At 50.1% G+C, this 127,877-nt stretch overlaps 4 protein-coding genes and 1 long non-coding RNA gene across 18 annotated transcripts; all 5 read right to left on the reverse strand.

Annotated features, from left to right (window-relative positions):
* Window positions 1-2,715: 2,715 nt before the first annotated feature.
* KIF23 (kinesin family member 23) lies at window positions 2,716-20,442 on the reverse strand. Its single transcript, XM_086757525.1, has 23 exons — window positions 20,432-20,442; window positions 20,228-20,294; window positions 19,964-20,092; window positions 18,319-18,424; window positions 17,386-17,522; window positions 16,606-16,715; window positions 15,842-16,012; window positions 14,379-14,491; window positions 14,115-14,236; window positions 13,445-13,547; window positions 13,055-13,134; window positions 12,845-12,964; window positions 12,170-12,329; window positions 11,448-11,615; window positions 11,053-11,210; window positions 10,057-10,230; window positions 9,200-9,379; window positions 8,519-8,824; window positions 6,687-6,917; window positions 5,560-5,642; window positions 5,178-5,259; window positions 4,990-5,060; window positions 2,716-3,446 (listed from the first exon to the last, which is right to left on the reverse strand). Exons 1-23 carry the CDS (start codon window positions 20,440-20,442, stop codon window positions 3,431-3,433), a joined length of 2,898 nt encoding a protein of 965 aa, XP_086613651.1. The 3' UTR covers window positions 2,716-3,430.
* Window positions 20,443-22,208: 1,766 nt separating this feature from the next.
* Window positions 22,209-40,708, reverse strand: PAQR5 (progestin and adipoQ receptor family member 5). Of its 8 annotated transcripts, none has more exons than XM_086756986.1 (9): window positions 40,605-40,708; window positions 32,595-32,647; window positions 32,182-32,420; window positions 31,798-31,925; window positions 31,476-31,681; window positions 30,742-30,868; window positions 26,128-26,224; window positions 25,427-25,568; window positions 22,209-24,782 (listed from the first exon to the last, which is right to left on the reverse strand). In XM_086756986.1, exons 3-9 carry the CDS (start codon window positions 32,230-32,232, stop codon window positions 24,535-24,537), a joined length of 999 nt encoding a protein of 332 aa, XP_086613112.1. In that variant the 5' UTR covers window positions 32,233-32,420; window positions 32,595-32,647; window positions 40,605-40,708; the 3' UTR covers window positions 22,209-24,534. The 8 variants fall into 8 exon arrangements, with proteins under 8 accessions (XP_086613112.1, XP_086613110.1, XP_086613114.1 ...); XM_086756984.1 differs by having other exon boundaries at window positions 39,665-40,708; XM_086756988.1 differs by lacking the exon at window positions 40,605-40,708 and adding an exon at window positions 39,183-39,293.
* Window positions 40,709-40,786: 78 nt separating this feature from the next.
* GLCE (glucuronic acid epimerase) lies at window positions 40,787-93,359 on the reverse strand. Of its 7 annotated transcripts, none has more exons than XM_086757209.1 (5): window positions 93,254-93,359; window positions 77,399-77,498; window positions 51,063-51,631; window positions 47,247-47,492; window positions 40,787-44,650 (listed from the first exon to the last, which is right to left on the reverse strand). In XM_086757209.1, exons 3-5 carry the CDS (start codon window positions 51,616-51,618, stop codon window positions 43,626-43,628), a joined length of 1,827 nt encoding a protein of 608 aa, XP_086613335.1. In that variant the 5' UTR covers window positions 51,619-51,631; window positions 77,399-77,498; window positions 93,254-93,359; the 3' UTR covers window positions 40,787-43,625. The 7 variants fall into 7 exon arrangements, with proteins under 7 accessions (XP_086613335.1, XP_086613334.1, XP_086613336.1 ...); XM_086757208.1 differs by lacking the exon at window positions 77,399-77,498 and having other exon boundaries at window positions 40,787-43,261; window positions 43,586-44,650; window positions 93,254-93,304; XM_086757210.1 differs by lacking the exon at window positions 93,254-93,359 and adding an exon at window positions 92,917-92,955.
* Window positions 93,360-100,902: 7,543 nt separating this feature from the next.
* NOX5 (NADPH oxidase 5) lies at window positions 100,903-111,165 on the reverse strand. Its single transcript, XM_086757526.1, has 17 exons — window positions 111,084-111,165; window positions 109,728-109,857; window positions 109,061-109,211; window positions 108,497-108,707; window positions 107,626-107,860; window positions 107,112-107,265; window positions 105,824-105,999; window positions 105,358-105,540; window positions 104,512-104,644; window positions 103,973-104,115; window positions 103,462-103,593; window positions 102,748-102,792; window positions 102,319-102,443; window positions 101,856-101,940; window positions 101,580-101,679; window positions 101,300-101,466; window positions 100,903-101,034 (listed from the first exon to the last, which is right to left on the reverse strand). Exons 2-17 carry the CDS (start codon window positions 109,845-109,847, stop codon window positions 100,903-100,905), a joined length of 2,292 nt encoding a protein of 763 aa, XP_086613652.1. The 5' UTR covers window positions 109,848-109,857; window positions 111,084-111,165.
* Window positions 111,166-113,442: 2,277 nt separating this feature from the next.
* Window positions 113,443-118,330, reverse strand: LOC147599199 (uncharacterized). Its single transcript, XR_015259853.1, has 3 exons — window positions 116,471-118,330; window positions 115,077-115,146; window positions 113,443-114,664 (listed from the first exon to the last, which is right to left on the reverse strand). It is a non-coding gene; the product is annotated as an uncharacterized LOC147599199 (long non-coding RNA).
* Window positions 118,331-127,877: the final 9,547 nt, after the last annotated feature.

The following is a 127,877-nucleotide window of genomic DNA, read 5'->3' on the forward strand; positions in this document are numbered from 1 at the left end:
GCTGCAATCAGTGCAAAGCTCAAGGGAAAAACAAAGGAAGGTAGACACGCACTGCAAAGAAAAAAAGCTGAATTTCTAAAGATTAATATTTTTCCCCAAAGCCCACTTCCTTCAAAAAGGCTTTTCCATCCTCACTGACAGCTGACTGGTGGGAGCCGGCTCTGGCCGACATCAGGCAGGCAGCCTCGTTCAGCTGTTCCACAGCGGAGCACTGGTCCAGGCAGCCCTCCCACGGCGCGCTGCTGTTTGTTTTAACGCTTCCCACTGAATGTCAGCAGAGCCTGCAGAACGACAAGTACACAGAGATACCCACAATAAATGCCAGCCCTTGTTAGCTGAGTAAATTGCGTGCTTAGCTGAGTCTTGGAGGAACCTTTGCAGAGTAAACACTGCCAGTACCGCGTGCGAGAGTAAATATGTGAAGAAGACGCAAAGACATGAAGAACAACTTCAGAGGAACGCGATTGAGTGGCACCCAATGGAACTCTGCTGATGGAAAAAGCATTGCTAGACCTGGGCTAGGAAAGTGAGCACGATGGGCACGCTGAGCTCCTCCTGCAAGAGTTCCCGCCGTCTTCTCCTTCCCCCAAGCCCAGAGGCTTCCAACTCCCTCCCAAAGAGCCCAGGTCCTCATCCAAGTCCTGTTTCTTTCCAAACATGAACCCAGGACAGCTCACAAAGGTTATGCTCACTCATTAGGTTTCGGTCTTTAAAGACTGCCACCCATTACAGAAGGTAATAGCAGCATTTCAGTAATTAAAGAAGTCACTAATTAAGGTAGTTGGGAGGTGCAGTACAGCTGTGTTGGCTGCGCAGGGGTGATGACTCGTCAGGACTCCAAGCCAGGCAGAACAGCCCAGCCTTCACCCTACCCTCATATCCCGCTCGGAGGCAGGAGGCACACCGAGAACGAGCCGCAGACTCCAGACAAGCTGTTACCGCTCCACCACCTTCCTCACAGCACCGGCAAGGACAGATCCTCCTCAGCAAGGCCTCATATCTGCACTTTTGATTAACCTTTGTAACAGGACAGAGTGGCTGCAGAACTGTTTTCTTTGTGCTTAACAGCCTTCTCCTTCAAAACAAGACATTTCTGAGCAAAGCTCTCGCAAAACATTTCACATGGAGATACAGAACTCGGCAAGGACTGAGAAACACTTTCACAGCACATCCTTTGCCACCAGTGATCTAAAACCCAGCATTTTGAGAGTTAAATCAGAACGCCTTTCACGTTGCTTTTGAAGCAATCCAAATGAAGCCATATTCTGTAGCTCAGTGTTTTCCTTGACAAAGTTCTGCGTATCAGTTTCTGATGCCTCCCTCCCAGCTTTCCCCAGTAACACTTTCAGTGTGAGTCACGCTGACAGGACGATGGAATTCAAATCCAGGGATAATGCGTTTGACAGCTTGTTCATTGTTAATGGTAACTGTCTTAGTAGAAGTGAAGGAGTTAATTTAAATGCCAGAAAGAGGAGCATGGGCCTTATTTTCATGTCTTTCATTGCTATTTCTGTTGGCTGCCCTTCCTATCCTCACCCTCCCACAGGGCAGCAGAAAAAGGCAGGGAGATGAGTGGCGCAGGCGTTGGGGGTATCCCAAGACTCCGCACGGTGGAAAGGAGGAATCCGCTGCCCCATGCCTAGCGCACAGCGTGTTTCCCTGCAGGGAAGAGGGATCCAGCCCCAGTCCCGGACGGTTATTTCACCCCATCTAGTGGCACTAGCTCACCAAGCAGCTACAGCAGTGCTGCTTCCCACCACTCCGTCATCGACAGCATGGGATTTGCCTGCTGAGTTCAAGTTCACAGAAGCCTCTCAAACCCACCTGGTTCTTCAGGCTGCTTTTTCTTCTATTTACCACTTACGACTTACTAGCTGTATTCTAAGACACTGGATTTAGCTAATTAGTCAGGCAGTAAATAAAAACAACATTGTACTTCAGCCGGCGTCCTGAACACGGGGGAACAAACGCACGCCTGCCACACAGAGCTCTATCTCTGCTTGTAGCTTTTTGAAGGTGGAAAGCGTCTGAAACCATTCAGCAGCACTGCCTGCACAACACAAGAGAATAATAATGCTGTGCCTCGTGCTTTCTCAGAGCGATTAGGATCAGGCCTGCTCTTCGGTTGGTGAAGGCTAAGGCTAGCACAGAAGACAGAATTAGCACCAGCCGTTACTGCTGCTGCACAGCTTTCCGCTCCAGCTGTGGAGCTAAGAGACCTGTGGAGAAATACGGTGCTTTTTTAGACCATAGACCGTCTGAAAACCAAACTTGTTTATACCAGCTACAAAGAGGCACTCACACTGGTCACTATTTTTCCTTAACAAAAAAATCCCCTAGTTTTTTAAACTACTTGGTTACAAAAGCTTTTTCCTATGCTGAAAAAAGCTCAAAGCTTCAACATCTTTTAACAAGGCAGTCACTCACTCAAAATGGAACCAATTGCCCTCAAAAGCAATTTGTGGACATGAAGATAAGGTTGTCCAAAACATATCTTGGGATCCAGGCAGATTCCTTGGTTTTAATTTCAGAAATATCCCAAAAAGTGCATTCAGTCACAGCTCTCTGCACAAGACACACTCAAGATGCCACGATGCTTACCTTCATTTCTGTAGATTAGCATACCCCTAAGTAACAAGAACATGGTTTGTAAGAGCCATTGAATAAAAGTATTTATTTTAACATGTTTGCAGAGCCACACATACAAAGTTCTCACCACATCTGTGAGCAAGTTACCCTTTTACCCCATATCTACAGATGTAAAACACTTACTTGCACTACAAAATAAAGTAGGTCTGATGTCAAGTCACCGTTACTCATCATATCAGTGTTCTTGCTTTGTTGCTATGAAGTTTGAAGATTGAAATTGCTTTCACAAGCTGATTTGCATATTAAATAATGAAAGGTAATAGTTTCAAGAAGAAATCCATATTACCAAGCTGTTGCTAGTTATAATAAAATATGAAATGGCATGGAAACACTCTTAAAGTGCGTTACTGCATCTAAATAAATAGCAGCATTTATGCCTCTTCAAAACAGAGGACCTGACAAGGAGGGAATAGTGACCAGAATAGAAGTATTTCGCACTCTAAAAAGAAAAAGCTGAAAAAAATATGCAAGGCAAAAGCCTTGTGTCATTAGTCTATAAAGATACAGCTTGATAACAAGAGCTTCATACATACGAGACAGCAGGAGTTCTTCAGAAGTCCCGAGGACGCAATGGCAGAGCCCCCCTACATCTAATGCAAATATACACACATGCTTCTTTGGGACGGCAAGACGTATCTCCCATTTAACCATTGCCTAGCACAGGCCGTTATAAAAGTGTAAGCCTTCAGTGAAAGCAGTTTTTATCAAGTTTATCACTGATAGCAAATATTACATCAGTCTAATAAAATCAAGAGGATTCCAATGCAGTAGTAGGTTAAGTTCATGGCTTTCTTCGCCTAAAAAAGGAAAGAAAAAAAAAAAAACACAGACAGCTTTCAGATTTTACACAGCAGCAGTTTTCCTTAGCAGCAGTCAATAGCCTATGTACCTGTTCTGCTATAAACTTGAGTCTCACACACCTCCTATGCTAAGAAATGCAACAATTAACACAAGAAAACTAAAGAGCTTATTTATCAAGAAATAGTTGTATTTTGCTTTCTATTTTTAGACAGCTATGAGCTTAAAACAAAATAAACAGAAGCTCCAACTCAATTCACAGGCAAACTAAAGGATATACTACACTATGACGAGGCTGTAGCAAGGCTGCAAGTAGCAGCAGGCACCTCCAGCAGGTCCCAGCTTCTAACAAGAGATGTAATAAAGTCGACGCTAACGTGATGAAAGGCACATATTAGTAACCTTACCTGAAAGGGGGATTACCAATTTCAGATACTCTCCAAAATACCCTTCCACCATAGTTCTAAACCTTTTGGATTCCGAACGCAATAAGCTGAGTTCACTTTGGCTCCATAGAAAGCTCTGTACCACTCTGGTCCTCTCTCCTGCCTGTAAACGCAGCCTGCAAACCTGCCACTTTTCTTCCCCTGAGCTGAACAGGTGACCTCCACAGCACCGCCAGCACCTATCTGCAAGAGGCCAAATCTGGATATTGAATTCAGCTCTGCAACACCTAGTTTAACAAAACTATCTTATCTGAAGTGTTCCTTTTGTCAGTGAAGTGTTTTGTCAGATGTGGGGCTCAAATGTCGGGCACTACCCTTACAAACTCATTTGTTTTTTTTCTAGAAACGGGGATTTTGACTTGCTAAGCCTGTATTTATGTATGCAGCTGCCACTGGTCCCACCACATTAAAGAACGCTTAGACAGTCCTGAAGAAGTCAGACTGTCATCTATGCATTTGAAAAAGATGAAAGTTTCTTCTAGCATGACTAGAGCCCATGCTTCCTTAGTAGGTGCCCTGGCAGTTACGCAGCAGGCAGCAACTGGGACACCAGCTATGTTCATGTACACCATTAGGTACGCCCTACGGTCACCTCTGTTCCCTCCTCCCTACGCCACACTGAAATGGTAACCTCGTTTAATTTAAATTTATCTAAAGATACCGAGATGAGCATTCTTTACTACATCAGCACCTGATAGAGGCTAGGGGGACACAAGAGGGAATGCAGCTTAGTACTTTGTCACTGCCATCCCTAACTGTTCCAGTCTGGACCTGCCAGGTGTCCAACAATTCCCAGCTTTTTACAATCAAGACAGCACAAGATCAAACCCTACATTCTGCTCCCTGCACTGAATGCCAGAGTTCTACCCAGAAGACAAGTTAATCCCTTTGCTTCCAGTCCCCTACAGATCTATCCTGCCATCAGTTTCCGCCACTGAATAAGCCTGCTTGTCTTACAGCACTAAAGAGGTGCGCACCCCGAACCTAAGGCAGGATGGGCAGCAAGGTCAAGTGGGGCGGGAAAAAGTTGTCTCACTTTAGATGTTATCACGAAAGAGAACGTAATACCCCAGCTACAGAGGAGAGATGTGCTTACTTGGGCTGAGCATGATGCTGATATCCAGGTCCAAGAGCTGATCCTGCCCTCATCTCCACTGCCACGGAACACTGAGAAGACACAGAAAATCAGTCTCTATTGCTGATCCCCCAACCAGCTATCAACATTACCCCAAACTCTCATCCAGATCAAGCATGAGACGTCCCTCTCCTTCCTTTTTAGCTTACTCTGGTTTCTACATCAGTCCATTCGGAGTCTGCAGCATCCTCAGGTGGGTCAGGATTGGAAGGGGATGATCTTCGCTTTCGACTGAAAGAAAATGTTGGGGAGGGGGTGGGGGGGGAAGTTACAAGTGCCATGTGTTTCAGCAGATTCTCACACACAAGAATACATTTTATACTTTCTAAATAAATACCTAGCTCTCAGCAGCAGACCAACCTTAAAAGCAGCTACAGTATCTATGAACCTCTCTGAGTTACTTTTCCATGATCTCAAGTTAGATTCAAGAATTTTCTGTTCAGTCATTTAGACCAGAAGCAGTTACACATGCACTTTTGGAGTTACATATCTCCAGCAGTACCAGAAGATTAAATTCAGACCACAACTTACCCAGTTGGAGATTCCTGCTTCAGAGTCTCTATCTCTGTGAACTGCACAGCCTGTCCACCGCCCCGAGTTTTGAAGACATCACCCTGGAAACCAGAAGCAGTTAACAGGGTGACTAGGGCACCAGGATGGCTACAGTGCCGGTTTTCACACAAAGACTTAAGTGCTTACAGTGGTCATTTCCTTGCAGGTTAGTGGCCAGCAAGCATATGTGCACAAATACACTCTCCCCCGTTATATATCTTTTGTTCTTATACACAGGACAATAAAGAGCGAACACCATCTACCCTGATGATCATGGAAGATATCCATAGAGCAGTCACTGCAGTGACAAAGATTCCTGTATGATAATGACTAATTAATACTACAGAAATCACATCACAGGCTTCGTGTCAATAGCTCCGTTCCACAGCATGAACAGGTGAGTTTGTCAGCCATGCAAGACTTGGCTTTTCAAAACATGGCTGGAACCTACAAGGTCACCTTACAGGAGTGAGAGCTTTTTTAAAACTCAAGAAGAAAAAAAGACAATATTGGAAAGCCCATGACTGTAGGAAAAACGAAACAAAAGCTTCTCACTACAAATTACAGAGAGCTCTGAATTTGCCTTAGGTAAGTACAGTCAGTGCTGTGGGACAAAACATTGCAAGCGTCCAAAGCCCAGGCTGTCTCACCAATTTGTTTGTCAGTTGACTACTAGAAATTACATCCTGGAGCATTCGAGCATCCAACACTGCAGCAAGCTTACTCATACCGCTAGCAGAAATCAAATAACACCACTCCAACAAGACTGACTCCACAAGATTAGTTGCAGCCACAAGTCTAAGAAACTTTCACTACAAATGGATTATTGCATTTTACTAGAGGAAAAAAAAAAATTAATTACTTTCTGGAAAAATAGCAACTGAGAAACAAGCTTGTAACAGTTTATATGAGTAATGACAAAGTTCAAGAAAAGTATTTTCAGACTCTAAAAGCTGCCTTGAGTCCAGCTGCACAAAACTTTCATATCAAATCTCCCAGCAGAGCGAGTCAAACGCACCCTTTCACAAGCCCGGAGCACAAATGCATTGCCAGAAACAGGTTTTGACAGGGTTATCTCAAGTTTACAGCGAAGGCGTTTGCTTTACCTTAATTAGCTTTGTTTCAATCTCCCCATCAGAGGCTAGCTCCTGGTGCGTCAGCATATACTTGTCACACTTAGCTAGCGCCTTTTCACTTGCAGCCGCCACTGTGATGGCGTGAGGGACGTGCGGCTGCATGACTGTTTCAGTGGGCAGATTAGAAGGTGGCTTATGATCTACCCATCTCTCCCCAGCTGAGCGTGACCGTCTGTGTCTGAGGCGGACTGGAGGTGCGTTCTGATCAGAGTGGAAGAGAACCAGAAGAAATCAGCACACAGTAAATCTCTCAGAGGATATCATTAGCAGAAGCGAACTTTGCGGGTCTGGTTAAGATGTGTTTGTACGAAGACCAAACCTTCGTTCGTAAAGTGCTTTCAGAGCGCGTCCTGAAAGGCACCATTACCAAAAGCCTTCCATAAAATTATTAACGGATTATTCCTGCGTCAATTCCTATTTTTTGCAAATTTTAGGTAAGTGTTATCCAATCTGTTGCATTCCATACCTAGTAAAGTTTCCTCAAAGAGGACATCCTTATTTTTGGTAATACTCCTCCCAAGTTTCCAAATCAAAACAGATCTCTATGAACATATTAACCAACCAGAAAAGAGAAATTTTTGTTTCCATTGATGCATTCGTGGATCAAAAGATATGATATTTCTGAGGCAGCAAAGCAAGCAGACTGGGTATGGATTTCCAACATCTCTAGAAGATGCAAGGTCTCATAACACTTCTGAGTAAACAGAGCAGAGAAAGAGGAAGTGTCTCCTGTGCCAGTGCTATCCCTCCTGAACTCAGCTGTTGGAAATCCATGAAAATGATTCAAGTTCATATACTTTAATTTTATGAACATGAACATAGTTGTCAGTTGCTCAGGAAAATCAGAAAAAAAATAAATCTGGAATCTTGTTAAAAACCTGCGTTCCTTCAAGATCTCCGGACGGGCTTTTGAAAGAATTTGCAGACTCTCTATGTTCCATTTACGTACTCATTTTAGACACCTCTGATTCACAGTGAGGTTACACAACCCAACCCTACGAACGCAAGTCATATTTGCTGTATTTTCAGCTGAGGAGCATCAATTCGGATTTCTTTGACCAATAGACATGAGATTGGCTGTGTCTCTTACAAGTTGAAAGCAGCTCTTAAAAGTTAAACATATATGGGGAAAGGTGGCTTTCAGTAAGAGTCTCAAGCCTTCTCAGGAGGCTGGCATTGTAAAACTCTCTTCTATTTACCTGAGCCACTGCAATAGTGCTATAATGCGACAGAGACACCACTGACAAACATCTGCACACACTAGTTCAATGGAAAAAAAGGTTTCCCACCTGTAAGCAAAGCCCCCAGTTTTAACGCAGATGTGAAAATTAGGGGAGACTATTTTAGGAGAGTTAAGGTTAACAGTCACACAAGAGAGATGTTTGTCCAAGCACTATTTCCAGTAGACATTTGCAGATATGGCTCATAAGATCACCTTTTAAGCTGCCCAAAGACTATGGTAAATTGCAGGCTGCAAGATAGATTTGAGGAGACAGACACAAGTTAAAACATGAGGACATTCACAGCTAGAGAAAAGGTCTAGTTAGTTAGGGGTTCCTTACAAGAGCTATCTATGCGCTAGCAAGAGATACACACACTGCTTTGAGGGAGTTTCTAAACATCAAGTTAAAATAGAATGAGCAGTGAGACTCAACTTTGAAACAGTACTGTCCTATGAGAAATATGTTTCGGGGAATACTCTGGTCTGTGTTAGGTGTGCTAATGTACGAGAGCAGCTGTAACGAGCTTTTGAGCCAGACTAAGCAACACTACATCAAGCTTTGGACAGAAACAGCACTAACCCTGCAGCATTGATCCTCTTCTATTTCTAGCTCATCTCTACGCCTGGGAACCTCAATGACTCCAGTCCAGCACCTCCCTCGCCTTCTGTCTGAGGTGTCATAGTCTCTACTTTGTTCTGGTTCTTGTTGTCTACTCCTTGCATCAGAAGTGCCACTGGTATGCTTGTGTGAAGGAGTTTTCTGCTCCCATTCCATAACACAGGATGCCACAGAAATGCTGCTACAAGAATTAGAACGTCTGTGCACCTGCGGGTTGCTCACGAGCCGCTGGCTTTTAGGGACCTGAGTAATAAAGTTACTAGAAGGCTAGAGAGAATGGGAAAGAAGTTAGTGAACATACAGAACCATCAACTTACAAGGCAATAAAGCAATGAACACTGACAAGGTGCAGAGTGCCAATTCAGCTATTCAAGCTTGTGGCTTTGGAGGGGTATCGTGCTGCAGTGACAGCATTAAGAACTGGGTATTCTTCCAACACTAGTAGCAGTAGAAGGTAGGAGCACGAACAAAGAGCACTGATAAATAAAACAGGAGACAAAGAACTCAAAGCAAGTTTAAGTTATCCAAATTCTGCGCTTGGGAACTATTTTCTATCAACTAAAGAGAGGCGGCCCGCACTTTAGTCCATGCTTATAAATATCCTTTTTCCCTATACCGAGAAGTGTTTTAAAGAAAACTTACAGGTACTGGTGGAGGAGACACTGATCTCTGAACAGGCTTCTCTCTGTCTCTCTCCCGCGAAGGCCTCTCTGGCTTTTCATTTTTTGGTTCAGTAACAATGGCCTTCAGTTGCTTCAGTTTTTCATCTTTGACCCAAAGTTTGTTCTGCATTTCCAGCTGCTTTGCTGCTACGCGACGCTCCTACAAAGACAGGTGAGGAAAAGCATGAAGTACCTTAAACCAAAGCACAAGTAATCGTGCTGAAAGTTTAAGGGGAATTGCATATTCCATATGGAACAAAGTTCCATCCCACTGAGAGACAAGCTGTTGGCATATCAAGCTAAAGACTTTCCAGATTATACAATAATACCACGTTTAATGCCATAATCATTTTGCTTCCTAAATTAAGACAAACGGGAAGACATTTAACTATACTACTTCAGAATCCTTGATAGAATTAAACAGCCCTGCAGTGGCAGAAGTTAATCCCTCAGATTTCCTTTCCCCATTACTTATCAAGTGCACAGCTGAGCAAGAGTTTACACGAGGATAAAGGGGAAACCCTGACGTTAGGCTTCTACTGACAACCGACAGAAGAGAATCACTCCTTAGAGTGCCACAAACCCAAAAGAACAAATTCTAGATATTGAAATGAAGTGACACAGTGCTTAAGAGAGTTGCTCTAGAAGCATCAAGAGTCCTTGAGGAATTTATTGTACCATACTACACTTATAAAACTTCCGTTCAAAACGGTTTTTCGTTATGGACTTGAAGAGACAAACACATCTCTATATAAAAACCCTCACCAAAACAAGCCTCCTGCCTCCCCCCAGTACTGCTCCATCACACATTTCTAATAGACATGGTAGCGTACTTACACACTCCTTCTCCCATTTCATGGTTGTTTCTGCCACCATGCCTTGCAACCGTGCCTCCAACCTACGCTTGTCAGAAGCCTGACGTTGCAACTTCTGGCTCTTGCTTTCTAGTTCTTGTTGAAGATTACGCTTGTCTTCTTCATAAATTGTTGCAGTCTTCTCTAAAATCTCAATCTGGAGGAAGAGAAGAAGGACTTAGCTATGCTTCTTAAAAGTACAACAATCCAAGCCCAGAATTGCTAGTTATATTGGATTGTTAACATACACTAGAATGTATTAGCTGTTGTACAAGTATGCTGTCGTAGTTTAGCCCTGATGGGGACCAGACTACACAGCCTCATTCTCCCAACCCTCTAGTGGGACAGAAGGGAGAACTGATAAACAAAATGCAGCAATAACATGTCAGTTGAGATGAAACAAAAATAAATCTATGAGAGATAACAGAAGAAAATAAAACAGTGACAGAAAATAAATACAGTACAATGACTTACAACAAATCTCAATGCCCAGTTTCTTCCCACATGGCAGGGAACTCCCCTCAGCACCCTCCTTACTTATATACTGAACACGATGTCCCATGGGATGGACCAGCCCTTGGGCTAATCAGGGTAAACCTACCCAGCTGTTAGCTAACTAGTAACCTATCCCAGCTGGGTGCCCCAGCCATAGGGGCCACCAGCTCCAGTTCTCCTCCCAGCTCAGGTGAATATTAACTCTATCCTAGCCAGAACCAGGACACACACCCAGATAAATAGCCCACATTCCAAAAAGTTTCAGATATTTTACAACTTTCTTGTAAGTTACCCATCTTAACATATTAAGAAAAGCCTCACCTTATAAGAAAGCCAAAAAGCTAAGTGTTCAGTAGAGCTCTGCACAAAGTACTGTCAATCTTGTTTCTAGTAGTCATCTTGCAAGCAACCTCTGATGTCAAGAAGCTTGCCAAATGGTCCAGAGAAAATGCATTTTGTGCTTAGCTTTAAACAAAAAACTGACCTTGTATTCCAAAGTTTTAATTTTCTTCTCCAGGCGTTCTAGCTCCACTTTCTGTCCTGCTATTGTTTTATCTTTTTCATACAGCTTTCCTTGAGTAGAGTTTTCCTTGGATACGACACTGGAGTCAAATTCTTGCAGCATTGTTTTAAATGCAAGTACTGCAAGAGAATCAATACATTTTACCTTCTCACCATATCTCCACATCAAAAGCAGCTCTGTACTTCTAGCAATTTAACACTACCAGCTATTTCATTACCTCAAAAAAAGTTTTGGTTTTTTTTTTTTAAATGATCAGCCTAGACAAGATACTTATTTCATGTCGGTACAGAAGAGATGCCTTGAGTAGTAATAAGGGTTCCAAAAACCTAGCTCCACGTTGATGTTCAAATTCTTACCGTTTTTGGCAAACTCCTCTGACAACATTTGTCGTAGTTTATGGCGTTTTTCCAGGACTTCAATGAGTTTTGGAAGCATTTGATCATCATTAACATCCAATAGCTCACACGAAGGCAATGGAGGAAAGTTCTGCAAAAACATTTCTGAAACAGATTGCTCTTCTGTTTCTGTAAGATTTAAAGTCAAGAAAGTCTGTCAGCAAGCTGCAGAAGAGAAAAATTCCTTTTGACAATGCACTGCCACAGATCATTCATTCCACAGTATCATGAAGCAGACAGAACTTAGAATAATTAATGAGAACTACAAGTTTTCAGAAGAGATGACAGTATTGAGAAAAGATTAAGTGTGACATTCTCAATTCATTGCCTTGTAACACCTCCAGGCAACTCCTGATTTCTAAAGTAGGCCCTAAGCATACAAAGACATCAAAGCATCATCCTCAGCGCAATATCCTTTCAGAAGCTGTAATAATGGGACTATGAACTCAACTCATTACCAATAACAAATAACTACCTTGAGACTGACATAGTAGCTGGGCTTACACGACAAGGAGCACTGCAGTATGAAGAGAGCAGTATCTACCACAGAGAAGGCTCACAACTAACAGTTAGGTGAAGTTCCTTTTGCACTTTCAAGGCTCAAATAATTTGTTTTAAAATAGCCTTCAACTCCCAACAGAAAAAAACCCTGTGCTGCAATCACCTAGCATTCTAGTATTTACCTCCGTTTATCGGGCCACCCCGCATCTCCAATTTCCGCGAGAGTTCCTCTCTGAAGGCCTGATTCCTAAAGCGCCGTCCTGGCGTTAAGCCACAGAGTGGTCTATCAACAGGCCTTGCAACTTCAACTTCCTGCGTCATTTCTGCAAAGCGCATGACTTGCTACAAAAGAACAAAAGCAAGCTTAACAATAAAACTGACGGAAAGGAATGCAATGTAAGTTTAAAACCGATATTTTAGGTCAATAAAGGTATTAGAGGAGACATTATCAAGCTATAATCTCAAGTAGCTCCCAAGTAGAGAGCTTGTGATTCTGAAGCGGAGCACCCAAAAACCTTCCCAGTAACACCTCCTCGACTCAACCCCCAAGGAACCATGAAACCAACCGTGCAGACTGGTAAAGTTTTTGCAAGTACTGTCACAGTAGGGATTAAGCACCTAAATATGGCTATTTGGACTTCTGTAGATAAGGGAAACCCTTCCCATTTTACAAGCAAGTAGCAGCTGGAATTTTCAAGAGGAAAAATAAGACTTGGAGGGCACATTTGCCCTACAATATTATATTTGATTTCCTGAAGTGCCCAAAGCAACAAAAATTATCATTCCTGTCACCTACAAGAATTCAGTGAGAAACACAGAGTAGGGAGGGAATGAGGTAAGATCTGCAAGGAAGTTACCAAGCTTTCCTCGTAGTCCTCAGCTTTAGGATTAACGCACACAATCATACGCACTTTTCCTTCACCATCAAAATAGTTCTTGAAGAGATGAGTCAGTTTCGAATCTCTGTAGGGAACCATCTTAAAATAAAGTACATGAAAAATCGAGTAAGCTTTCATTACACCAGATCTTTGTTAAATCGAAAGGTAATCAGAAAATGGGTTGCATACCTTATTTGTTCCATACATTTGGTTTTCCCGTAGAACTTCAATACATGTTCTTAGCGTCATTAGTGATTGATTAATATTACCTTTACCAAAAACCAAAAACACAAGACAAAAAACTCTGTAAGTAAGTAGTCACTTGGATCATGTTCCTAAATCATTTAGTTTACTTAAGTTATATTTGTTACAGATAACTGTTCTAATTAACTGAAGTATCAGAGTAAGTGCTGCTAAAAACTTCAGGTTTCCAAACTGGAGGATTTAAGGTCATCAGACCAGACAAGCGAATATCATAACAGAACACTCCAATTCTTCCTGTGATTTCTCTACTAGGAGAGAAGATTAATATGAGCATATACTAGCGCAAAAAATTCCCAGGCTAAAGATGGTACGTACCTGCTTCTCGCAACCTGTTCCCTTCAGCTTTTGTTCTGTTAGTTCTTTCACTTCCAGCCAGATCAACTAAAGACAGCTGGCTTAGAGTAATCTGCTCTTTCTCCTGTTACAGAAAACAAACTATGTTAGGCTAACAATTAGTTCTACACTCCTTGTACCAAGGTGTAGGGAACACCCCAGCTCCCCAAACCTAAATTAGCACACACACACTAAAAAAGAACGCGTGTTGCGCATTTGAAGTCTGAGAGTGGTTTTACAGCCTTTAACACAAGAAGCTGTGCACCTCTAGATTTTCCTGTGAAAAAGTTTAGCAGATCCGTTCTGTCTTGGGCCCCAAGATGGATACAACAACTACGCTCATTCAAGTCCTCCAAGTTTCAAATTCTTAACAGGTTTTGCTCAAAAGCAGCAGAGGTAAAAACCAAAGGAATAAGCAGCTTCACACTCCATTTTAATGCCCTACTTTCATTACAAAAAGGAGACCAATTCTGTCAAAGACTTGGAATTTAAAAATTTTGATTGTCTTCAAAATGAAATTGCTATTGCTTAAGACACAGCAACTGCCATGGCCTACCAAAGGCCATGCTGCAAGGCTCACCACCTTTTCTAACCTACACATACAGGCACACGCGCGCACAGTTCTCCTTTAACAGCCTGCCCCGGAACTCACCTGTAGCACATTATCTCCATCCGCATCCAGGGGCGCCTGAGCCAGCTTTATTATAAAAACACTGTGCGAGCGACTGGATTCTCGATTCAGCTGAGTGTTTGCGATGCGCCTCTTCTTTTGACCTGTTCAGAAGAACAAAAACAATCCCTCCAAAAACCTATTTAACAGGTTTGCCACCTGGCCAAGCCAATTCTGATTTCAGCACAGTAGTGTAAAGGATGACACATCTGTACTCTATTTAAGAAGTTATACTCTACGATTTACCTCTCCAAAACACTTCAAAAGCTTCTTCTGTAGATTTCACCTCTACTTCCGTGCATCCTGTGACATACATGTTGTGATTCTGGTCCTCACGAAGTATTTTGGACTGTGGAGGTCTTAAGGACGGGGAGGAAATGAAAAAAAAAAACCCACATGAAAACTGAGTGGAGTTTTCTGTACAATGCATCGTGTCATGCAAATTTTCTCTTGTTTAAGTACAAAATTCAAACGGAATAAGTCAATTACCCATACAGCAGATGGAAGAGGAAGTACAAGTACACGGACACACATTCAGCTAGGATTAGTTACACTTCAGCTACTGCTTTAATTTAGAAGCTACGTTTAATTGCAAGTCTTACTGGAAATCATGGATTTGGATGGCAGCTATTGTTTTTCTACATGCATACAGAAGCAAGACGGCTTCAACAGCATTCTATATTCGCTAGCAAAGCAAGAGAAGATAGGCAGTCAGTCGGAGTTTATTTTCCGCTTCTACTAAAAGAAAATTTCCCTTTCCAACATTGGGAATAATACGCTTATGCACATACATAAAGTCACCATTTCGCACGGGAGTGTTGCAACTGTTCCACCTACCAAAAAAACAGGGTTAAAAAAATATTAAGTCATTCTGCTTGTGTCTAAAATATTTTCATATATAATACACTGTAGTTTCCATAAATAGAAATAATCCAAGATTCTTCATAGGCTGATTTTTGGACATAAGCAAAATGCTAAACCAAGTACTTCTATTCTTCTTTAAAAAGCACACACAGACATCCAAACCCTTTTCAAATCAGTAGCCTGGAGACAGCTCTTGCCTTTTCAGAGACATAGTATGTTTTGCTCTAGTTAAGTCTTTGTAAATCAGTCAAATATTTAATTAACACTTGTACCAGTGGACAGGCATAGGGTTTTCTTTAATGGATTTAGAATTTTTTAAAAGGTTTAATTTGCAGACTGTTTTTTCCTGACAGTCTCAAGATTAACCAGTTTTAGACATCAGCCAAGTACACACCTTTCCAAAAAATTCCCACAATTTCATTTATGAGACAATTCATCTCTGTTTTTATGGAAATTACTGACATCAAGTGAAATAATATGCAAACTTGCATGAACCGTAAAGCAACAACACAATAGCAAGTTTCACCTTATGCACCGTTTCCAGGAAAATGTCAGCTATGGAATGGCTTACCCTTCGAGCTGCAGTCACCTGCTAGGCACAGTACTCTGTACCAATTCAGCATTTGCTTATTAATCTCCCGTTAGCAACAGCAGAACAACCATCAGTGCTTGGCACACTTGGATACTATTCTCTGGACTCCTTTGCCATCACCTTTTTCAGACAATTTTTTAAAGTGATTCCCATGAATAGAGCCAGACTCGCCAAGACTACAGCCACAAAGACATTATCGTAGTTCCCGCAAAAGCGTAACTGAAGCAGGAGTAATGGTAATCATAAAACTAACTTTGGTTTTATAGGCTCAAAGGGAGCTTCCTCCAAGAGGTCATATATGTAGTTGTTGTAGATCTCAATGTAGGAGACAAAGACACTGTAGACATTATCTTCATCAACTTCTTCCACTTTGCAGTGATCTTGCACGTTGATCATATCAGCAAATTCGGGATCTATTTGTCGCCTGTTGAATACACACAGAAAGTGATTGCACTGGAGCATCTGCAGCCAGCTAATGCGTCAGACGGTGACGGTACAGTTAAAAAGCAGGTCTACTGGCAGCACGATCTGAGCGTGGAGGTGCTCACACTAGCAATTAACGACAACGCATCCAGTCACATCAGATTAAAAATAGCGCTCAGAAAAGTTTAAGCAGATAAGCTTTCCTCTGACACCGCTGTACTTGGCTGCAGCGAGAAATGCCTTGCAAAATTCCTGCATAGTCAACATTTCTATCCTCCATTCAGCAATCTCACTATCTTGCAAAATATCCCCAAATTTAGCTTCACAGTATTCCTGCTGGGTGAAGTCCCAGCATTTTACTTGTGGGTTAACAGGTAACAAAAATAGACTTCTGTTGCTTGATGTTAAGTCTTCTAATCTAAATACTTAATTATGCAACTGCTCAAACCACATTAAATACACTAACTTCCCAAGAATGTTTTTCTTTAATTTTTTCAAGGAAAGGCTAAAGAGACCAAGGTAAGTTAAAGCCACAATAACAGAATACCATTTGCATTAACTAAACTCATCCTGCACGTGACAATAGTTACTCACTTGGCAGATGGAGTTTTTGGAACCGGCATGGCATCTCTCTTCTGGCGCTCTAATAGAGCGTCTACTTCACACTGAACATCCACGCCATTCTTGTCGTCAAGCTTAAAAACCTGAGCAGGGAGTACAGGATATTTAGACAACATGATGACAAACACTAGAGAACATAAGGTGTTAGCCAGCAAAACAAATTATTTTATCAAACTGGCAACGAACAAATACGGCGCCCTCGCTAACACTCCATCTGCTGGCTAGCTCAAAGTAGGTCTGACAGCAAACAGGTATTCCCAAGACAACAACATTTCATAAAAGCTCCCAAGCTAGCATGCTACCAAGGAAAATACTTCCAGTATTTTTTCAGATATATTTAGATACCAAAACTCCAGAGATGTTTCACCTCAAGGAAAGCTGCACATCATCTCGCTTACTACTTTAGATGTGGTTTCCTGTGGCTTTGGTATCTTGCGGCTGGATCTCATCTCATAACTCAGGGGCCTTCCTCTTTCCTTTTTTATTGTTTTAAAAAACTAAAGAATGAGCGACAATTATAAGGATAGCCAGACCACAGGTCTTCATGAAATGTTCATCCCAGCTGCGATGCCTGCCTCCTAGGCCCTGCTCTTCGAATCTCATGGGGGTGCGATCTTTTTGGTTGGTTTTCTTTTTGGTTGGTCTAGTCACGTGACTAGACAGGAGACAAACATTTTGAACGGAACCTTTTTTCCTAGTGTTTTTAGGCTGTTACAAGCAACAGCGCAGAGAATTCAGCACAAAACTACTCACGAATCGCTTGGCCTGGAATGGCCCTATGCTGTTGAAAATCATATCCAGACACCGTGGGAGAAGTCCTCCGTCACCAGGAGATCCTGTCATGGTGTGCGTTTTCCCACTGCCCGTCACCCCGTATGTAAAAAGGAGACCTAGGAGGGACAGAAGAGCTATGTGATCACGCTTGCTGTCTCAAAAAAACCCCTCGGTTACAATCACACACCCTGTCTTTCTCGGGTCAAATGCATTTGGAAGAAACAATGACTCCTTTTGGACAGTTAGCTGCAGAGTATTCTAGCCCATCAAAAGCCGCTGTCAGCACTGGTGTTTGCATCTCTCATGCTAGTCACTTCAGCTACAACTGACAGCACCTACCATCCTCTCTGGAAGAGCGCATTTGGAAGCCAAAATGGAAGGAAGCCCCTAGGGTCCCAGGTGTGGAGGCCTGATTTATTTTGACTGTGGCTGAGGAGCCCAACACAGAATCATTTAGGTTGGAAAAGACCTTTAAGGTCATCGAGTCCAACTGTAAACCCAACACTGCCAAGTCCACCACCAACCCATGTCCCTACTTCAAGGGCCAGCACCGTAGTATCAAACCATACCCATGAGATCAAGCCCTACAAATTGATTTATTTCTGCAGTCATCCAGTGGAAAAGTCATCCTTTTCTGCAGAAGAAAAGCTTCTTCAGTTAAGGGTGCACAAAAAGATTAGACCCTGACACAAGTAACATGCACATCGTAACAAAGGTAAATAGGTTTAGAAGTAACGAACGGCAAGAGAGCCTCCAAGGCTGTTGGAGAGGGTAGCTGTTCTCATCGCAAACAAGGGACACATGTTTTTACCTAGGCAAGCTAAGAAACCTTGAGACCTATGAAATCATAGCAATATAAGAAACGGCATGGTAGACGTACAGAAAAGTGGTAGAGAGTAAGTGTTTGCTTACCATTTTTCCCATGAATGAGATCTTCCACTAGAGGTTTAGCCACCACGTCAAAAAGCTTCTTTTGAGCAACAAGGGTGCCAAACACTTCTTTAAATGAATACTGCGTCTGAAGAAAAGAAGATATGTTGTCCTAAAGCTCAAGTTTTCCTGTCCAGAAGTCCACTGCTTCAAAATGTTTCATTGTTTCATACTTTAGAACCACTTTCCATCAAGCTTACCAGAAGGATAAAGTTTCTACTTTAGGATTATACCAGTGTTTGAACACGAGCAGTGTAACGATTCAGAGAATAAAACGTGTATAACGAAAAGCAGCAACTGGCTCATTTTCACAGGGGTTAAATCCAGAAACAACCAGAACGAAGCCTGACCTCCCAGCAGCTAGGGAATCTCACAATTCCCAGCTTCAAGTTCAGACTTCTGTTTGAGCTCCCACCATCATCTATGCAAGACCTGCGTGAAGGAACACCCACAACGGCCAAAGTCGCCTTGTTCCAGCACTCAATTGTGTTGTTCTGAGCGTGTGTCTTTTACCAGCCCAGCCCCGGTTTCCAATCACAGGTTTTCAATATACTTTTTATTAACCTGGTCACTTTTCAATCAAAACATCTGCTTAAATAAACATGTGAATTGTAATTTATTTTTTTTTTAGCACAGGTTTGTTTATCAAACTTTTAATTAACCTTTGCCTATCTTATCTAAGCCTTTGACGATCAATTTGCGCACTTCCTACCAGAATTTCCCATACTGAAATCAGAATCAAAGGACTCTACATCCCACCTAACTTTTTTTCCCCACGGAAACAGTAGGGCTTTGTCTTACTCAGTTACAGCAGTCTGCTGGGAACCTGCCGTTAACTGTTCCACTGCCAAATCACGTTCAGTGCCACGATTCCCTGGCTGTTTATTCTGTATGCGTGACCTGAACTCTTCTTTCCTAGGAATCGCTTGCATTGATCCAATAACAATACGAACTGCTTGTGACCTGCTACCTACTTTTTTACACCTCAGGACACTTCAACACTGTACACATAACCTACAGCTTTCCCCCCATACACATTATATAAATACAGAAACATTGCTTTTTGCCCAACTTAAGTTTGGGGCAAATCAACCGTTAATTCATTGGTGCCTGGTTTAGCTCAGAGCTGGTTTCCAGTTAATCCTACATGAAAAAGTCCTTCAAGCAGCCTAAATACTTGCCAGCTTTGCTTTTGTTCCTTTTACCCCCCTCCTCTACCCTGCAGGAGAATATATTGAAGGCTACGGGTACATTTTTGCTCTACATGGTTTGCTGATTTTGAAAATTTTCTTTTCTAAAAGCACACGCTGCTGATTTTTGGTTGCCCAGAGAGGTGGTGGATGCCCCATCCCTGGAAACATTCCAGGCCAGGTTGGCCGGGGCTCTGAGCGACCTGATCCGGTTGGAGAGGCCCCTGCTCCTTGCAGGGGGGTTGGACTGGATGGGCTTGAAAGGTCCTTTCCCACCCAAACCGTTCTGTGATTTTAGGATTCACACACTGCAAGAGACCCTGCAAGCCAGTGGAAAACATCAACAGCAGGGCAAAGGACCCGAATCCCTAATTCCAGGCTGGAAGGCAGCCCCTTCGGCCCAGCACAGCTCCAAGGCAGAGGGAAGGCGCCGTTACCTCCCGGTACTCCCCGTTGCGGAATATCCTGTATCCGTCGGGCGGGTGGATCTGCACCGTGGTCTCGTTGATCACCTCGATGCAGCACTCCTGGTCCGGGCGGCTGAGCGGCCGCACCCTGCAGTACACCTGGGGCCGGGAGGGGTGGGGGGCACACAGACACAGGGCCATGGTCCCTCAGAGCAGCCGGGCCCCCGGGGTCCCCTCCAGCGGGGACCAACGGCCGCTCCCCGCCCCAGCCGGGCCCGCCGGCCCCGCACTCACCCCCACGGGATCCTTCAGGCTGGGGTTGGTGGGCTTCTTCAGCGCCGGCCTCCGCGGCGTCTTGGCCCTACTGACAGAAGGGGGGAGGCGTGAGGGGCGGCCCCGCCGGGCCGGGCCGGACCCAGCCCCGCAGGACAGGACCGGGCGGGCCCGGACCCAGGCCCAGGCCCCGCGGCCGGGCAGGGGGTGGAGGGGGTGACTTACGCCGCCTTCATGTCGCGGGGGGCCGGGCCGGGCCGGGCCGGGTGTCGCGGTCGAGGCGGGCGCTACCGGCCGAGCTCCGTTCTGCCTCCGACCGGCAGCCCGCGCGCTCGCGGCGATTCAAATCGGACCAATCAGCGCGCGCGGCCCCGCGAGCGTCAGCGCGCGGCGGCGCGGCCAACGTCCCGGCGACGCCGGCCACGCCCACGGGGCGCGGGCCGCACGCGTCGCCATGGCGACGGCCATCGGCGAGCGGGCGCCCCCTGCTGGGCCCGGCGGACCCGCGGCGGGGAGGCGGCGGCGGCGGGGGCCGGGGGGCCCGGGGGTCTCGGAGCCCCGAAGCCAGGCGGGACCCGGGCGCGGAGGAAGAGGCCGGGAGCCCCCGAGGCCTCGCTGAGGCCGGTGGGGATCCCCAGGGTCGGGCTGAGGCTGCTCCCGCCTGTGTGGGCCCAGAGCTGGGCCTGGAGCTGAGGGCCAGGCCCTGCCTCGGCGAAGTGGCCGAAGCCGCCATGCCGAGGGCTCTGGGTGCCCCACGGGGGAGCGGGAAGCCGCCTCTCCACACACCGCTGCTGCTTTCCACCAGCCAGCCCGCCGTGCGCTCGAGCAGGGACGGAGCTGAGGTGTCGCTGGAGCTGAGGGCCTGGGCTTCAGGCTAGGCCAGGGGAGACTCGCCGTGGAAGGCCGTGTCTTGCTTGGGATTTGCCTGTTTTGTCTGTTTAGTTCACGTAAAGCTCAGGAAGAGAGGTCTAATCCAGCAAAGTTCCCTGTGCCAGGGCTTCCCTGTGGCTGAGCCGCCGCCTGCCTGCAGGTAAATTAATTCATTCCTAGCCTGTAGGAAATGCTTAATGGTGGAAAATAAAGCCAAAAATGTGAAGTTAAGAGACATGTGTAAAAAGCCCAGCCAAACAAGTCCCTTGAAAGACCTTCTTCCTGTGAAGGAAACGCAATTCTACTTCAAATGGGGAAACTGAGGTGAAGGATGAAGTAACTTGGGTTTTAACCCTGGGTAGCAGCTCTGGGGGCCTGCAGTGGGTTGAACTCAATCTCACTTAAACCACAGACTCCAGTCAATTCTCATTTTTCATGTAAATTAACTAAATCAAGTAAGCTTACCCAATTAAGGGGTGGGGGGGGAAGCATGCAAAGAAATCCCAACAAGCTGTCTTGTCTTTTTCACTCTATCAGAAAAAGCCACTGTCCTGGCCCAGCCTTCACTTCTTAAACATTGCTTTGAATATACTGAAACAGACAAATTTCTTAATGTTGCCATAGCACGCATCACGGATACAAGTGGAGCCGACCTCCCCAGGAGCAGAACCGCAGCCCTGCCTGCAGCCCCGCCACCACGGAGCACCTTGTGAGCCACGACCGTCCTTGCCCCGCACCCCGAAACTGGTAAAGTGGGGCTGCCACCCTGAAAACCAGACTGAATGCCCAGAACCAGGACACATTCACACCCTCCTTGCAGCTCATTTGAATCCGCATTCTGCATTGTACTCCTCTGGAAGAAGACACGCGTCTTTTGGATTAAGCGTTACTCAGGAATATTCAGATTCACCGTTCACCTTAACCCAAAGGAACTCGCTAGACCTAAAAATCTGCTGTATGTGCGCGGTTCGTCAGCGCAGTAAAATCTGCTTGGCTGAAGAGCGGATGAGTGACGTTCTCTGGGATTTGGTCATAAAGGTGACAGTTTTGTGTGGGGTCTGCTCTGCACTGGGTGCAAACACGCAACAAAACAGCCTGTTCCAACAAATAAATACCCTGTGTTATTCACTCGTAACAATTTGACACAGAGTTTTTATTTCTTTATATAATAAAATTTAGTACATTGAATAGCATTTTGAAGGCTTATCTCCAACTGAAGAAGAAATCTGGCTGAGCAGTGCTGCCTCGAGATCAAACGTTCACTCATTCAGTGTGTAAAGTATGTGCCAGACAAAGCGTCCACGCAACGTGCTGCAGGATCCAGAGGGATTACAGTGGTGGATAATACGATGTTATATTTTTAATGTAGTTTTCCTACAGATAACTTCACCTGAAGAGGATGAGAGGACTTCCCAAATTCAAAAGTTAAACAACCAAGGAAAAAATGTATAATGATCCATGTAAATTTTGCAGACTCTTAAATCATGTCATGCACGCAGAGCCAGATTCCTTTCCAGTCACAAGAGTACACAAGGTAAATAAGCTTTGCAATTATCAGCAATTATCTCTGAAGTGATTAATTCTCACAGACAGTATTTTCATGAAACTAGACAAATCAGGTTAGCATATATCAATGCGATAGTTATATTATTTTTCTCTCTTAATGAAATAAACCTACTGAATAAACAATTATGTTCCAGTGCTTATAAATATTAATATAAATCTCAGTCAGCTTTCTAAAGAAAGCTATTTTTCAAAAAACTTATTTGTCCCATAATGTATTTAAGAAGCCATTGTATTGTCACTCAAAAGTGCATCGATTATACCTTGATAGAGGTACTTACACACAAAACAGATTATACACCCGTATGATTATCAAGAAGCTTGATAATATTCCCTAGCAGTAATCTTTGCATCGCGTGTTCCTGTACCTGCTGCGCGGCGCTAGGCAAATCCAACGTGACAAGCTCCGTCGCCACCAGCCGAGCTCTCCCCGCGAGCAGCCTCCCCCTCGCCCGGACCAGGCTGAGGCCTCCAGGCTCTCCGCAGAGCTCTCCTGTGAAATCCAGATGCAGCAGCAAAGGAAAGCAAGGAGCAGCCACCGGAGCACAGGGCTGTGCTGGGTGAGCAGAGGTCTGACTCTGGAAATGCTTTACAATTACGTGGTTTTGACACCCCAGGTACTCCCAGCTCGGCTGTTCTAACTCCCGGCTTTCAGCCGACAGTGCTCGCGCCCCTGCGCTGTACAGACTCCCACTTCATGTGCAGCTGAAGTCTGATTCTCCCCAGACAACCCCATCCTGTTCACTCCTGAAAAGAAAAACATTCTCCTGTGTGAGTGGGACAAGAAAGTAGAGGGGTTCAGAGGTGGTGGTTCTACCACCACTCCCACCCTCAGGGGGTCCCACTAGCCCAGTATCCTGCTTCCAGAAAGACCTGGGAGGGGATGCCTCGACGTGGCGGGCAGGAATTTCTCAGCCGTCGCCCTCAACAAGGTGTCAAACACCTTTTCTGAATAACACTCGGCACTAAACAGTGCTGGTAAGGAAGCCTGTGTCACCCCCTCTCAGGTGCGGGTGCTTCTTCCTCCATTTTCGTTTGAGGCCACACGTGAGGTCAGAGAAGGAGCCCAGCCGCGGGTACAGGACGGAGGCGCGCGGTGCAAGGGACGGTGCCTCCCGTGCTCTGTGCTCCGGGCTGCGTCACCGCCGGGCAGTTGCATTGCCTGCGCAGGCGGGAGCTCAGCTCTCCCGTGGGAATTAATTTCCCAGGACTTACCTATGCACCAGAATTGGACCCCCAAAAAAAGCTATTCTGGAGGAACGTCCCATGGAGAATTCTTCCAGAGTAACTCTTTCCAGGTAATGATTAAAAATAGCTGAATTCAAAACGTAGGCAAACTCTAGTCTCTCTCACTCCCACCTCTGTCAGGCACTTGGGTTTAGCGTAAGGCTGTGTAACACAGATGTTTGAGGTTCTAATCCCCTAAATAATGCCACTTTGAAGGTGAGAAGCTTAGGTAGGGAGCCCCTGGGTGGGCCCTTGCTCGTGCCTTCGCCAAGGAGTCTTGGCTGTGGTCTGAACTGCTGACATCCGTGTCACCAGATGCAGCGATGTCCACATCCACCCGCCCCCCGATTCCTCCGCAAGGCAGACCCGATGAATGCCTATTGCTTTGGAAAGTATTAGCACTTATCTCCCTTTTACAGAAAAAAAAATTAAGATTACTTTAAATATTTCTTATGGTGAAATAGCAACTTGATTAAAAGCATTTCATAATCTCTTCCCAGCTTTAAAGCTATATGTACAAAAACCAGTGCAATATGTTTCGCTCTTGAGAAAATTTAAAATATTTTCTCAGAGAGCATAGGCAAACAAACCCCTCCTCGTCCATACCATACCCTTACGGTCTGGGGTCTCTCCGGTGGAGCAGCATAAATACCGTCTAGACCCGCAGCCTAATGCCCGTGCGGTTTTTCTCTCTGCGGAGGCTCCGGCATGAAGCGCAGGGACACGGAGCAGAGCCCGACAACAGCCAGGCTGACGGCCATGGAGACGCCCATGGACCCCAGAGTCTGCAGGGACGAGGGGAGCAGCGCGGCGGGCTGCAGGCGGTGGTGGCGCTCGGCCATGTCCATCGTGATGGCCTCCATCTGGAAGTGCGTGCCGATGATCCCGCACACGTGGAACACTTGGTGGCTGTGCCCTGCAACAAAGCCAAAAGCACTCACCAAGGAACTCCTTGGGCTGCGCTAGAACAGCACCGCGAGGGCTCGGCAGGCCTCCCTAGCATCCATTGCCTCCAGGCATCACATTTTAAAATATTTATTCTACTAATTTCTGTGGCTTTTATCGTTGTGCCTCGAGAGCACAGAGCTCTTCCTTGCCAAAATGCAGCAGGCTGTAATGGAAAGGAGCGATGTGCAGCTCTCTGCTGCGGTCCTGGCGCGCGCAGCACGTAGAGGAGCACTGTGCCTGCGCACGGCGCGGCAGAGAGGGCAGGGAAAACCCCAGCGTGGCCAGGACTGCCACTGGCCTGCTTGGTGGCTGCTCCTGCGGTGCCCTGACGTGGCACTGTGAGGCATCACTGTGCCCCAGGTGAGGGTTTTTTTGCATGAGAAATGAGCGCTTTACGATCAGGAAACCCTCTGTGAAACATTTTGGAAACAGCGTGCTGCTGGAGCTGTTCCCGCTCACCCAGGCAGGACTGCTGTATCTCATACGTGAAAAATACATCTCACGTCTCCAGCAGGGAATGTATTATAACCTCTGGGAGCCACTCGTGCATTAATGCACTTTCTTCCTGAAAATAATGAGAGAACAATGCCAGCTCACCCGCGCGGCACTTACCGATATAGTCAAAGTGTCCTGGCGCAAGTCGCTCTGGCAGATGGCTAGCGAAGATGAAACAAGTGAGGAAGGCGAAGACGGTGTGCTTGTAGTGGACGGGGATGGCGGCCTCCGTGCAGCTCTCCCCCGCGCACAGGTAGAACTGCAGCAGCAGATGTGCCCACGCAGGGGGAGCGTGCAAAGGAAAGAGGGGAACAAGACATTTCTAAAGGCGGCAGCGCTGTTCCTGAGCCCCCGGCATCTCTGGCTGCCCACCACCCGAAACCAGGCCACGCGGTGCGGGACCCAGGGCTCAATAAAGAGCTGTCACCTCCATTTCCTGCAAATCCCAGCCCCGCACCTCTTGTCCTTAGGCCCCACTGCAGCAAAATTCCCACCCCGCTCCAGCTGAGGAACTGCAAAACTTGCAGCTTTCAAGGGCAGTAACTTTCCAGCACAGGCATGGTTTGAGCGCGGTGCTTTGAAGTGGAAGGAATCTGCCTGTCAATAGGTGCAGGAAAAAATAACCAAATCTCTTTTCCTGCTGGAGTTTGTTTTCCTTTGAGAAAAAAAAAAAAAAACAAAAAACAAAAAGGCTGGCATTCCAACCCAAAACATTCTATGATTCTATGATATTTTCCCAAATATTTTCAGACTAAGATGAAGCAACTGCTATTTCCAACCCTGCAGCAAGCAAGTGTCTGGGTGCTGTGAAGGCGTACCCTGTAGAAGAGAGGGATGCTGTCGAAGAGGTACGGGTACGCGAAGGCCAGCGTGCGGGCAGCCTTGCTGAACCTGGGCCGCTCCGCCTCCACAAACCTAGGGGAGAACAGAGAAGGTATTTCGCACGGCGCAGCGCGGCAGACTGGGCGAGCCGAAGCGCTGGGTTCCGTCGTGGTGTGCTGGGGACCGCGGATTGCCGTGTACAGACTGCACGTACGTCCTCCCACGTGCAGCCACGGATTCGGGCAGGGCAGCACGGGTGTTAAAGCTGAGCCCAACCTCAGCTCACGCGGCTGAACCTTCCCTGGCTGCACCCTGAGCTGGGGGAGGAAGGGCTGAGGGGCTGCTCTCCCCTGTTCTGTGCTCTGCCGCTCTGAAAACAACCTTTTCTACACCATCTCGTTTTGCTTCTTCGCCATTGCTTATCAACCGTTCCCATCGGCAGCGAGGAGCGGAGCTGGTCTTTGAACAGCTGCTGCCCCCGCAGTTGTTTTCGGCTGAGTTTCCCCTCTCGGTTTTGAATCCAAGCTTTCCGAGCGCAGCAATCCGGGAGGACACGTCTGCCGCGGTTCGGAAGGCTTCGGAGGTGGTGCCGCGTTCAGGCTGTGATTGCCACTGCTTGTTAATTAAGCTGTGTTGCAGCTTATGTCTGAAATGTGGGAGGTGTCGCAGCATCCTGGGTTTTTACGGCCTGCCAAGACTTTGCAACTGTCATTTCAGAGAATGCATGGAGAGAGTCACTGAAAACACAAAGTAAATGAATTTAACAAGTTATTTTATAGTGAAATCACCCTTATATTGGAAGAAGCAGCCTGTTGGTTACAATTGTCTATATATGAGGAGGAAAGCCTGCGTCTGTATTGGCAGTAATATTCTGCATTTTGTTGCCCAGGACAATCATGCTGACATCATGAAAGAATTGACCACCCAGGTCCCAAAAAACCCATTCTAAAACCTGGAGCTGGGGCACAGGCTGTGTGCTGAGCCCTCTTGCCGCACAGGGAACAGAACTCGGACGGGACCGGGAGATGGGAAGGCAAGGGGAGCCGCAAAGAAGCCCAGCAGCACCGGCTGGCCCTGCCAGCATCCCCACACCAAGCCCTGCCCCGCCGGCCGTGGGGGCGGTTGGGGGGCAGCAGGGAGGGTGTCGGGATGCTCCCTGCCTCGGGGAAGGCTCCAGCAGCCGGCCCGTCACCCTGACCTCCCGCCACAGCCCCAGGCGCTCCAGACCAGGAGCAGAACACCGCTCCCTCTGATGCCTCTTTCCCCCGGGAAAGACCGGCTTTTGCAGGTTTTTTAGCCCGACGGGGAAACAGGGAGATGAACTCGAGCAGAACTACAAGAGACCTGCCTGCAAAGCAGAAGGGCTCTGTCACGACGGCCCCGAAAATGGGTTGAAACCCCAACAAATCAGCGCAAGAACCATTTCTTCCACCATGGCTTGTGGCTCGTGCAGAAGACATTATGCCGATGATGACGATGCCTCCAGCTCTGCTTCCTCCTGTATTCCTGCGTGATTCCTGCTGCGCTTCCCCGACGTGGTTTCACCTGCCTGGTGCCGTACTCCTGTGCTGCTGCGCGGCGCTACGCTCACGCTTGCCGCGCATCCTCCCGCTCCTCTGGCCACGGACCAGCCCAACCTGCGCTCCTGTTGCCAAAACAGAGCCACCGCAGCCTGGGCGCACAGCCAGGCGCTTGGTGACCCCGGGGCCAGCACCCTGTTCCCAGAGGATCGCGTGAGACCTAGCTGAGTTCAAGCACGCTCCGTTTCCCTCCTGAAAAGCCCGTACAGGTTTTTCTGCTTTCGTGGGGGTGTCCGCAGGGAGTTGCCAAATCCTCAAGCATGAAAGAAACCTTTGTGTGGCTGCTCATCCCGCGCTGGGGGGGATGCGGCGGGATGCTCTCTATTTCAGCGTGACAGGGGTATCTAGTGTCACATCAAGGATAAACACACCATCTGCACGTTTCCCTGTTTGGCAATTCGACGTTCCTAGGCCAACGGATGCAAAAAATCAGCCAACCAAATATTGACTCATCAGCCAGCCGTCTAGGATGGGAAAATTTCCTGACAAGTTGCTAAAATTTGGTGCAGTAACTTAGCAAATGCCTTTCCTCAGCTGCACCGCAGCAAGTCCCTGCCTTCATCACGTTGCTGCATCCTCCTCTGCATCAACCCATGCTCCCATCAACCTTCACGGAGCGCACTCGGCCTCTGTGTTCGGCCACGGTGCAGAAGCTCAGTGGGGTCAGGAGCCCTTCCCTAGCCCAGCGCTGCAGGTCTGAGCACCAACCGCTCTGAATTGGCCAGGCGTGCCGCTCGCCTCTCCCCTCCAGTGACCCCAGTCCCAGGCAGCCACGAACCCTCCCGGCTCCTGGAGACGGCCCGGCTCAGGGTGCGGTTGGCGGAGCAGCCCCGACGGCATTGCTGTGCCGAGCCCTCGGTGAGCCGGGCAGGAGCGGGAGTGCCTGGGCAGGTCCCCTCTGGGCACACCTGCCTCCATACCATCACCGCCCGTTGCACAATTCGGTTTTGGCTCCGCTCCCATCCAACCTCCCGCCTTGGGAGGACGTTTTGCTGGCGTGGCTTAGCCAAGGGTGATGCCAAAGTGAAGGCAATCGGCGAGCAGCGCCCTGCGGTAGGCGATGGGGTGGCCCAGGCACCGCTGTCCCCATCCCCAACCCCGGGGTGCAAGCACGGCACAAGCCACTTACACAGCCCAGGGATGCCCTGCGGCAGAGGCGGGCACAAAACCAGGCGCCCTGGTCCTCTGCAGCCCTGCCAGCCTCAGCCTGCGAGAGAAGAGGAAGCAGACAGACGGACGGACGGGGACACGGCCAGCGCACACGCAGCTGAGATGCTCACGCGCGGGGAGCGCAGCTCCGCTCACCACCGTGGGGGTGAACCAGCAGCGTTGCTGGCCCGCGCTGGAATGGCATACTTGGTGTATTCCATATTCCTGCTCACCCAGGGATCTTCTGTTGATTTTTTTTTTTTTTTAAGCTGACATTTGATGGATTTACCACTTTTCTAATGGAAATTCCCAAGACAACAAGAACTGCTCTTCTGTCGCACAGGATAGTGGCGTGTTTTTCACATAACTGTCCTTACAGCTTTGCAGTAGAGAGATGCTGACAGTTAAATTTGCAGGCCAAGAATTTTTTAAACAATCCGAATTAATCTGGAAGTGATCTCAAACTGCTGATATTTCCTAAGAGTTCTCTTCAAGTGGTGAGTACTAGGATTAGCACACGGTCCGTGAGCTTCGTTTGCTGAGCCCGTCTAATGAGGCAATAGAGAGACGGACAAAAAAAATAAGAGGGGGAGAAGAGAAAGGGAAAGAAATGAGGAATATAAGGCAAAAACAGTAAGCCCCAGCTGGCATCATCCGTGGAGTGATCCAAGAAAGCTCCTTGAGTCCGCAGTGCTGCTCGGTAACGCCAAGGATGGAGCCAAACCGTCCTCCCCAGGGAGTTACCCCAGCGAGTAGCCCGCAGACCAAAAGGCGAGCAAATCCCCCCCTCCTCAGCAGACACGTAAATGAGCCGCATTTGCAGGATCTGTAAGGAATATCGAGCGCTTAGCCCCCCCAATGACGCTCAGCTGCATCCCACCCTGTGTCAGAGCCAGCCCGGCAGCGCGCTTTCATCCTGCTGTGCTTGCCAGCGCGTGGGAGCTCCTTTCTCCCCGCAGCGAAACATGGCCCTGTGCCGGGGGTCCCGGGGGGGTCTGCCGAGGAGGGACCCCCGCCTGAGGTTACGTGATGCTGTCAAAGAGTGACCCGAAACACAGAGACACCCCGAAACAGAAGGAAGGAGCAATGCCAAGCGATTCACACCGCTTGTGAAAGCAGGAATTGTAGGTTTTGCAAAGCCAGCCGCGTGTCACCGCAGTGACAGGCACGAGCGTGTTACAAACGCGGCCTTCAGGCAGGTTCTGACCGTGAATCCAAATAAAAACCAGCCCAGCTAGGGATCTAGCACGGCATGTATCGCTGGAGATCGGCCAAGCAGTTTAGACACGTGAGTTATTCCAAACAAACTGTCTCACGCCATTCAGAAACAAAATACCACGCACGCAACGCTGCCTGTGCTTTCACAATGACGCAACCGGCCGCAAGAATGCTGAGGTTCCTCCTCTGCGAATCTGCCGCACACCCACAGAACGCACGCACACGCAGAAGCGCCCGCACACGCACAGCGCCGGGGCTGGTACGGGCCTTGGGCAGGACCGTGCGCAGGCTTAAACCCAAACCCGTGCTCGTCTTTGAGGTTGGGAAAGACCTCCAAGATCATCAAGTCCATGCTGGGGGCACAGGAGCCCACCGCTTTTGGCAGGTCATGTTAGAAAACCAACAGCCCAAACGAGGTGCTGGAGGTATGAAATTTCCTTCTGAACTGTCAAAAATTAAAGCGACTGCATTTGTTTTGTGGTTTGGGTCATCAAACTCTCCCAGTGCCAACACACACCACGCTTCCCAAACCCAAAGTCCTCTCCTCCCCCTTCCTGAGCTTGAGGCTCCTACTGTTACCATACAGCCTGTAACTGAAAAGCTTTATTAGCGATATTAATTAATGATTATGCTGCCATCGCGGCAGACAAAGCAGGCACTTACCTGGAGTAGCAGGACAGGCCGGTGCTAACGACGGTGTTAAGCATGGCGATGGGGACGTAGCAGAGGTGGAAGGTGCTGTTGACCCATTCTGCTGGGAAGACGTAGGCCGAGTACGCCAGCGCGGACCCTGGAAAAGTGGGAGGTGCCCGGTGAGGGCCAGCGCCCGCCGGCACCCTCAGCATCCTCCCGGGCGCAGCGGCGAACCTTTCACGTGGCGCTTGGCCCTGGGCGCTTTCAGGAGAGGGCGACGGGAGCTGGGGTGGAGGAGCGGCTCAGGGGAGCGGCAGCAGGCGCCCCGACAGCCGGCTGCTGCAAACCCCTTCCTGCGAGCAGCTGGAGCCGCGCTGCGCCCCGCAAAGACCCCGCCGGCGGCTGCTCACGCTGGGCTCGCACCCCAGCAAGGCACCACCGGGCAGCACTCGTCTTTAATGCGGTTTTTCTTTTCCTTATTCTATTTACTACAAACACCGAGGCGTCACACGCCAGGCCTCCGACCCAGGGCTGCCAGGTACAAACCCCAGCTCTGAATTATTATTTGTGGTGGTGTCAGGGACGCTGTGTGGTCGCAATCAGGTGCCGGGCCGCAGGGAGGAGGAGGGGACGCTACACGAGCCATTTCTGCTCATCCCGTGGGTACGAGCCACCCACGGCCCTGGGGGTCGGCCCCATCCCGACACCTCAGCTGTGGGTGCCCCGGCACCCCACCGAAACCTCCGCACCCGGCCCGCCCTTACCCAAGCTGTACATGCTGAGCGCGGCGTAATCGAAGAAGTAGCAGACGTGGCGGGCGCGGGTGGACATGGTGCTGAAGGTGTGGGCGCAGCTGGAGGCCAGGGGGTAGATGCAGCAGGTCAGCAGGTAGGTGAGCAGGGGCCAGGCGTGGGGGTCCTCCCGGCCCCCCGGCCCCTGCAGCCGCCCCACCAGCGTCCACACAAAGTACCTGCGGGGTGGGGGGTGGTGAGCATCGCACCCTTGGGTGCCCCCCATCCCCGCTCCCGCCGCAGGGACCCGCCACCTCCTCCCGTGGATGCTGAAGACCTGAGACGTGGTACCCACCAGGCAGGGACGAAATGTGTCCAGATATTGAGGGTCTCGTTGGTCATTTGGAAGACGCTGAGGAGGCAGTCCGCCGCCGAGCTGCTGGGGGGGCGGTACCCGAAGAGGATCCCCTGCTCCCGGTACCCCTGCAAGGCAAGGACTGGCACCAGTGGCAGCCGGAGAAGGAAGGAGAAATCAGAGGAGAAGGAAGGCAGGCTGCCAAAAGCAGAGTGCCCCTAATCTGGGGCCCAGGACCGCGCTGCGAGGACAGAGCCGTGTCCCGGGGAGGGGCTGAGCGCGACCCCAACGTGGGGAAAAGCCACCCCAGCATCCCGCTCCCGCCTGTCACCTCCCAAAATCCCACCGAGCCTCGGGCTTAGGGAAGAAGAGCTCCTCTCTGACCTTAGGCACTTGGTGGATGCTGAGCAGCCGAGGTAACTTGAGGCTCAGCATGGCGCAGGTCGGGGCTCGGGCTCTGGCTCCGCGGGACGTTTTCGGGTCGGCTTGCCTGGGGACGAGCCCCGGCGGTGCCTCACACCCTGCCTGGCCGCATCTCACACCCCACCGGGGACGTGACGGGACGGGGACGGGGCTGCCCCGTGACAGGCGAAGCGATGCTCCCCGCGCTCGGGATGGGTGGCCTGGGGGAGAGGAGCGTTTGTGGGGACGTGGCACAGTGTCCCTGTGCAGGGTCCCAAACCCACGCAAGGGAAATGCTTCCAGGGGGGATTCCCGTGGTGCGGGGAGGGGAGACAGCATCCATCCCTGCAGCTGGGATCCTCCCTCCCTCCGGCCGCAGCGTCTCCATCTCTTACCCTCTGACGGCTTCGGCAGCGCTGCCTCTCCCCCCTCCGCCTCCACCTCTGCTCTGTGAAATAAAGGTGAAAATAAACTTCATGTCCTGCTTCCTCCTGCAAGGGACCGCCTGGCCCGGGGGCAGCCGGACGAGAGGGGAGCCTGAGCTTGTGAGATAGGGCTCCCAGAGCTGCTCTGGGACGGCGTTTCAGCTGCCCCGGCCACCCCAAAGCTTCCCACCAGGACACCCTGAGCTTCAGCCCTCAGCACCCATTGCTGGTGCCGCGCAGAGACCTGCCAGTCCCTTTGCTGCCCTTCCCCAACCCCGGGCTTACCCTCCATCCTCCCCTGCTCTTCCTCCCCACCTGCACTCTACCTCTCCGCGCGGCCGAGCAGCTCCGGCACGACCCAGAACAGGCAAAACGCTGTGGGCCACTGCGCGCGGGGAGTGCGCGGAGAGAGGGAGGTGGCTGGGAGGTGGTTAAGAGGAGGGAAAAAATTAACGAGGCAGGAGAGCAATAAACCCGGCGTAAAATAAAATTGGAAATGCCTTTAGTTAAAGATTAGACTGAAATCGGGAGCTTTTGTTTGGGCTGCTGTGCTGGAAGCATGCTGCCCCAACCCCACAGAGCCCGCGGCCTGCCGCAATCCCCTCGGTATTCCTGAATTTTTCCATGGTGGAAAGGGGACCTGAGCCCTGCGGTGGCTTCCGGAGCCTCCGGACCCAGCGGGAGGGCAGGGAGCGAGGGCAGGGAGCGAGGGCAGCCGTGGGTTCTTTGCGTGCTCCCAAAATAAAGGGCAGCCCGGCACGGGGCTCTGCCTTTCCCTATCCCCGCCGCGCGCCTGACAGGAACACAAATGAGGGTGATGACGGGACGGAACAAAAATACCGGCCCTTATCTCGTGAGGGCGCGGGCCCTTGGCGAAGGCACGCCATGGGGCGTGGGAGCCCGGTTTGTAAAGAGCCCTTGGACAGGGCTGGGGCGCTGGGCGCGCTGGGGGCAAGCCAGGCAAAGCGGGTCCGAAGCGGGGAGCTGCTCCCCTGCCCGCGCCCCGTGGGGAGCACCGCGCCCCGGCTTAGCGAAGGACTTGTGTTTTTAAGAGCGAGACGAGTCAGGGAGCCGCGGGGCGCAGCGGCCGCCCGGGCACACCCTGCGACTCGTGCGAGGTGGGGAGCAGCGCTCCCGGGCGGCGGGCTGGGACGAGGGATGGGGGCACATGGCGGCCGTCGCCTCTGGCAAACGGCGGGTTACAAACTCTGCAGCTGGCTGCCAACACACCTCCTCTTCCTCCTCCTCCTCCTCTTCATCCCCCCATGGCCACGGGGACGCCGGGCACCGCAGGCTGCAGGAGCCCGTGGTTCGTGCCGTGTTCGCCCGGGGAAGGTTCCTGCCTTCACCCTTAAAGCTGAATTTGAGCCCCGACGTGTTCCCCGTCCCTCCGTGACGCGCCTGGACTCGGCTGCGGCGGCTCTCCCACGGCACGGCTCTCCCCGCCAGCGCCAGCCGCTGTCTTCCAATGGGCAGGAAATATTTGAGCCGTTAATAATTAACTTTTATGACTTTCTTACGGCGGTGGAAGGAGAGGGACGAGCTGAGCTGTAAAACCAGCAGCTGGGCTCCTTTGGGCAGCAGCACGGGACGCGGCCAGACCTTCTCCAGCAGAACAAGGAGGCTGTTATTGCTGTGGGGATCCGCTCGGGATCCGCAACGGGCAGGCAGCTCCCCGCACACGCGTAAGCGCAGGGCTTTCCGAAACCAGTGCGTTTCAGGCACGTGCTTGAGCTCTCTGCCAGACCCAGCGCTTCCGTCCGCCCTCCTCGGGGGCTGGCCGCGTCTCAGTGCCCTGTCCCGCTCCTAAAATGCCACCGAGCGAAACTTCCACAAATCCTACAAACGGTGGGCGCAGCCGCCAGCCGCCGGTGCCGCGGGGCAGGGAAAAGCACCGCGCTGCCGGCCCCACGGCCCCCGCCCCGTCGCACGCAGCTCTGCCCACCTTCACCTTCTCGCGGCGCCCGTGGCAATCTCCCGGCACGGACCCACCAGCGAGCTCCCGCCGCGTGAGCCCTCGGCATCCCCGGGGCCGCCGTGAAAAGCAGCCAAGTGAAATGATTCGGGGGGGGCAGAAAGCAGAGCGGCCGGTACTTACGGCGCTGCTCCGGGAGCGGGGCTGGCTCAGATGCCGTCGTATCGCCGGCGCTGGCTCCCGACGGCCGCGTTACTCATCTGTGTACAAACACAGCCCACATGGCCCAGCCGCGCCGCCAGCCCGGCCGGGGCGGAGGCGGCCGAGCCGGCGGGCCCGGGCAGGTTTGCCAAAGCCGCCAGCTCGGCCAGGAAGGGCAGGGAGGATCTGCCAAAAAGCCCCGCTCGCCGCCGGCACCCGACGGGACGTTCCCCGCGCCCCGGCTGGGCTCGGCGGGGAGGAGGCGGCGGAGGTCAGCCCCGCCGGCTGCTTTCCCAGATTAGGAGCAAATTAATTCTGGCTCGTCTTTTAGTGGAACAGGAAAAAGGCAACAAAATAAAACCGGAAATAACCGCGGCCAAACGCTCTCAGATCGCGCTCTGGATTAGCTTCAGCCCGGCTGCAAGGAAGTGGAATAAGTCAGGAAAAAATATTAACTCACAGACCTCCCCGTGCATCTCCAGCTCCCAGGGCCTCGCTTCAGCTCCGGAAACACCCAAAACTTGCTTAACTGTCCCCAAAGAGACTGCCGAGTTAAAATTCCCCCGTAGATGAGGAGGGAGCCGCTCCCAAACCGGAGGGAGCCCTTGCCCCGTTCCCGGAGGACCACAGACCGGGGTCCCCTTGGCCGCCGCCGGGCCAGCGCGTTTCCCCTTCTCCTCCCTCTGTGAAGGCTCTGGTTTTCCTGCAGCCGTTGGTCAGGCGTTTCACCACATCTGAGCGGAGCGGGAGAGGGAGAACCGCGCGTCGCCGGAGCGGGACACGCGGGCACTGCTCCTGTTCCGTTAAGTAGCTGGAAGGGCCGGAGCCAGGCGTAACGGGAGAAGCAGTGAGTCACTGGAAATCCGCGGCTACCCTGCGTTTTGATCCCAAGGGAAAGTCTCTTGGCATCAGTTTCGGGGTGCAAGCGCATGAAGTCTCCCCTTGACGACGGCTTCCCAGGCTCTGCGGTCTCCTGGCCCCTTCCCACCCGGAGGGACAGCCCGGGGCAGGGAGCGCGCCTGTTTCCCAGTTCCGGAGCCTCGCTGGCTGACCCACCGGCGAGGGGCAGCTACGGGGCGGGCAGGGGGATGCGCACCCATGGGTCCGGTAACGGCTTCCTTAACGAAGCGACGCCCACGTGAAGGGCCAGATCCTGCCAGCAAAACCCAAACCCCACGGCCATGACCTCTGCTACCACGAAACTCGGCGCTGGCAGCAGCAGGGATCTCGCCTGGTGAGGGATGCGGGGACAGACGCGTGCCAGCGGAACTGCCGCTCAGGCTCCAGCGCGAGCCCGCGCGGGGCTGGGGTTACAATCAGCCCGTTCACGGGGATGAAGAAGGCAAAGCCGTCCCCAGGCAGCAGGAGGAAGCCGGTTTCACTGCAGCGCTGCTCAGAGGAGCTGCTGCGGATAACTGGGCAAATTGGCACAAAGTTTGGATTTCGAGGCCATGGTGGAGCTGGGCACACGCGTGTCTGTGTCCAGCTGCGGGGCCAGGGCCAGCTCGGCTCCCGGGGGGGATCGTCACCGGCTTCATCCCCCCGCGGCCCCCGGACCCGCGGGCCAGGAGAGCGGCAAGCAGGAGGAAAACACTGCCTCCCTGCATGCCCCAGGCCGTTGCCGTTGTGTTTTGAACCGTCTCCTGGGCTCTTTCCTCCAAACCATCGCCCGCAGAGACCAAGATGCGGATTTACTCTACTCGCCCCCTTGCCCGCCCGGGGTTACGAGCCACAGCCGGTCAAACGGGCTGGAAAGGATGAAGTCTGCTGCTGCGCAAAACTTCTAAATGACTCCTGGTTGGTTTTATAGGATCGCTGACACAAACCCATCAAGCCATCCGCTCGCATCTATTTGTGCTGGTGGCTCTCCGCAGCGGAGCAGGGATTGACCCCGCTTTCGGGGACTTTCTGCCCGGCACCGTGCCCGCGGACAAGCAGCCCGGGCACCCTCGTGCGTCTGCACCCAGTGTTCTCAGCTCCCGGTTACAAACCAGTGGAAGCTTCCCAGCACCGACCAGCTGAACCCAAGCCGCTGGGAGACGGGGCGCTGCCGGAGCACCCACGCCTTCGGCGAACATCTGCGCGGCCCAAAACACCACGGGGGACACGCGCGACTGGGACGTGCAGCCCTGCACCGCTGCCGATGCCGCTGGAGCCGCCAGGCTCAGCACCCCGACCGCTCTCCCCGAGCCTCCCTGCTGCCCCCGAACCGTTTTTGTGGATATGGGCGGCGCCGCCGGCACGCGTTTGCCGAGGGCCCAGCTTCCCTGCGCTTTTACCGAGGGCGTTAAAAGCCGGAGAGGATGGAAAATGAAAAAAATCAGTTTGGATGTCGGCCGGATCCTTCTGCCTGACTGTCGTTCACGGAGGAGCGGGCGAGGCGAGCGTGGCCGGGCGCGGGGAACGCGGCCGCGCCCCCAGCACAGCGCGCGCTGCCTTTAATCGCGCTCCGGTTTTTGTTTGACTTACAACTGGGCGGCAGGAGCGGGAAGGTGACTTTTCCCAGCTGGCCGTGACCCAGAACACCGCGTGTGTTTGCTGAACTGCAGACAAAACATCTGCCCTCCAAAAAAAAAAAAAAAAAAAAGGCTCGGTGGAAGCTGCGGGGTCCAACGTGGCAGGTGGAGCTGCCCGCAAAGCCCTGCCAGCCTGGGGACAGCTATGCTGGGATGTTCCCAAAATTTCTGTGGAGGGGTGAAGACCAAGCGTGGGGAGGGTTCACCCTGTAGGTACCCGCGGGTCCACCGGCTCCGGGGGTCGCCATGGCCAGAGCGAGCCCGGTGCCCCGTCCCCCTTGCAAAGGGGACCTTGTCAGGGCAGCCGGGCCCATCCCGTCCCTCCTGGGCCGGTTACGCCTCCTCTCCGTGGCTCCAGCCGCCGGACTCACCACGCGGCCTCCAACCCCGGCAGCATCACGGCAGAGCCTAACGGGGGGCGCGCGGGGAGAAGTGTCATATTTAATTTAGCCCTTCCCCGCCATGGGTCACTGCCAAGCCCGGGAGGTGCCCACAGAGCAGCTCCGGCTTCGCCCCAGCGTTCCCTCCTCTCCTGCTCCCCCGGTGCCCATTCCCATGGGAACACACCTCCTGCATCCTGGCGGAGACCCCCGCACGGGGAAAGCAACGAGGGGAGCACTGAGGTGGCCGAGCCCAGATGGCAACAGGGGTCCGGCCAAAATCTCCACGCCAGCAGATCCTGGCCAGGGAGCAGGACCCCATGCGCAGCCGCCCCGGCTGCTGGCACAGCCCAGCTCATCCATTTCTGGCTCCAGCCTGCCTTAATTAATTATTTGTAATTACAAAATGAATACGCTGCCACGTTCTGCTCACAGGGCGTGTGAGATGGAACGCGCCAGAGCTGGAGAGGAACCAAACCCTCGCTGGGACACCCAGGACACCACGGGGAGAATCACCCCCAGCCCTTCCTCGCCATCCCCAGCGCAGGAATCCAGCCCCAAACCTACATTTGGGAAGCACTTCCTGCACCTTCATCATCTTCATCATCATCACCACTTCCCGGGAGCTTCACATGCATCCCTGCGGCCGGATACAGCCCAGCTCCGCACGCGCCGGGCCCGGCACGTTAAGGAGAGCAATACCAGCGTTAATATTTAATTCTCCGTAAGCAGCTCAGCTCCCAGTTAAGCGCCCAGCAGCCGGCCCCGCGCGGAGGGAAACGGCGTTTACCGCCAGCTGCTTCTGCTGACATTTGACTGCTCAAACCGGGCCCAGGGAAAACAAAAAGCCGCAGTGAAATACCGGGACGTTTAACAAGATCCAGCCAAGCCCCGCGAGCGCTTGGCGTAAAGACGGGATTTCAATGAAAAGGCTTCTTCAGGATGAAGTGAATGGGTTGGTACTCCCCACCCCAGCGATGCCGTTGGGGTTTTCTTTTTTTCCCCCCTCCCAGTAACGGGCTTTGCGGAAACAAGTCTTTTTAGATGCTTCCTGCACGCCGCCCGGGGAGCCCCGGTTCCTCAGAGGGCACTGTGCAAAGGGCAGTTTGATTTCCCACTTCCCACACCCAGTTTCACCCACGATCGGGCGCCTGGGCCCGGAAATGTATCCCTGCACCATTTACGTCTCCCAGCGCGGGCAGAGAAGCTGCCGCCCCCTTCCCTGCTGCCAGGGGAGCTGCTCCGCGCAGCAACGCCGTCCCTCGTGTTTCCTCCTCTGGCTGACAGAAAGCCACCAAACCGCCACGAATGCATTGAGCAGGGAGTGCCCCAAGGCGACGGCACCGCTTAAGGTCAGGAAGGCAATCAGGCTGGGCTTAGAAACAGGGAAAACTCCTTTAGAACAGTGTTTGTGCAGATGGAGGGGGCCAGGGGGCACGCAGGGCGAGGGACGGAGCAGAGGGAGGCTGTACATGCAGCATTTTCCGACTAGTAAATACTATTAATCTAGAAAAGCAACCAAAAAACCAACAGAGAGACGCCTCACCTTCACCGCCACCAAGAGCACAACGTGATACGAGCATCGCACGCGCCGAGGGCAAGAGTGGAACCTCAAGGGCTTGAGGCCAGGCCAGCCAAGCGCACTGAGAAATAAAACGCTGTTGGCGTACCCACAGCACGAGGGGCCTCCAACTGCCTGCTGCAAAGGCTTGGTGGCACCAGGAGAGGAGCAGTAACTCCTCCACCCGTGGATGAGCGGCCTTTCGTTGCAGCTGGCGGGAGATGCACAGGATCCATCCGTCCTGGCGCGTGCAGACGGACAGACTCCCGTCGCCTGCACCAACGCTGGAGCGCGTGTCGCTCATGGGACGGCTCCTCCGCTCGAGGCCAGCGGCACGGAGGGGTCTGACCGAGGCAGGCACCTGCACTCCTCTTCTCTGAGATGGCAAACCCTCCCACCCCTGCTCGTTAGCGGTCATTACCACAGCACAAGGCGCTCTGTCCCGTAAATCGTCAGTTCCACCCAACCAGAGCTACTGGGCAAGCTGCTAGAGATACCAGTTCAACACGACGGGCTCTGAAAACACGTCCTGCCCTAAAGGTCCGAGGCGGCGAGCGCCGGGAGGTCTTCCGACACTTGCACTCCCCCGTTGCAAAACTCCACCTTGATTAACGGGCTGAAACTCGGGGCGCTTGGCGTTTGAACAGCTCCTGCCATTTTTGGAAGAGATGAGTGAAGCAGAGAAGCAGCTATTTAACATGCAGGGAACGTGGTGCGTGCACGGGAGTTATCAGTCACTCCGCAGATGGCACGTGTATCTCCTTTCACCGCAAACCGAGCAGCAAACAGCTAAATTCATCACCGGGACAACGTATTTAAATCCGCTTCTATTTTCAATCCATACATTTTTAACAAACTGCTAAATAATGAAAATCAATATTTTCACCCAAGCAGCTGGGAGACAGCCCCGAAGCCCTGCCCGGCTGCGGAAGATTGGCTCTGGGGATCTCAGTCACGCCAAATTATTCACGACCCGGTCAAACGTGGCATCCTGGGTGCAGGTCACGTTTACAGGCAAGGAGGCACCGACTTTCCATGGACCGGGAGAAGCTGGCTGTGATTTAACGGCACCTCTGCATCAAGGCGGGGAGCGGCACTTCAGGCACGGAGTGGCGAGGACAGAGGTGACCTCAGTTCCAATTTTGGGGGAGAATTTTGATAGGAATTGCACATTTTTAGCTGGAAACAGGAGTTAAGAGACCGGCGCGTTTCTTGCGCACCACAGGCCACCTCGGCAGAGCAGCTGTGGTCTTTGTGAGGCTATTTTTTAGTGAGCAGTTAGTTAAAACTGTTATTTAACAAAAATCATAGGAACTCAAAATGAGCTGCATTTAGCAGAAATCACTCACACCAGCAACACACCAAGTTTACTGGAGAAGACAGGGAATACAGATCTGTGGTCCTTACCTCAAATCAGCAAACTCATAACTGCTGGAAAAAAGCGCATTTTCCCTCTTACTTAGAGTAAAAGCCTTCCCAAATACCCTCCAAGGAGATCTCAAAACTACCGAGACGACTGCTCGTCAGGGCTTATCGGCAACCACACGCCGGGCAGAAGGCGCCGGCTGAAAGAATGAAAACGCCCCACGTCTGTCTTAAGATAAAAAAATTTATTTTACAGTCTTATAAAGCAGCTTTACACGAAGCACAAACGTTGATCCATTTACTTTGTATAGAAACATAGTAGAACCTTTCCCTCTGCAAAAAAGTCACGCCTTGCTGTATATAAAACTAACATGTGCACATTGTGCTTAAACTGCAAAGTCTGTACAGCTTTACAAAGGACCACCCTTCACAAGAGCATCCTGTAAACAAGTTATTGCATATTTAACACATGGTGCGTATCCCACATGTAAAAAGGAAAAAAAAAAAAAAAAAAAGGTAGAAAAAATAAAGTACAGTTACAAGGTGAATGAGAATAGCAGCTTTCAGTGAATGTCTTGCACAATGGCCGAGAAAACAGCACTGCCACACGTGTACAGTTGTGCTTGTGTCACCGGTGTGTGTATACCCACGCGCACGATGCCTCCGGGGAAGCCTATGTACAGGAAGCCTCGTGGAAAGATCGAACAGATCTTAGTCCCTAAGACCTTTGTCAGTTTGAAGGCTGAAAACAAACAAAATCCCCCAACTTAAGTGAATTTGATGAAGTGATGGGCACTGATGTCCAATAATCCTCTTCCACTGCGCAACTCAATTAAAAAGAAGAAGAGGAGAAACCCTGCACGAACAATCTTGGGCTCTCCGGCCTCTGGCCGTGGTCGGTTTAAATCACTCGTGTGCTAAGGCCGAGAAAAACGCGATGGAGATGTTCGGGACAAGGCGGTCTGACAGGACCGACGGCACTGGCACGGCCAGCCTACGCCTCTGAGCTCAGCGCTCCACCAGCAGCAGGGCCGACTCTCACGAAGCACCGAAAGAGCAGCGACACTGCCATTCTCCAACTGGCATTAATTAAAAAAAAAAAAAAGAGGAAATAGTGGCCTCAGTAAGGCACCGATACCATCTCTTGAGCAGGGCCCAAAGAGTCTCGATTCTCCAAATCCAAAACGGGCAAAAGACGCAGGGAGCACACAGGAGAAAGGCGTTTCTGGGTTTGGAGTCAGGACCGGTCGCTCGTAAGGGAAGCACATTTTTCTGGGGTTTGTGTGTGCGCGTGCGTGTATACACATGTACAAAAAAAAAATTCACCTCTGCTACCTTTGGTATTGAAACTCCTCCACTTCTCATAGTGATACGTTCGTAGCATGCGTTCGCAAAGATCAAGTAATTACAGAGTTGTTTCAGACATCTACGAGAAACAGAAAAAGCATCAAAAAATATAGAAAAGAAAAAAAAATAATCAAGATGCTTATTGTCTTTGTGCCCAGCCTTTTTGTGATTTGCATGAACTTTGTCCTCAGTACGAGCATCTTAAGCTTAATCCCTCCTGCACCTACAACATGTTGTAGGATCAGTGGGAGAACTCCAAAGCTAACGCGTGTCGGCACGTCGGGAGCCTTCGAGTCTGCGACTCCTACGGCAAACGCCAGCATGCCTCAACAGAGCCGACAGCCCGCTACTTGCTACGCTACCAAACAAAACACCCCTGACCTAGCAATGCAATCGGTTGGTTTTACTCTTCTGGATCAACCAGGACGCTACACGCCGAGAAGGCAGAAGTGGGTGTGAAGGACAGGAAAAAGAAACCGCTTGGTTCCTTCTGCGTTCCAACCCAAGCGTTTGGGCTCCGCCGCGCGTGTTCAGTTATCGCGCGGGTACCCTCGTTCCCCTGGCAGGGCCGCCAAGGCACAGCACGCCCAAGAGGCCGGTGCTGGAGCTGTAACGGCCCCTTACACAATGAGCGAGACAGCAGGCAGAGGAGAAACTGGGTATTAAAGCACAGGTGGAGCTGGAAAGCCCTCTGGGGTGATTTTAATTTTTAAAATGCTTGATATGCTCAAGCAGGTTAAAAACGAAAATCACTATAGGAAAACCCTAATTAATTCCGATTGGGTTTCCTGCACGCTCCTCAAAATGAGCTCCACATCACACTCAGGAATGCAAGGTAAGTCCAAAGCATGGAGTTGTCAAAGCTTAGAGAAACCTCTCAGATGAAATTAAAAAGAACACAGTACAAAACATCAGGCTCCAGGACAAGAGATTCCACTGCCAGGGAGGAGGTAACCCCAGCAAACCCAACGGGAGATGGCAAATTTGGCTTTATAAAGGGGGGGGCAGCACGGCTGCAGGCTTTGTGGGGTCCGCCAGCCCCACCGGGTTTGTGCTTACGTGATGTGACTTTGCAGCCTGCACGCTGTCTGCGTGTTTTCCATCCGCGTGTCTGCAAAGAAACCATACAGCTCAAGGATCTCCAAACAGAGAATTGGGGAAAAAAAAAAAAGAAAAAAAATAATTAAAAAAAAAAAGTGTATTTTTCACCCCAAGAAAAGATTCCATATTAAAAAAACCCCACCTTTAAAAAGATCCACTGCCTGCTCGCCAGGCTACAAGGAAATGCACATTGACGGCGTTACACCACAGGAGCTGTTACGCTGCTCCAACACACACACACGTAACTCCATCTGAAAAGAGGCCACAGAGTGGACTTTTCAGGCAAGTGCTGGGCTTTAGAGACCTGTATGGCTTCTGCAAATATTTTCCTACAAAAAGGAAAAAAAGGAAAAAAAAAAAAACAACAACCAAAGAATGTCCCCAACCTCAGGAGCACAAAGGGGTGCAGATGTCTTCGCTGTGGAGCACTAAGGACAGCTGACGTTCCCAAATCCTGCCCGTCAGACCTAACTCTTTTCCCACTGGAATGCAATGATTTCAGGAGATCAGTTTTAAGGATCACTTCTTCGAAACGGTCAGTAAAAAAATTCAGGAAGCAACCTTTGAGAGCGTACCTCTGCGTGGCAGTGGGACCGAGGGGTTTGGTTGTAAGCTCTAGTTGTGCTTGGCCCGGCCGCCTCGCAGGTAGCTCTTCCACCTCTTGACGAACTCTTTGAAGATGGGCGACTCGTCTATGGTGCTGAGGAGCTGGAGCTGGTTGATGTGGGTGGTGTGATAGTCCCACCGGGCCAGGTTCGGAGCGGTGCCCAGCATGAAGTGCCGAAGGTCGTAGATGGTCCCTGAGCCGGTGTCGTAGAGGGGAAGCATGGCCTTCAGGGAATCCATGCCCCGCTCGTAGAGGACCCGCGCCTCCTTCCCCAGCTTCTCCCCGGCCGTTTCTTTTAAGTCATATAGCCCGATTAAGGAGTACATGAAGCCGTTGAGCACGAAGGAGCTGGGCGAGGTGGGGTACTCCTCGTACCAGTCGTGCCGGTTCATGAAGACGGCTTTCACCCCGCGCTGCTCCGACGGCAGCTTGTAGGGCGCCGTCGCCCGCAGAGCCGAGCTGAGGAACGCGTGGTCCTTCGTCAGCAGGTAGGCCCGCACCAGCGTCGAGATGGCCTGTCCTTGCGCCATGGCCGAGTACCAGCCCGGGTCCAAGGACTTAAACCCTTCCCCCAGCTTCCTCGTCACCATGATGGGCCAGCCGCCCCTCTCGTCCTGGTTCCTCACCAGCCAGTTGCTTGCGGCAAAAAAAGCCGCCATGTGAGCGGTGGCCGAGATGGTGACGTTATCGAGGAAGCCTCTGCCCTTCGCCACCAGCCTCACCACTCTCTTGGGCATGATTTTGGTCTGCTTCACGGCTTTCGTGTTGGAGAGGCCGACGCCTTTCCGCAGGTCGGTCACCAGGTCTCTGGTGAGGGTGCTCCAGCTAGTCCTGGGACCGATGCCGTAGTAGATGTCTCGGTCCTTAAACGCGATGAGCTGGGTGTTGGAGACGTAGTGGACAGTGAAGAGCTGGTTCTTCTCCGTCGTCTCAAGAACTACGGAAATGCTCCCGTTTGTTACAAATTTGAGATCAAAAGAAATAATAAAATCTCGGGTGTTCCCAAGCTGCAGAGATACCCCCTCGGTGTTTTCTGCAAAACAATCAGAAAAGCCTCATTCAGTGGCAAAGCACTCATTTCTCTCAAACATTTACGCTGTGAAGTGCAGTTCCAGAGGTAAGCCCTCTGACAGGCAGGATCCAAAAGCTTTTAGGGGAGCCCATCAATAATTCACTCACTCTTTCTGCGCGCTATCATATATTATTTAATTAAGGATAAAAGTAAACCCGTAAGCGAAGGCCAACTCCCGCAGCACCGGGGAGAACTCGTTTGCGTCTCACATTAAGACGCCGCAGCACTTTGCTGCGAAGCAGAAGTGCCAGCGGCTCGATCGATGGCTTTATCAGACGCTGCTGGTACCGGATCGATGGGGGAGTGCAAGGGGCACCAGCAGGATCTGGGTAAGGAAAGGGCCACCGACGCGGGGGTCGCACGCTGCCTGCGGGCAGGGCGGGGGACAGGCAGAGCCGGACTTTTCCTACAGGACGGGGCACAGCAGCCCAGCTGCAGGAACGTAGATGCTGCGTGATCTTCCTTTTCTGGAACTCAAAACACAGGCCAACAACCACCCTTCGGTTCCAGACGGAACATTGCACTTGGCAAGAGAGACACCAAAACCATGGTGCCGCTGGAGCAGCCGTGTTTCTGCCTAAAGCTCTGCTTTCAGCTAAAAAAAAAGCTGGGAGCGCTGAGAAGCAGGGAGTTAGGAGCCCTCTGGGACCAATATTTAAATCTGGGACTTTTTTCTTTCCCAACCTGACAGTTCCAAAAACCAGAGCGCTGATTAGTTTAATGGGGGAAAAAAGACAAGAATATAGAAAGACCAATGTGTTAAAGTAGTTATTAACCTCTGCATCGGCAAAACTCAGCTTAATTTAAAAATAAATAAATAAATAAATAAAGCTCCTAGGCAATGCCACAGCAAAACCCAGTGTTCTCTTGCAGGCTTAGATTCTAAAATGTAAAAATCAACTTCTCCCCAAAAAACCTACACCAGAAGATCAAAGGGCTAATTAGTTTGTAAGGCTGTGTGCAAATCCCGTAGCTTTGAAGGCACAGAGGGATGATAAACACTTAAAGACAGTCACCTTAAATTAACGGCTTTCCACAGAATAAAATTCTCCTGCGCGAGGCAAACGCTTGCCCTCTGCTAGTTCTCAAAGCGTGAAGCACCCTGCAAATGTTTTTATGTGCAACCGCCCAGTTACGGTCAAGCTTTCCCTGCGCAGCAGAGGCTTCTCCCCATCTCCCAAACTCATCCCGGCGTTTTGCAACGCCTTGCGTTGGAAGATGCCATTGCACAGTTATTCCAGCTGAACGTCGTGGTTTCCAGTCTCACAGAGTAAAAGCTTCACTCCTTTGAGTTCTGGAGATCAGCGTCTGCTTCAGGAGAAGCCGCCGAGCGCCTTGTTGCACAGCATTTCGCTCCTACGAAAAACCCAATTAAAAAACCTCGCTCGCAATTCCCATCAAGTAAGTTTTATGGTTCCTTGTAAATAAAAGCTTGTGTGATAACGAAGTGAACTATAATAGAGGGGAAAAAAAAAAAAAGAGTATTAAGAAGCGAGGGAGAACTGAAGGCTGCCTGTTGTGCGCACTGCCTTCAGCGCCTATAAATCCATTACTTAAGGCCATCTGAGAGGAGTGGATGCACACCGCGGCCTTCGAGCCCCGCAGATTACTCTACCATCAATAAAGGATGAGGAAAGCATACAGAACAGATCTTTTAGCCTTTCCTCTCCCCATATTTATCTACTACAAAGACACAAGAGCGTTCGACATTTTTTTCCCTGGAGACCTAGGCCTAAGGTGCCAACTGAAAATTACTTCATTGTCTTTTTAAGTAATGGACTCATTAATTCTAATGGGTATTGATTGAGGAAAAATACATTAGGTCCTTATTAACGAGCCTGTCCTCGCACAAAGGGAACTCTTGCATGAAATAATGAATTTCCCTGCTAAGTACAAAACAGAACACGGTACGTTGAGGAGACGGCCACAAAACACATCTTGCACATCTGGTGGTGAAGGAGGGCGCCCGTACGCAGCCCCAGCTCTTCACCCTCCTCCCCAGCTTCCCTGTAAATATCTACAGAGGCAGCCCCCTCTTGCTGCCTTGCTTAAGGCAACTTGGGTTAACCAGAACGGAGATCTCGCATTTTGCAAAAACAGTTGCATCCCAGTGAAGAGAGATCCTGGGTCTGACCAGAGCACAGCACGTGCTACGCTTGCTCCAGGCTGAAAATAGACCTTATCCGTCATCTGTCAACATCTGCTTATCACACGTCAGCGCTATTTCCCAGGCTGCACAACTGCTTCCATCTTTTCTTTTTTTTTTTCGCTTCTATTTCGAGACAGATGCTGAAGGACTCAGGAAACGTGACTGTAGCTTCTCCTTGCCCTCCATGCGTGCACCCATTCCTTTTTTGACTAGAACCATGTTGAAAAAGCAGTGGTGGAAAGAAAATAGAAGAAAAACTCCAGAGGTACAGAAATGAGATGACATTCTCAGATGAGATCTTAAGGATGGGAAGTCAGGAAGGATAAATGAACACATTCATCCCAGCAAGTTACAGCTCCCCTGGTCCCACCTGTGCAGATCAGCTGCCACGCGTTCAGGATAACCCACCTGGAGCAACAAACTGTTTGACGCTGGTGAACTTGGCTTTCTCAGGAACGGTGGACAGAGAGCAGCCTTTCGGCACCGTCCAGTCCGCGGACCGGCCGGCTTTGTCCTTCTCTTCGGCCGTTTCGTACACCTCGACGTGAGGCGGCTTCTCCGTCAGGTTTTTGCTGTAGTGACTCAGCCCGTACTGGGCAATCTGGATGGGGTAGAAATAGCCTTGAGGTCCCCACTGCGTGGATAACGGCACGCCTGCAAGAGACAGGAAGAAAACGAGTATTTTATCAGCACGTTTTCAAAAACCAGTGTCTGCGGCCCTGCACGCTCCTCCTCCTTACCCCATCGCTCCTTTACTTCTGGCAAAGGACATTTCTAGGCTTCACCGTTAGCTAGAGTCGAGGAAAGTCCTGTCCAGGGGGTGAATTGCTCCCACTTACACAGATCTGTGACTACTCAAAACTAAGTAGATTTGAGTGGCAGAGAAGTCCTTCTTGCGGTCTTCCAGATATTCTCATTTAATTGGTGACTGAAGCATCGTACTTCTGTTAAAATAACATTTAAAATGCCCTAACAGATTTTCCCCCCTACCCCAGGGACCAGTAAATCTCCAAATGATGTTACATCTAACACAATCCCTTTAACGCCACATAAATCTTTGCAAATTAAGTGTATGTGTTATTACTAGATTCCGTTAAGAGTTATTTGATGCTAAAAGAACAATTTACCCGGCATCCACAAATCTGCTCCAATTACCCTGGCTCCCCTAAGAGCATTACGAGCGACGCCTGCAGCATCCAGCCAGGCTCTCCACGCAATACCTGCAGAACGTGCCTCAGTCCTTCCACCCACAGCCATCCCTCGTCTTCAGAGCCACTGCTCCAGCCCTGGGATGAACACTCCACACGTGACTCCCTGTCCCCAAAGCTGGTAGCCTCACAGGAGAGCACACTTCTCTTAATTTAAGGTGATTTTAGATTTAAAAGCCTGCACCGAGCAGAAGCAGCCCCTGGAGCGCCACCTCTTTAGAGGATTCAGAGCAGGAAGATCACAGAGAACATCTGTAGCCCGATGCACTGTATTTCACATGCGAAACCCATGGAATGAGCTCAGACAGTGTCACGTAGCCAAGCTCAATATAAAACTTCCACCCTCCGTTACGGCTGGTAGCAGAGACGTGCCGGCAGAAAACCCTGCCGAGCTCCGGGCTCTCCTCTGCCTGCCCTTCACCGGCACCCGGGAGCCGCAGCCTCGGGTTCTGGGGCCATAAAATGCCTACGGCATCCCCGGCTGCGTGGGGAAGGGGAACAAAGGAGACTTATTTATACACATATATCCCTAAGCGAGCAAACACCCGATACTCAGATACGGATCAAACCAGGATTCTCCTAAAGCCCTGAATTTTACTTGGAACAAATTCCCAACCCCTACCTATCGATCCAAACCGGGACTATATCCCTGTGACCCTCCTGTAGGGAACCAAGGATATTCAGGACCGTAAACCTTCGCATGCGCGTAAGAAAAGAGAAAGGAAGATGAAAATAAACAAGTTGGCATTTGCACCGCTTTCCCCTTGGCAATGTCAAGCTCAGAAACCAATTTCTTCTGAAATGCGGTACAATGAAAAGATTACTTAAAGTAAATGCAAAAAGATACATTTTCATACCTATTTTGGTGCTTTGTGTTCCTAATAAATATTACTGACGGAGATGTGATGGCTTACTGCTGCCTAAAGAGAAAACCATCATGGGGAACATTTAAATATCACGGATTAGCTCTGCTCCTGGAAGCCAGTTCACTTATTAATGCTAAACATTTTCGGTTAAGGGCGCACTCATCGAGACTGAAAGATGCAAAACAAGAAATCTGCTATAAAAGCTTGACTTGAAATTTATACAAGATGACAAGATTAAATTCTCCAGGTCACAGGACATAACAACACATTAACCTTGCAGAAAGAGAGAAGGTGAAAATATAACATGAGGGGTTTTCATCACGCAGTAACATGAGGATCTCTAGGGCTGGAACGATGCAAGGCAAGGGCTTAAAACTGTCCGGGAAGGTGTTTTAATATTAAAACACCTTCCCTACAAAACAACAACTATTTCTCTTCTCCAGCCTGTTTGCTGGATGCCAATGACTTTTGCCTTTACAAAACCCACGCTGCAGAAAAGCGAGGTTTCTGGATAAATAACCACGTGGTTGAGCGTTAAACTCGACCTACGAGTCTAGGCCTACGCAGAGAGCAGCTACGCACAGCGCCTCGCATCCCCAGCGCATGCATCTGGCAGGGCAAGAGGCTGAATCCCTCCTGGTTCGCAACCAGTTCTTACCCAATGTCAGCTTTTTGCTGGAAAACATCACAAGAACCACGGAGTCAAGTGGCACGGGGCACCCCAGGCATCTCCCACATTTCATACAAAAATTGGGGGGCTCCAAGACCTAGGCCCAAGCCCACCCCTCAAGGCCAAAAGCAGCTCCCACAGGAGCTGTATTTAACCAGCAACGAGTGCAGCAGCGGGACAGGAAAGCCGCCGCCTCAGCCTCGCGCAGCGGATGCAATCCCTGAGCAGGGCAGCGCTCACACGTAGTGGACGTGCAGCGACCAGGGTGCGTTTGCACCTTTGGGAGAGCCCTGAGTTTCAGAGCCCTGCTTCCCTTCCTTGGCAGATGCAACGAGGATAAGAGTTTAAAAAAAAAAAGTGAGAGTACCCTTAAAAAAAAAAAACCCCAAGCAACTGACACTCTGCGCCACTGTTCATATGAATCCCTTACAGACAACTAACAGCACGACATGCCAGCTTTCTGCACTGACCGTACCATGGGAAGAGCTCACATCAGAGCAGAGCATCACCGATCGCCGAGATGCACGAAAATTCATGTATTTTATTCCTTAAACGAAAGTTGGTCTTTAATTTATGAGGGGGTCACAGTGTCACATTCCATAATAGTTTTATAAAGTCATTAATTTTTTAATATGAAGCTCGACAAGCATTTTCTGCGATCAAATCTTTGCCGAGATGCGGGAAGCCCTTCCGTCCTAATTACTGATTGCACGGTTTAGCCAAAGCGCAAAGTGGAGAGGTTTTACCGTGTATTAATTTCATCCAGGGATGTTTCCCTGGCTGGAGAGCTTTTTGACCCTTCAGCAGCTCTCCAAAGCCTCCTCGCCCTGCTGCGGGCAGCAGCATCTTTCGCAGGCTGAGCAAAGCCCTCCCCGGTTGCTCTGGAGCGGCGCAGCGCGGAAGGTTCGCCCGCTGTTACCTCCAGCTCTGCCCCAGCCATGCCAGGAGACAGGATATCGTTAAACCCGGAGCCAAATATCGGATATTAACGGCCCGTGAGCAGCTGGCTGTTCCACAGGAGCCGGCAGCGCCGTTTGGCTCAGCGTGTGGGGCTGTATCCGTGCCCGCAGGGAAGCAGGAGCCTCCTCAGGAAGCAGGACCAAGGATTTTTTACTTTATTTCAGATTTTAAAATAATCGTGGCTCCCTGACAGATATGACAAGCGTCAACAACACCACCAAAATCTGACAGCAGCACTGTAAGAGAAGCATCCCAGCACCTTTGGAGTTTACTGCAACCAATTCTATAGTGATAGAATTTTGGGGTTGGAAGGGACCTTTAACGCCACCTAGTCCAACCCCAGGATGCAGGACGGGAGCTGGGAAATTTTAGCACAAAGCAGAGACCGCGCACGATTTCTCAAAGTTCTTTTTTATCGAGACTATCAGGACAAAATGAAGATCACTCTGCATCTCAAATGACAGCAGCAAATTTTAAGCATTTAAACTATTAAAAATAAAATAAAATACTCGTCACAAACCTTCAACACCACTTATGCACTTGACTCTGTCTCGAACCTCTACGTTGTAGCCCTCAAAGGACATGAAGACCCCGTCGGGGTGGTAAGGTGCTCGCTGTGTGTATACTTTGGAGTAGCTATGAGAGAATTCAAACCTGTCATAACCATCGTACTGAGCAATTTTCCCATAAACCTCAAAGTATTTCTCTACCCAGCTGAACGGCAGGAAGACCTCGTTGCCTTCCCTCCTCCCTTTAACGGTGTGCTCGTCATTGATCAGACAGTCAATCTCCTCGTACTTCAGCCCCGGGGCTTTGTTGGCGTTGAAGCCTCCGGCAACGGGGGGAGCTTTTTGCTGCTCCTGGGGTGATGCCTCCTCGCTCTGCTGCCGGGCCGGGTCGCTCTCGGAGGCGGCGGCGGCGGCAGCAGCTCGGCGTTCGGGGCCGGCGAGGCTGCGGGGGAACGGGCCGGCTCTGTCGGAGGAGCATCGGTTCCAGAGCAGCACCGTCACCAGGGTGAAGAGGGCGCAGATGATGATCAGAGTCTTGTAGTTGACCCGAGCTGCCAAGCAACGCATATTCACACCATACCTGGAAAACAGAGAGAGGAGAGCTTGTCAAGCGGCGGCGCCTAAAGCCGTCGGTCCTGCTGATTGGGAGCCTCGGTAGCGCCTGTCCGGTGGGAGCATCGCCACGTGCACACCACGATGGTGCTTGGTGGGAAGCTGGGACACCTAGAAGAGAATTTGGGTTTTTCCAGCTCTCCGTACACAACGAGATCAAACGTACCAAGTCACAATTCACCTCCCGGCTGCAACAACAGATTGTATCAGGATGCAAAGAAACGGCAGCGATCACAGGGAAACCGCTTCTAAATAAAAAGCTCGAAGTTAATGAGATGCTCAGCAACCACCGGGAGGAGGAGAAATTCTCAACAGAATAGAACCGCCACCTCCCCAGCACCACGAAAGAGGGATTTCCAACAAAACAGCCTTACAAACAAAAGCAGAGGCCTAGAAATACCTTAGTTCACACAGCTGAAATGGCTGAGATATCTGCACAAAAACAGATGGCTGGCTTGGGACTTTTTTAAAGCACAAACTGTAAACATTTGCTGAGATGAAAACTCAACATTCAAGGCTGGATCGATTCTTGACCTTACCGCACCTCAAATGGGCTTTTAGAACAGTAACGCGTGCGCGCTGGTACGGTACCGGAGGACGGGGACGGTGCCAGCGGCCAGGAGCCTCCAGCAGTGGCGAAGGAGGGACTGGGAAGGGACAGAGCTGCCCCGGGACAGGGCCTCCACGGACGTGCTGGGGGCTCATGTGTCCTGCTCCCCCAGGAGAAGGCAAAAACTATGTAAACCCTCTCTTGGGATTTTCTTTTTTTTTTTTTTCCTGCAGGATAAACCGCATGAAGCGTGCTCCAATGCCACTGTTACAACCCTGGAAAGGAGAAGGCCGAGCAGCACGGAAATAAATCCAGAAGCTGAAGTAATTTAAGCATGTCTGCTCAGAGGACCCTGCTTTTGCTGAGGAATGAAGTCCTTCAAACAAACGACACGTGCATTTTTCAAAGGCACAGGAATATTTAAGATACACTTCATAAAACCCTGATTAAACAGAAGTTTAATTTCACCTCCCCAGTAAGCCGCAGTTTCAGAGCCGCCGAGTCCGGTTTTAGACCGGTTGCTTAATTGCCGCCCCATCTGCCAGGCCGGGGGCTTGCGCAGCCCCCCGTGTGCCGGGCGCTCGGATCCGGCCGGCGTCGAAAGGGCTGCGGATACCGCAGGTGTCCTGCGGATCGGCGGGAGCTACCCACAGCGAAATGAAAAGGAGCGTCACCTCGCGTTCCGCCTCCCTCTTTTAAATGGGAATAATCAATTATCTCTCACCAGCTTTATGCTGCCGTACTGTAAGCACCATCTGGTCATTTAAAACTGGACTTTAAAAGATAAGTGTCTTATTTTCTGAAAGCCCAGTTTACTGCAAGCTTTTAGAGAACATAAATTTATATATAATTGTATTTTTATGGAAATGCTAGCATAAGAATAAATCCAATTTTCTGCATCAGCAGATAATTTTTAGCGATGATGCTTTCAGGATGACCTCAACAAATACGCTCTGGCTCTTTTTACACAAAGGGATAATTCACTTTTAAACAGGGAACGACATTTCTGACACACTTCACCCCTACCTATAAAACTCCAAATTAATTAAGCCATCTGGATTAGCAGGGGACGGGGGGAGCGGGAAGGGGAAACGCCATCACCGCACGTTTTACACCCCTGTTACTCCAGTTTTAACCAGACTCCACAGCTGCGAGAAGGTCCTGGCTATTTTTCTACACAGCTTGTATTTCCTTCGGGTTCTGCTGCCACGGACGGCAGAGAACGCGGAGCGGCGGAAAGCGTTTCCGGTGCTCGCCGTGCAGCTCCAGGGAAGAGCAGGAGATGCCGCAGGTGGAGTCCAGCCGCATCCCCGGCTTCCCGGCAATGGTGCTGAAATATTCAGTTTTTATGAACTATAAATGAACTGAAGAGGATTCAGAAAGAAAAGTGGAGTATTTTCAGAGAATCACCACATTAAGTCTCACCAGTCACTGAAAATACAGAAATATGAGTGCAGCAGAGAGCCTTATTAGGTGTTAAATGGAGAGATGGATTTGTATTCAACTGCAGGAAAATAAGAATTCAGCATTTCACCAGTAGAAAGAGGTAATTTAAACCCACAAAGGGACTGTGCTAAATTGGTTTATTCCCTGGCTGCCCTCATGAAAAGGAATTCATCATACCACACTTAAAAGATTTAAGGAGTGCAAGCCGGGAAAGCACTTTAAGGAATGGAGTAACGGATCCACGAGAGCCGCGTTTGCTTGCTCCTCACTTTGCGGGACGGCGTGCCTCGCCACGCGCGCAAACACCTCGCTGTTTGTCAGAAAAGTCCATCCTTATCCGCAGAGGAATACGGGAGCTACAGGTTTTAAAGGGCAAATACTTCCCAGAAGTCTGGCTGAAATTCCTGCAAGCTGTAGAAACGGCTGCGGCGGAGCGACGCGCTGTTGTTATTTACAGCTGGGGCCGACACCCGCACCACGGGTTACGCTTACATAGCCGCTGTACAAATCACTATATAAGTTCTAATTAAAATGCAATGAAACAGTGCTTCTTGCAGAGTGAATGGCCGGTTTCCAGTGCATCCCAAAACAGGGATGCAATCGGAGAGACTCCTTTTGCCAATGAAGTGAGGCGTCAAGGCTTCTGAGACACTGCTTTTAACATAAAGAACAACTGGGTGAAATAAAAATAAAATCCTGATACCGCTGCTTTATTAATGACGCCTGGAACAAGGACAAATCTCAGCATTCTGTGCTGTGAATCACGAACCCGCAGTCCCAGCTGGGTATCCAAGAATGACAGATTCTGTCCTGGCACTCAGTTCTTACATAAACCCAAGTTATTCACATCCTAAAAATATATATCTCTCTCTCTCTTTTAGGAAGTCCCTTGTAAGACAGGGTTTTTTGACCCGCAGAACTGCGCTGAATATAAAAAAAAATAAGAATTTCTCTGAAGTCCAGACTACTGCCAGGTTTCTGTGTACTCAAGGAGAAAATCATATATATATATATATACACACACACTCTTTTTCAGCGAGCAATGACTGGACCATTCCCTTTTGATCAACGCCAGCATCAGCCCAAACGCCAGTTCCCCAGTTCGTCACTCCTCTCCCTCCCAGGTGCAGGAATTAACAGGAGAGCTACCATGATATTGAGCATTTCTTTGGGTCCCAAAAACCATTACGATATAACTATTCCGATAATCCGATCCACCTTCTTCAAAAGCTCTCAGTGGGAGTTACACAGGAGTGTTAATATGGAAGTGGTAAATTCCAGCAGATGCTGTGTCACACCCGCCTCTGTTAGAGATAAATCTTCCATGGCAGCAAATGAGCAGATTGATACAACACTGCCAGGCACGGACGTGTCCGCTGAATCCTTCTGACTTTTCTGTAGCGCTGTCTATGCTCACGCTACCTGCGTGCACCAAAGATCCTGAGCCAAACCTCATTTGAACTGAACGTCAGAGCCTTTTCTTGAACTCACCTGACCACTGACATTTCATTAACTTCTGTCCTTTAGGTTTATTTTTTTAACAGTTTATATTATCGACGTTAAATTACCCTTTGGCATTATAAAATATCGCATTTTATATAATGCAACAACAATTATATCTACTGTCAAAAATCAGTAAGAGGACTCCTTTTTGAAAATCCTGAGCCGAGAGCGCAAAATTTCAAGCACAGGAAGACGCCTCTCCTCCACCATTGTATGCTCTACATAAAACACCAAACATCCAGGAGACAGGACAGCCCTTGTATCAAAAGGAAAGGCAAAAAGAAGAATAAAAATCTAGAAACAGAAGAACAGTAACTTCTCTATAAACCCCACAAAAAGGTGAAGCAGAGAAACTGAGGTTCCTCCGAAAAGCAAGATCCCTGCTGCTTCTGGGCAACTTGTGAGGTTTTTATTGAAGGGCTTTTTCCTGAAAGACCAGCCGTTCCTGATTTCAGCTGTTTTAACAGGTCTCTGCTTGCATGCTGTCCTCCCGGCCCCAAATGTCGTGCTGCTGTTGGATCCTCCTCATTGGTACCTGACTTCAGCGTGAGCAGGAACAGGCTCGTTTCCCTGCGCTCCTTCACAGGCGCAGGGGAGATGGATGCATTTAAGATGAATTCATTTTCAAGTTGTATTGTCAAAATAGAGATATAATAATTAACTTGCAATTCCTGTTAGGTAGTTTGCCTTTTCACAGCCCTTATACGAGCGCAAAATGCAATTTCTTTTCCTGCTGAAAGCTCACAAAACCAGCTATGGAATCGCTGGACGCGCTTTGTGGGAGAGCGGGGTGCGGCAGGCAGGTGGAGGGGAGGACGGGCAGCAAGGGGCAGGCAGCAACGCGTGGCACGGGATCCCTCCTGGCGCTCCACTTGTCCTTGCCCAGCTTCGAAGGCCAGGATGAACACGTGAGGCTCCTCTCTGGGATATCACCATCGATTTAGGCCATTTGAAATCCTGCAGGCAATGCTGCGAGCATCCCGCGCACGGCTGTGTTTGTAAGCGATGTTCTCCAGCGCAGGAAGACCTTGGGGTATTTTCTAGGTGGGAAGATGCAGCTCCCCGGGCTGGGAAGCACTGTCTGCACCTCCCGGGAGAGGGGAAGGGGAGGATGCCCTCCAAAAATCACTCTGTGACGTGATGAATGTGTTTTAAACCACGCGGTGTGGAAGCAACTAACCTGCAGCGATCCTCGGACTTACCATCCCCGTCTGGTTTCGGAAGGTGAGATCCAGTTTCTGCAGAGGGGCGAGACACCAGTGCACACATTGCAAGTGGGACGGGGAGACGCTGCCGTGAGCAGGACCCCGATGCAGCGGCATGGTCCGGCTGCCCAGCGCCCGTCCGCAAAAAACGCACCTGCAGGTGTTTTTCAAGTCCCACTGGCACTCAGAGTTAAAACGGAAGATTATTAAAACAGTGTTAGGTGCTGATACTGGCCACACCACTCTGCATAAGGGCTGATGCATCTCACCTGGGCTAGAGGTGAGAATTATTTAAAGCTTTCTCGCTGCTCCCAAAGGCCCTGTCTGCGCAGGTTACCGGTGACACTGCGGTGACAGTGACAGCAGGATGACCGCAGACAGGAACACTGCTGCTGGCCACGTGCTTTTACTTATTTTTAACCGTTATGCCCATTTCACCTGGGTGACGGGGATACGAACTGCGCTTTCAAGCAAGCATGCGATGCCAGCTGCTGGTGGCTGCTTTAGTGCTGCCATTTGTTTTGCTCACGTTGCACAGATCAGCTTTTAATAAAGCAGATCAATGATTCTCCAGCCGACAGAGATGACTCGCATTTAGCTTGCGTTAAAAGCCCCGGAGGATGCGTCACGTGCAGCAGGAGCCTGACTTCCACGGTTCTGCAACCGCCCTACGCACACGAGCAGAGAGTGTTTTATGCTGGTTAAAAATATTAGATGTCTTCCTGAACAAATAACCAAGTAAGGACTCAAGAAACCACATCACAACCAAGAACACGTCGGTTGGCAGCAAGTTAAAGCATTCACATTTAAATTCTCCACGTTTAAACAATAATCAGAAGTAAGTTGCCTGCTGAGTCTCGGAGGTCTCCAAACAGTCTGACACACCAGCGCTGTGTTTGCTCAGTAGGAGGAAAGGCAGTATTTTTACTTAAGACCAGGGATTTCTGCTGAAGAGCGATAAGCTACCTATTTACTTTGAAGCCTCTATGCCAGACTAAGCTGTTTAGTACAGACAAAAAAAAAAAAAAAAAAAAAAAAAACCCGAACAGTGACTGCCAATCTAAGATAGGTTAAACTCAATATTTAAAGACAGGACACACCACGCTGTTTAACAGAATAAAGCAACAGGACTAAATGTCACTACATACCCAGACCGAAAAGGTACACTTGGTTACGCACAAACCTCAGCCAGAATTTTTCCCCGTTTCCTGTTTATTGCACACAGCAAAACCCTATTTAAGCTGGTCACTACAACGTCAGCTAATAGAAAAAACAAAGAACTCGGGAACGGTTTTCAACAACTGTGGAAAATTCTTTTTGATAGTTGTAATGACATCTGCATTTCAGATCCTTTGCCAAAGCTCCCTTGTGTCTTAAAATGTGCTATTTATGAGTCATCTCACTTCCTGACGGCTCCGTGCTTCCCAAAGATGCTTTACCTGCGTCCCCAGCCCGCTCGTGTTGGCTCCTCGAACAGACTTGCTATCATCTGCTTCACCGTGCCTTTGCTTCCCCGCTACGCGTACAAACTAGCACTGCTTTGCAAAACACGGGGCCTGGAAGGGTCATGCATTGAGGAAAAACATTAAAAATATTCTGGCAATACTTACAATTGATCCGAACGCTAACCCAGGCAAGCTGGTTCCCGCAGGCAAGCCTAGCTTCTAACATGTTATTTATCCCTGCAGAGAGCCTGTATTCAGCAGGTGTTTTAATACATTGTCAGGATTGCTTGGTTTTTTCCTTAAGCGCTAAGAAATTACAAGACTGTACAAACAAAACCGAATGGATCTGCCGTAACTGACCGGAGCTTACCAGGCTCTCCGCCGGCTCTCCAGCCCAGCTTTACTGCCTAATCCTCGCTGCTCCCAGTGCTCCGTCTGTGGGTGATTAGGCAGAGAGGATCTAAAATATAAAGCGAAGAAATCCAGCAGCCTATCCTACAGCTCTCCAGTCCAATTGGAACCGTAGCGCAGTTTTGTTTGTATCAACACATCTATTATTCAGCATCAGCAAAGTCTGTGGCTTTATAACAGTTAATTCAAAAAGCCAAAGTACTTTCCTAGGGATACTGATGTTCTCATTTCTTACTAGAAACGGAGATTTGCATCGCAGTTCGGGTTTCACACAGGTTTAGCTGCTGCCTGGAGACGGGCAGGGAGCGATCGGCACCGCAGCCTTGCGCCGCTTCCCGGTGTCACCGAAATCCCCGTCCTTCGCTTCCCTCCGGACAGACACACGTTTCTCTGAATGCAGGACAGCTAACACAAGCTAGAGCAAACTATTTCTCCACACAAGAGCAGGATTTTAGTGGCGCACAGGCCTTTGGCTGGCATGCAATCAGGAATGTTTTACGATTTAAAATTGGAAAAAAGAATTGTAAAGTTCGAAAAAACTTGCAGACTTCATCGCCGTGAAGTGGACAAGCTGCTTCAAGACTTGACAAGCCCTGGATAACCCAGCCGAAGCCCTGCTTTCAACAGGAGGTGGGGCTAGACCATCTCCAGACGTCCCCACAACCTCGAATTCCTACGAATCCACAGCGAGACGCACAACTCTAAGAAGAGGTGTTGATATACTCAACGGAAAACCCACCATCGGTTTACGCTGTCCCACACGGCAGGCACCGGTCATCTTTCTCAGCTCCTGCATCCGCTGCACACTTTGAAATGCATTCATCAGCCTGTATGGATTTAAAAAATCGAGTACAGCTCCAAGAGTAATAATTGTAATCTAACTAGATAGAAATGTTTGTTTTCTAGGATGCTAGGCAGGTGTTCCCGTGGCCTGCACTGCAAACGACAGCTTTATCCGCGTTTCTCCGCACAACTGCTCAGCCCACACGCGTCCAGACCAGCTGCCGGTCCCAGCCACTGCAAAGGCTCTCAGGCACCCAGGAGGCTGTCAAGGTGCCTCTGTTTTTCTACCAGATCTAATACAGAGTACCACTACAAACCTCTGCAGTTACTTGTACATCATACTTCCACACCGCATCGGGAAAATCGGTTAGCAGGGAGGCTGCTGTAATTACGAGCCCATTTATTGTACAGTCTAATAAATCTCCTTGCTTTGCAGACGGATTAAGCTATTAAACCCCTCACTAACGGCACCAACAGTAACTCCAAACACTAGCTGCCGCTCACGGAGGCATTACACCGCCTCTTTCCAAGCTGTCCAGTACTGGATTGTTACCACGCAGATTAATGAAGCAAAAGATTAAACCATTTCATCACTCTCCCTTATATTTTGGCGTTGAAAGCAACGCCCGAGCAGGTCTCAAGAGAGCAGCGTTAAGGGCTGTAACGAGACTCTCAGGAGGGGCCTCTCCATGTTATTCCAGGGAGCTGGGCTCTCTCTCCGGCCAGGAACGGAGAGCCCATGGCACCGCCGGGTTTACAGCACCCAGCCCAGCACAGGCATTAGAGCTGCGGGTTCTTCTGCTTAGCAACACGTTACCACCTTCTTGGAACAAGGTAAACCACATCATTCCAACTATTTGTCTTCATAAAGTAAAAATAGAACAAACCAAACCGGGGAAGCCCTGCACGTCTTTTTCTTCACAGTGCTGTTCGGTGAGACGCAGTGAGCAGCCTGTCAGGAAGGGTCTCGCTGTGGGTTAATCATTCAGAGCAAACAACAGAAAAAAAAATCCAAATGAGACGACCGCAGGCAGCATTTGCTGCTTTGGGGACACAGACATGTTACCTACTCCATCTCACCGCACAGCCTGGCTGGCAAGAACAAGCCGTTGGGTCGGTTTGTTCCTTCGGATCATAACTTCTCATCAGGAGGCATCTGATCACAGCCCTGAAGAAGAAAAACCAGACTTCATATCAATAAAGTCCGAGCGAGCACACGTCCTTCCTCACCCTCCCTCTCCCTAAACGCCCGTCTCCCTGTCTGCAGTAACTGCCAGGTGCCCAGGAGCTGGGCACCCAGGGGTGATGCTTCATCCTCCCACCCAAAAAGGGGAAAGCAGTGGCACCGGAGCAGAGGACGGCCAGCCAGCTCGCACACGAAGCATTCAAACTCCTCAAGTCTTCAGCTGCAACGAGTACAAGTTGTCTGCAAGGTTCATAAGAGTTTAATTTGACCCATTATTTACGTTAATAAGCCACATCTTTTCTCCTGAGCGCAGTCTGCAATGCCTGCTTGGTTATCATTTTTGTCCTTAAAAGCAGCCTCCGCGGTACCTCTGTTACAGCTCCTCCAGCCCCGCAGCCTCCACACGGGTCACATTTAATCAGCAGCACTGGCAACTATTCCATTATCGTGTCAGCTCCTATCTGTTACTGACTTATTAAAAAAGAGAAGCATTTTATAGTGAAGACGGAGAGTGGCAAAATTTTAAATGACTATCAATCCCCATCCCACTCCGCTCTGGCAGGGGGTCCCTCCCGTACCTGTCCCCGCTCTCGCTGAACAGCACTAGGGTTTCCACGGCAGCTGTTTGCCTTTCTCAAAATAAAAGCATTTGAGCTCAGTTATTTTTGTCCAAAAGTTACCTGAACTGCTCATTGGCCTGAGCATGACACAGAAGGTTTAACAGCTACAACGACAACCGCGATCCTCACCGCGCGTCGTATTTAAACTGGAAGAGGGCAGGATGAGCTGTAAGGAGGAAATTCTTCCCTGTGAGGGCAGTGAGGCCCTGGCACAGGTTGCCACCGCACGGTGTCTGGAGACTCATTCCTCAGACCTGAGCTTTCTGCCGGGGCCGGCACGTAAGGCCAAGTGCTTTTGACCACGGAGCGACCCAGCGCAGCGGCAGTAATTTCAATTTTGATCGTGCCACTGGAGAGAGGATAAGCCACGTAACTCGTGGTCTGTTTAGCCCTGAGAAGTCAGAACGCATCTACTTTGGAAAGCCTTTTCTGAGCCTCAACATTATGCATGTACATCTTTACGGCTGATAAGCCAAAAAAAGTAGAGTGTCCCCTCCTGCTTTCCTTTCCATGGCATGGTGAACAGCTATCAAACCTGCACACCTGGAGTAAAGTTTTAAGATGGTTTTTCAGAGAAAAAATCCCCTGCTTTTCAAGCCACAGATAGAGGATTTCCGACCTAATTCTAGGCTGGATTTAGAAATCATACAAAAACCCCAGTGTTTAAGATGCGCAGACCACATTGACACAGGACAGAGCATCCAGCCAGGCATCGTGAGGTTACGCACCTTAGCGTATCTGCGGCCGACAGCAACAGAACATAAATAACAGCCTAAACCCTTTGCTGAACAAAGCAGACTTAACAAAACCAAAAAGCCGTCTCCTTTTACCCAGCCCGGTATCACCCCTGCTTCAGGACCAGTTTTGCACATCCCACACGAGGGGAAGTTGTCCGGATCTCTTAACTCTTTACCTCCCTCTGTTGCCAACATACATTGGATGAACTAAAATATAAAGCCTGAACCTTTGTTTCCCTCATTTTTTTAAAAACCCAAGGAGCTGCCTGGCTGCTGGCGCAGAGCATCGCCTCTGCCGATTCCACTGGATGCGTTTTCCCTGGAAATTCATGGAAAGCGGATGCATAACCCTGGATCAAAATGAGATTTTTCACTATCACTTTACACTTCTGGCTTATCAGAAACGCTTGAAAGTTGTCTCATGCAGTTATGTACGCATTCACAACGACATTCTGCAACTAGATTCCTGCACCAGATGACACGACCCCATCACCCAGGCACGACACCGAGCCAGCCCGCAGCTGAGCGCTCCGTCTCCTTTGCTTTCCTGACAAACTGGGAAATAACAGCTGTAAGTCTCAAGCGGCCAAAGCAGCAAGAGTTTCCTTCACTCTGAAAAAAATGTGTTTATCTATTTTGCTCTGGGAGACCTTTTACATAGACAGAAAAGGAAAGCCTTTTACGCCGCTGCCAACAGAGGCAGCACCAGACCCCGACACATCAGACCTGTGGACTCTTCTTCCCACCAGAAAGCCCCAAGTCCATTTTCCCTTTTCATTTCTTCCCTATCAGGTTCCATCTAGGGAATTTTCATCAAAAAAAAAAAAATCCTGATTATTTAGAACATCATCATTTTCTTTAGTGGAAGGAGGAAGCGGTGTTTCCTTTCCCGACAGGGTTTCGCAGACAGAGATGCAGGCACTTCTGCTGCCAGCTCATTACAACGCCTACAGGAATCCAACACAATGTGTGCTCCAAATTCCAGCTCGGACAGCTGGCAAGTGCTCGGCGTGCCTGCTCGCATGCAGCCTTCAAATAAAAATAGAAGAATCCTTCCCGTTTGAACACCGCCACCATTTAAAAGGGGCAGGCACGAGACTTTGGAGAGTACAGACATCTCACCCTAAAAACGTCACATGGTTCCTGTGAAGACATGGTCCAACATCTTCACGAGAGCATGGTTTTGGCAATTGCTAGTGAGCTTCACGTGATTTCTGCAGTTAATCATGCCTTCTCTCCCAGTAAGCGATGGATACAGATTTACCAATCGACAGCGCTGTGAGAGCCGGTGCCGCAGCAGTAAATGCATTCGCAGCTCCTTCGTCCGCCCATTCCAGGTGCTCCTCTGGAAGCTCAAACATCCGGGAAGCCCAAATCCCCCCAAGTTTCGGTTCACTGATGTTTAGTTTATTATTGGCATAAACCACTCCCAACGTACTCTACATACTCCGAAGGTCCAGTTTCATTGGCTTTTTCTTTCACTATGCAAAAAGCAGAGGCTGAGGAAGTAACACTGCTTATAGCAGAGAAATTAAAAAAAAAAAAAATCTGGTTTGAGTTAGAGGAACTGGCTAGAAATGCCTCATTTTTCCCGCTTAGCAAACCCTGGCACTCTGTACTGCTGGTTCTCAGCAAAGGAGTGACTGACAGTAGTTGCTCAATTGCAGAATTAAAGGTTTCAGTGAAATTTTGCTGCTTCAATTAAATATCTCTAGAGAAAGTGACCTGGGCAACAAACAATGCTACTTAAAACCTTTATTAAGGGGATTTTGCCAGGAAGTTTTAAAGCTTTGATTATAATTTCTTTCATGGGTATTTTCTCATAGTTTTCGCTTAGAAAAAAAACACACTGAAAATACTTTTCCTCAAAGTAAACGGTGTGGGTCATTAGCAGTGGCTGAACCTCAGTATTGGCAAACACAAGCCAAGCAGCAAGAGAAAGCAGAAAGTTTTCCGTACCTGCTGCTCTGAACGGCAAAGAGAGGGCAGGGAGCTCCGTGACAGCCACCCCGGGGGTTTAGAGCCTGGCCTGGACACGAGCGGCTGCCTAAGCCACCGCGGACAGGCACCAGCAGCATCCGATGCTGGAATAAAGCAGCGCTTGTGCACGGCCCCACGGCAGAGCTTAGGGACCCGGACACAAAAACATACGCACCAGGCAGCGGAGTCCAGGCTGTCCGCAACGGGAATGGGGCCCAGGGGGAAGAGCAAAACCCGGCAGCGGGTTCTCCGATCCGCAAGACATCTATTTCTGGGGAGAGGTGCTGTGTTCCCTTCTCCTAATCCTTCCAATCAAGCTCTGTCTGGCACTTCATTCTCCAAATAACAGTCTGTCCCAGCACAGTTTATGTTTAGACTCTGGCATTAACCCTGGCAAATGTGTTTGGAAACCTTCTGTTTCTAGATTTTTTTAATACTCAGCACGCCAGAGATTACTCGCAGGCAGCAGCGCTGGGTGCCGGGGAGCCCCAGATAATGCACAAATCCTGGTTTTATTGAAGTTCACCACAAAGGCTGAGCTAGCTTTTATGTAAGGCACAACATAACTTTAATTCTGGTTTTTAGAATATAGCCCATGAACGCGTATAGGCACGCAGTGAGGCATAAGATAGAGATATCTTTTTATTTTACTTTTTTTTTATCCTACTTTTCAGCTCCTTGAAAGAGCTGATGAAAAGAGAGGGCAGAACAAAACTAGAAACTAGAAAGCGACACAAAAGCAGGCTGAAAGCTACCTGATAGCAATCTGCTTTGGCCACGGGTCATTTTATACAGCTATGACAGTGAATGGCTTATTTTTAAGTAAAGGAGGTAATTAAACACCCAAGAGACAAAAAAGAAATAATAAAATTACCAGTGAAAAGAAAGGTCAGAAGAACTGCTGAGAAGAGATAAAACGTTTTCAGAGAAGACTTCTCTCTCCAGGATGAGCTGCAGGTCAACAAAGTGCAAAAAACTGTTGCATGGGGAGAGACGGAATATTTTTGTCCATGGCTCCTGTGTTCTGCTGATTTTCCAGATTCCTCAAGTTCTTTGCTTCCAACAAAACTGGGATATGTACCTGCAATTCTTACAGACTTGTATGTCCAACACAGAACCTAACGCAGCCTTGGCAGGATTTGTAGCTTTAAAATCCCAGCAAACAAGATTTAATGTGAAGTCGATCAGTCAAGACAGCTTTTCTTCGTGAGAACCAGAATGCAAAGTCTTCAGGCTGCGTATTCAGAGCTGCAACACAGGAGCAGGGCTCAAAGGCAGCAGCAGGACCTGGCCGGGGGACACCAGGCGCCTGTCCGTTCGCCAGCTCCATTCGGGAAGGCCACGTCGAAGCTGAAATAGTTTTGCCAGTTGGAGCAAACAACAGACTTCATTCTTAAAGACAGCAGGAAATACCAGACACGAAAATTCTACTGTAGTTCCAAATTCTTCATTTTTCGTGACTTTTTTTACGCCTATCCCTGCTAGAAAGAAAATGCACATTTTACAGGCATTCTACCCCAATATTCTAAGCGTCAGGAAATCTCAGTTCTTCTAGAATCTGTAGACAGGAGAATTTCATCCATGATTTACACCTACCCTTTTTAAACCAAACAAACAACCCTAAGCAGCAACTGCACTCCACCAGGAGCCGGTCCCAGTGGTGTGCGTTATCTGACCGAGCGCAGCAACGCCGAGTAGCGCCAGCCGGGATCAACATCCAGCGAGTTCCAGGCGAGGCGGGGACGGCTGCTGAGCACGGTCGGTGGGTGCAGAGGGGCCCAGGGAAGCCACCGCTCCTGGAGGTCACCAGCTACCGGGGAGCACCAGCTAAAGCGTCGAGTGGAAGGGCACCGGGCACGGCCGGAGGGACTTTCCCGTTTCTGTGCAGTGTTTTCCACTGACAGTGATTGTCTCCATCATCCGGTAAATCCGCACAGCTAGGGAAGCATCGCAAATACAGCGGGAAACAGGGTGCTTAATAAACTAAAAAAAAAACCAAAACAAACAAAAAAAACCCAAAAAAACCAAAACCACAAACCTTCTGCAAAAGAGAAATTCAACAAATGAGACAGGGCTCACCCGCTGCACAACGAGAAGACAGAAGTCCCACTGAACAGGATGGCTTTGGGATTTTTTTGGTTTGGTTTTTTTTGTTTTTGTTTTTAAATTACCTAGAGGTCACACTGCACTGCAAATTCAAATTGCAAATTGCAAACTCCAGCATGCTGTCAAGACAAAAACCAGAGCGGGGTGGGTATACACGAGGAAACAGTCTACAAGTGGCAGGAGACGCAGTAACCCTTCTGCTCCGCTCGGCACTGCGGGGACGCGGCCAGCAGCCTGAGCCGCTTTGGGTACCGCTCCGGGATGCGGACGGTTCAGGGAGCAGCAGCAGGGACGGAGCCACAGCACTGTTTTGTGAGGGCACGATCCCAGTGCCTTCTTCAAGGCTGCGTCTCATCCACCCCACGTCTCTACACACACACACTCCCTGCTTCAGCACCTGGATATCAAAATCAGTTGTTTGGTTGTTTTCTTGGGGTTTTTTTTTTTGTTGTTTGTTTGTTTTTGCTGTTGTTTTTTTTTTTAATGAACTATTTATGTCATCTCCTGGAGCAGCTGATTTAATTTCATCCCAATCTAACGGGACCTCAGCAAGTTTAAGTGGTTTGTCCTTAGGAGAGGCAGCCTTACAGAAGTGTGTCCATGCCTCCTCTACATAAAATCCTTTTTTCATGTCATTTCCTAGTAAAGGGGTAATAATTGTATTAAAATAAGAGGAAAAAAAAATTGCACTGTGCTTTACAACATTTAGAACCAGTTAATGGAAGATAGATGTTACAATAATGGCTCTATTCAGTTTGTCTAACAGCTTAAAGCTTGTAAAGTTGCTTTTTGTATGCGGCAAAAAATGGTCTGCATACGTTCTGGTGGCTTCCAGTTTCTGTTTCAGAATTTAGTTTAACTCATGCTAACAAAAGTCCTAACAATCTATCAAACTCTCAAACTCTTCTGAAGCAAGTTTCCTTTCTCTACCTCAGCCTCCAGACACAGGAATTTAGTTCTGAAACAGGAAAGAGCCTTAGCATTTCATGGAAGGAAAAAAAAAAAAATAAAAATTTTCCCTTCATCTGGATATCCTAGAACATGGATATGTCCCTCAGAGGGAGCCGGAGGGACAGCTGCACTGAATTGCTTCTCACAGGCTGGAAGAACAGATGAAATCACTCCAGACACCTTGGTTCACAATAGATTCAGAAGATGAGGCTTGCGTGATTTCCATTAGGATAGAAGAGGCTTTTGGTAACGCTCATGTGCAGGAGGCGGTTCTCTGCCTACACACAGAATCCTTGGTTGGCTACGCAAGATGAGCGGCGTATCGGTGGAGCTTGCAGAGTCTCCCACCACGCCTCACGCTCGGTGCACTAACTGTAATGAGTGCTGGACCCATTAAGTCACAGCAATAAAACTCATTCTCAAACCCCAGAGATCATAAGCTGACACAGATACCGTGACCGTACACAACGGTTCCTCCTTATGAAACTCTGTTCTCCATTAGCCTTTGGAACAAAGGCTCCTCCCCGCTCCCACCTCCGTAATTAGGGGACTGGAGATGTCTTGACTGCAATTTCTTATATTCAGGAAAGCAAAGAATTTACGAAGAGACAACGCTCAGCTCCAAAAGTGGATTTGCAGTCAACGTTAACCCAGAGGCAGCCTCTAATGATCTTCTTCGGCTCCACTTCTCAAGACAGATTTTCACTGTTCTTCCTGCCGCAATACACTGAATTACAACCTTGTAACAGGATACTCGTTATTCTTTAAGAAGCGGCACTCAAATTTCTTCAACCTCTAAATAGGGAGTGACCCACAGAACAGAAAGCTGCAGCCCGCACGTATCGCTCTTGACAACATAATCGCTCTGCTTTTCTCCTTGGGATCAGCCTCATGCAAAAGCCCCTCCCGTCACGCGTGGTGTCTAGCGATATCCTCAAACCGAAGCCACGGACAGCAGATACTCTGTGTGTTTCAAGGGAAATAACCGGCAGCGGAGCAACCCCGATCCCAACAAGCGCAGACTGATCTTGGTCTGCAGCTACACGATGGTTTCTATTTCCTCTACGGGCTCTTACTTTGATCGGATTAACTTCAGCTGCAGGCCCTCCAGCAATACTCCCAGTTGGATTTTCACATTAAAAAAAAATGCGGGATGGGCTCTTGGAGCTGCTGTTGGGCTGGGACTGGGGGGTTTAATACCTTCAGTGCTAGGAGGGCAGACCAAACACCGTGCAGCCATCGAGTAAAGACTCGTGCTGAAGGATAACAAGATGTCCCTCTGGCCGTGATGTTGTCTTTAAACAATTGCAGCATACAAGCAGCTGCTGTCAATAAAGCCCCCTAACTCACTCTCCCTCCATGCTCCTGAACATCCCAGGTTAGCCGAGCTCATGACCTGGCTGTCAGACGTACTCGCCCATCTCGCTTTTGGATGAGGTTTGTGCCCATCCAAACCCCACACGATTATCACTCAGCACCGCAGGATGGGTAACCTGGCACTGAATCTCCTCTGCTTTTTAAAATATCAAATACTTTTTAAAAGTGAGTAGCGGGGGAGAAAATTACTGTTGTCTTCAGCACCAAAAAAAAAAAAAAAAAAAAAAAAAAAAAAAAAAGATTTCCCTGGGAGCAGGACTGCGCTCAGCGATGCTCTGCCCTTTTTCCCAGGCACGCAGGCAGTTTGTTTCAAGAAAAGCCGTACCACAGAACAAACCCTCCAGGAAATCAGCACGTATTTTTTAATCTTTGACTCTTCAGCTCCATTTATTGTAGACTTTATATTGGCTTGCAAGTTGCTGCACAAGTTAATCAGAACGCTGTGGGATCCTGGTGGAGACGTGGTTTCGGGAACAGACCAATTTTACCAGCACAGCCTGCAGATGTGCACAACTCAGCTAAGCATCTCCGCTTCCTGACTTTTCTCTGCACCAAATTTTTTTTTTTCCTTCTACCCTCTTCTTGCATCTTATTTTACACAAATTAACCTACAAGAGTTTTGCTACAGACATCAGGAAGTGCAGAACTTCACTGCTGGGCTGCAATTTTTTTCCCACGTGTTGTACAACAGTCATTGCCCGAAGCCTGTGAGGAGTTCCCCCATCCCAGAGAGGAATCGAGGCGTCGGCAGCTGCATCCACATCACCGGTATTCCTGCCAAAACCCAAGCAGGCACTGGCCCAGAGCTGCTGCAGACAAAGTCATCGTACTCCCTGTCAGGAGGATACTGATCCCTCGATACCGACACCAAAACAGTCCGAGTAGCCCCACTTACATCAGCAAAGATGCATTCAGTCTCCTCAGAAGACTGGGACATTTTCACAGAAGCTGCACAATGTAAATCCTCAAAATCCCAAGATCTACCTACTTACAGAATTCCATTTATGAAAACACAGCTGTTAACACGGATAAAGGCAGTTCTCTTATTCAGTTGTTTTCCTGCAAAAAGAGGCCACAATTCCCTCCAACTTCCCCGGCACTCCATGTGAAAGGGAATGATTTGCAATAAATGTGTGGTCTTTGATCACTACTCTGAGACGGAATCTAATGGACCGCCAACTGCCAGCCTCTCTCGTGTCAATAAATAATGTATGAAGATGTATTCCTACAAACACACCCGTCTAACGCATTGGGACAGCAAGGCAGAACCGGCAAGAAAATATTCTCCTCTTTTCCATAATAGGTTAAATCATCACCACTTTATGTGTCTGTTCCTGACGCTAAAAGAAACTCAGTTTTGTGGTTTACCTGTTTTTTCCAACGCAAGTTCTGCTCCGCAGGAGTAGGAGTCGATTTTTCTATTTCAGATAAACCACTGCGAAACACAACACGCCCAGTGCCTCCCCTGCCTGGCAAAGGTAGGCAGCATCGCTACCACAAACGTAATAGCAAGGGAGATTTCAAAGTAAGAAGGAACAAACAGGAAGGACGCAATCAAGTTAGCTATTTTGGGGAGAAGCAAAGCAAACTTCAAGAAGCTTTGAGAACAGCCTAAAATTTAAGTAAGTCCAATATAGTTCAGAAATCCTTCACTACGAAGTGCCTCCAAAAATGATCAGCCTGTGCAAAAAATTCTATTTGCAAGCAAAAAACCCAAGCCAACCCCAAAACCTTTCACAGTCACTCTGAAGATGAACCCGACTCCAAGGATGCTCCTGTGCTCCACTCCAGATCAGCACCCTCGACCTTCCAAGCCTGCTCATTGCTGACGAGATGTCTCCGACTAAATTGATGCTTTTTTTTTTTTTTCCAAAACCACACGTTTTCCAATGGCAAAAGGTGTTCTCTGAAGACACCAGGACGGAAACCTAAAACCCACACAGAGGATGTTCTCCACAGCACAGACACCAGTCAGGATACTCAAACGGAACGGAAAACATTGACACGGGAAGGTTCCCGAGCAACCCAGTCACACGGCGAGCTCCTCTCCGCGGCGTCTATTCTAAACCACGAAACGTGCGACCCGCTGATGGAGGAAGCAGGGAAGAAGAGATGAGTCAATTAAATACTACTTCCTGGAAGATTTCCTAAATGACCTTTTAGCGTTAAAGCAAGGACAAGCACATTTTGCAGCAGCAATACCTGAATTGCTCATCTAAACACAAACTGCGCTGCTTTTACCTATTTTTTTACGTTACTATAAATATGTGTTTGCTGCACAGATTTCAGAAAAGATTGTATTTCCAGTTTTAAACCGGCAGTGGCATATTTTAGTATCTTGGTTCAACCCTCTGATGGCAGTGTTTTACGTTAACTCCTGCTGATTCACAGCGAACCAGCACTATTTGCTACACCCCAAACCAGCAAAAATGACAGATACTCAGGGCACCAGAAGATACTCTAGAGCCCAGCAGTCTCTATTCCGCTATAGTTAGAGAGGTTCAATTTGAAGCGGTTTAAAATTTGAGTAGCTTTGCCTCTTCGGAGGAAAAGCTTTTACCAAAATGAAAATATCTTTAACAAAAACACAAGAAAATATAACCTGTTTAACCTCAGCTAAATACATTCAGAATGAAGCCTGCAGCACTCAACAAGCCTAAGGAAATCCCTACCTGATGAAACGTCACTCAGCAGGTTCCTTTTAGAGACTTTATGAACGTCCTCATAGTTCAGATGCTCAGCTCAGTTCCACAAATAGGAAAATCAGATGAGAGTATTTGGAAAGAAGCATGAGCCAACCTCAAAACCTTACCCTCCACTGAACGCGGAGAGGAAAACTTCAATACCTGAGAAGACCGAGCACAGTGAAAGTCAGCGCGCACAGCACCAGTCTATCGGGTTCCCTGCTCGCCAGCTTGCAAGATGATGGACGTGAGAGACTTGGAGTTGACAGAAGGAGGCCAGCCACGAAAGGAGGAGAGCTTTATCAATCTATACACAAACATAATGATGGCTTTATAGACAATCCTCCAATGAGGTCGTTAATCTAATGAAAATAGATCAAGAAAACTGTGTTGAGAGTGACAACGACACTACACCTCATCATTAATCTTGATCATATAACACCGCTACAGGCAAAGAGCTATGAAGATGAAGACACCTAAATCACCTACAGATGGAACCCATCACGCCACTGTAAAAACGGTTTATTAGCAACACAACCCACGGCATTATCTGGAAGCTTATAACCAGTTATTTAGCATGCATTTAATATTTATTGTGGCTTTATTGGTGCGTCTTAGTCATTTTAAAAAGTTTGTACGATTAACGGTCGGTCTGCCACTGACAAATGTAGCACCGCAAGCACAATTTACTCACAAGTGGTTTTTTTTTGTGGGGAGTTTTTCTTTTGAGCAACTGGCAATGGCGTTGCCAAAAAAATTCTGCAAACATGCAAAGATCCAGTTAGCAATTAAGCACTAACAATAGTTTCGCTGATTATACTGTTCATGCCGAACACATTCAGCAATGTGCACTGCAGCAAGAGACTGCACAGACAGAGAGGATAAAGCGATTCACGGCGTTTCTGTGCTAGCAGCTTTACTGAAAATTTCAATAAAAAGAATTTTGAAAGTAAACATTTTAAGCAGAAGCGTAAGCATTCAGCATTCTATGCATACATAAGCAGTTTTACTTCACGCATTATAAGCATTTTTATTCTACGCGTTATAAGCATTGACTAATAAGGCAAATAGAGCGATTCTGACTTCTTTCCCAGCGCCGCTGATAATTTTCCGAAAAGCTGGTGCCTGGAAGATACCAGGCATGAAAAGCTAAAACTACCCGTTACTTCTGCCTTTTGCATCGCTGACACCACTGGCTGCAAAGGGCACGACGCAAAGCAGGTGGGTTCCTGATATTTCAGAGGAGAAGACATCAACGCAGCCTTCCCACCGCGGCAGACAGGCAGAGGCAGGCAGGGCTGCGGGCTGCCGCGCCGTCGCTCCGCTGCAGAAAAAGCGTGGATTGGTAAAAATTGGTTACCGGCAACCATCCAGATGTGTGAGCAGACTACCGCCAGCGATGTTACTGCAGACCAAGGAGTTTGATCCAACAGCATTTCCATTTCAGCTGAAGCTAGCACTGCCTTACAGGAAAGGCGCTGGTAGGGCTTAATGTTGTTAGGTGGATGAGAAGACAAAGTACCTGCTTGTGAGAGAGCAAGACGTACAAAATGCCATTAGCAAAGCTGCCAGAGGGAATGCTAATGCCATACTCATCTCAAAGAAACTGTCGGTGGCTGCATCTTCCGATTCCAGTGGCTGCTAGCTCTCAAGAGTCACTTGGAGAAGACAAGGGAAATCCAATTAGGGAAAATAGCAATATCTTTGTCAAAAAACAGCGAGCAATTAAGCCTCCCCTACACACGGAAACATGTATTAAAGTTAATTATTGTGCATCGGTCAACGTAATTGCAACTCAAATGCAACATGGTCCACGTAATTAGTTGGCACTAATGGAAACCTCACAATGCAACAAATGTACTAACACACTCTGTCGAGAATACTTCCTCGCAGTGCCAGGAAGCCATGCTACTTCTCCTGTCGAATTCAAGGAGCACTTTGCCAAAGAGAAGACGGATGGATATCCCCCCGCTTCCCCAACATCTGGACGCAGAGGTCCTCGCAGCTAAAGGGAGGTGCCCAGCTGATGGCAGGTCCCCCACGCTCCAGTCACAGCCGTGCACATCCCGGCCCAGGGAAAGCTGGCTGGGCTCACCTTTGCGCTGCCTCGTTAACACACACGACTGAAAAATATTTTGTTTTCCCTTTTGCTATTCTTGTTAGCTCAGCTTCCTTTTGTTCCATTAGATATAACCCTTGCCACTGAGAAACTGCTTACGCAACTCCAAGATACTCTCAGAGAGGGCACGGCAACGTTTCCCAGCCTTCAGCTGACTACTGGGCCAGTTTCTCTTCGATTTATACCGCTTGGCGATGCTCAGAGACGCTCTGCCAAAGCGGGAACAGCAGGAAGATAACGGAAGATCTGCAGCTGCAGCAAGTGCGGGAGCTCCTCCCGTCAGGACACCCAGAGTATTATTAACTCCTCGGGCAACGAGAACACAGGGGCAGAACTGAACAAGCATCTTGCCTGCACCTGGTACCTACTAAAGCACGAGAAAAACCACATGGTTATGGAAGACTACGCTTTACAAAGCCCAAAATGTTGGACAGAAAACAAACGCCATTTTGTTGCAGGATTCACAGAATTAATAATCAGTGTTAGTTAACTGTTAAGTGATTTTACCCCTCCTGCCAGGTCTATTTCTCCAAAAAGAAAAAAAAAAATTTCACCTTTTGTGAAGGACGTGGCTGAAAGACCAATTTTTGACTGCAACGGCAGATCTTTTTGTGATGACAGAGGACTAATACTAGGCTGGGTGTAGCACCTAACTGTGCCCAGCTGGGAAAATAAAGGCTAGCACGCACCTGTTATCATCCCAGCGACCACCACACGTACATTACCCTATGAGCCAAGCCTGCAAGCAAACGCCACAAGAGAGATTTTTATAGAAGAAATGCTGAATTTATTAGAAATTTCTTTGTAAGGTAAGTTCATCGCTCTCCTTTGTAAAGGCGGATTATTTGCAGGCTCCAACAGCTGTCAGTCAGTTTAACATTTTGCCTGGTTTTGGTTTAGTGGCAGCTGCCCGCCCAGTTTGTCAGCGTTTCCGAGCTTATAATCTAACATCACCACTTATCCACCAGCGACATGATCCGGGCTACTGAATGAGCAGTTTAACACACATTTAGTGACTTATCTCAAGGAGGTACAAATTAACCAAGCCACCTTTTTGCCATCTGCTTGGAGAAACAAATTCCCACATTAGGGTAATAAAATATGGTGATGTGACATTTCCACAGTAGCTACAGAAAGGCGAGCTTGGGCACAGCCCCGAAACACAGTCCAACTCGCCTCCACGGGGAAACGACACAAAATGCTCCCAGCCTGTGGAAATTTCCAAACAGAAGCTGGTCCTTTGGAAAGCAAAAAACCACCACCCTGCTGGGGAAGCAGCTCTAGACGCGCCAATCTAGACTCCACCAGGATCATAAAACACAGAGCAGGAAGGGAAAGCTTACGCATCTGTTTCCAGCAAGGGAACTAGGTCACTGGAGAAGCAATTAACAGGCTCGCTGTAACGATCTCCTTCCACTCAGCCATGGTCCATCACATCTCAGAAGCGCCTGATGAGCTGGGAGGTGGCCACATAGAAGCACCAGTGCCGGGACAGTCACAGGACAAGCAATCTAGAAAGACTTAATCCTAATTATTAGAGCTGAACAATTACCACTGAAGCACAAGTAGAACAGAAAAACATCACAGAATTATTACAGATAAAGTTCATTTAATAACCAGCTCCAGAAACATTAATTGAGGCCATCAACAAGGATGAGAAGCCTTCACAGAAGGACAGCAGCCTCCAAAAATAATCTTGCTGCTTTGGAAAGGCAATATTGACCTGGAGACGTTACACAAAAGAGCAGAAGTCAAAGGCACAACCTGGTATCCGCGGGCGTATTTACCCCGAGGGCGCGGCCCGCACGTTGCTCCTGCCTGTAGTAACCTGGCAGCTCTAGTAGTGAGCGAGACGGGTGAACACGCAGGCAAAACATTCTGTTTTCACCAATATTTTAAAAGTTTCTTAAAGAAGTCGTACTCCCACACCCCTACACCCCCCACTGCCCGGAACAGAGTACTCTCCTAAAGTTTCTGTCCAACAGCTGTTCAATATTCAAGCATAAAAATAAAACTAACCTATTTTCTCCTAGATGCTGTAGGCTCCCTTTTTCATCTAGAAATTCAACGCATTCACTCTTTATTCTCTTTCAACCCCCTGACAGCCTATAAATTATTACTTTATATTGCAGGGCATCCAGAGGCTCCAGCCAGGGTCAAGGCAACACGCTAGAATAGAGCGACTGGCTCCAGCAAGCTCCTCAGCCCCGCTCCATCAAAATACCCTTTCAGCGGATGCTAAAATGCTCCGCTTGTACAAAATAAACTGTCCAGTCTATGTCAATAGCTCCTCTGCCGCTCTTCCCCCTGGCAGATTAATTATCAGTCCACTCAGATTTTCTCCTCCACCACATTAACTGATGCAATGTCATTTAAAACATATTAAAACCGGCAATATACCAAACTTGAGAATCTGAATAATTCACGAAGGCAAAAAAAAAAAAAAAAAAAGGTCTAAACAGAGCTAGGAAATTTTGCAAACATGATTCTTTCATCTACCCCCCTCCCCTGTATTTTTTTAAACCAATTCTGAACTTGGGGGCAATTAATATCTGATACAGTTCTAACAGCAGCAAAACAGTTTTTAGCATCTCCTTCAAAGCACCGTTTCACCCCATCCATCACTTACAGGAAAACACGACCAAGACAGGAGCCGATGACTAACTCTGCTTTTTCTCCAGGATTCAATCTAGCCTGCTTCTAAATATGTATAACGCCCAGACTACATTAACACATTAAAGCTTTGTAGATTGTCATCAGTGCTTCTGCAGCTTAATTTCATCTGTCCCTCACAACTCACATCTTTCAACTACTTTCATCCTAAGGAAAAAAAAAAAAAAAAAGAAAAAAAAAATCACTGCACTTTAAATATAAAAGCTCCTGATGCTCACATAAGCAGATTGCTAAGCACATTTAAGAGGATATATATTTAAAACCTGGCAGCAAAACTTTATTCCCCTACTAAACAGGAGTATTCCCTCAGATTCTACTGCCGCGATGTTAATAAAAAGCATATTCTGTGATCAGTTAAGCTTGAAGAAGTCTGGGAAGGATGATGAGTGCGACAAGTCAAACAATTCAGGAGTAGGCTTGGAGAGTATAGCAAGCGATAGAAGAGTGAACATTTTAAGCAACTTAAAAAAAAAGCCACCACAAGGGATTCAGTGTGTTTGTTTTCCACTCCAGCTGCGCGCAGGAGAGAAAAGCACAGTGCAGTAACACAAAATGGATGCTTTTTCGCAAACACCACCTTAATTTCCAAACAAGTTTGTCTGTCCGGTTAAAAATTCATTTCCTGCTTCTGACTGAAGATTTTAATTGCTAGCACAGATGCTCTTTTCTGCGCACTCCAAAGCAACGAGAGAATTTAAGACATTCTGTACCCGAGACAGTCCTGCTGCACGAAGTAATTGGAAATGACAGCTCACACACACCGGCGCAGGGCTGACGTTTGTACATCACGTTCCGAAATAAACCTCGGCACATTCACTCGGCACTCACCCCAAGCTGAACGAATTCAGCAGCAAAGGCCTGAAAAGTAAAACTTACCCATTTCAGATTAAACGCGCAAGAACAGCATGTATTAATTATTGGGCAGAGGTTTAAAGTTTCCTTTAATCATTTTGAAATGCTTTGAAATCACGTCTGGTGGAGCAGCTCCGAAAGAGCTTTTATCTTTCGGCTGTAACGCAGGAGGGTGCTGGAAAGCCCATACGAGATTGTCTACCTCCCAGTTTTGGCATCTCTCCTCTTGAATGAGGTTTCCTGAAGGTGTGCACAGCAAGATACACCGCAACTGGTAAAGAAACTGTTTAAGTACAGAAAAGAATCACTACATTTAACACGAGGAGGAACTTCTACTTCAAAATGAGGTGTATTTTCTATAGTATCCCAGAGCATCTATGAGTACAACAGGTTAAAAATCCTGCCTCTCCTGCGCTTGTGCTTACAGCGCGGGGAATTACATACAACATACAAAAGGAGGTAATTAACGTACTTTTCACATGAAAACAGACAGCTAGGCTGACAGCACGCAGACCTGTTCTCACGCACCTCCTTACCCGGAATAATTCACCACTGATAGGTACGAGCACTCACACTGGAGTAATCTATCGATACCATGGTAACGTAACTGCAGCTCACCAAGCCTCACCTTTCACGAAATTCATGCAGCTCCTACCTCTCCAAAGGGAGATTTGTCACCACCTCCGCCCTATTCCCCCCGCCCCAGCATCCTGCAGAAGTTAACGAGCTTACTTACCGTCCAAACGGGGACAAGAAAAACCTCTGAAAATCAGGTCTGAGGCACGACAGCCCCTCACAGCTGTACAACAAAACCAACCCGCCCGCCTCTGCCCGAGCACCGCGCGCAAGCTGGTGGAGCCCCCGCGCTAAGCGGTCCGCGTCCCTTCCTCCGGGCAGGCTGAACCTGGGTATCGCCAGGACACCCCCGTAAACACGCAGCCGTACGCCTCCTGCAGCTGCGAGTTATTACGCTGGCTGAACATTAACCGTTTCGGCAGCGACGGCAGGCTAAACGCTGTAAACACATCACACAAACTCCAGCCCGGGAGTGAACCGAACACAGGCATTTATTAGGCAGGGAACAGGGACAATCTGCTCCTTTCTTACCTTAAGCAAAGGGAGGTCTCCGAATTCTAATGCATCTCCAATTTTTCAACTTCAAAAATGTACCAGTTGGTGATTTAAAGCAATTTCCCTCTCTGATTTCCTGCAGGGGAGATGTGGAAAGGAAAAAAAAAAAAAAAAAAAAGGGAAAAAATTGAAGTACTTAAAGATCTGCAACAGCCATCGGAGTTGAATTTTTCCCCCTCTATCTGTAAAAATCCTCTTATTCAGTCCTGTCTGCTCTTAAGACAGCACTGCTGACGAATTTCAAGGCTCAGCTCTTGACATGCAGAATCACTGGAGGATCAAGAGCATAAATGTCACTTCCTCCAGGCAGCACATCAGCTGCGAAGGAGCCTAATCTGCTCTCCCCACCACAATCCTACCCAACTGAAGAGCAAATCCTGACATCTGCCTCACGCAGAGCTTTCATTAAAGGCTTCTGAAGAATTCCAATTTCGAGCCCCTATCTAAAGGATCCCAGTTTTAGCGAAACCATTATGCAGCTTCACTCGAGAAACTGCACAAGTGGAAGAATATAAACTGAAAAGCTAATAAAACAGAAGTCAAAGACTAACCTTGAAACAAATTACAGCTGGCTACGTCTGAGCAGCAGCAGAGGCTCTGGAATTATTAAATGAGCTTCAAAGAGATTTAACTAACCAAATTCCACTGCTAAGGCTTTATTTATGGCACGTGTGCCGGTCCCAAACCGTTTGCTAAGGTTTTTCCATCTCCTTTATTGCTTTTGCATATTTCCTAATCAAATCCAACAGGCACAAACCCTATGGCGGCTGGAAGTTGTTGGGTTTGGGGCTTTGGGGTTGTTTTTTTTTTTTTTTGAGAGCATTTCATAACACAGTGGCCTAAAGTTCCTTAAAATAGAAATTAGATGTCACGAACACAACATCGTAAATATATGCTGTATGTGGATTAAACAGAAATCAGGACGCCAGCATCGACATGAAACACCATATAATTAACTCCTGAAATGGCATTTTAATGGTCTCTGCCCTTCCTCAACTTGGCAATAGCATGGATAATTACTCTCTTATTAGCTCTCTGCATCCTTCCCTCACATTCCCAGCTTGAAATGAAACAAAAACTCTTCTGTTGGAGTTTGCGTTGAAGAAGCCGTTTTAGAGGGATTACCCGTTGCTACAAGCAAGCTGGATTCCAGAAAAGGAGGCTTATTTGTTCACTTGAAGCCTATTTCTTTAGGTACCTAATACACACCTGCACCTTTTAAAAATCTATTTGAATTTCTTTACTAAGTTAGCTCAATAAAAGTAAATTTTATCACCCATTAAAATTTATGCCAACGCAATTTGAGCCTGCACGGTATTTTTTCCTGTAATCCTCTTGCTGGAGGCTCAATTTAATAAACAAAGGCAGCTCTAATAATTCAAATCTTACTTTCAAAGATGCGATGCGCCTGTCAGAAGCTTTCTGTAACGCACTCAGTACATCGCTTCAGTCTCTCTCCAAGGCTTTGCATACGTTTAAGCCGCGTCTTGCCTTTTGAATGCTGATAACTGCTGGATTTCTTTTCTCTTCTTTCAAGGATTAAACGCAACCACACGGGCGTTTTTATTAGTGCATCATGCACCATTAAATTGTCAGCTTGTCTTCCACGATTCTCTTTAAAAAAAATAAACACGCAGCCTTGAAAACATCTCTACAACAAAATACTCATTTTCTTGGCACTTATTTATAAACTGGAGCAAGCAAAGCCAAAATCCGGCCAGCAAAGGACCACGCGTATTTTCCTCTCAGCCGGGTCGCAGAAGATGAGAGCCAGTCCACACACCACATCTATTTTTAAAGACCGCGCAGTACGTTCACGTAACATCTACCAGAAAGCCCTTCGCTTGGCTCACCCAAGAGATTTATTTTCATTATTTAAGAGTTCACCCTGCTGCCTTCACGTGGGAAGGCGAGAACTCTGCCATTTTGCGCTCTGGTCACATGGGAACAATCCCAGAGAAGAAATACAAGTTTTTAAGAGGAGAAAGCAGTGGTATTTTCATATTTTCACCCGAGACAGTCCTCCATACACGAAGGACAGTGCCAACACACATGCTACGTGTCCCATGCCAAGAAGATGACAGCTTCGGATTCCCTGCAGCTACTTCTTAAGGGTGCTCTGGATTTTTAATACCTCCCTTAATTTTTGGCAATACTTCTATCTGAGAGTGAAATCGGCTTCTCTCAAACTCCAACCTACTGCCAAAGGTGCCCAAAATTTCCTTCAACGGGGCCGTGCCTTGGCACAGTTTTCCACCAGCCCTGCAGCCCCAACTTGAGAAAAAACAGCCAGCCCCACAGAAATTCAGTTCCTGCTCAAATCGAACCTGTCTAGAGGATTCTGCCCATAAAAATCTTTTACCTCGTGTCTCACAATCAAATTTTAAAAGTAATCAACATGTCCCTGCTAAGTCAGACATCTCAAACAAGACCCATTGTTGCACATTCCTTCTGTTTTTCAACATCAGCAGCAGAAATATCCCTGCATCTCTTCACCGAGGAGGATTCCTCTCTAAAAATACTGGTAAAATTCCAGAAGCCGTTGTAGTCCTGTTCAACAAACGCAGAGATCAGTGCTGGGCAAAGGTCCCCTTGCTCCCCGCTGTGCCTGGACGGGCAGGACCAGGCTGTTTTTTTACAACAGGTCAGCAGAGTATAAACAAGGAGCATCCTTGCAACAGCTTGGATGCAGTCAGGAGCGCCGATCTGGCCAAGTTATGTTGCTGTCAGCTCCAAGCTTGCGGAAAGAACAGCTGCAGAGCCTGGAAATAAACCCAGGAGATCGCCCGGAGGCTGAGCACAGAGCAGCCAAGCAGGTGCGTTACCCCCGTTTCTCTCGCACGACGCGAGGCGGCTCATGCGAACAGCTTGCAGTGGGGGCTAGAGGAGGGCATTGCTCCAACGGTGGAGAAATCCCCATGGGTTCCTTGGGAAGAGGGATGGAGATCTTGGCGCAGCCAGCTCCATGAGGACCACGGGAACCAGAGGGTGAGAGTACAGAAACCGGGCAGGAGATGGCACGAGCAAGACTTCACGTGGCCTCGAGGGATGGAGAGCAGCTATTTTTTGTTCGGAGGAGCCCAAAGCCACGATGGAAGCAGCAGCCCAGTAGGCACCTCAGTAGGCACCTCAGCAGAGAATCAGTTGACTTGCAGGTTGAAGGCAGAATTCACGTACGGACAGTTGCACACTCATCAAGAGCTTTTATGAATACCTGCATAAAATGAAGCATTTCTAACCATCAGCAGAGATGAGATTTTGCTCTCTGGTCCGAGCCACCTGCTTCGTTTCAAGCCTTGCTCTGCTCAGCTTCGCTTCTCCGAAGTCAGCTTCAGTGCTGAAAGCAAGCCTTGCATTCCTGGATATTTCTGAAATCACAGTGATTCCGGCACGGTTTGGTGAGTCACTAATACACGTACTGGGCGATTAGCAGCCTTTCCTTGCAGCCTGCCATTTCAGCACCACCCCAGCAGCGTTACCAGATAAGGCGTTAACAACCCGCGGGGTCTAAACACGGGCCGATGGCGACAGGCACGTGCCGGTTTCCAAAGGACAGAGCAAACGGCCAAGCACGCAGATTTTACACAATCAACTCCAAACTCCTGGATGAAGGTGAAATCCCATTGCTACATACAGGCTCACACCTTATTAAGCACTGCGGGAACGCAACACCCTAAACCACAGTTAAAGTATCAAGGAGTTGCTATGCTTTTTTTTTTTTTTTTTTTTTTTTTTTTTTACATAATGAAAGTTTCGACTGTAGACAAAGCTAACAGAGGGGACAGGCCAGAGAAACGTATAGAGAAGTACTCAGCCTCACCAGGAAGGAGTTGCAGTAGGAGAAGCAAGAGGATCTCGCCCTAAGGCTGTTCGGATACATCCCGAAGAGATGGTCCAAAACCAGTTTAACCAATTGTGTTTGTATTAATCTCATGAATCCACAAAATTAACATTTTCTCTTCATGCCCAGGTAGGAGGATTTTATCTCGTTTCTATTAAATGGAACGGTAAGACCTCATGTTTTACTTCTGTGATCTATAAAACAGAATTTGTTGTTTCCAGAGCCCAAGATTATTAAGAGAAAAAAAGAAAATCTCTACTCCACTTGCAGCTGTAGCACATTTCTGACACTGAGCCACATCTACAGGCACAGGCAGGACGCGCAATTCCTTCCCCGAGCTGCATTTTAACATTTTTCCCATCCGAGTGAGGAATCCAACGGGTTCGAGTTACACAGTTCGGATCAGGCATCTGGCACGGCCATAAACCCCAGGATCCCAATTCCTGCTCTCATCCACTGCCCGTTACCAACGCGGCTGCTCTAAACGCGTCCTGCCCATCCATCCAGACCGAGCCGGGTGCCTTTTCCACAGCCCAGCGTTCCTCTCGCCTCCCAGACACGCGGGACAGCGGTGCGGAGAGTTTGAAGAGCGACGTGGAAGCTGCAACCCGACGTCTCGGGTAGGACGCGAGGCCAGCGAGTTTACGGTTGCGTGCCAGCCGGCTCAAAGAGGGCGGGGGAGACGCACGCCCGGCAGCCGGCTCTCAGTGCACTGAACGCACCGCGTTTCACACTGACGTTTGCCGTTTATTAAGAGCGCTTTTCAATCTCAATAAGGTGGTTAAAGTGATCGCACCCAATTAACTGCTCAGTGGGAGGATGCCATTAATATTCACTGAACATTCAAAGCAGACATGGGATTCTTAATTGTCTGAACCCATATGTAACAAAGCTGCACTAGCACTGTACCACCCCCCCCCAAATTTTTGGAAAAAATAAAAAAATCAATATTCATTTCAGCAGTTGGTTTGGGTTCCATTCTGATTTTTGCCCATTTAAACACCAGTGTCCAGCTTTACCCAACTCCGTTCCTGGTGAGAAGGGAATTTTTGGTCCCACAGAAAGAGGAACCAGCCTGACACAGGCCCACGAGGTTGAACTGGACCAACCCAGGCGCTGCCTGTTGCGGAAAATCCCTCAACGTGAGCCGCCGAGGCAGGGCTCCTCTGCTGAACAGCGGCAGCACTGTGAGCTCCGCTCTCGCGGCTGCGCTGGTTCTACCTGCGTCTCGCCTTCCGTCCTCATCAGCTTCTCCCCATCGAGACAAACATTAAGTTTGCAACGCAGAATGGTGGAACAAAGATTTTTTTAAAAGCACGTCCCAAGAGAAATGATTGCAAATAGCAGGAGACTGAACTGTACTTGGATACCGAGGGGAGAGGGCCTGCGATGCACAGAAGGGATGTCGAACATCAGGCAGGGCCCGCTGCAAGCCGTAGACCAAACCTCATCGCTGGAGGAAGAGGAGCAAATGCCAGCAGAGGGCACTCGGATGCCAGGAGAGAACAAACCCACGGAGCGCAGGGCATGGGGATGGCTCAGCCAACACCTCCGTGGGCCGGGAGGGACGAGTTTGGCCTCTAGTCCTCAAGCAGCGGCAAACACAAGGCGTTGGATCCACGGTCTCGCTTCGGGCTCTCTTCCAGCCGCAGCAAAGCCCCTCTGCTGCCAGCTCCCCTTTCGAAGGGCCTCTGCCATCCCGTGCACGGGACCCGGGGTGGCAGCAAAGAGCGGAGAACAAGAAACCCCACTCCAGCCCCCGAGGAGCCCTTCCACTTTGGGAAACTGTTTGAGGGGAAACGTGCGCTACCGTCAGTCGTGCCAGCTGGGAAAATAAGGAGAAAGCAATGCCACAGCCAAGCCAAGCATCTCGTTAGGTATTTTTTAGGCTGTAACGTTTTGCAAAGTAGGCTTAAATCTTCTTGGCAAAGGGGACAACTTCGTAGCAGCAAAATACGAAACTCGCTGTCAAGCAGGCAGGGAACTTGATAACAGTCCTGTGAGTATTAAAATGCAGCGCATCACTAGTCGTATCGCGGCGAGATAACCTCCGCTTGCTCCAATGGAAGCGGAACACAAGGACTGAAACCAGCAGGACCAGTTTCAGTTGTAGCTACTTGGTGGGAGGGGGGAAATAAATATGTTTTACTGGTCAATGGTCCTGCTGGAGCAAGAAGCGTTTTACCACAGAGTTTTAGAGATGGTAATTTTAAAGTAGATGTCCCAGGAAGGATTAAGCCTGAAGTTACAGCACACATCTCCAGGCAAACGCAGCGAGGTCTGCGCCCCGGACTGTGCGCGGTACAAAACACGTGGGATGAGAACTGCGCACTATCCAACCCAGCCAGGGAAAATGCAAATGCTTATGTGCACCATAAAAGGGGGAATATTGATAGTCGTACCTTTTTCATTTACATCGGTTTAGAAACTTCTACGTAAGACAGGTTTTTAGCATCACACAGGTGGTTTGAAGGCAAAAATCAGAATGCGTGATTGACAAGAGTGTGCAAAAGCAGCCTTGCAAGCGCTACACCCCAGCAAACGCCAAGAGTAAACCCGACTGTCCCAGCTTGACACCCAGGTTTTCCAAGCACTGAAGAGATCAACTTCTGACCTCCTGATGCTGTGCCCTTTTTATACGCACAAGCGTCAGGAGATGAAGGAATTAAGTGTCAGAGAAACGCAGCATCACCTTACATCTTCTGAACATGAAAAACGGCCATCAGAACGTGGCGGTTCTGCAAGTGACCTGTAAGCTTTACTTTTTATGGCATTGGTGGCTTGGGAAAATGAAAAAAAAATATTTAGGTAAGAGACTTGAGAATTATATCTTTACAAAGGTGAGAACCTGATAAATCTCAGTCCTGCAAGAAAGCCAATTTCTGCAAATAGCTGAAAAACAATGTGTTACAATTACGCATTACTACCCAGCCCGCGGTGTCGTGGCAGCCCATTTGCATACCTATTGCTCTATAAATTTTACAGTCCCCAAACACCAACAACACTTTACTGTTACCGAACGCCGATGCCACGGCTCGCCTTTCTAAGAAAGCTCAGAACTGTGCAAAATCCTTTGTCTGAAGCACAACATCCGCTGCTGGTGTTTACTGGAATTCTCAGCTCTGTGGCCCAGTTGGCTTAGCTTAAGGATAAATTCACCCTCTATATATGTAATACTTCTGTAAGAGGAAGAGTTTAAGGACTAGATAGGTATTGTGACAGACCTTCTCCACATCGTCCCAAGAGGGGACATAACCCCCAGCCCAGAGCAGTAATAAGCCGCACATTCAGCGATAAAAAGCCTCCTATCGAAACACCCAGTGGAAACAAGACCCGTGACTATCGAGGAACGCATCTTGCGGACATTAAATCCAAAAGCACGCTTCTTCTCACCTCTCTCCATTCTCATCTCCCAGCAAGGTGCTGGTCCTGCTCCTACCAGTGAGCGTTCAGGGTTTTTGATACCGCGTGGCAAAAATGTGTTTGTGCACGCACGGGTTATTTTGATAGGAGGCAACTTCCTACCAGAGATAAACAAACTACAGACGGTTAAACATGAGGGCACGAGTGTACCCCCCTCTTTTTGTGCAGCATGATGTTATTCTGTATTTTATGCAAAGGAGTCCAAGTGTTGCATTAAGTTTTATATAATTCTTCACTTTTTGTGATCACATAACAGAAAAAGTTCTTTTAAAAGTCTAATTCTCAGTAGGCTTAATATGAACATTCTCCGAGAGTGCTGTTCGTGCTTAAAACCAGGCATTAAACAGCTAAAACATTTGATGTTTGGAAACAAAGTTACCCATCTGCCAAGGGTTTTGGAAGCATTACATACCACGAAAGATTTTCTGTTCTAAAACCATTCCATGTTAAAGAAAAATCTCAAGGCACGCGAAGCTTAAAGCTTAAAAATAATCCTTTCCACTTACTTCTAGCTCTCCCTTGCAAAAGCGTTTCTTTACTGTGAAGCACCAATTTTCTGTTGCGAACAGCCACCCATCGCATAAGATTGAGTATTTAGACCCACCTCACCTCTACAAAATAATGGCTTTTATAAATTAATCATAACACTTAAAAATAACTGACCTACTTTGCTTGGCCACCTAGGATTCACCGCGCGCGAGCATCCAAGCCACGAATCACTGCCGTGCCAACGGAAATGCGAAGGTACCGCGTACCAAGCTGAGATTTCATGGCAAGTTGCTGCCGTGCGCAGGCTCAGCTGCCTTCAAAACCCTTGCCAAGCCTCCCAGCCTGAAGGTCCGGCTCCCTCCATCACGTCTCCTCAAAGAGAAGCGCTGCGGTCCAACTGACCCCGGCATCGGTGGCCGGCTCCGACGCACCGCAGGTACTCGAAGCATCAGCTGCGGGGATTCCCTTCAGGGCAGCGATTTGCAGGAAGCTCGTTGTCTGCTGGGCACAGGTTTAAGCTGAGGGAAGCACTGAAAATCGTTTAAAAGAAGATAAACGCATCCCTTGGTTGCGGTGCGCCCATGAAGCCGGGGAGAGGCTCCCAAGCAGAGGGCGGAAGACCCAAGAGCAGTTGCTGGGAGGCAAGAAACAGGGCACCAAGAGTTTCCTCCAGCTGAAGGGCAGCGGTACATCTGAAAAACCACGCGCCGAGCGCTGGGCTGTGGCGGTGACCGAATTCTTACCCTTTCCTAATCCTAAAACCCTGCTGGCTTTAAGTTAGCACTAACATATGGCTGAGCGGGATGAAGCTGTTCCTCCCACCTACCCAAAAGCGAGGAGCTTTGCTGACGGCTTAGCTCCCTGGGAAATTCGGATTTTTCTGGAAGAATACTCAGTGCATGAAAAATAGAGCAAAACCCAGTAAGATGTGGAGGAAGGTGGCTGTCATGGTACGAAGCATGTGGATCTCCGACACCTCGGTTGTGGGACTGGCATATAATCAGGATTTTATCTGAATTCACCTTCCATATGGCAGCTCCAGTGCAAATTCATCATGTGGGCAAGGAAAAAGCCACTCAAAACCAGTTATAACTGGCAGAGGTGCACAACTCTATTTAAGAATAGATTAAAAACATCACAACAATTCCAATTACACTCAGCATCTTCCCTGCTCTTCCACAGATGTCTCATCCTTCATTTTCTTCATCTGTAGAGCAACCACAGTGCTGTTCAAGTTCTTCATTACATTTTTGTTATCAACCAGCAGAAAAACCTCGCAAGCCTAGGGAAAGCTATTTCCAGCAGTTCCTGTGGTTCGGATCGCTGCCCGTAGCCAGCGGCACCAAAGCGAGCCCCGGCCACGCACCCTGCCTGCGCGTGTATTTTCCCTTCCAGTTCAACCAGACGGTCCCAGAGCATCACCAAAATGCTTGTCTTCTTTGCAGTATGAAGTACGTGACCTATTTTGGTTTCTCAGCTACATGGAGAAAGAGCATACATTAAAAAATAAATAAATAAATAAAAATCAAGCCACGGTGAGAAAATGACTTCTCCCTTACTGCAGCAGAAGATGCTCTGATCTCATTCGTTGACATTTATCATTAGGAAGAGAGACATCTGAAAGCTCTATGAGGAGAGGAAAGCTTCTTAGGGTTTTTAAGAAAGCCTACATTAAACAGCAGGGATGGCAAGAGCCGATTAGTCCTTCAGCTCGAGATGCACAGTACAGGAAACACTGTTGTTTTTTAAAAAGAACTTAACAAAATCAGCTAAGACAATGTAACAGCAGCCTTCTGTATTCAACTTCGCATCCAGGTACCTTTGTAAGGAGAGCTTGATGAATAAACACGTCTTGAAGTCATAGTACAACTTGCCAAAAACCAAAGTTGACATGTTTTAACAGTGTATGTTAAAGAAAAATTTTCCTGCTTATCAGAAAGCAGAAGTGTAAACCAAACGGGCACAGACACACACAGACACAAAAGAAGTATTTTGAAAGGCCCCTCCACTTCAGACCACAAGCCAGAATCCTATTTTCAGAAGAGTACGTCAATTTGACGGAGGCTTCTGCAGGCGCATGACATCTTCTGCAAAGTCTTCAAACCATCGGCAACTCAACACATCCAGGTCAGCTCACTCAACTCTGCTTCGCCCACTCATGACAGCTGGTTGTGAATGCAAACCATGCTCTTGGATAGCTCAATAAACAATTTAACAATGCCTTTATCTGCTCAAATGCTGCTTAAAAGTAATCACGAGAAAGAAAATTAAGCCAGCAACCGCCCATTATTTCTTACACAGTCAAACAGTATCTAGCCATTTTGGGTAACATCAGACTAGACAAGGCAATCCTACTGCTTTTCGGGGAAAATACGAATGCAAACAAAAGTAAAATCAAATACTGTGTGAAGGTTACCTGGCTGGATATCCTTCAGGTCCATTTAAACAACCCAACTCTATCTAAAAACGTGACAAATACCACGAGTACTCAAAAGCTACCCGGCGATACCAACTTCCCTGGGTGAGGAAGCCTGCAGATCTGAATGCTCCAGGTGCTTCACGAGAACGTATCCCACCAAAAGCAACAAGAGTCGCCCTTGCAGGGCATGATTTTTAAAGATTATGTTCTTGCCACAGTTACCTTCGCAGCCTGGGTGGTGCTGAACGCTAACGTGCTGTTAAAGAAGCAGAGTAGGATGCATGGCTGATGTTTCAGCTGACAGAAACAATTTTTTATTTCTTCAAGTGGTTTGTTTTTTTTTTGCATGAATTAATTGGTGTCTTTTGGTATTGTTAAGAAGATTTCTATGGGAAAGTAAAATGTTAATTAAATATAACAACTGGTAAAATAAGCTCATTCTTTCATATTTAGAGTTCCCTTTTTCTACACAAGAAGGAAAACAGGAAGAACACTTCTTCAGGAAAACCACACCCAGGAAGAAATGGGGAAATCATTTCTCTTTCAGCATGGAAATCGAAGTTTAAGAGGAACAAAACTGCCTCTTCACACGCCAGACACACTTACTGAAAGTGAGGTTATGCATCGGTACCTCCAGGATTGGGAAGCGCAAATAAAGACCCCGAATTTTCCTCCAAGGGAAGCCCCACAGCCTCACCGGCTCTGGGAGCTCCTGATAAACGGCTTTTGTTCCAACTTTCTGGAATTTCCTGCATACCTTAATGCAATTAACAAGAGGAAAAGGAACGCACCAACATCCCGTTTCCCGCGCTGGACCAGCTCCGGGACGCTCCTACCAAACCTGCCCGCTCAGCAGGATTCTCCCTGCAACGCAGCCTGAACTAAACCCATGAGCACCCTACAACCTTACTGCTTCAGAAAATTCTGTGTTACGCTTTTTATTGTAATGGAAGAGTGGACGTAACACTCCTGAAAGAGCCGAGATGCAGTGCTCCAAAGTCTCTGTCTACAGGGCAGATATTGCACATGGGCATTCTCTGAACATCTTCATTCCCAGAAGTGCAACTTCAGACAACAATAAATTCTAGCTCCTGAAAACACGGCCAAACCAATTTATTTGTGATCAACAAGCTACATGTACTCAAGAGTCTGTAAATCAGATTTTATAAAGTGACACCAGCCAACCGGTTTTCCTATCAGGGAACCCCAGCTGATCTTTAACTGTAATAATACAGGCAATATAAATGAGGAAAAAAGAAAAGGTGGCATACTTGAGATAAGACACTAATTAAAAGCTCATTTCCTTTGGAATTAGCAGTGAGCTGTCTTTAGAAGGCTCTCATTACCATGCGTTTTATCTGTCACCTCCAATATTTCAAGTTCAATATTAACCTTTAAAACACAGCTCAGAAGCTATGCACAGTTTTGGAGTAAACTTGGCTAAACATTAGCTAGATCATTACAGAGTCCTTCCACCCTGCCGCAGGTTCGTGCACAGCTTCGCCCAGATCAAAAGCAAGCGCCACGGTTCACCTGCGGCTCTGGCGGCAAGGACGGCACAGAGTCCGGCGGCGAGGAGGGATTACCACACCAGCTCATCACGCACAGAGGACGTGCCACGTTCAGCGCCGTCAAGGGACCGCGAAGGAGCAGGAAGCAAAAAGGACGTCAAGAGGAGATGAGGTGAAAAAAACCAGAAGCAAAAACTGCAACTGTGGAGCACAGGGGGGAGTCAGGAAAATAGCGAGTGCGGACAGGAGCGCACATTTACATTTTGTGCTAGAAATGTTAAGTGAAGGTCCAGCGTAACGACACAAAAGCTACAGTTGCACCAGGCTCACTTGCACAAACAAATAGCAAAGAGTCCCCAGGTGCGAGCGTTTATTCCCCAGGTTTTATTTAGGAGCGTCAGAATTTTAGCCGTAAGAAAATCACAAAATGGCAATACTGTAAAAAAGGGGAAGATTTCCGACACTTTAGGGCTGCAGCACAAGGCCAAGTTGATGAGTCAACTCGCTTTGAAAACCAGCAGAAATGAGATCTGAAGAGTTTTGACTGCAGCTCATGAAAGCTAGTTCATTAAAAACATGCCCAACACCAAAGTAACCAGTTTCCGAAACACCGCAAGTCGATGCCTTTTAATCTTACGGCTCAATTAAACATTCAGAGAAAGAGAGCTACTTTAAACGTAACCTCAGTGAAATCCAACTTATCATTTCCTTTTCTCAGCGGAGGAGTAGAGACCCTGAGCAGAAAGAAAGAAAACCACTGAAGAGCTTTGGCAAGAAGAGCCCAAAGCAACAGTTTTGGTTATCACCTCCTCACGTTACAACAGCTCTGCAGGCAAGCATTGCCACGCCGGCTGAACGTTATTTTGGGGCGGGGCGGGTTTTTGGGTTTGTTTGGTTGTTTTTTTTTTTTTAAACACACTTTACCTATTTCAGACTGAAGCAGTCGCTTGTTCACCGCAGCATGTGCCGAGCCATCGACCAGCGCACCGCGTGTTTTTCCTCTGGAGCAGCACTATAGACTCAGTGTTACAAATGGGAGCACTATTGTTAAGGAATCAATTGGACAATGAAGGAGCGAAGGACACTTGTCTTACAGAAAATTACTGTCAAATGCTGCCAGGCCCAGCTTCCCCTCTTTCTGGGCCACCAGCCAGATACTAATCATTTCAGGTCCCTGCTAATTTTTAGCTGTGTAACACGCTGCGTGGTACAAACGCAGCAGCTTCGTCCAGGTGGTGCTTTAGGACACTTCCATTGATTATTAAAAAAGAAGAAACTGCTGCTATCCCAAATGTAGACAGCGACATTATCACCCAGCGAAAGGCTAAAGGACTTCCCAGGGCAACACCTGAAGGGACACGAGCCAGTATCTCCTTATTAAAACAAGATCTCCTACCTTTTTAGGCCACAAAGTCAAAAGCCGTTCCCCAAGCTGGGCAGACAAAACAATCCTGAAAGTTATGCCTTATCTTGGTAAGGAGGGAATTCACTTTTTTAAAAAGGTCCAAAGAGCACCTGGATAATTGAGACGCCTTTGACCTCCATTATATTCATCGATCACAAACCGTATCAGAAGAGCTGGCGGGTCACTGAAGTGCAAACAATGTCTCTGAACAAACAGGGTGCAATATTTCACCTGGATTTCACAACTGCGCCAAAGAACACCTCAGCAGGGCACGACGCCCCTACAGATACATTAAATATTGTTAGGGCTTGTTACAACCGGCCGAGCCTAGAAGCACGTAACGTCCTTCAAAACCTTCCTTGCTCAGCCAGCTCTGACTAGGGGAACTATTCACTACTGGCAACTCCTGTGTCTAATGGAACAAGCCAAAAGGCTCAAGATCCCGATAGCGGGGAAAAAAAAACCCCAAAACACAATCCCCAAACCCCACACTTTTTCTGTCTGAGGTACTGCTTTCCCCTGAAGGCAATAAGCATCCCGTGGAAGAACTGGAGGATCACACTCCTGAATGCACACTGATCCTCTTCAGCTGCCTGGGAAACCGAGAGGTATTTGCCTGTGCAACGTTCAAATTTTGCTTAAAAGGCAGAATATATTAGCTAAAACTTTGCATCACAGTACTATCATGCATCCTTCTTATGCTTCTCAAAATGGGCAAAAGCAGAACAGCCCACAGACGCTCAAACCGCCCTGCAGCTACAGCATAAGCACATCTCATTTGTGTTCTCGTGACTTTGCCTTATAACAAAGTGCCTTAAATCTCCTTCGTTACGAGAAATCTTCCACAATCTCACGTGCAAGCTCTCTCGCAGCTGGTCTGCATGCTGTATTTTGAAAGAAACCAAAGTGCATGCGATCCTGGAGCGTACTGTCCCCGTTAGCCAAGTACTCACCTGCACTCATTCTAGCTCTTACAAAACACCTGGGCATTATTTTACTTCCCCCCTTCCCAGAGAGCGTGTTCATGAGGTTTTTCTCCTCTTCACATCATTCAAGTGAGCATGAATGCCAGAAACAAAGCAAAACGAGCAAAACAAAGAGCACATGTAGGGCAATTAAGTCCCATTAAAGAGGGTGACTGTTCCCACATTAACATACCTCCAGCACAAGAAAAGCTTAGCTGCAGCCTTCCTAACAAAGCCGATTTCACCGTGTTACACCTGCTACAGCGCGCACTTGAAGCACGTAGTGATCCCTCACGTACATAGGTTTACAGGTGGCTGCTACTCCACCGATTCCAGCAAGGGGAAACCCGCTGTTTGCTGGTACAGAAGCAGTTTCAGAGCTTGCTTTGACAAAGTCTGACACACCTTAAGTTCCCAGTGAAAAACTAAATAAGAAAATATTCTGAGTTGAGTTTAGCTTTACGAATGCCTGACCAAGCGTCCCAGCCTTACCGCGAGCGCCTTCTTGTCGTTTTTGTTACCCCTCGACACCTCAGGTGCAGACAGAAACGCACGCGAAACGCCTTGACGGAGCAGAAGAGCACCCACACCTCAGCGGGGACAACCCAGCAGCCGACCGGGCCACTGCAGCGTTTTCCCTAGGTATAGATCCAGAAACGCTGCCCGAGCAGCGCCTGTCATTCTCTGCTGGGGGCCGACCTCTGAAAATACTCACCCTCCTCTCGCCTAGCAGAAGCTGGGTCACACGATGTGATTAAACACAATTCCTTGTTATCCTCCAAGCCTATCGCACCCAAACCACGCCGCATCTCCCCAGGAACACCCCCGTGAGGCTGCTGAGGCGAAGGAGGCAGCTTTGCCTCCCCCCGAGGTAACACACAGGGTGTTCTGCCGGGACGAGAAGGCCTCAGTTAGCGCAATTACTCCTTCTAGAGTTTGGTTCACCTTGAATTGGAGGTTTTTCCAGGCAGGACTCACAGCGCTGGAATCCACCTGATGGAAAATAAAGGGCTCCTCTGGAAAATAAAGGGCTCCTCCGCCTACTCCTGCAAACCACAGCCCGTATCCCTACGTTTTCCGTACCCAGCTCCGACAGAAATCCCAAACCTCCCAACTCGGGCCGAGCACACCCGGGGCACCAACACCACGGGGCGAGGCCGGCTGTCCCCGGCTCCCTCCCCAGCCCACCCGAGCGGCCCCGGAGCCGCTGGATGACACGGCCGGCTGCTCAGAGAGCCCCGAGCCTGCCGCGACCGGGGACCCGCTGAGGGAACAGGCGGCCGCGGGGGGCCCGCCTGGGGCTGAGGAAGGGGCGCGGGGCCGCGGCTCCTCCGGAGGGGCTGAGGGAGGCCTGCCCGGGGGGATAGGGGACCCCCGCAGGGCGGAGGAGGCGCGGCCGGCGGCACCGAGCGGCGGGAGGAGAGGCCGGGCCGGTCCCTACCTGCGGGGGCGCGGGCCTCGCTGGCGGCGGAACCCCAGCGCCGGGGAGGCGGGGGCGCACGGAGGGGCCGCGCAGCGCTCCGCCTTCCCGCCGCGCCGCCAATGGGAGAGCGGGGGGCGGAGCGAAGGGGAGGTCCTAGCCAATGGGAGCGCGCGGCGCGGGACGCGCGGCGCGCCGTGACAGCAGGCGCCGGCGGGCGGGAGGGGCCGCGGCACCGGGGACACCGGCCCCACGGCGGGGCCGCTCCCGCCCCTCCCATCCAGCCGGCGGGCAGCCCCTCCGCCGCCCCCGCTCCGCCTCCCCGCAGCCACGGTTTCACCCCACCCCACCACCTTACCTGCGCCGTGCCGCCGACATGGGTGGCGGGCGGGGCCTAGCGGGGAGCGGCCGCGGCGGAACCCCAGCACCGGGGGCGGGAGGCGCGCGCGGAGGGGCGGGGCCGGGCCGCCCGCTCTCCCCCGCCCCTACTTCCCGCGAGAACGGCGAGGGTGGGCGTGGCCTGCCGGCGGCCAATGGGATGCGCGGGGCCGAGGGGGCGGGTCCTCAGAGCGGGAGGGCGTTGGCTATTGGCTACGCGGCGCCCCGCCCCTTGGCGTGCGGCGGGCTCTGCGTGTGAGCTACCTCGGGTGGGTTTTGGGTTTTTATTTAAACTAAAATAACCTGTGAGGGGATTTTTAAATTAAAACCATCGCTTTAACCCTTTGCTGTAACGTTAGATGGTGTGTTAGCGTCTGCGCCGCCGCCCTTCGTGTTCCTGGAGCTGTATAAGGCCGAGATACCCCAATCCCAGAAATAAAAACTCAGAAATAAAAATTCCAGCAATAAAAACTTCAGAAATAAATAAAACCCCTAGAAATAAAAACTCCAGAAATAAAAACCCTAGGAATAAGAGCTCCAGAAAGAGAAACTCCAGAAATAAAAATTCTAGAAAGAAAAACTCCAGAGATAAAATCTCCATAAATAAAAATTCCAGAAATAAAACTCAGAAATAAAAACCCCGGAGGTAAAACCCCACCCCAGCGCAGGGGCCAGGCGCCGAGTTTCCGTTTAGCCGCTATTTTATCTGTGACCCGCAGCTGCCGCGGAGCTGCTGCGCCCAGTGCGCGCGGCCTGGCCCGTCGCAGGCCTGGGCCCCGCCCGGCTGCGTCTGCACGCCCTTGCACGCCCTTGCACGCCCTTGCACGCCGCTCCTTGCACGCCCTTGCACGCCCTTGCACGCCGCTCCTTGCACGCCCTTGCACACCCTTGCACGCCGCTCCTTGCACGCCCTTGCACGCCCTTGCACACCCTTGCACGCCGCTCCTTGCACGCTGCCCCCGTTTGGGCGCCCCTGCCCTCTCCGCTCACAGCAGCCATTTTGCCGCCCCGCTCCCCTTCCCCTGCACCCGCGGCAGCCCCCTGGGTTGGTTTGCCCCAAATCTCAGCTGCTGGCCCCCAAAAAGCCTTTCACCCGGCACTGGTCTGATCTCGGAGCTGGGGGGACGAAGGGGTTTGGAGGATGAGCAGGGGGCCCTTCGCGTGTCCCTGCCAGCCCGGTTTGTGCAGGGGTTGGCTGGGGGGTTCCCCAGCTCCGGGTCTGTTACACCACTACGGACGGAAACCCAGGGTTGGGAGCTCCGGCTGGAGGTGGTGGCCTGACCTTGGCTGATTTTCAATTAACCGAGTCAGAGGACACTCAGTGAGCGTCTTAATTGCAGCCTTCCAGTGCCTGAAGGGGGCTACAGGAAAGATGGGGAAAAGCTCTTCAGCAGGGCCTGGTGTGATGGGACAAGGGCTCATGGTTTTAAAACAGAGGGAGGCAGATTCAGATTGGATATTAGGAAAAAAATTTTTCCACTGAGGGTGGTGGGGCACCCAGAGAGGTGGTGGATGCCCCATCCCTGGAAACATTCCAGGCCAGGTTGGCCGGGCTCTGAGCAGCCTGATCTGGTTGGAGATGTCCCTGCCAAGGGCAGGAACGGGATGAGCTTTAACGTCCCTCCCAACCCAAACCCTTCTGTGATTCTGGTGGCTTTGCAAAGCAGGAACACCTTTTAAAGAATTATTCTTTTAGCTTGGCCCAAGGATTGTTTCCATGGCAATAAACACACGTACACACCCCACTCCTTTGTCTAAGTCTTGTTTGTCACACACCATGAAAACAAAATCACAGGGTGAAATGCACAGAGATTTTAAGATAATGAAAGGTTATTGCCTTCCGCTGTTCCTCTCTGTGCGCAGAGGGAGCGTGCGCCCGCAGCCAGCCGCCCTGGGAAATTTCCATTGCAAACGAGTTCAAAATCCCACCGGTGCTTTTACATTTATGAAACAGGTCGAGCAGAATACATCTTTCTGCTTTCAGGTGAGAAGTTTTTGAAGTGCTGTACGGGATGTGTCATTAAACGATAAAAAAATTGACAGTTTCCTTCAATAAAACGCAAAAGTACAAGTAAGGTGCCCGGGTAACACTCTGCGGCCCCTTTCCGCTTGCGTGATGGCACGTTGGCTACCCTGGCTTATCCGAGTGCCGTTAGGAGTCCATCCAAAAGCAAATACTGTCCTCAAAGCACACTGTGAAGAAATATCGCCGGTGCTCTCGTTCCAGCACGGGATAAGGGACTTCAGCAGAGCGCCCGTCGACCATAATGCATTCAGCTGGAGCTTAAAAGAGGCGGTTCGCGTGCTAGCGTAGAAACATTTACATTGCGATTATTATCTTCTCCAGATTAGCTGCTCTGCCCTGTCTGCAAAATCCTTTCTTTCCGCCAGCCCCACACCAAGCTCGGTTATTCTCCGTCCAGCCTCCCGCGCCGGGCTCTAAGCCGATGATTCATGTGTTAATATGTGGTTGTTAGACGACTCCTCTCCCTCCACTGCTGCTATCTGTCTCTGGCAATGGAAGGAGGAAATGAATTCTTAAAACCTCGGGAACAAACAGTCCGTGCGCGGAGATCAATCCTGCTCCCGCTGACGTCAGTGGAAACGTTTCCGCCGGCTTCGACAGGGGCAGGATTCGCCCTATCTATCAGACGTTAGTTGGATTTATAACCTGCGTGGCTGAAGGGGGAAAGCTGTGTCTGTTAAAAATAACTCGTGCGAATTAAGTGGCTGTCGATGGCATTTCTCTTTCAGGGGGAAATACAACTTTTGGGGCTGTTGGCTGTGAAGGGGGGGCTGCACCTGGAGCATCCCAGCCCCGCTCAGCTACTGTCCCTGCTGAGACCCCCGGCTCTTCAAACGGGGCTGTAACGAGTTACTGGTCTTTAATTAACTCCTCCGTCTTATCCATCTCCCCTCCCGAAAGCTGGGCAGGGGGGCAGCGGGGGAAGCTAATGGCTATGGCAGAGCCTCACCGCCGTGGGACAGTCCCCGACCCTCCTCTGCAGGGAATCACCCGCTTCCAAACCATTTTTTAGTGCCCAAAAATAAGAACTGAATTTTGTGCCGGACTCTGCACTGCAGCCACACGCATTGGAGCGGTCGCGCTGGGCATCAGCGGAAGGAGAAGCCCCAAATATCCTCGCCTTCGCACGGTGCTGGGGACAAACGCCGCCCCACGTCCCGCTGGCGATTGGGGTGGAAACGGCAACAGAGGGAGCACAAAAAGGCACCAGTGCCCTTCCAACGCCACCAGCCCCACCTCGCCCCGTGGGCCGTCCGCATCCCCGGCACCCCGTGCTCCGCAGCCCCCGGCTCCATCAGTTTGGGACCGGTTGTGCTGGGGACGGTAGGGGCAGGGCACGTCCCCTCCCTGTGCAAAATTTCACAGCCAAACCCCCAGCTCTGGAGCATCTCCTTCCCCTGCCCCGCAGGCCGGGGGAACACAAAGACCCTAAAATCACCACCAGGTCCATCGTTTCCCTAATTAGAAGCCACCACCTAATGAGATGTCCTCCAAGCCAAATATTAGGAGTCGCATAATAATTATATCGATGAAATCAACAACGATTTAACAGCAAAGGTTAATTACATTTATTTAAAAATCTGATAGACAAAACAATGCTCGAACAGTTGGGCAGACTAATTGAAAGCTGATGTTGCTCCTAAATTGAATTTCAAATGAATTTTACATCCATAGTTCATTCTGCTAATTTCATTCCCTGTATCCTGTAATTTGTTGGCAGTGATTGATTACTTAAGTGAATAATATCTGTGTCCCAGGGCCACTTAGTAATAAAGTACGCCAAGAGTGATCACGCTGCTAATAAATACGGTTTCTGCAGGGTTTCCCCCCCTGCCTGGGTTTCGGAGGAGCAGGGACGTGGCGCTGGGGAGCAGAGGCCTTTCGGCAGCCGTCAGCTCCAATTTTAGGTTCTTCTTCTCAACAGGTCGCAAAAACCTTCTCGTGGGTGGCAGCTGCCGCTCGCAGCCCTCCAGCAGCACTGAGATGCGGCTGCACTTCGTTGTCTCTCAAATCCTCGTTTCGATTTGTCAGCAGATGAAAATTTATACGTTGGGGGTTTGTCAGGGAACATTCTGCACGCGATAGTCTGTGCAAGAGAGCCCAGGTGCCCTCACCCGACCCGAAACCCCGCGCCGAGCCCCGGTCCGGCACCCCCGACACCCCAATCCCATGTAGCCGAGGCTGAGCCGTCGCTCGGAGCCCCAGCAGCCGCAGCGACGGCCGGGGGTGACGGCAGCGGAGCCCCAGCAAACGCCGCTGCCTCTTCCCCGCATCTTTGAAGCTTCCGCTGCTGCAAGATGAATGCAATTATATCTTAATAAAATTTTAATATGCACTTTGCATCCCACCAACAATTAGCTGTTGCTAGGCTACCGCCGGAGTGTAATCACAATAACGAAGCCGGCCAAGGGAAGGCATTAATCAGGAGGCGTCTCGTTAGCCAGCCTCACCCCCTGCCTCCTCAGCTCCTGATTCAGAGCCTCCTGTTGCTTTACCGGGAAAAACAACCCCGAAACGAAGCCACCCCGGGTTTGGAGGGAGCAGCCCCTCTCCGGGCACCGTTTCTCATCCCGGCTGTGGCTTGGTTTGGCCAAGGAGCTGCCTGCACCCCACTGCTCCGGCCCCGCGCCCCCTCCAGCACCGAAACCCCGTGAGCAGCAGCAATGGCCCCCTACCACCCCAACTTTCACATCTTTTAATCATTTATTCCTCGGAGCCGAAGGAAACATCCGGCAAACCGGAGGCGCGGGGGGAAAACGGCAGCTGCCGGAGCTTCTGCGGATGGAAGGGGAAGGAATTCATTAATTTTTCATCGCCGCGGCCGGGACGCGAGCTGCTCAGTGTTCATCATGTCAGCAGCGACCTTGACGTTGCCTCCGTCCCCTCCGGGAGAGCGTTTCTTCGCGATCTGCCGAGCGCCGGCCTGCCGCCCGCGGTGGGAAACACCCCGGGGTGGGAGCCACTGGGGACCACTGCGGGCAGGAGCAGGCAGCTGAAAGCCTGCAAGGTGCTGGCATGCACCGGGGGCACACCGGCGCTTTCCTCGAAAGGGAAAAATAAAAACCAAAGCCCACCCGGCTTGCAAGACCCTCCCAGCCTTCGAAAGCACGGCTGCGTGCTTCCCATCAGGGTGGCCTCCCTTTGTCTCGGGTGTTTTGTGTGATTTTCTCCCCCAAATCCCTCTGCTCTGGCCGCCCTGGTGCCACGATGCTCAAAAAGAACTGAATTCACTTCATTTTTTTTTCTTTAGGAGATGCTGCAAGCATCCAAGCGCTTCGGCACGCTGCAGTTCAGCGGGGACGCGGAATGAACATGATGATCCGCAGACGCATCATGACTCATTCTGTTTGTAATTGCTGCGAAAGGTGGGGAGAGCGGGGAGATGTAATTAACTCTTCTTTATGATTGAGATGAGCGTGTTTTCCTCGGCCACGTGACGCTGCCACATTTTATTTTTTTTTTCCTGGTGTCTTTGGCGGTGTGGAAGCGTAGCTGTACGCACGTGAATGGAGTCAATCCGGGACGGACACCCCTAGAACGCCGTAGCTCCGCATGCAAGGCGGGTGTTTATTTCCCCGCAAGCCCCGGGAGGCTGCGGCCGTCCTGATTTTCCCTGGGATGCAGCGAGCAGGATTTTGCCTCCTCCCCCGATTGAAACAGCCCCGGCGATGCTGGCAAAGGGGGGCCCTGCTCCGTGCCCCAGGGGTCAGCCCATGGGTTTGGGGTGACATCCAGGCTCCATTTCGCAGCACGGATCTCTTGCAGAGACCCCGAGGGGGTTTGGTTTCTTCCACCGAAGCTTGGAAAGGACAGGGAGGTTGCTCCCCTGCGCAACAGGGAGCGCAGAGCTGAGGGGACGCTTTGCAGAGCGAGCTGAAGCTGGACAGAGCGTCGGCAGAGGGCTGCGGTGGGATGAAGAGGGGAGCGGAGCCCCTCTCCCACGCTGACACCCCCAGAGGAGCTCCGGCCGGTGAGCCGCCCTCCGTCCCCGTCCTGCCGCTGATCGAGGAGGCGAGGAGCCCTCGACAGCCGGGCTTGAGAAAAATTGATGCTGGGCTTTGGGATCTTCCCCTTGCGCTGCGTGTTCCCGGGGCGGCGAGAGCTCACATCCATCGCGCGTCAGCCCTGGACGTAACCCAGAGGAGGTCATTACCCAGCCCGGCTGTCGCGCTGTCTGAAGCAGATTCAGAGTTTGTGTCACAGCCCCACATCAGATGGTTTACCCTCCACATTTCACCGTATTGCTGGAGCCGGTTGTGCGGCCCAGCTCCTCGCCGATTTAGGCTCCGTGACAAGGCCGGTGCTCCCCGTCCCACCATCCCGGGGGCTCCAGGACGAGGCCGGCGCAGCGAGCTGAGCGTGTGGCACAGCGAGACTCTGGCTGGGCGCTCGGAGCCTTCAGGGGCGCGGGTCCCCCGGCACCCTCGGTGCGCCTCGCCGGGCTGCGGGATGGCCGGAGCGCCACGTGCCGGCAGCTCCTCTGGCTCTGGGTTGGACTTCGCTTTCCCTGCCGGCGACTTTGCCATCAGACGAGCGTCCCATCTACGTTAATCTTTCTGTTTTATTTTTTTTTAATGTAAAAGCATCAGCGTGTTGCGAGCAGGCCATGTAACTCAGCCTCACGCCAGCGTTTATTTTGAACAGCAATGGGTCCCCGCGGGGGCATCCCCACACCTTGGGGTCCAGCGTTTGGGACGTGGCCCTGTCCCACCAGCCATCCCATTTGGCACCACCAAAATAATCTGTTTTCCTGGTGCCGAAAGAGGCGAAACCCCTTCCGCGCTGCAAACCGGGGCTGGGGTGGGACAGGGCGAAGGGGAACGCTGGATTATTTGTCTTTGCGGAAAAATGTCGGTTGCATTTTGGAAAGGAGCGGCCGGAGCTGCTGAGGCTGCCCCGGGGCGGGCAGGGGGCTGTGGCAGGGCTGGGGGGGCCAGGCCAGCGCAGCCCCGGCCTTGGGTGACCGGTACGGCCCCGGTTACCGAGTCTGCAGTGCCCTCCTGTGGGCACCGCTCCCCGGCGGGACCCCGGGCCTGCGAGCTGCTGCGGGACCCCAGCCCCGCCACCCCAAAGTGATGCAGGACCCCATCCCCTTCACCCCAAGGTGGTACAGGACCCCATCCCCTCCACCCCAAGGTGACGCAGGACCCATCCCCTTCACCCCAAGGTGATACAGGACCCCATCCCCTCCACCCCAAGGTGACGCAGGACCCCATCCCCTCCACCCCAAGGTGACGCAGGACCCATCCCCTCCACCCCAAGGTGGTACAGGACCCCATCCCCTCCACCCCAAGGTGACGCAGGACCCCATCCCCTCCACCCCAAGGTGACGCAGGACCCCATCCCCTCCACCCCAAGATGGTACAGGACCCCATCCCCTCCACCCCAAAGTGATGCAGGACCCCATCCCCTCCACCCCAAGGTGGTACAGGACCCCTCCCCTCCACCCCAAAGCCCCATGGCCCAGCCCAGCCCCTTCCCCTCCCTGTCCCGTGCTCTCTGTGCATCCCACCCTCCCCAGCCCTGACCGGGCACAGGCAGCGCAGCCGGATCTGGCTGCCAGAGCCCGTCACCCCGCGTCAGGGCGGGCAGGGAGGCAAGGGTTAGAAGTTTTCCTTGAAGAAGCGGAAGCCAAAGCGTTCGCAGTGCGCCCTGATGACTTTGGCAAGCGCCGGCGAGCCACAGAAGAAGACCTGGACTTTCCCTCTCTTCTCCTCCGCCACCTTCCCAAACACCTGCGGCAGGAGAAAGGAGGAGCGGCGCTGGCGGCACAGCCCGGGGATGGCCGGATCCCTGCTTGCTTCGGCCCCTGGCACAACTCGGCCTCCCTGAGCCCCCGCGGCACTCGCTGTCCCGCGGGAGGGAGAGGCTTCCCCACGTCTGGCTGTCCCGGTGCATCCTCCCGCTCCGACATGGGGCTCTCCCGTGGTGTCTCCCCCAGGGGACGTGGCTCCCGTCCCACGAGCACCATTTTGGCAGCGGGGCAGGGCCAGCCCTCACCTTGCTCCAGTCGGGGCGGCCGGGCTGGGTCCTGGTGCGCAGCCCCGTGATGGAGTCCCTCTGCTCCTTGGCGGCCAGCAGGTCCAGGGCCATCTGCAGCCCGACGGCCTTCACGTCGTTCTTGCCCAGGGCCGATGTCATGTACATGTGCATCTCCAAAAACCGCCCTGCGCGGTCAGGGGGAGCCCGGCTGCAGACGGGGGGTCCAGCCCCCTCGGGTCGGGCTGGGCTCTCCCAGGGGCGACGCCAAGCCAGTGGCTGGCCCCCGCCTCCAGCTCACCTCCCGGCTCCTGCTGGGCCTGCTCCATTTCCAGCTTGGCTAGCAGGCTGACGAACCACTCAAAGTGCTTCTGGTCCCGGTTGATCCAGATGAAGTCAACCTGAAAGGACACAGCCGCCTCCGCTTCGGAGCTGGCGGGCAGCACAGGGGCCAAATCCAGCCCCAGACCCCAACCGGGAAGGGATGCTCGTGGGATGCTCTCCACCCCCGGCAGCCTGCAGCCCTCCTGTCCCCGGGGCAAAGCTCAGTCCCACGTCCCCCTCCACCTGCTCCTACCTTCCTGAGCGTCATCTCCTCGTCCCGCAGGTCCTCGCACCACGAGTGGTGGCAGCTGGGGCAGCTCTGCTTTCGCCGGCGGTACCTGCGGGGGCAGACGCAGCCCTGCCTGCCCCACCGCCCACCCCCCTCACACAGAGCTTTGGGGGAGACCCCCAGCACCCGTTCCTCGCCAGCTCCGGTGCGTGCCCACAGACCTCCTACCAGCGGGTTTCCTGCAGTGGAAATCCCCGGGGAGAAGCCTAGCTAGCGAGGACCCAGCTATGGGTCGTGTGGCCACATGTTATGGGTCCCCAAGGTCAGAACTGAGGAGGAGCCGAGACGGGTGCTGCCCCACGGTGCTCATCCCGCAGGGAGAGGTGTTGGAGGACGGGGCCACCATGGCATACACCGCATGGCGTGCCTCCCAAAACAACACCGGGGCTCGTACCGGGGTCTGCTGAGCTGCTGCTGCGGCACCCACCTGTACATGATGCTCTGCAGAATGGAGGCAAAGGGGGTGATGCCGATGCCGGCGCCGATGAGCACGGCGTGCTCCGAGGTGAAGATCCGCCGCGTCGGCGTCCCGTAGGGGCCATCGATGTAGCACTAGGAGAGACGGGAAGGAGGAGCGATCCAGCAGCCCGGGGGTGCTAGAACAACGCGGACAGGAGCAGGGTTAGCATGCAGGGTGCTTGTGGAGCCCAGGAAGAGTTTGGCGTCTTTTCTGGGAGGCGTGTGGGAGCAGGGGCAGAGAGCGGGGCCAGGCAGGAACGCGAAGCCTTCGGCAGCACGGGGTTTGCATCCAGCACAGGGACACACGTGGGGTGGCCGGGCACACGCCTGGGTCCCCCCCGGGGATGCCGAGCACAGCCCAGCTCACCGGAGCCGGCGAAGGACCGACGTCCCTCACCTTGATGCCGCAGAGCCCAGGGGTCTCACCCAGCCCGGTGGAGACCTGCGAGGTGGAGAGACCAGTGACCCCCTCCTCCTCCTCACCCCTCACCCCTCCGTGACAGCTAGCGCTAAACCCGCCTGCTCCCCAGCTTTGCTTTTGGGTGGGTTTTTCTTTCCAGCTGGGTTTTATCCCACCGACGTCCAGCGCCAGAAACCTGTCACCCGACCGCGTTACCCAGATCGGCGGCGGTTTGGGTGCTGATTACAAAGGTGATTACCCAAATCCTCCCACCAGCTGTGGGGCGAGTAAGGGGTTTCCAAGGACCGCGGTGGGAGCAGGTGTGGGGCACCTCTGCTCAGCAGGGCACAGATAAGAGCAAAAGAGGGACGGGGACAGAAACCCCTTAAAAACGATGCCTGTAAATCCGTTATCTGCGGGGACTGCTCCTCCAGCCCAGACAGAATCAACATCCTGGGAGCTTTCCACCTCGGGATGAAAGCCGCTAAGGTGTCCTGGCATCGCCACGATTTACATCCGAGAAGTTTCATCTAAAACAGCTTTTTAACGAGCTCGGGCCCGTTTGGGAAGGGAGCGATGCTTCCCCTCCTCTCTCCAGCCACTGCTGTGTTGATGAGAGCAGAGACCCCTCCTCCCCGGCCCACCGGTGCCTGGGGCTCTGCCCCTGCTCCCCGGGGAGCGCGGGGGTCTCGATGGTGAGATGGTGCTCACCCCTGCCGCTGGCGGGTCCTCCTCTCCTGGGCCAGCAGCGCCGGTGGCTTTGTACGACGTCAGCCACACGGCTCCGTCCCCGCCGGTGGCCACGGACCCCTGCTCCAAGCTGGCCCTGCCACAGACACCTCCCTGGAAGCCAAAGGCCAGGGCATCGCTGGCTGGGACGCTCGCGGGCGTGCGATGCCCCGTCCATCAGGGTCACCCAGCCTCGGCGGAGGAGTGGGACACAAAATCCTCCCAGGCTGTGCAAGCGCCTTGCAGGGGATGCACACCATGAGCACGCCCTGTTCTCCCTTTTTTTTGCTTTTTTTTTGGAGCTTGACAGGCACAAGCCATCTGGCAGAGCCCACCACACGTGGCAGACGAGGACGTCGGCTTGAGAAACCCACAGGGACGCTGCAGGGTGCTCAGCCTGGCAAAGCCATCTCCTCGCAAACGCCTGCCAGCCAGCTGGATGTTAAGGTCTAACCTCCGCGCTGGCCGAAAGCTGAGCCCCCTCCGCACCAACCTGCGCCCAGCGCCGGCACCTCCTCTCCCTCCGGCTCCTGCTGAGCGGTTTTGGCTCCGGGCTGGGCGATCCAGGCTGCCGGAAGTATTCGTACAGCTTGTTGGTCCACTGGCCCAGCGAGCGGATGTGCAGCCAGAGGGTCTCTGCGGGATGAAGGTGGGTGAGCATCCTACCTGAGGAACCGTCCTGCAGCCCCGGGACCCGGCAGCGATCCCCACCAACGTCCTTCACATCAGCCCAGGGCTCGCAGTGGGGGCCTGGGCTTGCTCTGATGGTTGGGTGAACCCAAATCTCAAACCTTGGGTGCTCGTGGCACCAGGCAGGGCGTTCAGGTGCCATTTGGTCGCCACACCTTGCTCAAAATAACCCAAGTACGTGGTTTGGTACTTAGGTACGGGCAGAGACGGAGGGAGGTGGGCACGGACGCCTCCTTGCATGACCCTCAGGCCTCAGATGGGGCTCGTGTGATGCAAAACATCATCTTAACGATGCAAACTAGCATCCCGGTGATGCAGACCGAGCGAAGGACCGGCGCTCACCTGGCTGCTCGGGAGCGCTGCTGATGGTGAAGGGGTGCCACTCGTAGGCGGCGATGGCCGGGACGTTCAGGTAGACGTAGTCCCCAGGTTTGTAGTGGAAGAAGGGCGGTCTCTCGATCACAAGGTGAGTCACCTGCAGGAAGAGGGGACCGGAGAAGCTGGCAGCACCCGGCGGGTGCGTCACGCCGGTCGGTCTCGGCCGGGGTGGTCTCGGCCGGGGTGGTCTCCCTGCGGCCGCAAGCGCTCAGGTTTGCGTCTCCCACTTTAAACAGCGCCCAGCACGCGACGGGCGTAGAGCTCGGACCTGAGAAAGGGGTTTGTTCCCCTGTTTGCTGCCCGGCTTCGCTGTGGAACAGAAATCTAAGCCAGGGCCGGCCTTAAATAACGATTTTTTCTGAAGAAACCAAGGGTCAAAGCAGTTTTCATTTTGTCCTCAGTTGTTTCATCAGTTTAGATTTTTTTTTTACTTGAAAAACAGGCGAAAAGTCTAAATTAAGAAAATAATGGCTTGAAAATGAAATTGCTTTCACCACTTGCTGCAAACATTCACCAGCGCAGCCCGAAGCAACCCAGCCCCACGCGTTTTCCAGACGGGCTCTTCGTCGCGTCGCGTCCCGTCCCTCCCGCGCGTGGCTGCAGAGCTTCCAGACATCGGGGCTGTGCCCCCTCCCATGGCCCACTGCCCTCCTTCCCCCCACCATAATACCCAGCGCGGCCGCCCGCAAAGTGCTTTTTCCCCAAACTGAAGGTATTTCTGTGCACCGCAGCGTCTTTGCTGCGGCTCCGAGAAGGGGAGAGCATCGGGAGGGCGGTGGGAAGGGGCACGGACACCCGGCGGGCGCAGACCTTGGAGGGGAGCAGGTTGACCTCCACGATGCGCAGCCCCCCGCCGCGCCGCCGAGCCACGCCAACCGCCTTCTCCAGCGCGAAGAGGCAGCCGGGCACCGCAAACCACTTCCAGAAGTGGGGGCCGTGGAGGATGAGGAGGGTCCAGACGGAGACGTAGGAGAGGTGGGTCCAGTAGAAGACCTGCGGGCAGGGAGCGAGGAGGGGGCTGAGCGTGAATCCAGGCCACCCCAGTGGGTAAAGGCAGCTCAAATGATGCAGAAAAGCATGAAAACCGCCAAAAATTGCGAATCTGAAGAGGGCGGGGGCGCGCAAGGGAGGTATCGGGGGCACTGCACCAGCTCAAGAGCTCTCCCCCACCCATGGGCAGCACCCAGATGGGCACCCACCCACCGGACCCTCGCCCCAGCCCCCTGCTCCCCAGCTTTGGGCGCGGCGGGGTTTCCCGGGCCGCCACAGGACCCACCTCGAAGTGGCCACTCCGTCGGACGCAGGGGCTGGAGAAGGCGAGCATGGCGGCCAGCAGCGCCTGCAGCGCCAGCCCGGTCTGCGAGGCTGTGCCCCCCAGGCCCCCCACGCCGGGCCGTGCCGACAAGAGGTACTCGGCGAGGGCATGGCGCCCGTCCCGCTGTGCCAGCTTGCCTGGGGACACGCACGGTCGGGACGGGGCGCCTGCAGCACCCACCCGCCACCCACCCACCAAACTGTGGCCAGTTATTATTTTTTTTTTTATTATAAAGCACAGAGCCTGTTCCGGGGCACAGCATCGTTGCACAGGGGGGAATTTCGCACGAGGGTGGGTAACGCAGGCAGACATGCTCCCCCCGCATGATGCTCGTGCCCCTGAGCAGAGGGGTGCAGCCCTGGCACCCCACCGTGGGGTGAGGGGGGCCGTGGGGTGCAGACTGCACTCGGGAGCTGCATGAGGGAGTGGAAGCCATCTCTGCCCGGCTGGGAAGCCGCTAGAGGGGGATCGACCACAGACAGCGCGCAGACCGCGTGGCACCGCACGCACCCGCCGCCTGCCCGCACCCCGGGAATGCGCGCCCCCGCTCCAGGCCCTACACCCTCCTCTCTGGGGCATTTGCATCCCCCTGGGACATCTGCATCCTTCTCCATGGAGCGGGTGCATCCACCCTGGGACACGCGTGTCCTTCCCTGGGACACGCGCATCCCACCCCGGGACACCTGCAACACCCTTGTGATATAAGCATCCCTTCCCTGGGACACCTGCATCCCTGGGACACCTGCATCCCCCTGGGATACCTGCATCCCCCTGGGACATGTGCGTCCTCTCCATGGAGCGGGTGCATCCACCATGGGATACATGCCTCCCCTCCCTGGGACACATGCATCCCACTGGGACATGAGCATCCCTTCCCGGGGACATCTGCATCCCTGGGACATCTGCATCCCACTCCCAGGACATCTGCATCCCCTCAGGACACGTGCATCCTCTCCATGGAGTGGGTGCATCCACCCTGGGACACGTGCATCCCACTGGGACATGAGCATCCCACCCCTAGGACATGAGCATCCCCCAGGACACGAGCATCTCCCCTCGGGGCTCAGTCCAGGCTCCTGCAGGCTCTCATCAGGGCAGCGTGGGTGGTGCCCCCAGGCACCGAGGGGGATTTTCCGCTTTGGCAGAGGGGCTGGAAGCGGGGACCCCAGCGCAGGGCTGACGGGGCGCGTTAGAGCGGGCGTTGCCCCAGATGAACCCACTGCTCCCTGCCCCGGGAGCTGCCACTTACTGAAGTTGGCGACGTGGGCGCCTGTGTGCACGGCTGCCAGCGCCAGCACCACGTATCCCACGAGCTGGTGGAACACGACGTGCTGGTCCAGCGGCAAAACCTTGGCAACGGCGGTGGCTCGCAGCCAGGTCAGGCACCTCCGCAGCATCAGCACCTTGGGGACAGGGAGAGGGGCGGTCGGTGATGCTGGGGGCAACTGGTGATGCTGGGGGGCTCCAGAGCCAGCTCCCCACCGACACAGGGTGTCAGCCTGGAGAGCACCCAGAGGCAGAAATCAAGGACCCATCTGCTCCCAAAGAGCTCCCAGCCTCCCTAGCCTGTTATTTGTGTGTAATTAGAGGAGCCAGCCTGGTCCCACCACTGCAGAAGCCTACAGGCTCCAGCTCCTGCCCTCCAAAGAGCCCCCAGCGCAGGGATACGGCCCCAGCGTAAACGTGACTGCAAATACCCCAGGTAACCAGCACCCCAGCATCCCTCCAGCACCCCAGCATCCCTCCCGGGACCCACCACTCACTGGGAGGAAGGCGCAGTTGAAGTTCAGGCACTGCCCGCAGCCCCGGGCCACCGCCACCCACCCGCCCAGGCCGGCGTGTCGCAGGGCGGCCAGGGCGAAGAGCAGGAGGTTGAGGGCGGCGTAGACCCCCAGGAAGGCGAGCTTGCTGCGGTGGTTGTGCCAGTACGCCCACGTCAGGTAGCGCGGCTGGCAGCTCCGCTCCGCGGGCGGCGGGGGCTTCAGCCAGCTGGCTGCACTGGGACAGGGGGACGCCGGGGCAGTCCCGCAGCCAGGCTGGCACGCAGACCTGCATCCCAGCCCTGCACCCAGTATGGCATCATCCCTGCGCCCATCCCAGCACCTGAGCCCTGCACCCATCCCGGCACCATCCCTGAATCCATCCCTGCACCGATCCCTACATCCGAGCCCTGCACCCACCCCAGCGGCATCCCTACACCCATCTCTGCATCTGAGATCTGCACCTGAGCCCCGCACCCAGTGCGGCATCATCCCGGCATCCATCCCAGTAGCAGCCCTGCATCCAAGCCTGCATCCAAGCCCTGCACTCAGTGTGGCATCTGAGCGCTGCACCCATCCCAGCACCATCCCTGAATCCATCCCTGCACCATCCCTGAATCCATCACTGCACTCAGCAGAGCCTCATCCCAGCACCATCCCTGCACCCTGGGACCCAGCTTGGCGTTATCCCTGCACCCACCCCTGCTCCGTAAGGTGCCTGAGCTGCTCCCAGTGCTGGCCAAGCACCCGGTGGCCTGGGCACCCCATGAGAGCCTTAACGAGAGCACAGACCCCCACGCTGCTTCCTCCGCGCAGGAGGACAGAGGAGCTCACAAGGGAAAGCGCAGCCGGAGCGACCCGCCGCCGCTGCTACCTGATGGTCAGGTTCTCCATGACCTCCGGGAAAGCCTCCAGCTCCTCCCTGAGCTCCTCGAAGGTGACGGAGCCGCTGCGGTCCTTGTCGGCGGCCTCGAAGAGCGCCAGGGCGAGGTCGGCCAGCCGCTCCTCGGGCAGGGCTATGGCGCTCTCCCGCAGGCACCAGCGCAGCACCACGCGCAGCTCGGCCAGGTCGATGGAGCCGCTGCCTGCGCAGGGCGAGCGGGCGTCGCGGCGGGTCAGAACGGGGACCCTGCCGCAGCGCCCTGACATCCCCCTGGGGATTTTTGTCATTCCAGCTTTCCCAGGCGAGGCCGTGCCAGGTTCCCAAATACCGACGGGACTGAGGGTTGATATTTGGGCAGAGCGGAGACCGCTCCTCTCCGTGGCCGAGGGGGAAAGCGATTCACCCCAGCTGGGCTTATCCCAAGAGGGGACGGGGTGAGTGGCAATGTCCACGCCTGGATGCTCCCAGGAGAGCTGTGCTGCCTTGCAAATCACAACTCAGTTAAAAAAAAAAAAAAAAAAAAAAACAAATTAATCTATTTTTCCATCATCTTACCATCCACATCATAAACCTGGAAGAGGAATCTCAGCTTGTCCGTCGCATTCCCGTGTACGAGCAGGCTCAGGGCTCCCAGCAGCTCCTCCAGACTGATGGTCCCGCTCCCGTCGGAGTCGAACAGCGCGAAGAACCTCTCGGCAAAGAAGGACTGCGGGGAGGGGACGAGTGATCTCGCACGGCAGCAGGATGCTCTCCGCCGCCTGAAGCCTGACGCTACGAACAAAGCTCTCGCCGCTGGCAACGGGAATTGCCCGGCAAAGGCCGAAAGTCAGGGGGACAGCCCAAAAACAGGAGGGAGGAAGGCAGGCTGCTTTTTTGGAAGGGTTTGCTGGCACTGCAGGCAGAGGGGCTGCCTGGAGAAGGGAGGGAGCCCTGGGGATGGAGGGCTCGACAGGGCGGCAGGCAGCCAGGAGGGAATATTTACTGGGAATGGCCAAGGAGACCCTGGATATCCAATCAATTTTGCATTGGGGATGGTTCACCCGCGTTTTCTGCTCCTGCCTGCTGCAGAGGACCGCCGGGTTTCTCTCTCCCCCTCTCACGCGACATCACACAATTCTATTTTTAAGCTTAATTTTCTCCAAGCACAGTCAGAGACCACAGCTCAGCGTGGGGCTGCCCGGAGGAAGGGACCCTGGAGCTGGGACCCTGCGGGAGCGCTCACCTCCTTCACCTGCAGTGCGGTTTTGAACTCTTCCAAGCCGATCTCTCTGCCCTTCCCCGCGATGCTCTCGAACTGCTTCCTCACCCGCCGCAGCCACTCGGCATCCTCGGCCGCGCTCATGGCCAGGGACCTGCGGAAAGATGCGGCGCAGGGCGGGCAGCAGCCCCGTAACCTCCCGTATCCTTCAAAAATCAAGATGTTCTGGCGTTTCCTTTGCAAACAAAAACCAGAGCGGGGAGATGGGAAATTTCACTCCCTGCAGGCGCTCGGCCCTCTCTCCCTTTCCCTCTTTTCTCCTCAGCCCCATCCACTTCGGTCCCTGCCGTGACACCTCCCCGTGCCCCTCTCCATCTCCACCCTCGAAGCCCCCGTGCTCCTGGCAGATCCGTCACCAGCTTGCCAACAGAGTCCAAAATCGCGGCCGGCTCTCGTTATCCCGGGAAACCAACAGGAAAGCGGCACAGAGGCGTTTCACGAGGAACCAGCCTGTGCTGTTCTCCCCCGGCCCCCTTCCCAATGTGGGGCACAATCCGGGGCTCTCAGCGGACGGACAGGGCGTTCCCTGGGAGAACATGCGGTGGCAGAGCACATTCGGGGCAATCCGGCAGGAAAAAGGCCCAAACTTCTGCTCGCACGCCAGGAGGGCGCTCCCGAGCCCTCTCCTGCCTCACACCGCTTTTAGCTTATCGTCTCTCCTACCTCTCACCCGGGTTTGTCGGCAGCCTGGCCGTGCTGTTGCTGTGTGGTATTTAACAGGTAGCTGATCACAGCTGTTGGACGTTATTCTTTTGATTTCCTTTATTTTGTATTTCTCGCACCATCAGGCAGCCTGACCCTGGGACGCGCGGGCCCTGCAAGATCCGATAAAGAGCTCACATCCACCCGGCCCTTCAGGGCCCGTTCACCGGCCGTCAGGAACACACGGGGAGGTGTCCTCTCCATACTGCAACCTTTATTCCCCTTCGAACAAGTCCCACTTGTGCAGCACTGAACCGTGGCTGCGCCGGGAGCAGGTTGCCATGGGGATGTCAGGACCAGAACCCGGGCAGTAAACCATTCCCGCCTTACCGCTCGGGCTGGTGTCACGGCCGTGAGCGCGCAGGGAGGCGTTTTGTACGCTAAGCGGCAGAGTTTCGCTTCGCTGCCGGAGCCGAGGCTGCCAAGCCCAGCTGGAAAATTCCCTCGGTCTACTGCCTGACTTGCTCATTGGAAAGTTTGTGAGCTTTGGACAAAAATCCCCCACCCAGCTCCACGGGGACGCAGAGGTGGCTGCAGGTCCCTGGTGCCGGGAGCATCCTCGGCCTCGCCTCTCCTCCCTCACCGCCCGAGCGTCTCCGGGATGGGTGCCCCACATACCGGAGCGCAGAGGACAGGGAGGGACTGGGATGAGGCAGCAGGGTCCGACAAAACGTGTAGGAGAGGCCGACGCACTGCCCTGCGGTCGGCACCTTCTCCCTCCTGGCTCGGTATCGCACTGGAAGCTATCAGGAAACACAAAACACATCACACAGAGCATCTCCTCGGGTCACACGTCATTCCTCACATAAGGGCTTATTTCCCCAACCGACGCGCTGGATCCTGCAGACACAAGCCCCTCTTTATACTCAGAGTGTTTCCATAATACAAACATACCGTAGATATCTCAAATGAAAAAGAAGAGACCTTAGATGTGCTAACAAGACTTAATAAATTGTGGTCAGGCTGCTACAAAAAAAAAAAAACCGTAAGAGATTGTATTCAGACATCTGACATTGCACAAGGTGGGATACCAGATTATTTACTCCTCTTGGAGCTGGCGGATGTACCGGCACAAGTCTGTTTTATTTCAGTCCTTGTCTTAAATTCCTCGTGTAACTTTATGAAAGTAAGCCTGACAAGTCAACCTCTCAAGAACAGCACTTCTGTTTTCTCTGCCTGCAGCGATTCCCCTCCCAGGCTTTCAAAGATGACCACAAACCCTGAATTTTTTGCACGGCCCTGGAATGCGTGAAAGTAACCCAAGTCAGGCAAGCTAGCCTGAAGACAAGGACCCGGTTCTATGAAAACTCCAATGTAGGCTGTTTCCATTTAAATCACCAATTAAACCTACTTTTTGGAGTCAAATTGTACATCTGTAAAACCTCGCGGGACAGCGCCTCAACTGCCTGTCGCTCTAAGACCAGAATCAAACACACAAACATCTGTAGAACCAGCAAAACAGCCGAGGACGAGGAGTAGATAATCGCCCAGCAGTAAAGATGAGGCTCACGCCACCTTAAACGAAGAGGCTGTAATTAATACCGGAGAGGCACATCCCTGTAACGCTGCTGAGCAATAATTTAGGCAAGGAGCAACTTTGAAACGTGCCCCTGCCTTCCTGAGTCACTTCTTCAAAGGCAATATCCCTGCTCATGGAGCGCGTGGCTCCTCGAACGCGCGTCATCAAGTTATTCACAGAAACCACCACAAGACTTCAGCTGAGCGACGGCGAGCTGCTGGGCTGGGCCGCGAGCTCTGCGGCCGGACGGTGATGGAGAAACCTCCGTCCATGAGCTCTCCTACAAGAGACGTGAGCCAGGTGCGCAGCAGACCACGGTTCATCCACGTTCATAACAGTGCTGCATTTCCAATTCAAGGGGGATGCAAGAGCCCATCACACCTCCTAAAGTTTAACCCCGCAGCCAGACACACTTCGCAAGGATCTCGCCGACACCCCACAGACGACCCCAGCATACGTGCGTACCTCAATGACGTGCTGGTGTCGTGGAGGTTGCTTCCGTTTTGCACCCAAACTCTGCAAACTCAGAAGTTAATCTTCTTAATGGTCTTACAAACCATTTATCACTGCCAACAGGCAGGAGGCCAAGTGCATCGTGTCCACAAACTTGTGCCACAAGAGTTGCACTCCAATGTGCAACTGTGGTGTGTTTTTTCTAAAAATAAATACCTCTCTTCACCAACACACACATACATTTGCCCGTGTTGGTACCAGCATGTGAAAGTAAGGCATCTGTTCTGAAAGTGTTCAACTCTCCAAAATCCTGCACTTAGAATTGTCTCAAGAGTCTCCATCTTTCCCAACACTGCCTGCTCACCCTTGGTAAGTAAAGCACTCCTGATCCACGCGAGGCAGAAGGACCCGCGGGCGGCGACCCTGCTGTTACGCCGACGGTGACACCGGTTCAGCCAGCTGCCTCCAGCTGCCGAGAAGATTCGCAAAGCCCGAGAGCTGAGCAAATGTAGCCAGAGCTGATGACTTGCGCGAAAACCTGTGGCTCGGCGTCCTGCGTTCACTATTCGGTATTTTCCTGCCTCCAAGTTCCAGTGAGCCACTGAAGGAACCGGAATTATGAACTTCAAACAAGCAACATCAATAATAACAAACGGAAAATCAAAGCTGTCACCGGTACCAAGCTAAAAGACCTACAACTGAACAGATTTTGTTTAAAAACATCTTTATGTCAAAACCCAGAAGCTACCATTTTCAGCTTTCTGCCCCTCCAGAAGACTACATTTCAAGAAAGAGCAGTATTTGACAGAAGCCTTCTAACAATTTAACTAGAACCAAAAGGAAATCCAAATAAATAGTAGGAAAATAGATATAATATAGATCTCCAAAAATCTGGCAAGGAGCAGCAGAAAATGTAAATATTGTGCGGTGCTATTTTTAAGTAAGAACATATTTTCCAGTGATGAAATGAAAATTGGAATATGTCCACAGGAAAAAAAAATATAATAATTTGAGAAACTGTTGGAGCCAATTTTTTATTGTGCCATTAGTGCAGAACATCAAGCGTATTCTAAAAACGTGACTTATCTCGTACATGCACACACAAAACATGGTAACACTTGGAAAAGCCCACTGAGCATTGGCCCGTTTCACAATGGTCCAATTTATCATTGTCACATAACAGACACGAGTAAAAACACAAAAATGATAATTTTCAATTACTGGGATAAATAGTTACATTGGGTTTGGGCGACCGACAAAACCAAAAATCGATCTTTTAAATCTCAAGAAAAGACAATGACAATATTCCAGATGCTGGCATTTAACTATTTTTAGAGTGTTTTCACCATTGCTAAAAGCTGGAATATTTTTCTCAGCGTAACTATCGACATATGTATTTAACTGAGGACTAAAATCAAAGAGCAGGTTAAGGGAAGATCTTGTTTTCCTGTTTCAGTTGAGCTCTCTCCTAGACCTGGAGGACGCAGAGATGGGGAGGGAGGAGCAGAGGAAGCGTTAGAACAATTATATAGTTGTTCTTACAAACGCTCTGCTTTTCTAGTGCTCGAGCTCCTGCTGCCTCGATTCCAGCCAATCCAACACGCCCATCGCGGTTGGTTTCATGCTCTTGGGTGCGTTCTCTGCTGCTACCTGTCACGTTTCAATCGTCCCTGCGAGGACTTTGCCTACAGCTTGATGTTCCACCTTCTTACGCTCATGCAACCTTCTTCATCATTCTGCTGGTAGGTTTTGGGTATTCAAACTTAATTGTGATATTCAACATTCCCTTTTTTCAAAATATTCTTCCAAGATTTCACTAAATCCATTTATTAACTGATCAAGAGTCTCATTTTCCTTTTCTGTAGCAGCAGCTCGAAATATTCAGGGCTAGATCTTCCAGTGCTGTCATCAGCTAAGTAGACTCATGAACGCATAAAACAGGAATATCTGGGTCAGTTTGGACTGTCAAAACTGATGGCGTGGTAGATGGAGCAGATTTTCTTGTCATTGCAATATTTTCAGGTTTTTTTTTTTGCTTTTCAGCATTTGTCCTGTATACTTTTACCCAAGGAGCACCAGTGGTGCCATTAAGAGGGGGTGTGGCGGCTGAGTGCCGAGCGGCGTGCCCTGCGCGGGCACGTTTCACGTTACTCGCTGCAGAATATCCGTAACGCTCTCCAGGGTTTCCTCTTCCTTAGCTGCTTCTGTCCTAGAGGGAGCTGAGAGGCTGCAAAAGGGGATTAAATCGCTTTTAAGCTGCGCGTTCATGCAAAACGGCAAGCGTGTATTTGCTGTGCTCACCTTTCAGTCAACATCACAAACAGCACAAATTTAGTACAAATGCACTTCTGCTGGAAGCGTCATAATTACAGGAAACCCATTCATTTTGCCATACGAGATGGCAACCCTGCTTTCTTCAGTGGATGAATAACACGGTGAATCCTCCAGTTCACTCCGTCACTGCGGAGAAATGGAGTTTTTTCCACTCCACTCTTGAAGGCCGCAGTTTTTATGCCCTAACGAGCAGAGGAAATGTGCGTGGGATGCCTTCCTTAAGAGCTTACTGCTTTGAAAAGCATCCCAGTGCTTTGCATGCAGCTGAACTGTGGATCGTCGCTGTGCAGGGGAGAAGTTCTTACTGCGGACCACAGCACCAGCTGTCTCTGCAGCGGAAACCTCAGCAGATGAGGATGGATGATGCACCATCGTCTGTCAAATAGAAAAGCTAACTTGAATCACATCAGGACTTCCAGCTCATCGAAGTGATAACATTCATCACTGTATTATCGCACTGAATTTTTGGGGTTCAAATTAAGACAAACTACTGTAAAAAAAAAAAAACTGGGGTGGAATCAGACAACTTTAATCAAAACATTATGCTTTGAGAGGCTTGGAAACTCAAAGTTATGGCAATTATTTTTAGTAAAGAAGCAATCGAACCAGGCCAAGGAAAAAACCCCAGCATATTTGTGAACATATTCTTTAGAGTACTCGCAACTCAAATTTGCTTCTCCTCGAGATGCACTCTGTGGGGGAGAATGCAGGCTTTTTCAAGTTTAAAAATGTCAAAATCCAACTTGCAAATGAACACTTTCAATTGAACATTTTAGTTCACACTTTGCTTTCCTACCTTTTTTCCTGGAAAAAAATTGCAGCAGGTAGATTCTAAGTAGCTCCCCGGCCTGCATGCTGAAATGCATGGCAGGTATGAACAACCACGCGTGCAAATCTTTGACCAGGAATTCTCGTACATTGAGGTCTAAAAGCCTCACATAAGGCCAGTGGCCCTTTATATATACAGTACGGTCTTTTATCATTCGACTGGGTATTTTTGAACAGTACAGCACAAGTAAGAAAGCACAACTTCTGGAGAATACCGTACAACTACGAAGCATTCTTTAAAATCACTTGCAGCTCAGAAGCAGCAGAGTCTCTCTGCCCAGAACTGTTCTAAAATACCGAGCCAAGCCGGTCATCGCTAACAACAGCAATAAAATGTCAAAATTCACAGCATAGCATAAACTTCTGAAAAAAGATGGAAACCGCATTACTGTGTTTGAAAAACAGGAAGGCAGAAAAGAACATTACGATTATCGTTCCTGTGTCATCATTAACATCCCAGCACTGGAATAGTGTGACGTATCAAAACCGAGTGCCATGTTATAAGAACTGCCACTTGGTGAAATTAATCCTCTTTTCTAGGAATAAATAAGGGTTCCACCTGGCAAATTTAAAAATTAAATTAATTCCATACTGAGAACCTATTAGGATTCCCCTTTGTCTCCCTTGACATTGCTCCCATAAAAATCAACGGGAAAGTTTCCTAACAGTTTCAAGAGCAGAAGAATTTGGCTTCTTCTAGACACAGCAGCACCCAAACAGTGAGTAATTAATAAGAATTACATCCATGTTTCAAAATCTCCTCATTAAAATTACCTTTACATGTTTTGTGTTCCTGAAATTACGCTGCAATGCTAAAAGAAAGAGAAATGTTTAGAAACTTAATTAGTCACTCAGCACAGACACAAGCAACCTGATCTCAATTTGATACATAGGCTTGAATCTGCTGTTCTCTGTACTTTATAATCTTCTGCTTTGAATAGAAGTTGCCATGTCATAAGCAGTTCTGGTAAAGGAAAGCTGCACAGCTCTATTGTGAAAGAACAGAAGAGAGCGGTCTCTTTTTTTTTTTTTTTTTACAGAGAGTTTTCTTTTTTTTTGCTGTGAGTCCTCTGAAACTCGTATGGATTTTTTTTCTAAAGCACAGATTCCCTTCCAAAGCTGGAATTTGCTTCGGAGGATCAGAACGTCTAAAAACAAAGATAAAATTAATTACTTTCCCATGGAGCATCTTAATAAAGACACTGTCCCGAAGCATGCTATCTAGCAACTCAATACAGTCGAACACCTCTGGTGAAATGCTGTACAGCCTTATTACCGACCTTCCAGAGAAGAAGACAACTCCTTTCCCCGTGCCACACTGCCCTCACCATCCCCTAGGCACAGGTTTGAAAGCGTTAAAGCGTTCACAGAAGTTCAGGGGTTTATTCTGGGGGGATTGACTTCCACCCAACATAATCACTTCATCCCAGCAACTTCAGAGCGAGTTAGGAACAAAGCCAGCCACACTTTCCCTGTATGACACCGCGTGAGTATAGAAAATCTTACTGGTCCCTTCTGAGCAATACAAAAGAGCAGCTTTGGAAAAAATAAATGAAAGGTAATATAAAAATTAGATCCGATCAGCTAGTGCCCGGTGAAGGAGTGATGCAAGTGTCCACCTTGGCTATTAAATAACCAGCACAGCCGAACAGGACCAGCGAAACACCAGCACGCGTCGTACAACCGCTTCTGGGGGTGATGGCTGCAACGGCTGCGTTTCCATCCCGGTCATTCACAAACTGCCCCTCTGAAAGGCTCCACAGGGAAAAAGACACACAAAGGGAAAAATGTCAAAGACAATCCTGAACCTCAAAGCTCAACAGTAAGGCTGTGTTGCAGAAACTGCTCAGCCTAAGACACTTCAAATTATTTCCTAATTCTATGTTTTTCTGAGAGACAATGTAAAATAATAAGAATCTCACAGCTAAGCCTTCACGGTTAATCGGAAACGAAAGCTAGGCAACAGAGCTGCAAACAAAACTAACCACTATAAAATCAAATTAAAATGTTACACAAACATTTACTTGCTAAGAAAAAGGTGTGTGATTTTTTTTTGCTGAAAGAATGCAAATAAACTTCTGGCTTTCTCCTGTCTTTTGTAAGGAATAAATAAGATCCTTTAACTTTTTCAGCTAAAACGTTATTTACAGAACACAAGAAATCATGTTTGGAGCAAGGCTGAAACCACAGAAGACAATAAATGCGACCTTTGATGACAGAGAGCTTTCCTCACATGCTCAGTTCCCTAACAAATGTGGTTTTACAGACTTTCATGCAGTGCTTTCAATGAAGTTTACTGATTTCATAACTTAGATGAACAATCTTAACGGCTGAAAATTAACCTGAGAAAAGAGGGAAAAAAAATTACAGCTACGCTCTCATTCAAGCAATGGGAGAATTTGAAAATGGATGGGCTCTCAAAGGGTTTACGGGGGAGAAAGTATAGCGATTAATCCATTTTGCCAGTGGAATTACAAAAAACCCATCCCCAAACCCGCTCTGTAGTCCAGCCGACGGAAAGCCTCTCTGGTTACCACACCGCCACTTGTCATCTCTGGAGGACAGATATAAACTGGGAAGAGAGGAAGAGGACCAGGGCTGTCAAGAGAAATACTGATTTGTACTCGGCCATCGTCTTGAAAACTTCTCCAAACCTCTGCAGAACAGCAATCCGTGCGGGAGCAGAGGCCCATCAGCAGTGACCCGACCTCGCGCCCTCTTGCCCGCAGGCGTGGCAGGAAGGCCCCCCATCCACTGTCGCGGCACTTCCCGCCCAAGAAAGGTGCTGATGGACCAAACGCCGTCAGAAGCTACATGGCTGCTAGGCACTTCCAGCCACCTTTTGAAAAGGAGTACTAGGAGGCACCGAAAATAATCCAGTGCCACTAGCTTCAGTAGTATAATGACAGTCCCTTTAAATTTTTATTTATTTTTTTTTTTTATTCAGCATTTTGATTTGGTGAGGAATTGTGTGTGTAGCTAAGCAGGTCAGCATCCCCTTTACGGATAATTCTAACACTTCCTATCTGTTATTACATGCTCGGCACCATGAATAAAGCACAGCACAAACCGCAACGGTTCCTGGGAAGTAAACAGGCACGCGAGCCCAGGACCAGCCACAGAATAAATCGGTAGCCGCTGCAGCTCCACCACCTTTGTTTGGGCACTGCGTCGTCCCCAGAAAAACCTCAGACTGGTATGATTTTGAATAATAAAAGAAAAAACCACCACAAAAAACAAACCCACAAACAAACAAACAAAAAAAAACCCAAAAAAGGAATACAATGCTTCCCAGTGCACCTACCCCACACGGGAAGCTGGGGAACAAATCACTGCTACGGGCGGTGGAACTGTGCAGGGCACGGCCCCTCGCCCCTCGGAGGCAGGCGTGCGTTAGCCACACGCTGAAAACATGAATAAAGTCCATTTAAATGTGGGTGGTCTGGAAGTTCTCTGCTATGGCGTGTGAAACACCATAAACCCAAACCGGTTTTTAGGATGCGGGATCCAAATACGAAATCACTGCAATCACAATTGCTGAAGTTAGGGCAGAGAAATACGCAGCAGCAGCCAGGATGCACGACCCTGCCAGGTGTCGGCAGGAGATGCCCCGTCCTGGCAGAACGGGTCGGGACCCGACCTCAGCTTTGTGCTGCAGCCTCTGCCACGGACAGAACGATCCAGGTGCCGGTGCTCTGAAGAAACCGGCTGGATTCTGGAGTACAGGACGGATGAGGGAGCACAGCGAAGTCCGTGCGGGCACCCACTCCTGACCCTTCATCCGAGGGACTGATGGCAGCATTAGTTGCTTACCCTAAGATTTACTTCCCTCTTGATTGTAAGTATGTTAAAAGAATCAAATTATATTGCCCATCATTAGCTACTGCTTTTCAAGTGACTGTTCTGGTTAACATTTCCTTTAGGAAATAAGAGGGTAAATTAGAGGTGGCTGCAACCTGTATCAAATTGAGAATTATTTAGCGCAGCAATAATCCACCTATTAGCCCTCCTGCACAGCTGCTTGCTAAGGAAGATCCTGAAAGAATTTTGAACAAACAAGTGCCAGTAAGAAGAGCCCAGGATTGCTTGTTCTGACTACTGCAAGCAATATTCCCCTGGTTAAATAAGACAACACCTCTGAAACTGTTAAATAAGATAACAGCACTGAATGGTTACGTAAGATAATGCATCTGAATTAATTCCTTATCATTTAAACATGTCAGGGAAACAAGCCTCACACAGAGTGCCCTGCAGCATTCTTCCTTACAGACCACCGCCACCACGTTATCACCTCTCAGAGAGGGATGGGATTCGCATGCTCTGGTAAAAAGGTCTCCACTTTTCCTCTGACCTTTGGAAAGAAGCCACACCAGTCTATCCAACCTGAAAGGCACTGTCCATTGCCTGTGGCACGGCACAACAGACAGCAATACAAGAAAATGACGTGTATTCCTCGACATGAAGGGGAAAAAAAAAAAAACAAACAACACACACATCACCAAAATGAGCTGCTATTCATGACAGACATTTAGTTTCAGTATTGCAATGGGAAAGAAAGCACCCAAAAGGTGTTAAAGCTAAGCTTTCTACTTGATATTCTCAGAAAATTGGTCCAGAAGCGTTAGCACACCACAGGAACGGCCATGCCTCGAGCAGCGATAACTGCAGTGGGGTCCTTCGGCAGAGAACGCCGGGCTTGCCTGCCTAAGGAAAAATGGACTGCGAGCATTTATATTTAAAGAACGGTGGGAATAAGATCTGGGAGACGTTAGCAGCAACTGACAGGAGAAAAGCAGTCTGCGGGTACCGGAAAAGATGTAATCCGCACTGAAACCTGGCAGTGCAGGCGCAGTGACTGAACGCTGGGCTTCTCCCACCGCGGAGCTATTTCTGGGCTTGGAAAAATCCTCTAGAGGGAGTCAGAAAATTGTTTAAAGGATTTTTTTTTTCCCCCCTTTCAGTCTGATAGTATCAAAAGACCAAGGGACCGTGAGCCATTCCATAAAGAAAAACCGTAATTAAAGAACTTTGCTTCATTAAATGAGGAATATTTAGACGCAAAAGGCTCACAGAGCAAACAAGCATTTACACACAGTGAGACAGGTGCTAGCGCAGGAAAACGCAGACCAAAAGGGAATCTGCCTCTCCAGGGAACTTCAAAGGAAGACGTTTTCACCTGTCAAAGAGATCTTTGGAAATAAAATCCATGCAAGGCAGAAGAGCTTTAGGGATGAAAGACTCGCAGCGCCAGTGCCGGGGTGCGGGAGGCGGAGGGTCAGCCCGCCAAGGTCAGGGCCGGCCGCGCCGAAGACACGCGCTTCCGAGCTGCGTGCATCAGCACTTCCACGCTCCCGGTTCAGCCACCGGATACAGAAGTGCAGTAAATATTTCATTAGATAGCAGTGCGGCTAACGTAGCATCCCTGTTTGTTCAGGGAAGTATTTTAAATAATTTTAAATCGGAAAATTACTTTAGGCCCTTTAAAAATTACAGTCATTGTAAATCACCGGGGGAAATGCAGTCTTGGGGTTTTTTCCCCCCAAAAGTTAGGAATAATTTCATTATATCCAGAATTTCTTATCCACAGGTTGACAGGCCACTTCCAACCTATTACAAAATTCATGGTTGTGATTTCAATAATACTCTGTAGCTATTTATCTAGGTGAGTAGTCCCACAAAAAAATCAATGGAAACGCACATGTGAAAAAGGGACTTCTGTTCCAGGAAAACGCTACATTTTGGTTTGTTTTGAAAAAAAAAAATCTGAATCAGGATAAAAAGTTGATATTGCAAAACTAACAAAACGAAAAACACACAGAAAAGGAAAGTTTTCTTTTGGAGCTTCAAAACAAATTTACTAGAACATTTCATTCAGTTTGATGTCTGCATTTCAAACCAGAGGAGCCCACCTACCAGTCTGCAGCATCCCAGCACCGCGGTGGCCGGGGGTCTTGTGCGGGAGCAGGGGAAAGGTTTGGCACCGGCAGCCACCACGAACCCGCTGAGAGCACCTGGGCAACGACTGCTACGAGCCAGCGCCGCACCCACGGGGAAGGAAAAGCTTCAGAGGAGCTGCGACCAAACAGCCATTCCCCACGGCCAGCAAAGCTGTTCCAAACGCGGCACCTGGCTGGAACTGCTGAAATCAGAACCACCTCAAACACCAGAAATAACATGTGAGGTCTGAAAGTCAAGCAGGATCCTTTGCGTTACCAAATATAAAATTGGGTGGGAAAGGCAAACCAAAACATGATTTCAATTTTTTTTAAGATTTTACATTTCCCACCCCCCTAAACCATTACTGAAACATCAAACACATTTAAAAAAACAGGTGCTTTAATACGAAACTTCTAACCAAACATTTCTGCCCGTTCCAGTTTAGTCCTAAACCAAATCAGTGAAAACCTGACCCTGAGAGATTCTTCTACCAGCACAGCAGTTGGAGCGAAGATGGCATCCACTCCAGACAAGAGACCGGACTTTTTACTGCGTTCCTCTCAAAACAAAATTCATTGTTTTTGAGAGAGTTGGCAGCTCAGGCTCTGGCCTACCTTTCCATTCAGGTAAGGTACAGCTAATTTAAAAATGTAGGCTCATCCCAGTAAAACCAGTCTCACTTGGGGATGAATCGGGCTTGACACCACTGTCAGGTGGTGGCAGCAGCCGGTGCGCAGCAGGACTCCCGAGGGCTGGAGACGGCAGTACGTACGCGGGGTTTACACAACGGGGAAAAAAAGGCGAACTTTGATGTTTAACGCTGGGAACGCCACACCAGGGGCTGCGGGAAATCTACACCCACTTTTTACTAAAGCGTCTTGTTCCAACTCCTCAGTTTCCTCTTGTTTAAGGGAAAGAATATTATGATGCATCTGACAAAACATCTCACCTTTGTAATGTTGTATTATTAGCAAAAGTAAGGGTTTGTCTATGCACAGATTTTGTGCCAATACAACTAACTACATTTGTTTGGAAACAAATACAGTTAATTCATAAAACGTGCTAGCATCAGTGTAATTATATTAGTATAAACTTACTGATACAGTTCATGAAATCGCTTAACTACTGTGCTTAAATGCATGCATAATTGTGCTTAAACTAGCTCTAAATCTGACAAACATATGCCTGACATTTTTAAAGTGCTAGTAAAGAGTATGTTCAAATGAAACCCTTAGAGATCTCCAGTCTAAATTAGGAATCTGAGATAACAGGAACACAGAGATGGCATTAAGTTCCAGAAAATACATTCAGGGCTCAAGCCTAACCATTTGCCTATACTCAAAATTTCTTGCAGCTCTGCTCGCTATTTGCTGATAGAAAGCATTCTGTGCAGATAAACAGAAGAGTTTGTTAGGACACAACTGGTATTTAGCTCTTAGGAAAGAGGTTGACTGGGGCACAGAGGGAGTTCAGAGGCAGGCAGTCACCAACAGCTGCTGCACCTCTGCCAGGCTCTCCATGGCACGTTCTACCTAAAAAACAGAATTTATTTTCTGTTTTTTCCACCCTGCTACTTGACTGTGCTGGTGATTTGCTACTAACAAAGCCGCTCATGTCTCAATTCCTGCCCAATCTACGCCGAGGGAACAATGGTACAAAATACACTCTTGGAGAGCCTGCTTTGGCCAAAAGAGAGATAGAAAGTGGGAAAATGGAGTAAAAGTTCCACAGAGCACAACAGAAGAGAGGACAGGGAAATGGCCAGAACCCGGCAGGGCTGACAAAGCCAAGGTTTTCCTGAATAGCGTGTTGGTTCCACACTCACAGGGTGCTGCAGCCCGCATGTACCTTGTGGCCCTTTTCTTCTCAAAAAAACCTGACTTAATGCATTCCTGGAGTTAGGAAACCTCCAGCCATCTCATGGTGGTCAAAGAGACCGGGAAAAACACTGGACAAAACACCTTCTCTAGAAAGTGAGCTTCGAAATAACTGGGGAAAGCAAAAAGCCAGTGAGGTCCTCTGCTTGTTACCAGCGTGCGCCGTTCTGGGCTCCCCAGACGTGGACTTGTCCTAGGGGAAGTCAAGTGCAGGGTCACAAAGATGATTAGGGGACTGGAGCATCTTGCGTACAAGGAAAGGCCAAGAGAGCTGAGACTCTTCAGCCTGGAGAAGAGAAGGCTCAGGGAGATCTTACTGGTGCATATAAACACCTGATGGGAGCGAAGGAAGACGAGGGAGTCAGACTGTTCTCAGCAGAGCTCAGTGACAAGAGGCAATGGGCACAAAAAAAAAAAAGGAAATGTCATCTCAACACAAAGAAACAATTTTTTTTGTTTGTTTTTTTTTTTTTTACTGTGAGGGTGCGCAGACAATGGAGGTGGCTGCTCAGAGAGGAGGTTCAGTCTCCAAACCTGACTTGACACGGTCCTGGATGACCTGCTGTAGTTGACCCTGGACTAGTTGGTCTCCAGAGTTCCCTTCCAATTTAAACGATTCTGTGACATGAGACCCATGGGTGAGTTTTGTGCAATTCAGAAACTCCACTGAGAAAAACAAAAAACAATGAGAATCTCAAACCGTTATCAAGTTCCTGTGCACTACTCAGACAAAAATAACCCAAGGGGGGACAAACACCTGCTCAGCAGGGCTGGCTCCATTAGAGAAGCCCTAGTGATTTCTCTGTCAATACCAAATTGGCTAACTACAGACTTGCAGCTGGAGAGGAGGCAGTACCGAATGCGTGTAAACCTTGCGGAGCCACAACGCAAGATCTGTGACAGAGAAAAGTCATTCTAGACATCTTCAACTCCTCTTATTGCAGATCTACAGCACTTCCCAGTTAGGGTCAGCTGGCTGATTCCCAAAACTGTCATCTGTTGCACAAACTTTCTCAATTAAAAGCCAACCAAACAAGAAAAAAAAAATTTAAAAAAAAAGAAACATGTTCTTCTACATCAGCCCCTTTCTCAGTGCCACTGGGTGTGGATCTATTGCCTGTCTTCACACAAGCCTGCAGCAGCCGGCTTGCACTCACCAGTGAGGAATGCAGTGCAGACAGGCATCTCTTCCTCTTTGCTAGGGCCCGGCTGTGCTTTAGGGTGTGGGGGGGTAATATCAAGGAAACTTAGGGTGTTTAACAAGAAGCATTCCAGGAATTGCTCAGTTTAAGTCCCAAATTTCAATTACCCCGATACAACTCGTACAATACCCCGCACAGTGATGTAGTTTAGGGCCAGGCAACGTGGCACACCTCCACCACAGTGAACCATGAGCTGGCTTACCAGAACGACCACCACCGGTTTCAAAACATCACCAGCCTGTTTGGCTATGCCATTTAATTAAAACAGCTTAATGATAACGTACCTGTACACTACAGGCACTCCACACTCTCAGCAGCCGCTGAAATGCAAAACATTTAATGCAAATACTGAGACTCTGAGATGGGTTTCCAACGGGGATGCACTCTAGGAACTCCTCAACAGAGGTTTTTTGCACATGGTACCTTCAGAAGTGAGGATCTTGCATCCCTGGAAATCTCTGGACAACAGAAACAGCCTACAGAACAGACACAGACAGCTAAAGGGAAAGTCAGTTTGCTCAAAGAAAATATTCCGTATTGATTCATTTGGGGGAAAGATTTTAAAAGTTGTTCATTTGGTTTTATTTCCCCCCAGGTTGTGAATTTTCTTTACATATCCTAAAAACAAATGAAGAAGTGTAACTAGTTACATTTTGTTTAAAAGGAAAAAAAAAAAAAATCCTGCCTGCTGAGATCTTACATTGAATGCTGAGGCTTTCTCTCCCATGGGGTACGTGTAGTCAGAATCTGAGAGATGGTAGCAAAATCTGCTCTGCAAAGAAAATTGCTTTACTACAGGTGGCTTAAAATTATCTGGTTTCTATTTATGTTCATTAACTCAAATACCTGGGGAGAATGAATGCTGGCTGAGACTTCATTCCTTGCCCTTTCAAGCAAGTTTCCAAAGCTCACAGCACACCATCTCTGGGTTATCCACAGCCTCCCAAAAGGGGGGGGGGGGGGGAGGGGCGAGAAAAAAAGAAAAAAAAAAAAAAAGAAAAAAGAGCAAGTCGTATTTCTAAAAAGATAAAGAGGATTTCTTTCCCATCCTGTTTTTTAGTCATCATGTAAAATATTTTTTTTAAATGACATTACAAACCTACTTCTCTGCATTCTGCTATATGCTACAAGCAGAAACAGCAGCTTTTTGAGAAATATCCATAGAAATAACAGATCACAAAGGAATGAGAGAATTGGAATTAACAGAAACAATGAAGAAAAAGATTTTAGAAGGAACAAAAAAAAAAAAAACACCCCAAAAAAACCCCAAATCCAAAGTTTTCTACTTACCTGATTTCCCAGCCATGAGTTGTCATCGTTCCCCAACCCCTCCTCAATTCCAAGGTCTGCATCTCAACCAGCTAAAAGCTATTAAATAGTCAGAGAATTAGCTTTGGGCCCCTGTGTATATTAGAACATCTGAAGGGAAATTAGGCAAATAATCACCTTTTATTCAGAAGCCTCACTCAATTTTAATATTAGAAGAGTACTACCTACTTCCAGTCCCACCAGTTTTCCCAGAATCTCCAGCCCATTAAACCTGCTTGGCAGGATACTGACTGACAACACATTTCCCCAATGAAATGCAAGGTCAGAATCACTTGATCATCGACATTCTTTGGCAGACTGCTCCTGAGCGCGTTTCACAGCCTGCCAGGAGCTGCTTAGAGCTTCCTTAGGCATTACAGACGCCTGATCCATACCGGTAACCCCTTCTGGGGACACCAGGCTGCAAAGTCAAGTCTGGAGAACTCTTTGTGTTCCGCACAGATTGCTCTGTCGCTCTGCTCCTTCTTTTTGCTCCTGTTTGAGTGCCATGGCTAGTCACTCCTGTTGTTCTCAAATCTTTGCATCTAGTATCTGCCAAAGACCAGTACCAGTGGAATAGTAAACTTCGTAGAAGGCGATTCTAAATACTGTTATTTTTGCATTTTCTAACAATACCATTACAAAATACCCAAGACAGTTATTTCTGCTGAGGAACAACACACCCACAAGTCACGGAGCACTGGGAAAAAGAAATTTCAATACAAAAGCCTTATGAGCACGCTTCTATAAAATAATGTTAAATTTAAAGACAGCCTGAAATGCCTTTCTTTTATGCAAATTTCATAGCATGTGAATCCCTCTTGGTCCAGACTTAGTGTGCGCTAAGGATTTTACCTTATTAATTACTTCTACTACTTAAAACCAAGCTAGTAAAATGTATGCTATGCTCTATGCACATAGCCCCTAGGCAAAAGACAAAATAAAGTCTGCTTTGGGATATATGTTTACTAAATGCATGAAAGATTAACAAGTTCTGTTTCTAGAAATCCAGAGACGCAGAATTCCAGAGCCAGAAACACAAGATAAGACCCTGGAAACGGCAGTGGATATGGCCAGAAAAATGTTAATGCTAACAAAGCGCTGCTATAACACATTTTTTGTTGGGCAACAAGTTAAAAGCACTTTAACACAGATGACATTCACCAGTCAGTCACCCACCCACACAAAGAGAAGACTATTTTGCTGTTGTTTTTGGAATATCTGACTGCGTATGTTAGGCAATGGTTTCACTTCAGTGCTATGTTACAGCCACACTGACAGCCAAGTCACATATATATTCTTGAAGCAAGAATAAATGGAAGGTTAAAAACACTGGGGCACTTCACAACCGTGGTTTGAAAGCCAGGCTGTTGTCAAGATGATCTAATGTTGATCTAATGTTCGTTCTTCTACCTTGAAAGAAAGGCCAAGATGTATTCCCTGCTATTAATGAACAAATAAGAAGCAAGCATGCTCATCACATCAAAAAAAGCTTCATAATACAAGCTAGTGGTAGGTCAACCCAAACCCAGTCCTTTCGATCAGCTTCACTACATAAGCTACTGGCTCCTACTCTGCTGCGCACCGTTACACGACGTTCCCTGCAATTTCAGTTTTGAAATAAAAAGACTATTGGACCTCACTAACCAGCAGGTAGTGGGACCCGTCTCCATCATTTGAACGCTTTCCCAGTGTTAATCTCACAGTAGCAGCATGTTCTCCTTACCTTGAGCTTTGGTTCTCATGAGCTCTATCTCGGGGAGAGCAGGCAAGGAGAAGAACAACAGTACAGCTAAGCCCACTTGCGGCACCTTCCGAGCAGCGTGATTCCGCAGCGCTTACAACTGCAGTAATGTTCAGGTTGGTTTACTCGGCCTGGCTAATCAAGTCACCTTTTTATTGTTGTCTGAGGCTCTGAATGTGGTTAATTCAAAGCCTGTTTCCACAGAATCCT

This window comes from Chlamydotis macqueenii, chromosome 12 (assembly GCF_036417535.1).
Source record: "Chlamydotis macqueenii isolate bChlMac1 chromosome 12, bChlMac1.mat, whole genome shotgun sequence".
Lineage (NCBI taxonomy): Eukaryota > Metazoa > Chordata > Aves > Otidiformes > Otididae > Chlamydotis > Chlamydotis macqueenii.

Coding starts and splice junctions, on each gene's coding strand:
- PAQR5 (XM_086756989.1), bottom strand. CDS start 32,232: ATGCTGAGCCTCAAGTTACCTCGGCTGCTCAGCATCCACCAAGTGCCT. Junction 26,225..30,741: donor GGCCTGTCCTGCTACTCCAG/GTAAGTGCCTGC, acceptor GTTCTCCCCTAG/GTTTGTGGAGGCGGAGCGGC. Junction 25,569..26,127: donor GCATCCCTCTCTTCTACAGG/GTACGCCTTCAC, acceptor CTGCTGCTGCAG/TTCTACCTGTGCGCGGGGGA.
- NOX5 (XM_086757526.1), bottom strand. CDS start 109,847: ATGAGCGCGGCCGAGGATGCCGAGTGGCTGCGGCGGGTGAGGAAGCAG. Junction 102,444..102,747: donor CTGGGCTCTGCGGCATCAAG/GTGAGGGACGTC, acceptor CGTCTCTCCTAG/TGCTACATCGATGGCCCCTA. Junction 101,680..101,855: donor AGGAGATGACGCTCAGGAAG/GTAGGAGCAGGT, acceptor GTGTCCTTTCAG/GTTGACTTCATCTGGATCAA.
- GLCE (XM_086757208.1), bottom strand. CDS start 93,273: ATGTCGGCGGCACGGCGCAG. Junction 51,632..93,253: donor ATGTCGGCGGCACGGCGCAG/GTAAGGTGGTGG, acceptor TCTGTTTTCCAG/GTATGGTGTGAATATGCGTT. Junction 44,651..47,246: donor CAAACAGTTTGTTGCTCCAG/GTGGGTTATCCT, acceptor ATTGTTTTGCAG/AAAACACCGAGGGGGTATCT.
- KIF23 (XM_086757525.1), bottom strand. Junction 11,616..12,169: donor GGGTGGCCCGATAAACGGAG/GTAAATACTAGA, acceptor TAAATCTTACAG/AAACAGAAGAGCAATCTGTT. Junction 11,211..11,447: donor AGAGGAGTTTGCCAAAAACG/GTAAGAATTTGA, acceptor ATTCTCTTGCAG/TACTTGCATTTAAAACAATG.